Source organism: Thermobia domestica, chromosome 12 (assembly GCF_964235325.1).
Source record: "Thermobia domestica chromosome 12, izTheDome1.hap1.1, whole genome shotgun sequence".
Lineage (NCBI taxonomy): Eukaryota > Metazoa > Arthropoda > Insecta > Zygentoma > Lepismatidae > Thermobia > Thermobia domestica.
This window is the reverse complement of record NC_137465.1, coordinates 130,109,694-130,253,872: the sequence shown is the minus strand read 5'-3', so window position 1 is coordinate 130,253,872 and position 144,179 is coordinate 130,109,694. Positions and strand designations below refer to the sequence as shown.

At 36.2% G+C, this 144,179-nt stretch overlaps 3 protein-coding genes across 8 annotated transcripts; 2 read left to right on the top strand and 1 right to left on the bottom strand.

Moving 5' to 3' along the window:
* The first annotated feature begins 37,536 nt into the window (after positions 1–37,536).
* Positions 37,537–99,413, top strand: LOC145666656 (5-taurinomethyluridine-[tRNA] synthase subunit GTPB3, mitochondrial). 6 transcript variants are annotated; one of them, XM_081734109.1, is made up of 9 exons: positions 38,472–38,848; positions 49,468–49,561; positions 52,724–52,900; positions 54,666–54,785; positions 66,169–66,338; positions 72,282–72,392; positions 73,932–74,037; positions 94,131–94,653; positions 99,162–99,413. In XM_081734109.1, the coding sequence occupies exons 1-9, from the start codon at positions 38,501–38,503 to the stop codon at positions 99,394–99,396; spliced, it is 1,884 nt and encodes a 627-aa protein (XP_081590235.1). In that variant the 5' UTR covers positions 38,472–38,500; the 3' UTR covers positions 99,397–99,413. The 6 variants fall into 6 exon arrangements, with proteins under 6 accessions (XP_081590232.1, XP_081590233.1, XP_081590235.1 ...); XM_081734108.1 differs by having other exon boundaries at positions 38,477–38,848; positions 49,420–49,561; XM_081734111.1 differs by lacking the exon at positions 38,472–38,848 and adding an exon at positions 38,917–39,413 and having other exon boundaries at positions 49,420–49,561.
* Positions 74,052–87,870, top strand: LOC145666653 (uncharacterized). The gene is made up of 2 exons (XM_081734105.1): positions 74,052–87,568; positions 87,672–87,870. Exon 1 carries the CDS (start codon positions 83,373–83,375, stop codon positions 87,273–87,275), a length of 3,903 nt encoding a protein of 1,300 aa, XP_081590231.1. The 5' UTR covers positions 74,052–83,372; the 3' UTR covers positions 87,276–87,568; positions 87,672–87,870.
* A 6,694-nt stretch (positions 99,414–106,107) lies between the features above and the next one.
* Positions 106,108–136,460, bottom strand: LOC145666652 (uncharacterized). The gene is made up of 3 exons (XM_081734104.1): positions 136,276–136,460; positions 118,134–118,304; positions 106,108–110,408 (listed from the first exon to the last, which is right to left on the bottom strand). The coding sequence occupies exons 1-3, from the start codon at positions 136,307–136,309 to the stop codon at positions 109,309–109,311; spliced, it is 1,305 nt and encodes a 434-aa protein (XP_081590230.1). The 5' UTR covers positions 136,310–136,460; the 3' UTR covers positions 106,108–109,308.
* Between the last annotated feature and the right edge of the window lie 7,719 nt (positions 136,461–144,179).

Genomic DNA, 144,179 nt, shown 5'->3' with positions numbered 1-144,179 from the left:
GCTGCAACAACTGATAACGACTGAAACATTAATTATGTATTTTGTATTGATATATTGAGTAGTAGGATCGTAATATGAAGAAAGACTTACATTATTGATTTATGGTATCTAATTCGTAGTTGTACTACTTCGTTTTCATAATGATCAATTCGACACACATGTTGGTACTTTTTACATGCTGTTAAGCTATGATGACGTTCAGTTGCCATATATATATATATATATATATATATATATATATATATATATATATTTCTAATTTATTCAAATAAATCTTTCAATTCTTATTTTTAATGGAATTATCATACTTGTACTTACCTAAAGAGCACAGAAGAAATAGTAGTGTTTATTTGTGAAATATTGTAATAAGAAGTTAATCTGCTTTGTTTACCGTTCGCTAAAATTAATGTTGCCACCGACTTCAATAATAATGTCACTAAACCTACTTCGAAGAGTAGCTAAAGAGAATTAATATTAATAGAAATATTGCTAGTTTAGTCGCTGAGTAACATGTAAAAATAACTAAATCCCTTTTTTAATAATGATAAACGAAACAAATGTTGCTTCTAAAATCTCTAATGCAATCGCAAGACTCAGCGACAAAATTACGATGCTTGCAACGCTTCAAACAACCTGCTGTTAACCGTTTATCAGTTGCTAAAACCACCTGTAAAGTTACCAACCCCTTTTCAAGGGTTTAGCAGCTACCTGAAGATTATCAAAGGATTGTAGGACACTTATCACGAAGACATCCGGAGGAAAGTGGTACCACAGAGATTTCAACCGATTGTAGGACCGGCCCTTAGTGAATATTACCTTTGGCAAGTTTTGTTTCCGTAATTTTACTTGTTTTTATTATTACATTAATTTAATATGATATATTTTTTTTACATTACTTGTTTGGAAGCAAACGCTCTGAAGTAGCCTTGTGTACAGTTGTGTACAATCACAGACCCCGCAGTGCGGGAGGGCCCACAAAAGTAACAAAATATTTAAATAAAGGGCCCATTTTCGAATATTGCGGAAGGGCCCATGCGATCTTAGTTACGCCACTGCTTATGTAGACGTTTCTAACAAAATACACTTTGGGGTGTTTACTAGTATGGAAGTTTGAATATACTGGAAAAAAATACACATTTTTACTGAACTAAAGCTCAGGGTTTATGCTTGAGTTTCAACCGCGGTCTATTTTGCTCATTCAAACAGTGTTGAGAGAGGTTGAATAGTTGCAGCCTATAGTCATTAATCTTTAAAGTTTGCAGTTTCGTGTGCACTGTTATCTGGATTACAACAGAATTAGCAGTTAAATTCAGAGCATTGATAATCTTATAATTCTATGGGTTCTGCCAGTGCTCTTCAATCGTTGTGGCCCACATTGAAGCCACACTTAACTATTGCAAAGAGTTAGTGATGTGCACTATGTAAAGACAGTGGACAGCCTCAAAATAATTTCTACTTTTATTATTATTATTATTATTATTATTATTATTATTTTACACCCATGCCTTGGGGGGTAAATCGGACAAGGGTGTAGCTAGAAAATTACAAAAGGGGGTTATCTAAAAGTGAAAATTGACGAATACGATTGAAACTTTCGCAGGTTTATCACGAGGTCTACTGTTCGTTTCACAGATTGTTTATTGGTTCAAATGACAGGTCGAGTTCGTTGGGAAACAAAATCGGACCAGGGGAAGGGGGTGAAATTCTCTCTTAATAGTGCGAAAATATAGAAAGACGAAGAAAACCACAATTTAAAAACTCCCACTTGATGAACTCCTCTCTGTTACAAGAGCTTAATAAATAAGCAATTATGAGCTATTGGTTCGGAGGAAGGGGAGTGGATAAAATCGGATAAGGGTGTAGCCAGAAAGTAGAAAAGAGGGTTTTTAATAATGAAAACGGACGAATCAAAACGAAATTTCCACAGGAAATGACCAAACATATTTCGGACATTACAACCTGTTACTTCGCAGGTGTGTATATGTGGGGGGGGGGGGTCGGATAAGGGTGTAGCCAGAAAATGGAAAAGGGGGATCTAAAAAAATTAAAACTGACGAATCAAAACAAACCTTCCACAGGAAATGAGCAAACATATTTGGGGGTTACGGCCTATTGTTTCGGAGGGAGCGGAGTAAAATCGGATAAGGAATAAAATCGCAAAAATACAAAAACGGGGGTGATCTAAAATTGAAAACTGACGAATCAAAACGAAACTGTCACAGCAAATGAACAAACATGCATTGGGGATTACGACCTTTGTTTCCGGAGATACATGAAATCGGATACGGTGTAGCCAGAAAATGAAAAGGGGGTGGTCAAAAAATGAAAACTAACGAATCGAAATAAAACTTTCCACGCAACACACAATGTATAATATACGTATATTAAACGTATAATAAACATTCTAAAGTGTATTAGACGTTTAATATACGTATATTATACATTATGTGCTGTGTGGGTTTCACAGAAAACGAGCAAACGTACTTCGCGGATTACGGCATATTTTTCGGGGGGGAGGGTAAAATAGCTAAGGGTGTAGCCAGAAAATGAAACAGGGGTGATCAAAAATGGAAACTGATGAATCGAAACGATACTTTAACAGGAAATGAACAAATATATTTCAAGAATTACTGTTGTTTCGGAGGAAGGTGGAGGGGGGGGGGGTGAAATCAGATAAGGATGTAGCCAGAAAATGAAAATGAATTATCCAAAAATGAGAACTGACGAATCTAAGTAAAACTTTCAGAAATTTATCGCGAGGTCTACTGTTCGAAGAATCTTAATACTAATTAACTTAGTTTAACTTTGTTCACTCCAAAGGTGGCGCTCCAAGCAATTTGACGTGTGGGGCTTCAAAGCATTTGTTTTTGACTGCACTTCGATGTTTCTTGTGCAAAAGTAGTTTTGAAATTTCATAACTTGATTTTAAGACATTTTTATAACAGCATTTTTGAGAGTGGCAGGTGAACAGGTACATAATGTCTTGAGTTTATAAACCATAACCACGTGCCAAAAAATATCGCAAATACCCAAATGACCTAACTGAAAAAGCTAAAAGGGCATTATCGTTAACAAACTAACATAAAAGATGTGTTAGTAAAAAATATGACATACCCACAACAGTTTTACAGAGACATGTAAACCAATATAACGTGAAGTCTCAAGATCGCATACTGCAAAAAAAAAAAAAATAAATAAATAAATAAATAAATAAATAAATAAAATAAAAAAATACAGAAGAAATGATTATTGATAAAATTGTGGAGTGTGCAGAGTAGGGTTATTCCCTACAAGAGTATGACATAACACTGATGATCAAAAGATATTTTAATAAAAAGGGAAAACATTTCCAAAGTTCAAAAATAATTTGCTCGTAAGTTTTCTTCAACGTCATTCCGAAAAATCTCAGAAATCGATTTCGTGTGTGGCTATCCCGACGTTCCGGATGTGTTCGATTTCGATTTTGGGCAGGTAAAAAGGAAACTCTCGCAGCCAAAGCCTTACTGTAAGGGAATGATGATAATTCATGTTAGTTGCAATGCAATAGGAAAGTAACACAAAAAAATTAATGCTTGTTCCTATTCACCCCACCTGTTAGTTGAATAGAAAAAAACAACATTTCAAAAAATAAAAATATATAACTAAGGAAGAGTATTTTAATTTAATATTTGCAACAGTTTCATTGTCTCAATAAAGACTGTCATTTTAGACCAAAACTTAATTTTCATTGGCCAATTAGTTCTAAAATAATTTGGTTCAAATTTGCGCAGTGCTGACCCCATGGCCATCACTCAGGTGGGAATAATTGCACATGCTATTGGGGCAGGATTAGGGCCGCAAGGTCTGTCACGCCAGTGATCTGCCGATGTGTCCGAAACGGAAAGTTTTCAATGAATGTATTCTTCCTGTTTTGACATACGGAGCTATGACATGGAAACTAACAAAATCAGACATTCACAGTCTGCAGACTACACAAAGGCGCATGGAGAGATGTATGCTCGGAATAACCCGAAGAGATAGGAAAAGAAATATGTGGATCAGGAAGATGATAGGAGTGACGGATATTATTGCGAAAATAAAGGGACTGAAGTGGCAGTGGGAGAGACATATCTTAAGAACAACTTATGACAGATGGACAAAGGCAGTTCTCGACTGGATACCTAGAGACAGGAAACGCCCAAGAAAGCGTCCTAATACAAGATCGAGTGACGAAATGGAAAAGCACTGTGGAATAGCATGGAAAAGAAAAGCAGAAGATAGATGGTTATGGAGAAGAGTTGGAGAGACCTTCATTCAGCAGTGAATCGACATCGGTTGGAAATGATTATGATGATGATGAAATGATATATATATATATATATATATATATATTTAAAAACTATTTTTCCTCAATGCATTATATCATTGTAAAATGTGCTAAACTGCACAAGAATTGCTAGGAATGATGGATTGCTGATACAACAGGTCCAGGGTCTGGAAGCGTTCATCTTATGTCCAGGGCCTGCACCGAACTTCCCTACACCGAATCTTCCATATCCCCGCAAAAATACCCTTTCTTGCAATTTGTCCTATTTTTAAAGGACGGTAAAGTCCCTGGACCTCAGAACCTTCATCTATATTTCTAGGTGAAGTGGCTAAAGCTAGAAACACCAAAGACAAATGTTGATTATGATGAATGGGAGTGAGAATGAGAATTAGAAATACGAAATTTGATATAAAAACCTTTCACCAAACGTGTATTACGAAAATAACTTCTTTGAAGTCGCCATCTTGAATCCAATATGGTGGATGAGAATGTATTTCACAATCGCTGGGGATAGAAATACCAAATGAAATACACATATTGATTATCAAGATGTGATCACGAAATGATAAATAAAGTGTGAAAAAGTTGTCTTGAATCCAAAATGGCCTCCTAAAATAAAAATCGAAGGTACTAAATTTGGTAGAAATGTTCATGAGAATGGCAGGTAAGGTGAATATACGCCGAATACCCTCGTATTCCCTCCATTACATTCTTGGTATTATCCAATTTACCTAATGGATTTACCAATTTATCATAATGCACATTTATACCAAACTCTGTGTTTGTATAGCTTCAGCCATTTGCTTTGTGCATATACACTCCTTATTTTATTTAGGCTCCCAAATAAGATCCACAATGGCAACTTTTTCAAAATTTGGCGTTGTTTCCTTGACTTGCTCATTCTCAAAAATATTTCTACCAAATTTGGTACATATAACTTCAGCACTTTGACTGTACATATAGCTTTGATTTTTATTTTAGGAGGCCATATTGGACTCAAGATGACGATTTTTTCATACTTCATTGCGTGATCACATATTGATACTCAATATTTGTATCACATTAGGTGTTTCTATCCCCAGTGACTGTGAAATATATTCTCGTCTGCCATATTGGATTCAAGATGGCGACCTCTTGAACATTTTTATTATTCTTTTAATGCACGTTTGATGAAAGGGTTTTATACCAAATTTCGTATTTTTAGGTTCAGTAGTTCGGGCTGTGCATAAACTGTGCTTATATTTTAGGAGTCATATTGGATTCAGGATGGAGATTTTTTCCAAATTTATTTTCTGTTTCTAACCTCCTCGTGATGGTTATTATTTATACCACATTTGGTGTCTCTAGCCTCAGCGTCTAGGCTCTGTATTTTTATGACAAATGCTTTCGGCCACCATATTGGATCCAAGACTTTGGGAGGTGATAGTGTAGGTCATTCTAAGAAAAATGTTTATGTGAACATATAGGGTTTCGGAGATAGAGGTGGAGATAGCTTTTTGCATCTTGCACTTGCTCATTCTTGTTTCAAACATTATAGCACACCCTGTAGTTGGTCTTACATTACATATTATAGCTTGTTTTAAAGCTAATGGAACAGGCTTTTAGGAGGTCTGCAATTTGTCTCAATACTGCGTACAATAGGGAAGTAACGGAGGGTTTTTTTAAAATTCTCTTTTGTAACACAATTTTTCTCTGTTCTTGAGTAGAAACTCTTGTCAGTAGACAAACTGTTTTTGATTTGGGGAAAACTATACACAGGTGTCAAGTTGTTATCTTTCTTAGAAGCCACAAACACTTCTTACTAATCGATCGGTTTATTTGTTAAATAATGAATTCCACTGGAAACAAACAATTTTGCTTGTTTAATGATAATAATTATTATAATTTCTTCTCTTATTTCAATTGTTACTGTTATTATTGTTACAATTTTTATTGTAGCTTGTGTTCCTACGTGGAAATGTAGAGCTTTCGTATGTTTGGGAATAGTATTGTATTTCCAGTTTTGTAGAAAAACGGCTTATTAACCAAGTAACGGTTATCCTTATATATAAAAATGATTGTATGTATGTATGTATGTATGTTCCACATCTCCTAGACGGTTGAACCGATTTTGACCAAACTTGGCACAAATATTTCTTGCTACTAGACAACCAACACTGTCGGGGTTAGCCACCCCAAACTCACCCCGATGCAGAGGGGGAGGGGGTGTTCCACTACCCAATGCTTTTTAAATGGCGATATAATGGCATAAATGGTTTTAATGAATTATCTTAAGAACGGTTCTACCGATTTAAACGAAACTTGGCCCACATATAGCTTATAGTCTGGCGAATAATAATGTTGAAGTAGAACACCCCTAGCGCGTCCAGGGGCGGAGGTGGAGGGACTGAAATCAGGGGCGTCATTTATGGGGGGCAGGGAGGGGCATTTGCCTCCCTGAGTTTGAGATGTATATAGATTTTATCAATAGAATAATAGTAAATCAGTGAAAAACGCGAAATTTTACTTATATCAAGGGGTCTTGCCCCCCCCAAGCAAAATCTGAAATGACGCTCCTGAGTGAAATATAAATAATGGTATAAATGGTTTTAATGAAATATCTTAAGAACGACTACACCGATTTGAACGAAACTTGGCACACGTATAGCTTATAGTCTGGCAAATAATAATGTTGGAGCAGAACATCTCTAGCGTGTCCAGGGGCGGAGATGGAGGGGGTGAAATATATATAAAATATAAATAATGGCATAAATGCTGGTAGTAAAACATCTTAAGAACGACTACACCGATTTGAACGAAACTTGGTACACGTATAGCTTATAGCTTGACAGATAATAATATTGGAGTAGAACACCCCTCGTGCGTCCAGGGGCGGAGGTGAAGGGATTGAAATATAAATAATGGCATAAATGCTGTTAATGAAATATCTTAAGAACGACTAAACCGATTTGAACGAAACTTGGCACACACATATCTTATAGTCTGACGGATAATAATGTTGGAGTGGAACACCTCTAGCGCGTCAAAATGCGGAGGTGGAGGGGCTGAAATGTAAAATTTGTCGAAAATGATCAATATTAGTGTCGTTTATATAGATTTTGAGGTCACTTAGATCAATGTTAACACTCCAAACAGGTAGTAGTAGTAGTTGTTGTTGTTGTTGTTGGAGTAGTAAGTAGTAGTAGTAATAGTAGGTGTAGTAATAGTAGTAGTAGTAGTAGTAGGTGTAGTAATAGTAGTAGTAGTAGTAGTAGTAATAGTAGGTGTAGTAATAGTAGTAGTAGTAGTAGTAGTAATAGTAGGTGTAGTAATAGTAGTAGTAGTAGTAGTAGGTAGTTGTAGTAGTACTAGGTAGTTGTAGTATTAGTAGCAATAGGTAGTTTCAGTAGTAGTAGTGGTAGTATTGGTATTAGTAGTAGTAGGTAGTTGTAGTAGTAGGTAGTGGTAGCAGTAATAGTAGTAGTAGGTAGTTGCAGTAGTAGTGGTGGTAGTAGTAGGTAGTTGTAGTAGTAGTAGTAGTAGTAGTAGTAGGTAATTGTAGTAGTAGGTAGTAACAGTAGTAGTAGTAGTAGTAGTAGTAGTAGTAGTAGTAGTAGTAGTAGTAGTAGTAGTATAATGTAGTAGAAATAGGTAATACTATTCCAATATATTTTTAAGAAACCAGATCTCCCCGTACGAAGTCGGGCGTTAAGGCTATTAACCTTTAAAAAATAGGAAAATACTGGGATAAACTGCATGTAACGTAAGACCAACTACAGGGTGGGCTATAATGTTTCAAACGAAAATTGGCAAGTGCACCACGAATAACGTAACCCTCACCCCTATCTCCGAAACGAAGGGGAATAGACCCTATGTTTACATAAGCATTTGTGTTTAGCATGACCTTCTCGATCCCCCTCCCCATCATATCCCAAAATCTTTGCATTTCCTCACCGGACACCGTGTATATATTATAATATACTTATTGGAAATATCAGTATAATATTTCCAATAAGGGTGATGTTCGTATCAGAAGTGATATTCGAAAAATCTGCATAGAAATTTTCTAGAATTTCTGGCATGAGGATCTCTAATAGTGGATTATCACCTGTTCTCACTTTGTGTGGGGTAGGATACATTAAAGAGACTGTTCATGTTGTTCCACTGCGAACTACCGTGGATGAAATGGGGAATCAGTATTTTGCATATCGATAATACTCGGGAAGAAGAAGAAGACTAGATCCACAGATTCTACTCTATAGCGTCTCACGGTGCCCCCTACAATATCTATCTTCTTGCTTAAACCGAATTTGAAAATTGTTGTTCGTTCCAAAGATATTTTGATATGTCAAATTAAATGTACATAAAAACCCTGTATATAAAAAAGTGTATACCTTTTTTAACTTGATGAAAGTAATTTTTAATGCTGAAATTGTATTCAAACCGCATTTTATATGGTTAGTACTTTTAACAAACATTAAGAAAACACCAATAGCTCAATACCCGCGAACTTGTACCTTTTCATACACACTCACAAATATATTCATTTTCACAAAATTTATATTTGGATTGAAATATTTTTCGTAAAAAAGAACAAAGCAACTTTATGGAGCCTGCGGTGCTACTTTCCGGGGTATTTATCATCTCCCGAACCTGGAAACGGAACGAAACTTTTCTGGTGGAAATTCACGCAATGCTGCTCTTTCAGCGCTAAACACTTATTGCTACGTGCTTTGAATGCACCAAATCGGCCCATTGGAATATGTCCAGGCTTGTCGTTGGCCAACCTTGTCGTCAGCGATCCAAAATCGATCCCGACAAGCCTGGACACCTCAGGAATGTGTCCACGCTTGTCGTCGTCCAACCTTGTCGTCAACGACCCAAAATGAGATGTGTCCAGGCTTGTCGGGATCGACCACGACAAGCTTGGACACCCCAGGAATGTGTCCAGGCTTGTAGTCGTCCAACCTTGTCGGGAGCGGCCAAAATTAAGTGTCCAGGCTTGTCGTCGTCCAACCTTGTCTGCGTCCCGAATGGAACACTTTTAAAAAATTAAACTACGTCAACATGTTAAAATAATTTAAAAAACTAATTAATCATCCGCAGAGTAAATGCAGAGAAAACTAAATACATGGAAGTGCGTCGGGACCGTAATACAGCAAATTATGGATGTGTTAAAATATTAAATAATACCGGTACTTTTGATAAAGTGGATAGTTTCAAATATCTAGGATCAGTATTAACAGAGGAAAATCATATTCACGAGAAAATTAAATGTCGACTAAAAGCAGGGAATTCGTGTTACTACTCGGTTTAAAATCTCTTGTCACCGCGAATTCTATCGAGGAATCTGAAGCTTAAAATATACAAAACGATAATCATGCCTGTTGTTCTGTATGGTCGCGAAACACGGTCGCTTACTCTAAGGGAAGAACAGACTGAAAGTATTTGAGAACAAAATCCTGAGAGGAATATTCGGACCCAAGAGGAACGGGAATGGGGAATGGCGGAAACTTTATAACGAGGAACTACATAAATTATACGGTTTACCCAATATTGTTAGGGTCGTCAAGTCTAGGAGGCTTAGGTGGGCGGGTCACGTAGCTAGAATGGAAGAAAGTAGAAACGCTTTCAAAGTCTTGACTGGAAGATCAATCGGAAAACGACCATTAGGAATACCTAGGCGCAGATGAGAGGACAATACTAAGATGGATCTCGCAGAGATTGGAATACAAAGTAGAAACTGGATGCAGTTAGCTAAGGATAGAAGTCAGTGGAGAGTTTTTGTGAGCGCGGCATTGAACTTCCGGGTTACATAGGCCATAGAGTTAATTAGTTAATTAATTAATCATCCACTTTCTACTTCTATTTGCTTAACTGGACGAAACCGGACCTAAGAGTTTCCTACCCAAATCTCATAAGCAATGAGAAATTTTAATACTATAGATATTGACCCTCCTTCCCTCTTAGAAATGTAATTTTCAAGACACTGAAACATATTTTATTAATTTTAGTTAAAAGTTGAAATACCGAGTTTCACGCATCCAGCTTAAGCAAATCCTTCTTTACCTTATAAATATTTTCTGTATAAGTAATGGGGAATTCGAAGAAAGTGACCCCTTTGTTCTTTCCCTTTTATGTGTTGAATTTTCAGTTTTTTTTTTTTTTTTTTTTTTTTTACACTGGAAAGTTTATATGCCAAGTTTCATTTTACTAGCTTCAGAGATTGTAGTAGTATGCCCAGAAAGTCACTTAATTCTTTTATATAAGAGTACAGAGATAAACACAGTCAAGCTCATGGACTTTCATGAACAGTTTCCGATTTCTTTTTACTTGACTTATTCGTAATTTCCCACAAGTTGTAGTTTTAAATTCACGCACTGTCAAGACCCAGGTTTCAAAAAGGTAACAAACTGAAAATATAATAATAATAATAATAATAATAATAATAATAATAATAATAATAATAATAATAATAATAATAATAATAATAATAATAATAATAATAAATGTATTTGTGCAATATATATATTGTCTTATTGAGGCTTTCGTAATTTAGAAATATACCTTTGGTTTCCTTTTAATATGTTTAAAAGCCTACTTCCCTAGGAAAGTTTGCAGGCTACACACCTAAATGACTATGTATTGGTTTCTTCAAACGTATTATGTTGCATATTACATTAGTAATTTAGCGTTATTTGTTGATTTTTTGTGGCTTATACATATCAACTATATCAAAACACACTGTGAAATATAGTAACTGTCTGCATTCTTAATATATATAGTCTGTATTTAGTGGTCCTAATTAAGCAAACTTTGGTGGGCTTTTGTCCTACCTTTGGAAAGTTAGAGTAGGCTTTTTGCCCTACTGTTACAGAGTATGTAAGTTATATTGCAATTCTGAATTGCTTGGCTTAAGAAAAGTCTGGTAAAATATGCTTTTTAAACATTTTTATTTGATTCTTTTTTTTTAGGAATTTGTCGTGGAATTCTCGTATCTCCATTTGAAAGAAACGAATTTCTTATTCAATTATATAATTAATTCTTAGAATGAAATAGGTTATATAATGTAATTCATGTACACCTGCAGAACAGATAATAATAATAATTTTAGTAGTACAAATATAGCTGTTACCGTTGGAATTAGCTACGTTCGTAAAATTATTGCCAACTAGTTATTGCATCGTCGCAATTTCGTGTGGTGCTGCGAATTTCAGAACTAAACCAGATGAATGAAAAAGGCACAAAACCTAAAAATCATTTCGCGGCACTAGTCCTAAACGGCACAAAACCTAAAGTTTAGATCTATTGCCTATATTTTTTAGGATTTATGCTGTTTAGATCTTGTGCCGTTTAGTACTTATGAATGTTACCCATTTCTACCATATTTGTTATTGAAGTATATTGTCACGTATCTTTAAACGTTGAAAATGTCTTTGATTCTGTTCATACAATCACTTTATAGCTTTCTACTATGAATCAAGTAACACTAAAACAGTGTTTATGAGATTCAAGAAGAGATGAGAATTGTCGTGTTTCACGTCTCGTCTCGAATTTGAAAATACATTTCTCGTCTCGGGGCAACACGAGAAGTTTCGGAAACTATTTTGTCTTAGCAATGTTCATCTTACTTAGAATCTTGGGCTTACGAAACTAGACATTATTGCACTTGTAATACTGTTACTATCATGCTCAATGACAGGATTCTTCTCCTTCAATCTCTCAATACATTGATTTTTTTTCCCATTCTGCAAAGACAGAGAAAGAAATTTTCTAAAAGATTTTGGTTCAGCTTCGCTGTCATAAGGGAATGTACATTTTGCTACTCCCTCAACTCATCATATGGACAAAGAAGTGCATTTGATGACTTCACGATACACTGATGGAACGGTAGTAAGTTTCTGTGGCTAACTACAGAGGGAACTTTTCTGGGATGCGAGATGTCTTGTGCATCAAAAATATTTTTCAATTTATAAGCGCAATTTTCTGTCACCTCTAAGTACATCACATCATATTAACTACCTAGGTATTTTTCAATTTGGATAAGTCAGTAGCTTCTTTCTCGGCACATACAAAATTTTCTAAGGCTGCATTTGTTTCTCGAGAAAACAATTGAGCTGCATATAAAACTTGTTGTCATTTGCTAAATGTAACTAAAATGTATTTGATATGGAGAAACGTAAGTGAAGTTCACCGTAATTTTTTATCTAAAATAGGTTGATTTATTCCATTTGTTATGGCAATATTTGTGAATGAAACAAATAGTTTATCAAAGGAATGGTTAGTAGTATACACCGTACTTCTCCCCGTAATTCGTTGTCAACCCCCTAAAATTAAATTATCTGTTTTTATACTATTTTATTAAATTTTTAGAAATTTTATGCAATTTTTTGGTACATTTTATGGTGATTTTATACAATTTTTGGTGATTTTCCTTACATTTTACCATTTTTATAGTGATTTTCAGTGTTGCCATCCAACAGAAAATTATGGTAAAATATTTTTGATAATATACTTTGATATCTAAGAGAGTAACACTTGATTGAAACACACAAATGGTTAAGAATACAAAGGTTACTTACCGTTCTTCCCAAGCCTCTAAGAAACTTGTTCCTTCCCTTTCTTATTCCTCCCTGAAGTGGTGAAGAATAGCTGAATAAACTTGAGGGGATGCCAAGAGAGGTTTATGTTAATCTTAAATAGAACTGGTTTCTGTATTCAAGAAACTAATTGGAAATGGTTGAAGGAAGGAGACACATTTTGTGAAAGAATATTGGGTCCTAAGGTCAGGTAACCAGTGGGGGAAAGGAGCAGGAAGAGGGGGAGGGAGTAGTTGATATACCAATATGTGCTCAAAATTCACAGCGGGGGTCCCAGAAATAGGGGGTGGGAGATACAGAAGCTTAGAAGTTGAAAGAATATAGTATTATCTTCGTTTCACATAAATTTGATGTTTGTGGGTTTAAAAGAATAGAAGTTATAGACATTTGAAATTTACAGATTGCTTTGGGAGAATGCTGTAGTTGTTGGAAGCAGAATACCTATTAAGTATTTGTCGCTTAAATCTCTTGCTTGTATTTTTAAAAGAAGCGTAAATGTGAAGAATACAGTATTGTTAAATGACATAGGATGATATTTAAAGGGTGGGAGGCTGAGAAGATGTAGAGAATCCTTTAACGGCATGTAAAGAAAGGAAGAGTGCCATGTGGTATGAATGTTGGTGGTCTAGATGGTTGCGGTGAAGTGTGAAGTCCTTTCTTGAGTAAAGGAACCCTCTTTAATTGGCTTGTCACTTGTCAACCAGTTCGTTAATGACTCTGCTACCTGAGGTTAGGGGAAGATCGACCCTTCTTTACCTGAGTTTGAATAGATTAAAGAAATAATAAAATCTTTATCTAAGGTGAGTCTTCCTTTTCTGCTTTTGCAAGAAGGCTTCAAACAAGATATTTTAAAGATATTTTTGAATAAATTAGTTTAATTTTTAAAAAAATAGATTAACGAATTAATTATTTATGAATATTAATTAAATGGTAATGAAAGGGTTAGAAAGAATGATTTTTTCGTATTTAACGTTTATTTTAGAGGTATATTGTGATATATATAGTATAGACTAGTACATATTGTACATAAATGTCAGATATTGTGGGAGGAAACGGACGCAAATCTAAGAAAAGTATTCTATGTATTTATATGGTATTTTCACTAGTTGATAAGGGATTTTAGCATAGAGTATCGTCTTTTGAATGATGTTTGGGTATATTGGTGTACGAAAGTCAGATGAATGACAAATTATATATATATATATATATATATATATATATATATATATATATATATATATATATATATATATATATATATATATATATATGAATAGTTAGTGAATGGGTGTATGTATGCATATTGTTTGTGATATGTGGACAGGAATATGTGTACCATATTGTAGGCATATTATCTTACGTTTGCTTGCAAGTGTTTTAAGCATGTGTTGATGGTTTGCATAACCTTTTTGATATAATTGTAGGATGGATAGCTTGTATTGTAGAGTTATATATTGCGACATTTTATGCATGTAAGGGTTTTAAGTATGCCTTGAATATAATGTTGGGTTGCATAACCTCCAACTTTCGATTGTATTGTAGGGTTTTATATTGAGACTCCTTATGTGTGTAAGTGTTTTAACATTACCTTGAATGCAATGTTGGGATATATATTACCCAAAGTATGTATGGGTTTGTTAGGCATGTCCTAGTTGTATTTTAAGCACAAATGATATCACTGTAGTATATTCCATTTACTTATTTATATCTTTTAACTAAAGTCTTCTAATGAAAATATTGGTACGTTTACCTACTTCTAAGATGATTCATTTTGTAGAAGACATTATAACGTCAACATGGTTTCCAACTTGGGATGATTTATTGTAGGAACATAAAATATTATAAATACATATAAATAACCTTATATGAAGCATATATATTCTTCCTTTATCTTATATAGAATACACATACTTCGTAATATATCAATATTTGTTTGTATATAGGTATAGGAATAAAACAATATCATAAATTGTAACGATTTATTGTACTTATATAGTCTACAATATTCTATTTCCAATATTGGCATATATATATATATTTGAATAAGATATTTACTATACTTACAATATTCTTTAATAACTTATTCACATATTTACATTATATATAGTAGAAGTACCAACTGACGGGTGTTGTGAAAAACTTATGAACATATCTGAGCAGATTATGACTATGGTACGACACCATATTACCTTTACACAGTTTACTATTTACATATTTACTTATATATATATACACAATACCAATTATTTAACACACTTAATACTTTGATAACTATATGACAATGCCCTATAGTCAGTAATACTGTTATGATTTAATCGTCGTCTTTTATTTTCAACTTTTTGATGTGTTTTAGTTTCAGACTTGAATACGATGACAGACCCTGGTTTTCGTACAATTCTCCCTGGATTGTTTAACTGTTTTTTGTCAACTTTATCCCGAACTAGTTGATAAAATGTTCAAAGTTCATTTCTTGTCGTGTACGATGATTTAAAGTTATTCCTCTAATTTTAAATACATAATCTACTTTCCCCGTTTCAACTTCTTTCATTCTATAGGCATAATTTTTTGGCCCTTAGCCTATAAATGCATTAATTTCCCAGCCATCAGGAACTTCATTAGTTAGTTCACCCAGGTAGGAACCCAAAGAAAGTGGAGGCTTTTAATTACGTTGTTGTACAAACATATTACTATCAGTGTCACAGTACAATACATGATCAGGATGTATAGCTGTTAGTAACTCGTAAAATTTTAGACTTGCCCACGAGATGATGAATGCTGCAAGCACAACATTTGAAAATTTCCATGGTTTGTTTTTGTTTTCAATGTTTTTATATTATACAATGAGATGTTGCTCTCCAATAGGTAATACAGTTTGTACCTCATATTGTGGTGCCCATAGATAGCTCAAAAATTTTTCCGGAGTATCTACAATTACAGATTGAGATAAATCTGTTCGTTGTCCCCATTTTCCATATAAGGAATTGAGGAATATTTTGGAAATATACCTCAGACAAGTTTTTATCGAATGTTATTTTCCGTTAACTGAATGCATTCATGGACATAATAGTCTTCAATATATTTCTCTTGGTCTTTTTTAGTTTTGCACCAGCTGGGAAACCCTGGTGACTCCTGTTTCATTTTTAAGAAGGAATTGACATAATCTTTAATCAGATTATCTTCCGATCCGGATAATTTGAATTCCCAAATTTCGATAATTTGTAGAGTTTTGTATTCGAGCTCTAAAGCTACATGAAGTTCACGAGTACAGTATGTACCAGTAAGGACATGCTCGGTATCATTATGCATGCAATTCTTATTACATTGTTCCATACACGTACGACATAACCCAAACAAAAGGCTTCCATTACATGTATATGGTAAAATTGAAATATTCAAGTCTTTTGGAGGTAAGATGCTGCATTTGACTAATCCATGAATACTTTTAACTTGTGCAAAGTCTGGTCCCTTGTATATTTTTGGTTTACCTATAGGCAATGGCTTACGTGCCATCACCCAAGGATATAACAAAGTTACATCATAATATGCCACAAACTCTTCGCTTGTACATTCGTATAATGCATTGAAACATTCGGTACGTCCACCATGAAAACTATCTTTAGGTACCAGATAATCGACAAGATCATGACAATGTGTTTGAATAAACTGTTGTAATTTTTTGTCATTTTTACCATGTGGTCGTATTCGCATTCCCACATTTCAATGACATTAAGATTTAATTTTTTAAGAAATGCTATTTTTGTGGTAGTTTTTTCATACCGATCTTGTAGTGATGTACCTTGCTTAGAGGTGGAATTTAAGGATATGTGTCTTAGTATAAGATAACAGTTCAAGAACCGTGATAGTAACACCCATGAAATTTGTAAACTGTATTTGTTTTACTTTGAAATCCATCGACCTTATACCTCCCAAACCGTTTTTCCAAGCCATTTCCGCAATGGCGGATTTCATTACCAGTAGTACGTTCTAAGTACCGTAGCCAGTACATTGCCTTTAGGCTTTGACGATCACGATGGTCGAATCCATAGGTTGGAATAATTGGAATAATATCTTTGGATAAATATAAGGTACGGTATGTCAGTATTGCTAAACTAGCAATAATTGGCGCGACGAGAAAACATTGGATACCATTTGTTTTGTCTTCAATTAAGTTTGAAAATTTAACGACAGCCTCTGCTAAAATTTTGACATATTCTAGAATATTCCATCATTTCCTTTTGGAGATTATACTCCTCGCCACTTGCAACACGTTTCTCGTGCCAGAAGATAAGTTGGTTTCGATCTTCAGTGCTCCTTGAATCAGGATCAAAATACTTTAGCTCAGGAATTTTGCCTATATAATTTTGGCTGTGTAATGTATTAAACAAGTATGGGAAATCTCCCTTTCGAAAATTTGCAGAAAGACCTAACGTTTTAGGTAATTATGATACTTTAACTCCCATATACAAATACGTGCCACGGAAGTAAATCTTTTGTCCTAAACGCATTTCAACAATTTTTTGCCCTGACATTATTACTTCAGGTGTAAGATGATGGCTTATTATCAAAGTTTTAGCACAGAATTCTATATCATAATTACTGTCATTATGGGAAAGTACAATGATTTTTTTAAACATTGGTCGACTTATTAATACATGATTAACAAATCCATCAATGTTGTGGAAATCAAACAAACGGAATCCATTTTTATCTCCGCATACAAAACGTGTATCATCAAATTTTATGTCCTGACACTTATAGCAGGCATGAATACAATTTACGAAATTCACGTGATGTTCTTGTTCTCCCTGTTCATTTTTAGGAAGCAACATTGTTTCTACATCAAAGATGATGTATAAAAAGGTATCTACATTCTGCATCGTAGCCGTTTGAACAAAACAAATATAGTCATCGCTTACATATGTATAACATGTTTTCAGCGGCGGCCGCTGAAGGGGAGCCAATGTGCCGTGGCACTTCCACAATTAATACAAAAAATAATATAAATAATATTTGCATCTTACTAAATAACAATATTTTTAATTTTATGCACAATACTTTACTTGCAACGTCATCATTGCTCACGAGAAGCTGGTTTGAGTCGCGCTCGGTGATTGAATGCGCTCAGAATTACTCGCATGATAGCAGTACATACAGGCCTATCTCTACTCTGTTCGTGCCAAGTTCTGCTGTGCTCTCCCGACTGTCCTAAAAATGGTTTGTGCGCATGCTTGTTGGTTGGAGAGCAGGAGGAAAGTACGGAGAAATAACTAGCTATTTGTGACACGATTAAAGGTGGCTCCAAGCGGGATATTTGTTTCGTCTTATGTTTTGATGCTCTAGGAAAGGGGGCTTTTGTTTGGAGTTAAGTGGCCTCGAATTCTAACACTTGACTTCCGATTCATTTGTTCTTATTGCAGTGTTTCCAAATTAGTTACTTATTACATATCAATATCCACACTCATTTCCAAAATGATTGTGGCATATCTATAACTGTCTTTAAGAATATAATTTGATAATGATTTTGCAGGGAACTTTCAATACTGATACTATGTGTATAATCGGGAAATGTATATTTGCGGTAAATTTTATAGGAAAAAATTATAAATACGAAAATTAGAATGAGTAAAACAAAATGTTGCTAAATGGACAAGAAAGTTTTCTTTTCGTTTTATTGTTCTTATTTACTGTTCTTTTGACATGAAATTTGCCACATACATGTCTTTGCCAATTATACACATACTAACATTATAAGAAATACCGGGCGAATTGGTTATCAAATTATATTTTTACAACAACATATTTATAGACATGCGACAATAATTTTGGACATGAGTGTACCATCTAGATTTGACCCTCCCAAAAATCAATTTGGAATTTATTTCGTTATTGTGTTGTCAACCCAGGTGTGACCCCCCTGATTGAAACATGAGCACATTGTGCGCCTGGATGTTTGTGGTGTTGAATGTGGTGTGTGTATGTAACTTGTCAATTATATATTTTTGCGAAGTTTTGATGCTGAGTATTTAAGTGTAGTGCTGTTTTCTTCTTTCTCTATATTTGTAACTATTTTCCGTGAAACTAGAACAATACATTACGATGAATGCGGCAAGCAATTTAGTGAAATATCCGTTTTCATCCCTATCATATGACGACAAACTAACTGGAAGCAGGAAATTTAGGAAAGCAAATGCCTAATTTAAAATTGTGTGTTAAGCAAGTGATCAATAATAAGGAAAGATTGCATCAATTTAACATTTACATATATTTGAAAAACAGTTCGAATTTATGGTTGTGATGTAGCCAATCCTTTATTTTGTTTTCCGTGTGTTGTTTGGGGTGGGGTCGCAAGGTAGACAAAATCTGCTTTATGTTTATAATAAATTTAATAAGTTTACTGTCGGCAGAAACAACTTCATTCTAAATAATTCTCTCTCTCTCTCTCTCTCTCTCTCTATATATATATATATATATATATATATATATATATATATATATATATATATATATATATATATATATGTGTGTGTGTGTGTGTGTGTGTGTGTGACTGTAATAAAATAATGTTACTCGTGCCTTTAAATGTACTTTTTTACGGATATGCGCTTATTTATTGGGTACGTTTTGGCACTACCATATCATATACTTACGAGCCGCCACTGCATGTTTTACAATAACGTTCACCACATTCACGTTAAGTCTTACGTGAACGCATGTCAACCATATCACCACATTGGACACAAATTTTCTTTGTTTCGCATAAACTCTTTCCGCAAACAATCATCGTTTTATGATTGGCAAAACATTCTTCTGAAGAAAACAGTCTATGACAATCAATGCACTCGAGTTTAATATTATTATTATTACAAACATTGTGATACTTTTCACACATTGTGCATTTGAAGTTACACTTATGATTTTCTGTATGATGATAACCTTCCAAACAATACTGACAATAACTTTTCTTGTTTAATAGCATTGTAATATTAGTAATTAATTCATAGTGTCCTTCAGTATACAATATGAAAATTTTCTTTGGTCCATGTATTCCAGGATAAATTATATTGTAATTTCGAGTTAAACGATTTTTTTCGTAAACAACAATTTGATAATGAGGTTCTAGCTTATTTTGAATTTTTTTACATCATCAATAGTACATCCATCTTGGATTTTAATGTCAACTTTAGCATTAACACAGAATTCCTTTGCCTGATTTAACAAACGTTCAGAATTGTCTTTCAATGTATGTAAGTAGTTATAACGATGATCAGCCTTAGCCATTCCAAGAATAATACTTTTAGGAAGACAATACACATCCTTTTGTACAGGAATAGTACATTGTTGCATGTGTGTTACAAGATCAACATATTTTTGCTGAACCCATAGTTCGTCCCCTACCTTTACGTGAATCAACAATATGAATTTTGAAATTTACTTTATCACCTAATAAATAATTTTCGTTACTATTTAAAACATTTTCAATATTACGAAATAGAATGTCGGAGCTTAAATTTGATTTTTGACGCCACGAAATGTATATTAGTTTATTAATCGTGGAAGCAGAACTTTCTATTGTTATACCAACATACATATCATCGTTGGCATCATTTAACACGTGGTCCTTTACATATTCAATTAAGAACTGAATATATTTTTCGGGATCATCAATTCCGCTAGTTTTCACACATTCAATTGTAACTTCCTTTCCCGTAAGTCCAAAATAAGTATAATGTTTGGTTGTATTATTAACGATACGAAAATATTCATTTGTTTTACCACTCCCATGCATGTTAGGTTGTTATACAAAATTAGTATTAGGACTTGGAAAGTTTATAGAATTTTCCATGAACACGCTAAAGTCATCTGTATTTAATTAGTTTTCCTTCAGACACAAGTTACATAAACTTTTCACGAGCTAAATTCCTTATATTATCTTGGCGAAAAAAGCCTACATGATATAAATCAATAATATCTTTTGCAGACTTACAATTTTTCAAAACAACATGAGGATCACAGTCAAAATGTATAAACAACCCTTCCAATAGCTTGGAATAAGCTTCATTGCTTACCCTTGCACCCGTAGCATGGCATTGTGTTAAGAGTTCCCACGTAAATAAAACTTCATTTGGATTTTCATATCCGCGCGCTTCTTGTGCTGACATGGTGCCGATCACAGTGTCCTTTCATTGTATTACTGTTGCACAAAATATGTAATTGCAGTTTGAATTATTGTTTCTTAAAACAGTAAATATTTTACACGACTGTGTACTATAAATAAATTAAGTGTAATTTACTGTGGACACAGAAGTTTTGATAATTGTTTTCGTAGTTTTCAAATGAGAAGGTTCCGTAGCTAGACTTTTATGATATGATCCAGAATGTGTTCACCAAAGATACACTTTTAAGAATTCTTTCACACTTACCAGTAACTATAAATCACAATGTCCCGTATCTTTTTCAGTTCACGACAGATTTAGTTCTAAGTTTACCGACAATACATTTGAAAGCTTATCGGCAATTGCACTAATACTTGCCGTTAACTATAATAATAAAACTTCCCGTAACTCAGTTTAGTATCGATGCACTAGGACTTGCCACTCACTAACTATATTTTTAGTTCACCGAAGATATACTTCTAAGTTTATCGGTTAATCCTTCACTAGTTTCCGATAATTGTAGTTTACAAATTGTCGTAATGAAATTGTCTTTAGACTAATTACAGCACGAAGCGTAAACCAGGAAATCGTGTTTACTTTTTAATGATTCTTCAATACTGAATTACAAACAATGTATTGTCTTATTATGAACACAGATAATTGGAAATTCCAAGAATTCCACACGAATGTTTCCGAAGATTGCCGAACTTTACCGAAGATAAACATAAGTTTATCGACAATTCCTGTACACGTTTGGTAAATGTAACTTCCAAAGACTTGTAACTTTAAAGGTCACCAAAGGTAAACTTGAAAGTTTATTGTTAGATGTACGTGTACTTTGCAATAATTGTAACTTCGTAACAAAATTGTTGTTTTAAAATAATTGCAATAACTCAGAGTATAGCGATGAACGGCTTTACTTTAACACTAGTAGTTGCATAGGATGTGGTGCAGTTTGTTGCGCGAAATTTTTACTTTCAAAATTTAATCTCGTACACAGATACATTTAGTTGAAGTCTCGTATTCAGATGTTTGAAAATACATAAAAATATTTTAAATTAGTAACAATAATATTACGAAATGTGATAATTATATTGTAATAAACACAAACTAATTTCATGAACATTCCGCAACGTTACACAATATGTTGTAACACTTCAAACAATTTTAGTTGGTTCGTATATTTTTCATTCTTTCGCTTCCTGTGGAAGCTCTGCTTATTTTTCTTAACAGAACACTCATAGAGTGTGATCATATTAAAATTGCAGGGATCTTATAAATAATTCGTTTTTACGAAACTCCGAAGAATAAAATTCTGAAATAGTAAAAACTTCTAAGAACAACTACCATGTGAACCTACAACTAATTCCGAAAATACTAAAATTGCAAATTGTTAAATAATCAGAAATCGTAAAATTGACAAACAAGTTGAAACATAAGAAAATTATTTTTCTTAACACTCGTTCAGTATGAACCTACAATAATGCGTTTTCCGATAGAAACTCAAAGTAACACAGCTGCAAACTGCAAAATAATTAGGAATACTAATTGACAAACAAGTTGGAACATAAGAAAATTATTTTTCTTAACACTCGTTCTGAGTGAACCTACAATAATACGTTTTCCGATAGAAACACGAAGTAGCATAGTTGCAAAATGTAAAATAATTCGAAATACTAATTGACAAAGCATAAGCTTGAACATAAAAAAGTTATTTCTTTAACACAACACTCGTAGGTTAAACTTAAAAATTTATTACATGAAACTCTTTTATTGTTAAATAGAGAAGTAAAACTTAAGTCAGTGTTGCAATTCAATGCGCAAACTAAAAGTAAAAGGACAAGTTAAGAAATAAAATGTACAACTCAAAATAAAAAAATGCAAAAACAAAACTTGAAACATAGTTGCAATCCAAATTCCGAAACAAAAACGTAAAACTGAAAATAGGAAATGCGGAAACAAAATTTAAAAAAAACAATGTTGAAATTAAAAATGCAGAAAGTAAAAAAATGCACGGAAAAAATAAAAATGGAGAAACAAAATTAAAACTACAAATTAAGAAATAAAAATGTAAAACTGAAAATAAAAAATACAGAAAGAAAATTAAAAACAATGTTGCAATGCAAATTGCGAAAAGAAAAATTAAAAGTACAAGTTAAGAAATAAAATGTAGAACTAAAAATAAAAAAGACAGAAACAAAACATAAAATACAATGTTGTAATCCAAATTGAAAAAAGAATATTAAAAGTACTACTTTAAAACACAATATTACATTTCAAATTCCTAAACAAAAGAAAAATTACAAGTTAAAAAATAAAAAAATGCAAAACTGAAAATAAAAAAATACAGAAGCAAAGTTAGAAGTACAAGTTTAAAATTAGTATGGAAACTAAAATAAAAAGTGCAGAAACAAAATTAAAAACAATGTTGTAATCCAAAATACAGAAAGGAAAAATAAAAATACCAACATTGGACATATACGAAACATTACGTAGTAGTATAGACTGTACTTCTACCGTCATTATTTTAATGACATGAGTTTGCAACGAATTTCGGGGAGAAGAGTAAGTGAAACTATGTATGGTATGTCAATTTTGAGCATACGTGCTTGCTTTTCTACATAAACAACTGTTTAGTATATACAGGTTTCATCAGAAGGTGCCAAATCAATTATGGGCAAAAGATGGATGTCAGCTTTAGGAGCTCGTTTTGTTGCATAAAGATCTTGCAGGTATCCAGACCAACTAGGCCTTTCTTGTGAACGACTGCGAGTTACTCCGCTGATATACCATACGTCAAGATTTATTGATACAGGTAGTGTTTGGGCCAAATTAAGAGTAGCGACTGGAACTAACTTAAGGGACTGCAGTGGAGACACTTAACGGGCTGAATACTGTTCTATTGGAATTTCCATGGTTTTGCTTAATTCTTGAACTGGAAAGCACGCTGAGAGTCTTTTTACTGCTGTCTCATGCTTGCTGAAGCAACTGGCAGACGGAAATGAGACTGCGACTATACCCATCCCATAAAAGGCATTTTCCCCATCAAGTGTTTGGATATTGTGGTCTATATTATCCGCTGACCAGTGCACAAAATCTGACGGAAACAACTCATTCACAGTGCCCTCCTCACTAATAGATGTCAACACACACTGCTTGTAATTCACAACTTCAGAATAAGGAACAGAGAATCCCAGCTTATTCATTTCATTGATAAGCCACTTTGACCCAAAAACATGGTCCACCTCCACACCCAAGCCAAACATTATTGGCGGTATTACAGAACGTGGTCTGCTTGTGTACACTATGAATTGGCCAATCGAATCTTTTTTCACTTTTGATGACGTGAAGCACTTCAGAAAGGTATGCAATGATTGCGGCAGGTACTGACTTCCTTTTTCCGTTTTTCTAATGTCTTCATTAGATGGGTACATAGATAGGTCAAATTTCATTTTCCGGATGTCAGCCTTAATGATCTTTGCTGCCGTGATTATTATACGCGTGGTATCGTCTTCATGACTATCTTGTTTTCTCGTATGCCACATTTCATTTATGATAAATGCTGCCATATCTGGCAAGCATACTATGTCTGACTTTCTCTGACGGGAACTGACTAGAATATGTTCTTTATAATGCTCTAATAGCTTTTGTTTCAGTCTTTTAGGGGGATAAACGTTTGTATTTCCCACTATTTCACACATCTTTACGTGAAGATCACTTATAGTCATATAATGCCATTCAGTATCACTTCATTCAATCACACAGATCTTGAAAGGCACTCATCATTTCTGAATCTTTCTGACGATCTGGAAGTTCATTTTCCTGCTTAGGGTTAGTATATGTTGACGGTGGCACTTTACGGGTCCCTGTTTGAGTTGTGGTTGTAGCTTCGCATGGAATCTTTCATGACAACTTTTGTGATACACAGCATCAGCGGCTATGAAATCTACATATTGACTGATTCTTCTTGCAACTTCAGTTCCCCATTTGTCTCCCCTTTCTGTACATACTTGAACTATGTGATCACGAAGAGGTATCGTTTGAGCTTTGCGAAATTTTACACGATTTTAATGCTGACGATCAACACAATTATTCACAACAAAAGAAGCAGTCAGATTACCAGTTGAATGGTTCACCATCAGAGTGCAACCGCTTTTAAACTGGCAGTTAGTTTCTTTAGAATAGCTTCCAAGACTACGCATTCGTCGGGAGTTAGTATAATCCCTTCTACAAGACTCACGGGGCCTTATACAGAGTTGTTCTGACCCGTAATTAGTGTTATACTAAAGAGTGCGACTAACATATGTTTCCTGCAGTAGTCAGGCCTTTAGTATGACGCTAATCATACTTCAAAACGACTCTGCATAAGGCGGATTGACTTTAACGTGCAGTTCTGACTGTGACATCCATTCCAATTGATGCAGGAGCTTGACGTCATTTCGTTTTTGTGCAAATGATTTAATAGTTCTAAGTCCTTTTTCTCTGACAGTGACGAGACAATCCTTGGTCTTATCACTCTGATTTTTGCAGATTATGCACACATCCTTGCTTCGGTTAGAATTGTCTCTGATTTGAATGTATCCATGCTGGGGAGTCTCACACTTCATTTTTTTAAATGTCAAACAAATAAGAGTGGTTGCATTAGCATCAACATAGTAGCATAAAGCGCATCAGACATATCATCAACACTAATATTACGTAGTAGATTTTTCTGAATTACAAATAGAAATTTTAAAATAAAAATTTAAGCGGAATAACGTTAAAAACAAGACTATTGTACTGTCATTAGCTTATGAATAAATACAGAATGTGCTCATTTTTTTTTTTTTTAATTTCAGTTATTATGTACCACCCTATACGATCTTCACCAAGATGGATTCGGCTACTATACGTTTCAATATGTTATTCAGATAATAGAAATCTTAAAATCATATAATCTCTAGTGCTTAACAATTTATCTCTAGATTATTCATTCCATTTTGTCAGCGCGAGTGTGTAAGTACACCTACTTACCCCCTTAAACAGAACAGATTTCACTACTGTAGTTTATCTTAAAGAATGTTAAATATTTACCGACGATACAAAAATAATTTTCATAACTTCTCGTTTACTTATAAAGTATTTAATTAACTTTTATTGGCTAGTTTTTATTTTTAAAACTCGAAGGGGGAAGACACGATAAGCGTAACGGCTCCTAAAACGTTGCCGGCGTATTTTCACGTGACTAAAACTGTCTGCTCAAAGATACCGTTGCCAACTGACGAGAAATTTCAACCTATATTCGTGCGCTCATTAGTATTGTCACTTCCACTGATATCAAATACGAAGAAAGGTAGCTAAAAAGGAATAAAAGTATGGCCAGAAAGAAGTGAATGAAATCTTTCTAATTTTAAGAAAAAGTAAAATTTTACTTCCATCTCCTTTTCTTTCTTTTTTTTCTATCTCAACCAAAGAAAAATATTTTAATCAAAAAAGGAAAGAGAGAAAATATGCTGTTGCAGCTCAACGCGAAATTCGAGCAACTTGTGTCCCCACCGGGAATCGAACCCAGGACCCTTTGATTACAAGGCGGCGAGCGTAACCACTCATGCACGGGGGCACTCTGAATAAAAAGGCAGTAATAATTTTAGAGGATGGTCTGCGGGATGTTTTTTCAAGTACTTCAGTTTTATTAGGTCTATTATTATTATTATTATTATTATTATTATTATTATTATTATTATTATTATTATTATTATTATTATTATTATTATTATTATTATTATTATTATAACCAAGCTACAGCCATAATCCATATCTTTCCATAACTATTAACTTATTTGTATTAAATATAAACCCTAAGTGTAAAACTTGTTTGGCCAAACACTGATTCTGAGTTCGATTATTAATTATATATAGGCCTCCTCGTATTCCTCTTCGGGAAGGAAATTTCAGCGAGAATTGCTGCAGGACGCATTTCATATTTCTTTTACCTTTCGTGCATTGAAATTTCTTTGGGAGTTCTTAACTAACTGTGATTTCTGTTGGGTTTCATAATAGCACTGGTTTCAGAAACTACACCAGGGAATAGGGAGACCGTTTGGTGCGGTGGGTAGGGCCAATAGCTTACCTACTGTATCGTCTATTGTCGCGCTAGATGACTCATGTCAGATTCCAGACGAATTTCTACTCTGTTGTGTCTTTGCTATTGTGCAGTGTGTGGCGGAGTGTGGTCTCTGAACATTCGGCATCTTCTTGATTGTGTTCATTTACTTACTTTGCTGTTCTGGGAATAAACTCGCGCCGTCTGTCTGTGCATAGTGTTAATATATCAAAATGGAAGAAATTACAGCCAGCACCTCTTTTAAGCGTAAGAGTGGTCAAGTGTTGAAGAGCAAAGAAAGGGTTATTGTTATGAACGTGTTTAATTATTTAAAGCAAAAAAACCGGGTAAAGGTATAAGTTGGGTTGGGTTGGGATGATGATGATGATGATATGGAAGGAATTGATTCTTTGGAGTGCGATTGATTCAATGTGGTAAGTTGTTTATTATTAATATTATTATTATTATTATTATTATTATTATTATTATTATTATTATTATTATTATTATTATTATTATTATTATTATTATTATTACTTATTTATTTATCGTTGTGGTGTGGATTTGTTTTTTTAGTACGTGAGTTGGCAACATCAGTCGGCAGTGCAAGGATCTTATAAAATAGAGGATCTGCCCTTACAACAAAATCTGGAAGCCATACGTCACAGTTTCGCCACCCCTACTCTGCCCACTCCGCCCACTAGGATCGCAATGTTTTGAGCCAACAATCATGGCGGAAACGAAAGTGGTTAATCAGACGATGGCAGAAACGAGAGTAGCCAATCAGACGTGCCGATGCTCGGTTGTTTTTTGGCTTCATCGATTTAATAGGATGAAGATACATATGGGCAGATCCTCTATTTATAACATCCTTGCGGCAGTGTAATAGAAGCGCGATCTGTTCTGCATTTGTTTTTAATGCTCAACTTGGCATCGCTGTTCCCATAGCTATATGGTGTGTCTATAGACTGTGAAAATATTTCATTCAGCGTCCGTGTAAAACAAATTTGTCATTATCAGTGAGTTTTGAACCACCCTGTAGCAGTTTCCCCAAGGTGAATTTTGGTGGGGGTTTAGTATGTTATTTAGCACATTACATAGGGTCGAATGAGACCACTTCCAGGTTGGTAGGATTTTTTTCTAGATTGGGCCTCTTTTTCTCGTTAAATGACTAGACTAGTACTAGAATTCACATCACCACAAACGGTTTTCACGTTGAGTTTGCAACATTTGTCTTCATGAGGAAACAAGTTCCAGTGTAGTAGATTCATATCCGGGAGTTTTTAAGTTGACATAACCACAGCAACAGGACATGACGTCACTTAATGTCGTCACTACCCTGGAGCACTTAATGCGCAGTGTATCCATAAGCAAGGCTGCTCTGTTGACAGTATTACTGCTGAGATAATATGCCAAGGTGGATTATAATTTAAGACATACCTGGAATTTGTTCGTGTACTGGTGAACAATTAAAAACACATTATGTTGTTACAGCGGTTGTGTGAGTTGCGTTTTACATTCAACAAACGAACAAGATTATACGCAAACAATGCACTGATGAATGCGTAAATAATTGCGGCTTGTCCCATCAAAGGCGGGAAGAACGCCGGGATTTTAAAAAAAATCTCATTTCGTGCTGCGCACTGATACGTGTATCAAGATTGAAATTTCAGGTTTCCTCAGTTATGTTCTATTTGATAAGTGTACTGACATTCATGATATATCAATTTATTTTAGCACCAAATGAACTCTTGTAGGTTTAGTAAGTGGACATTTTTAAAATTACAATTTACAGGTAAAAGGTGTTAATTCAGAACAAAAGGTAAATGTTTAGGGAATTTACTTATGAAGGCGCAGAATATGTAAGTCATCTCTGAACATAGATACAGCAATAAGATATTGCTTTAATTCTATGAAACTCTCCATAAGGGCGTTATTCCATGGCTGCAAACTAATGTACAAGGAACTTGAAATATGACTATTTCGCTGCCTGAACTTACCCTAACATAACCCGAACTACTGCTACTCTACTACTACTAGTATACTATTATTACTACTACTACTCAACTACTACCATTACTGCCTTACTACACTACTACTACTACTACTACTGCTACTAGTCTATTATTATACCATCATTGCTACTACCAGGGCCGAAACCAGCTACAAAGGTTTGGGAGGACCATGAATATGTTACGGGGGGCCAAGTCTTTAAAGTTATCTTATAAATATCTAAATAGTGTTTTTGTATTAATAATAAAATTTTGTATTGAAGTCTGGAGGGGCCACAAAAAATTTAGAGGGATCTGGCCCCCCTCTGGTTGCAGGTCTGGCTACCACTAAACTACTACTACCTTACTACTACGATACTATCATTACTACTATTACTACTACTAAGTGTGCACCCATAAATTTAAAAAAAATGTAATTTTTGAACAGTCATCTCTTGTAGCGCCCCTGAATTTTGCCTGTTCTGGTGGATCACTGGCATGCGCCAACACATGTACAGTCTAGAAGGCGTGATGACACTATTTTCATCGAGAAATGTGGGTTTCAAACTAATATGAATTTGTCCACGTATTATTGATCTGAACTGTGGAAACTGCTCTATCCCAATTTAAGGATGCACATTAACACTGATGTAATAAAGTAATTATGCAGCCTATACCTAAGCTACACGAGGTTTACGTTTACGCACCCACCGTTTCAACTTTTGAAGTATTTCGTTTTATTAGCTTATCGACGTCGACCATATGCTAGACGCCGCATGGACAAAGTCGCACATAGTACGAACTATTCGCAAAATCAAAGTAGGCGAATCACTTATCGACAATTTTCGCATTTATTACTGCCTTAAAATGGGGAGGTCCTTAAGTGACATGAATTCCCGCCTATATTTGTGTGCGTTGTGGATTACACGCACAACATTTAATGGATTTATCAAGAAATACTGAACCCACAGGTTCAGCACCCACATAACTGCATTACTTATGAACAAGGGCGCCCATCAAGGGGAGCAAGGTGGGGCGCTCGTCCCCTAAAAGGAAATTGTATTTGGGAATACTGAAAACCCGATAGAAGTTTTAGAATAGTTACAGCAAAATTTGAAACTATATTTTAAACGTCGCTTATACTTGCCCCCCTTGGAAACCACAACATGGGCGCCCTTGCTTATGAACTGCACACTAAGAAAAATCCGTTCTCCGGACAGCTGTATATTGTACAAATATACAAAATCCTCTTGCTTACTACAGAAATCAGCATGGATCATATGCTACATACGCACTGCCCTTAGATGTTACATCATGCTATAGCAGGATGTCTGACATCTAACAGTTTTCCGTATATCACCTATGTTACATTCTGCCGCTGTATTCTATTCTACTATGGACATTCTGAGTCGATTTGTATGTGAGATCCTGACCGCCTATATTGTTTCATACGGAAAGTACGTATAGATGGAACACTTATACGGAAAGTAAGTATTATAAAACATGCGTTTTCAGTTATACGTTTGCTGTACGTTAAGTCCAAAAACTACAGGAATTACGCATGTGACCTACCGTTTTGAGTACGCTACCTACAATTTTTTTTCTCAGTATGTGCTTTGAAAAGTAGCCATATGTCGGATTACTGGGAGAAAGCATTTTATGTTGAAAATCATTGCTGTTTTCTTAAATGTTTCTGAGGTTAATCTACCTAAAGCCAAACATACCACTAACTAAAGAGTTTCAGACAGTATTGCTGAGCATGAGTAGTCGCTAATGCTCTCGCCTTTGGTCCTGGGCTCGATTTCCGGCAGGATCAGTCGGTCGAAAAGATGTAACAGCTTTTTCAGGCTAGCTATCCTAAATGAGGTTTTTCCTGGGATTTCCTCATTCACACTAGGTAAATGCCGGGATGGTATATAATTTAGAGGCCTCAGGCCACTTCTTCTCTTATCCGTTCCTTATATCCCTCCCCCGTACCGTGATTGTGTGCTCGCCGAGGATGTCATCCCTCCAACCTGACGTGCTTAAGGCCATAGATGCCGGTAATGGCCATGACTTGTATCAATAAATAAATATTGACGAAGTCGGGTTAGAACGCCGCAATGCACGTTATATTTGTCCATTCTAATTAATAGCAAATAGTAATTGCAAAATTTTCCATTCAGCACACGGCATTTCCAGTCTACTCAGTTCACAAATTACTCACATATCAATATCAATTATCCTTCCGCAACATGAACTCATTCCACCTATAAACATTGTGTTTTTACGTAGTTTTGGTCCCCCGTAATCCTACAGAACCCGAGAAATATATTACATACTTCTTTCGTGAATTTTGCAAATTCAAACTTATAAAATAGGACAGCACCATCGTTTTCTACATACAGTAAACGTTATATAATTTTTAAAAATTAGTAGTACAGTCATTCACACGCAGTCATTCATTTTAATCATAAATTACTGTTTTTATTTTTATGTATTCTACACCTGCATCCATTTATCCAGTGCCGTAACTTAGATTGTTTTCTTGGGAGGGGGTAAGCATTAATACGCGTATTTGGTGCTACTAGAAAAAAGTTGTTTCTCTAATCTTGGGCTCCCTCTTTCCATTTTTCTCTTACTCTTTATGGGCCCGGGTCGTTAGTTACATCTTCGATCCCGTTCCATACATGACAAATGAATTAAGGGGGCAATATTGACAAATATCAAAGCTATACGAATAAACATTACTTCTAGGGCCCCTAATAGAAACTTTTTTTTATTAAAATGGGCCCACGACTCATTTTTGTTTTATTTACCTTTTATGTGTTGTTTTGTTTATGTAATATAGTGGACATATTCGATGCTTCATTTATAATTTCATGTTCATACTCTATACGGAGTAAGAGTGTTGTCTTAAAATGGGTCCCCTCGAACGGCGGGGAGCTTCCTTGGAGAAGCATTTGCCCTCTCCATCCTCAAGTTACGGCCCTGTCACTTATCACATAGTAGGCTGGTAGCCAGCCCAAAAATCTAGGGGAAGCCCGGTAGAAGTTTGGGAGGGAGTCCCGATCCAAACGTATTATAGTTAATCATCATATTATAGCTCAGCGTACAAATTTTCGACTAGAAATTTAGAGCTGGCGACCAGTGTTCAGTAGGAATGGTTTCTGCCTGAACTCACAGGGCAGCGCATTTTCTGTTTCGTAAGAAAATAATTGTCACAGAGTGAGAGAAAACACGGAATGTGAAGTCTTTCTTTGTCAAACCAAAGGCCGTTTGGGGGGGGGGAGGCATTTCAATTTGTACGTGAGATGGCGAGTGCGTCTGACTTTGAAATTTTGCACCCTGTTATAGTTCATTTGCAAGCGTACTGTGAAAATTTTAGGGGACCAGTACCGTAAAAATTTAGAGGGGCCCGCTCCCCTAGACCCCATGGATAAGGGCCTGTCACATATTAATATGATGTAGACTTATCATTATTTTTTATGTCAATTATATATTGTGGATCTCCAAATTTTTTGTGGCAACAAATCTTTCGCGGAGCACATTATCAAATATCGCGTGTGGAAATGCTATGTTTTCATACAAATATACAAATATCTCTTTAAGTATATTACTTCACTAACAGATAATCATTTTTAAACATATTTTCTTTACCGGTCTGTTACTCTAGTATAAAATTAACAAGTTGACACCAAATCAGTTGCAAACACTGCTCAACTTACTATCACATTTAGTGACGTCATATCGTGTGGTGCTCCGGTGTTGTCAACTTAAGATCTCCCATTCATATCCCATCTAATCCATGTATGACTAGAGTACATAACTTTCGGGGGCTATGGGGAACGATCATTATACTTCCTGTTCGATGACTTCGATTCGTCGGAGTAAGCATATTTCCATCTATCAACATGTCCTTTTACTTGTGCACGTTTCATCTCGATACTCGTCGGGGAGTTGGATAGCTTCCCTTTTAAGAGCAGATATTGGTCAAATATATTGATAAAAGCACATACTTGTCGGCTCTTTTCGTTGAAAGACAATAAAAAAAGTTATATTTTTCCTGCGCGCCCAACTTATATGTGTGCCACCGGCAGTGGCATATTTAGGGGCGTGGCTATCGGGCTTCAGCTCCTCCCGAAATTCCATGTACAACAATAATCCGTTTTTACTATTTCTAAGGAAAAATATAAGTGCTTATTCACGTGTTGTGCATAGCCCCTCCCGAAACAATATCCTAAATACACCGTTGGCCCTGGCTTTAATTCTCTCTCTGTTTCTAATGTTGGCACTGACATGGTTATCAACCAAGATGCAGAGATGTTTCATACACATACGCCGAGCTTTTCTGCAACAAAGCACAACTAACGTTAAGTATCGGTTCTTCCGTTGCTGGGTGGGAGTGAGATGGGGCCTTATTCTGTACTAGCCTATAAAAAATTGCGGAGCTCAATTTAAACGTGCAAAAATAAATTAAAACTTATATGCCTCTTATCACAAACTAAAGACAATTTTGCAATGCGTTTGCGCAAACTGTTACTGATTGCGGGCCTCGGAATTTCATGAGTAATTTTTAGCAACTTTTGACCCAGAATTTGAATCAATACAACTATCGTTTAGCAACTCTTTGTGGCAACTTTCTGGCAACACTTCATAGAGTGGAATTACGGGCGGTGCAGATACCATTTCCCAAATGCAAAATTTTGTTCAATTTAATTAGTCATCAGACTTGACATCGGAGAACGGAAGTGACAAGTTCGAAGATAGTGTCGCTCTACCTTACCAGTGTACAAGTGATAGTTCGATTCTCTTAGTGTACTCCAACTCAAGTTTGGTGTGTGTAATATTTGTAGTGAAGTGTTTGTCTCCAAATAATCTCGTGATCTTAGTGAACAATTACCCCGCCTCATGGCGGAGGTATCGGGAGGTGCTTCCCCTCCCCCCTCGATAGTGACTGTACCAATTAGTCCTAGCGGTAACGAGGTGCACATGGACGAGACTATTCCAATAGCTACCGAAGTCACAGTTAATTCCACCCCGGCGATTAATTTATATTTACCGCATCATGCACCACCATATGTGGTTCATGTTGTACCAGCCTCTACTTCAGACAATAATGCAACTACGGTGCGTAAACACCCGCAAGTTCTCGGTAAAATACTCTTCCAAACGAAAGTGACGGGAGTTAAATCGTTTCAACCCACTGGGAAAAACCTTATTAAGATAGAATTTCATACTGGCCAACAGGCGAATGAGTTCCTTCAGCATGACCTCCTCAAAACCCATGGATGGTCGGCCTTCGTTCCGTATTACACAACCCGCTCTGTGGGCATTATTCACGGTGTATATCCGGAGTTTTCAGAAGAAGAAATACAAGACAATCTAGAGTGTAGAGCACAAGTGATACACGTCAGACGCATCAAAAAGCGAGTGGATTCGGACATCCGCGCTACTCACTCCGTAGTAATAACTTTTGACTCCCAACGTCTTCCGGATTTTTGTTCACTGTATCATTCAGGACATACCATACACACATATGTACCGGCAGTCAAACAATGCAGAGAGGGATGTTACCGTCTTGGCCACCTTCAGAGGGCGTGCAGATCAAAACAAAAACTTTGTTACCGTTGCGGAGCTCCTCATGACCCCAATGCATGTACGCAAGATCCCAAATGTATTAATTGTGGGATGCGACATATGGCCACTGATCCACAGTGCCCAGAACGAAAACGCCATCAACGCATCAACCAACTTATGGCGACAGAGAAAATTACCAATAACGAAGCCCAAAAACTTATTCCCTCGACCAAACCATCTTCTCCTAAAACCTCCTCTAACCCGGTCAACAATTCCTCTTCTCCCTCTCACACACCGGATCTACCCTATATTTTCAAGGGCCCCTCCACGTCAGCCACCTCCTTCCAACCCCCACCCTCCCGCTTCACTCCACCCACTCCCTCATCAACACATCGAATTCCTCCTCGGCCTGTGGGAAGAACGCAGGACCAAAGCAAAAAACGTAGAGCGCCTCGGCAAGATGAAGAGAAGGGGTCGTCAGACGAGACGATACACTCGTGTTTTACAGGATCATTAAACAGTAAACAACGTCGGACTCAGGAAGACTTACAAGAACACCCAGAAGAGAGCATACCCATACATCGTCGCAGGACGTTGTGCCATTCAAGGACCTCCGCTGTAACTGATCCATCTCAAGACTCATTAACCACCTTTTTACACAACTTATTGGCTAGTATCGAAAAATATGCTGCTATCAATTATGGTATTCAATCCTCAACGCAACCCACAGAAGAATCTCCACTCTATAAACTTTTACGCGAATACTTCCGAACTCTAGAGTATGGTCATTAATTCCGCCTTCAACATTTTACAATGGAACTGCAGACAACTCAGAGGAAAGGAACCCTTTCTCTGGCATCTATGCCGTATCTTTACACCCACGATACTACTTTTACAAGAAACATGGACTTCTTTAGAATATGCCCCAAGGATTCCTGATTATCGACTGTACAAACAGCATAGGATAGATGGTTATGGAGGAGTAGCTGTTGGTTTCCATAAACAGATTCCTAATGAGGAAATCCAACTGATAGATCTTCAACATCCTTTGTTGCAACCGCCAATCCAAGCACAAGGTTTCCGATACAAACAGTTACATATTCTAAACGTATATTCTCCACCTAACCAGGAAATTCCGACGAACCTCTGGACATACTTCTTTACGCAATGTAGGCCACCATGTCTCATCGCAGGCGACCCGAATACTAAAAGTGTACTATGGGGATCATCGAGAAACAATAGGGCGGCGGACCACCTAATTGAGGCTCTGGAAGGACAATCATTATTAATAGCAAATGATGGAACGGCTACTCGCCTACCCAATTTGAATTCACCTCCTTCTGCACCTGACATAACTTTGCTTAGTGTAGACATCTACCTTCAACACACCTGGCAAGTGTACGGCTACACGGGAGGCAGCGATCACTATCCTATAATCACCAACTTGGCACACCTGCACGGAGCCCGATCACCATCTCCACCAGGCTACGCTTTTACACCGATGCCCCATGTCAACAGTATTTATGACAAGGAACACTATCAGGTATATATAGACCATGCAATCACTTCTTTGCAGCCTACAGACGGAATCAACTCACTACAACAATTGACGGATTCCATAGTCGCCGGCGCTCATCAGGCGGAACGAGGCAGGGAACCCCGAAGGGAAAGACTTCGACATTATAAATATCCATGGTGGGATACTTATTGCCAAAAATTACTGAACAATAGTAAAAAGGCACAGAAACAATATTTACATGATAGAACTCCGGAAACATACTTTCTATCAAAACAGGCACAGGCTAAACTCAAACATTATATACAAAGATGTCGTAAATCACATTGGCAACAGTTTTGCAACACTCTCCAAGCAGGAACCAGCGCAAACTCCATCTGGAAATTCATAAGGAACAATTTGTCATCACGCCCTCTACAGGCAGCGCCACAGCTCAACCCCTCCTGGTTAGAGGAATTTCACTGCACTTTAACGGCCCCAACAGCCTTGTCTTCACGAACAGCATTGATGTCAAACCTTCCTACTACATCACTATCGCCTGCCCTCGCAACCATCTACTCTGAAGAATTTGCAGAAGCATTATCTGCGGGAAGACACACGAGCCCGGGAGCAGACCGGATCACCTATCAGCACCTGCAAGATCTTCCAGCCTCAGGTCATCAACTACTAAAGCAGTGTTATCAATATGTCTGGTCTACGGGACATATACCGCACAATTGGAAATATCATTTAGTAATACCGATTCTTAAACCGAAAAAACCAGTGGGTCACGCCAACAGTTATAGACCTATTACACTGCTTCCCTGCCTCAGTAAAGTGCTGGAAAAAATTATATTACGGAAAATGGAATGGTACCTTGAATACCATAATATTCTTCCACCTACAATTATAGGAGCTCGTAAAGGTAAGGCTACGCACGATGCGCTCTCCACCTTTCTCATCGACATCTGGCAAGCCTTTCAACATCGACAATATGTAGTGGCTCTTAAATTGGACTTTGACAGAGCATATGATCGGATCAACCTAGATAGACTGGTGCAGCATCTTTCAGATATAAAAATACCATCTCAATTTATCAGGTATGTACACAATTGGCTGGTTAATAGACATATTAGTATAAAATATCGAGGGAAAATCTCTGACCCGCGCATCACCTCTCAAGGACTACCTCAAGGCTCATGTCTCAGTCCGCTTCTATTCAATCTTTACATGCTAGAATTTCACCTAGCATTGAGACAACATGTCAGAATCCTGAGTTATTTCGATGATCACTTAATATATGTACGCAGCTCATCTTTAACTGAAGCCAAACACAAACTTCAAGCCGCTCTAATATACATCCAACATTGGAACTTAAATAACGGTATGCACGTCAACTGGGAGAAAACTACCTATACCATTTTCACAAGGAAACGACAAGTTGGAAACTTTCGACTGCAAATAGACAACCACATACTGACACATCAACCACAGCTTCCTTACTTAGGAATTCACTTTGACTCCCGTCTATCTTGGAAGCCTCAATTAGCTTCCCTTCAGGTCAAGATTCAACCTTACATCAATATCATAAGAAGTGTTAGCAACAAAAAGTGGGGGACGGACATAGGACCACTCCTTCGAATATCTCATCAATGTATAGAATCCATATTGAATTATGGCGGTTACCTTCTATCTCCGATTCCAGCGAGACTCAGTACTATACCTCTCCAACTTCAAGCTCTTACTCACCGCACGATATTCTCATTACCGCAATCTGCTCCGACAAATGCTCTCTTAGAAGCAGCAGGTACAATACCGTATCAGATACAAACTCAATACACGGCTGCCCGATACATCATGAGCAGATTAGGAACTTCTACATCTACAGTTATTCCGAAATTGGAACTGCTATATACACAAAATCGAACCGGTTCTTTACCGTATCGCCACAGACTTCCCTGGCTGTATCAGGCTTATGTTAACCTCCGCCGTTGGACACATGTTATCTATCGCAATCCTCGCCTGCCATGTTATAATAGTCAGTATACTACCACTCTTCAATCAGTGGAACTGGAATTTCCAATCACCACTAACAAAAGAACGAATCTCTTATGTCCGCGAAGCGTGGCGCCGAGATGGGAAAATTATATGGAGCAACATCATCCTTTCCGCACTCTGATCTATACAGATGCTTCCAAACGAACGCAAGGAAGACTGGAATATACAGGAGTGGGCATATACATACCCCACACAGCTCAGTTTATAATTCAACGATTACCAAATCAAATGTCTATATTTCACGCAGAACTATGGGCTATTCGCACAGGCTTAAGACATGCAATACAGAATAAATATCGTTCCTTCGGCATCTGTAGTGATAGCCTTAGTGCCTTACAAAGTTTACATACAACGGCTTTATCGAATCGAGTATCATGGATTCATAGTAATATTAAACAACAACTTTCGATTCTTAGGGAAAGAGGTCAATCTGTCTCCTTTTTCTACAGTCCAGCACATCTCGACATACCTGGCAACACTGTTTCAGACATATTGGCAAAGATCGGAACACAGGAAGATCATATCATCAACATCCCTCTTCCATCACAGAGTCTACACGCTTTACTTCAGCATCAAAGACAAGAAAACTGGAGACGCTACCAAGAGCAAACAAGACATGGCAAAGGTAAACACTTCTGGAAAATATTTCCAAGTCCTACGACCAAAAAGTGGATTTCACCCGAAGGTTGGACGAGGAGACACGTCTGCTTACTTTTTAGGTTATATCTAGGCTTAGCCCAAACGCCCTATCGTTTATATCAGCAAGGATACCGCAATACTCCTTCCTGTTACTGTGGAGATTCACAAGGAAGTCTACACCATCTCATCTTTCAGTGTAAGTTAACTCCTGCTTATCGTGATATCCTTTACATGGTTCTGTACCGGTACCACAACACAACACCAGTGAATGTGGCGTTTATCTTAGCGCATAATATACGCACCGTAGTTTATCATCTTCTCCAATACATAATAGTGAACAACATTTCACTCTAACAAAACCTTTTACTACAATTCAGTGAACATATTTAACAAGATCAGTTCATCTTAGTGGACCGTATAAAGTGCACCAATACCGTCACAATCCTCAGTTTATAAACTGTCCAAAGGTGAAAGCCGGGGCAAGAAAGCAACAAGAAGAAGAAGAAGAAGAAGATACCATTTCACCGCTCTAAGTAAAAGTACTGGGAAAAGTAAGCACGTAATATTGCAAGTGTATAATAAGATTGCGTGCTATACCATTTTATGGTGATATACTTATATTCATAAATCATTAACTTCTCTTAGCTAAAAAAATTCCCTATTACTGTCTTAAATGTATTTCTTGAGTTGCATTAATAGGTGTAGATTTACTTCCGGAGGTCTAAGTGTAAATACACCGTCTGCACTTAGAGTATGGAAACTAGTGTATAAAACAGGAACTAACGTTAAAAAACAAACCGACTCCTGCTAGGTAGCCATTACAAAGCACAAATACTACAGTTAGGACAGGAGCGCAGCAAGAGTCAGGTAGTGGGCGTGTGCGTCCGTAGTAAGCAGGCGCGTCAGCGATTGTGGTAAACGCAGAAATGAGAGGGAAATACATTTCGTATAGTATAAAAACATCGTGCGTGTGCCACGCTTTGCAATGTTTTTATTGTTACACATGTTCACTGCATTCACATAATATTTGGAGTATTACGTGTTAAAGCACACTTCTACCTTGTTATACATTGTAAGAAATTGTTCTAAATTAGCGGCGGCTTACGAGCCTATTCAAAAATTTTGAAAAAAAAATAGATAAACGATATTATGTTACTTTTACTTGGGGAAATGTTTTTTCATGTAGGCCCTATTAATGTCCTCGAGCTTCATTCTGAACGCGTAACTATCAAATTCACGACGAACTTGCATATAAGAAATTAGCACTCCAGTATCAAATCACTGTGCTTTTTTATTGTTGATTTATTTTTAAGAATGCATAAAATTTGCTTCGTAAAATCGATCGCTGACACACACATGGGAACATTACCAGTTTATTACCAGTGTACTAGTTTTATTACCTCAGGCTGCAAACAATGTCAATAATATTACAAACTAGTACACTACAACTTTGTCATAAATAATTGGTAATAAATAGACAAATAGCTTTCTTTTTAAAGAAGCCTCAAGTTCTGATACTTTTTTTATTCTTTGTGTTATTAGCAACGTCGTACACATTTGAAAAAACATGCTAAGCCGTTTCCCTGCTGAGCGACGCAGACTTTTCTTCTTGTACCGACCTGCGACGTACAAACATGGTGGTCATTGTTTTAAGCGCACGAGTCGTAGACCTGAATTCAGTCGCAAATTTCGACTACTTAGAATCATTTCATGAGGGAAAGGATGTGTTCTCCGTAATCAGCTAGGTTTTTTTTTTTTTTTTGCAATAAAAAAAAATCAGTGGAAATGTCCATTGGCCAAAGCTCCGGAGCACAATGGGGATTATCTTGCTTGACAACAAAAGTTATATTTTCATCGTTTAGATGATACCACTGATTTCGTATAGTAAGATGAGGCAAGATCTTGCCAGAAGACACAATTATCATCGGAATTGTATTTGATAACGGAATAAGTCGTTCTTTAGTGCTATCATTTAGGTACACTTCTTGATTGATTGCCATTCGCGAAGGTTAGAAAAACGGTTGTGAAATCCCAGCATTTGAAACCACTACCCATACCAGGAATTTTTTCCCCTCAAATTTGCTTTTCTTTTTACATTTAACATCTTCAAGGGTTCTGCTATAATCAGTCGTGTAAAATCCTACGTTTGCATTTTTATTCAAATGCTTGAAAGTAAAATAACTCAACGAGAATAAATTGCTTTCCACGAAATTTTTCCATCAAACATCTGCATCTTTGTCGAAGTTGTTGCTGCTGCTCTTCACTTCTCTCCGGAACTTGTATTTTTTTTCTCCTATATGACATTTGACATTTGTTCTTAAGAGTTTTTACTATATAGGACTGGCTGCATTTGAATGTTTTGGCTAAAATTCTCGTTGATTTTCCAGCTTTGGTGTTGACTTGTTGCTTCAATCGACGAATGTTGGTTTTGTTCATTACAGCTGCTTTTTGACCTGATCCTGATTTCCGATTGGGTGATGTTCCCTTTTCCCAATGACGAATATAGCGATATGCAGTTGTTTTAGGTACATTTTCTTGTGTAAAATGATCTGCGATAAACTTGTTTCCTTTATTAATGTGATTATCACCAAAGACATGCACTCGAGAAATCAGTCCTGGCAAGCATTACTGGAGTTTAGCGGATAATTTAGAAGTTAACAATTGGGAAATATTAAGAATGTGATCCAGATCGAAAATTGTGCTATTTTATCGTATTATATTCAACACAGCATTAACACCAAAAAACTGTTCTGTATAAGGAAAAAAGATACAAATATTTGTTGGTGCAGAAAAGAAATTGGTAATTTAAATTATTTAATATTCTATTGTGAAATATTACAAAACAAAAGAAAAGAGTTTATAACACATTTAGTGAATAACTTTTATATGTTCCCAATTACAGTTGAAATGATAATCACTTCAAGAAATTGGATGCTTATTAAAAGACTCTACAGTATATACAGGATAATAACTTAAATCTATAAAAAATAATTTAATAAATGACATGACGAATAATTTGTTACATAGATATATTTAACTCACATCAAATATTTGGAAAGTCTGGGAAATAACTATTGCCACTATAATTCACTTGTAACAGCATGATTATGAGAAGTTGAAGAACTAATATGAACATTTCAACGAAAAAAAAAAAAAGAAAGAAAGAAAAAACCCTCATCAATTAAAACTCCCAGTTTTTCCACTATCATTCAAATGTTATAAATTAACATTAATACAACTTTATTTTGGACAATTATAGGGAACAGGCCATTTGAATCTAAGTTTGGGCCAAACTACACGGCATTTTACTGATGCCGAATGGAATGGAATGGAAATCAGTCCTTTATGATTCATGATGCAATATCCTTCTTATAAATTACTTCACTCCAACAAAACTCCGTGTGATTAAAGGTGATGGACTAGGCTAACCACCTGTAACGTACAAAAGAACATTTAATTAATATTAGCGAAGTATATAACAGGTAATCGTCAGTGCCAAATATTAGGAATCACCAGGTTTCCCACTCGTCCTGGAAAACCTGGAAATGTCCTTGAATTTGATTTTGTCGTGGAAATATTCTGGAAATGTCCTTGAAAATGCATTTCTTACCTTGAAATTTACATAAATACTGAATATCAGATTTTTCATAATTATAATGAAAATTTTAATTGATTGCTATTTTTGTTTGCTATTCCTGCTTTTGTGCTGAATAATACTTTGTCATGATCCTGCATGTGAGGTTGGTTGGTGGGCTTTCTTTCTTCCAACATGGTGGTTGGCTGGGAGAACTTCTCTCTTCTTTTCACCCATTAGTCTGTCAACCCATTCTTGGATGCTGTCTTCACTATCACTATCCTCCACAAATTGTGCTTTGTACCAGTATCAGTCCTCCATAGATTGGTCCTTGGTATATAATAAAATTTCCCATAAAGACCGTAATTCAATCAACTTCATGAAAGAAATGCTCAATCATGCCTTCCATACAAGGCAGCACTATATGGTAGAGCTGAAGAAAATAACAGCTGTTGAAAGAGATAAGTGAAAATGTACAGCAGCTGCAGAGAAAGAAAAGGAAATTGATGGAAAGAAGTGAAACTTTGAAGACTGAAGCAAACCAGCTTGAATATGAAGCAGAGCAGAAATCTTGCTCTACTTTATTGACAAAGTCAAAGGCTATCTGTAGAGCAGCTTCGCTAAAGAGGAAAGAAATTATACCTATAGATGAGGAAATCATGAAACTCCATACTCAGCCGAAAAACTTGTAATACAATACCTCTTTTTTTCCCTCTAATTGTATCTGTCACTCTCCCACGCAGTGAAGATGCCATGTACGGAAAATAGGTTTTTGTTGTTTGTAAATTTGTTAGGTGCACAATTAAAATGTCATGTAGAAAGAATTAAAATGCAAGTACTGGATGTGGGTGGCTATAAGGGGAGTCGGGAGACCACCAAAAAGAAAGAAAGAAAAAAAGAAGCACATTACGCTCCACTTCGTGTATTAATACTGTACTTGCATTAATATTCACTGCGTACGCTACTGTACTTTCCATTTCACTATTGTGAGTTTTGAACGTGCAGTTGCAATCCTGCTATACCTTCCTTTGTCGAAGTCCTGAACAATTGGTGATTTGTCCTGGAAATGTCCTGGATTTTTTCTTTTTCTTTTTTTTGAAAGAGAGTGGAAACCCTGAATCACTCATTATTAGCAATATTAGCGTCCGGCTTTCATTAAGCGTTATTCCTTTATTCTATGAGATAAGGGGGTTTCCCCGAGTATATTAATTGTAGGTTCTCCCACGCCATGACACAACACCAACAACACTCCCCTTGATTTTTAAATAAAATTTATTTTGGGATATACAGAGAAGTTCAATAATTAGATTTTCCGATTTTCACCTCCTTACAGTAACCCCGCGTAGCGTAGTCGCTAATGTTATCGCCTTCGGTGCGAGCGGTTCCGAGTTCGATTTCTGGTGGGGGCACTCGGTCGAAAAAAAGTTGAAAGCTTTTTTCAGGCCAGCGGTTTTCCTCATTCACACCAACAAATGCCGGGATGGTACCTAACATATAGGTCCCAGGCCGCTTTCTTCCTTTCCCAATTCTTTCCATTTCCTCGGATAGTGTGATCGCCGAAAAACGTCATTCCTCGTACGAGACGGGCTAATATGGCCATAGATGCCGAAAGCCCAGAAATCTAAATCCTTCACCTCCTTACATACAAGACCTAAGAGTCCAAACAAAGCAGCCTTCTCAGTGACGTGACGTCACAAGAACATATAAATCACTTTATCTCAGTAACTATTAATGTCTGGTTTTCAGTAAATTAACCAACTTTACTTCCTTTATGATATGAGATAAGATGAACTCTGAATTTATTAATTGTAGATTGCCCCACTCCATAATACCAGTAGATTGCCCCGACCAAGATACACCTTGATTTTAGATTTAGAACTGCGAGATTTTGAGACGCAAGGTTTTGGACGGTGAGGTTTTAGCAAGATGAGATTTTGGGACGCGAGGTTTTCAGCAGTGATGTTTTAGTCAGGTGACATATTGGGCCAGGAGGTTCTGACCAGGCGCGGTTTCAGCTAGGTGAGATTTTGAACCACGAGGTTTTGTACCCAAACCTAAAAATATACCACAAGCACTAATATTAATTACAAGTTTAATTTTATACTATTCTACATAATGTGAAGACAGTTCACTTACCAATAAAATTTTTCTGATGTATTTCATGGTACCGCAACTTACAATTTCTATAAATCTTATTTGCTGTGAAAATCTAAGCATCGTCCCGTAACATATATACAATACAATTATTTTTATTTATTTATTTTATTTTTGTTTTTATATATTGTAACATTACTTAATGCAAAAAACATCCTTTTAAAATCACGGTGGAACATGGAAGTCACAACATTAGTTTACCTTTACGGAGCTTTCCTAAATTTGGAAATTTGAAGTCATTATTCAAGTCCTTAACGTTTAAAATTTTATAGTTGAGTGAGTTGTTCACGAAACATAAGTAGTAGCAAACCTGAGATTGTGTGTAACAGTAGACTAATTATTACGTGATCATTTAAATAAAAAATATTATTTCCTGCAGTTGAAGTATATATTTTGTTTTCAATACATCTTTTTTTTCTTTTTTGTTTTACTTATTTGAAAGATTATTCCCTTTTCACAACATAGCAAAATTGTAATCTGGTTTTTCCCAAGTTGGCGTCACTATGTTTAAGGAATCTTTACTCGAAAAAAAAAAAAATGAAATCTTTAAGTTCTATGTCTCATGGTTATGCCAGCTAGGCTAAAGGATACGATGATGATTAGAAATGAATGAAATGGTGGAATGAAGAAAGTGAGAGGAAACGGGAGAAAACCCGCGCACCACACGGTGTTTGTCCACCACAAAACTCATTTGGTGCGAGCTGGGATCGAACAAAAGGCCCCATGCACCAGAGGTGAACACTCTACCACTGAGCTACTGCGGCCTCAAACCTTTACTCGGGTAGTATTGCAACCAGAGATAGTGAAACCGAGGCGGAATCATGTACACCTGTGCACAATTTTTAGGGCGCAATGGCGATTGCTTCCAGTCGCAATGTGCTGTTTTTTTTCTTTTTTTCGCGAAGTTTCCATTGCGGCCTGGATATTTTGCATCTGCTCCCTACTTACATGTTATATTTTCTCGTATATAGTAATTTAGCCAATTAATTAACCTACGGTAATGCAGTCGACCAATCCACATATTAAAATCCGATTTACTCACCTTTAACATGATCCTACAACGACCAAAACTTCTCAAATATTTGGGATAAATGTATAAATATTTCGGATAAATACATGATTGTCCGTGTCCTTCTTCAGTAATGGTAAACAGACTTAGGCGAAAAGTCAATCGCATGCTAAAATCCTGTAACTCCAGTGAAAGTAATGAAATAATTTTTAAATTACGGATACCAATACGTAATTGCACTAAACGGAACCACCAATTAAAATTCTTTCATTACTTCCAGCGGGGTTACAATATGATAGCATCTGATCGACCTTTTGCGTAAGCTTGTTTAGCATTACTGAAGAAGCACAATTGAGTACGTTTCCAAAATGTTCATATTGTTTGAGAAGTTTTGGTCGTCACAGGAACATGCCAAAGGTGAGTACATTGGATATGCGAATGTTCAGACACCTTAGGCTCCCCTGAGTTTAATCTTTGCGTATTATACTAGGATAACCGAAACCTAAATAACCAGTACTACTAGCTACATTACTTCCGTGATACATGTCCAATTGATCTTCATTTAGAAAGTGGTATATTACGATATTTATTGGTGTCTTTTAGTATAATATGTTAGGTTACATTATTTAAATAGTATTACGTTCGGTTCGTAGTACAAGTTCATTCAAAAATAATATATTGGGTTGTTCGTTGATAATCTTCGGTACAGCACAGTACTTTAGATTATGTAGATAAGGTTAGTTAGAATGGATTTTGAGTATAATTTCTTAGTAAATTTTGCATTTTCTAGGCATGTAATACGAAAGTTAACACGTAAAAACTACTACATTCACTTACCAAGTTTAAACTTTATGGTAACTAGAGCGAAGTGCGGCGCTGCTGTCGATATGTGATTTCCCGTACCTCCCTCGAAAAAGGAGGGACAAGTTTTTGCGGACGAGATCTTTCAATTGTTGGATGCGGAAGCGTTGACATAATGAATTATTTCACGGACTTCGCTGTGCTCTGTCTTGTTAGGCATTCTAAGTAACCTACAATCTTCACTCTTCAAGACCAAACGACTGAATGACAAATTATCAACAGAGCTGAGGTCATTCACTTCTTTCCCCCAAGTAAAGGAAGGGTTTTATCTATCAGAGGGTGGCGGGGGTGGGGCCGACGTATGTTTCACATGTTTTCCGAGGGCACAGCTGAAATAGACAGGCTCTAATACAAGAAGTCATCAAGTATAACTTGGAAGTACTTTTTTTAAATGATCTTGGTAATTTTACTGTGTGTCTCCTACTAACGAAATTACGAAAATATATAGTTATTTTAGAATTCAGGCGTTTTAATTCAAATTTCAACGAACATACTATATTTTATTTATTTATTTATTTTGTCAGGAGATATATGCTTAGTTGGAAAAAAATATGAAAATATTAAAGTTAAAAATTAATGCTAGAAAAAAATACAACAGTTAAAATAAGAATTTTCACTGATATGTAATGAGAGTTGCATTGACTTGTGAAAATTAATATAAAATTTAGTGGATAAAATTAAGAACGTGGGAAAAGTATTATGATAAGTTACAGTTTATGTAAAGTGTTAAAATACTGTAAGAGCAATTAGTGCATATTGTGCCATAATGTTAGTTTTATATCTTTGCAGATATGTATTTTACATGAGTTTTGAAAAAAAAAATATAATATCGATAATCTTTCTAATTTTTATGGGCAAGTCTTTACTTTGACTCGGACAGTGGCTTTAATCGGCTCTTATACGTTCAGTCACTTCCTGGAACTGTTTGTGCCTCAGTCACTTGTTGGAACTGTTCGTGCCTTTGGTGTGACATCCTTAGTTGAAAGATTGGTGGTAGTTCATATTTTTCCCACTAGGGGTCTCCGTACAGTCATATGGTAGTTTGCTACTGTGGTGTAACATGTTCTGTTTACTTGTAGTAAGTGTATGTGTGTGCTGGTGGAATGCGGGGAGGCGCGTAATTGAATTTTCGTTTCATGGCGACGATAGAGTTAGCAAATGCGATTGAGATCCGTTTCATGAATTTAATACAAAGTATTTGAACTTGTTTTTAAATAAGTTTGTATTAGATTTGGATATTAACTCATATCGCTTTGCAGCACTGTGTGGTTTAATTGAGTTAGAGAAAACCTGTGATGGTTGTGGTCGAAGGCTGAAGATATTTCCGACGTTTTTTATAAGTGGGCGTTTATTGGTTTTTCTTGTTTGTAATAATAGGAACTGTCCTCGCTTTAATAAATCGACATCTGTGCGGAAAGGAACATTTTTCAGTAATGTGAACTCTAGAATTGGGCAAGTGCTCTTGTTATCTTATCTTTTCGTGTGTGAAATCAGTAATTATGAGTTTATTATTCATGAGTGTTCTGGTATGGCGAAAACATTAAGTAGTAAAACTGTCTCTCATTGGCTGTCGTTTTGTCGGGAAGTCTGCTTAGAAACTCTAGTTAAGGAATCAGGTGGTTTAATACGTGGGGCTGGTTTACATGTAGAGATCGATGAATAGTTGTTTGGCCGCCGTAAGTTTAATGTTGGGCGGATGAGACGTCAGCAACGTTGGATTGTTGGTGGGATTTATAGAGAGACTGGAGGTATTTTTTTGAGTGAATATCAATGTAATTCGCGTTCTGCGGAAACTTTATTTCATATTATTTCACCATATGTGCATCCGGGTCTATTGTAATTACTGATTGCTGGAAGGGATACAGCACTTTGGATAGTTAGAAGTGGCATTATTTAACTGTGAATCATTCCCTAAATTTTGTGAATCCTAAAACGGGTGCTAATACTCAGAATATTGAAAATTTGTGGTCGCATCTCAAACGAAATTTAGTGTTAACTCATGGTTCAGAAAACCTCACGTTGCATTTTTCATGGTATTTATGGCGGCGTAAATTTGGTGATAGTTTGTCACTTGGAGAGCGATATTTTCAATTTTTACACCATGCTAGATCTCTATATCATTAGCGGTGAGTGTTTCCATTTTTTAATTGATATTATTTTTATTCTAGATTTGTTTTGCATTTGAGTATTTTTAAAAATACGAGAGTATTTTTATAGGGTTTATTTTATGCAGCTATATTTCCGGGAGGTTTGGGGGCGGTAGCCCCCTAAGTATATTAGTTTTATCTGTAGTTTTTTTATCCACATTTTCGAGAACTTTTGAATTACGGTTTTTTAAGAATTGATTTATCTGGACCAATGTCCAGAGTAGTTTGGGAAGCAGTTTCCAGAAATTTTTCTATTCTTCAAAGTAGTCTGGGAGTGAGTAACAAGTCTGTTCCGAGGAACTGATTCCTAGACTGCTCTCATGAATTGAATCATTCTTGGGAAATGATTCCTAAACTGCTCCGGAAACCGGGTCTGATGAATGCCTTTTTACGAATTTGTTAACGATTACCAATTAAAATTAAAGTTAACTTACGAAAATTTTAATTGATTACATTTAAAATTAACAAAACGGATTAATTGCAAGCGTGGAAATACGGTATCTATCTCAATGAAAGTAGGTCCTACCGTACTTCATCCTTCCCATTCTACACTTTTCTGTCTTAAAATAGGAGTTGTATCTTCATATGATATTTCTGTGCTGTTTCTCTTGCGTGCTGGCGTTACACGATCTTAAAATAGCTTCACAAATGTATATTAAAGGAAATTAACAGAATTTAGATCCTAAAAGGTCTTAAGTTGGTTGCAAACGTATTTCGACATTTATATTCTGTTGTAAAGCCTTAGTTACTCAGTGCTGTGTGTTTTTATGGATTACTTTTCATATTTATTTTTATTTATTGTTTCATTTCAGATACTCGATGTAGTTCTCGTGGTTGAAATCTCCTTTATTATGTTACAGATAGTTAATCGATTGCCTAATTTGAAATATAACATAATTTATTCATGCAAACGATTGCATTCGGAATTATCAACTATTTATGCATTATCGTCTGGTAAGTACTACGTATCTCCTCGTGAAGAAATAATTTTTTTCTATGTTAAGAACATGTGGAGAAAATTTCAGGACAACATTACCTTGACTGATTTTTATAGAAATTTTAGCACCTAGTTGTTGGTAATAAAAAAGCCTCTAAGCTACTAACAATAGTACAAGCCCAATACTCACCTAAAGTACCTGCGTAAATACCACTCGCAGAAGTTTCAGAGATAAATTCTCTTCATCGTCAGTGCGTTCTTTTAAAAAATGTACGTTGCTCGAAAAACTACATTTCAGGTAAATTCACTGCAGAAATAATGTTTGTGAGCTTATAAAGAATTTTTCTTAGGTTTCCTTGCTTTATTACCTGAGTTGGCTTCAGTGTCTACACTTGAAGCTTATAAATGTAGACAGATTAAAGCATTAAAATCATTCCACACCACATTGGTTCTGAATAGTGTATATGTAATTGTTACTACCACTCGTGAAAGAATAACAAGTGAAATCTTATTGACTACTTTTTAAAACATTAACTAATAATTAATGCCTTCGCTGAGCATTTAGTTCTTGATTCTCGTAAGTGGCTGTACATACAACGTGCACAATAAGCTATCAAGATTAAATCATTCATTGCGGGAAAACTTCTGTTTAGTTAATACCTCTTTAAATCAAACATCTTCATCTCAAAATCAAGAATTCTTCCCAACCCTTCATTTTCCGTTTTCAAATGGAAATTTAGAAATGGCAAATAATATGGGCTAATGTAAACAATTATTTTCGTTGTGCTCTATACATAACCATAGTATTATGGTACATCGAGTAAGATGAAGGTGCTAGGTTCATCTAAGACAGTTATTGTAGAATCACTACTCGGTTCAAAAATAAGAAAGGAGCGAATAAACTAACTTTTTAACTAGAAGTTTAGTCCTAACATAAGTAAACTGTAGGAAGCATTATAGTACTATAGTAGATTGCGAGCAGTGATAATAATCACAAGAGCAAGTAAAAGGTAACGCAGTGAACAGTAACTGTCCTTGTAGTATTTAATGTAGGTTCATTCGCCATAGTGTTCGTGGACTTGAAGTGGCCGTTCCATATTTTTTTTTACCTTTTTAAACCTTTTTTTTTCTTCAAATTATAAATTGGCTGATAATAAAGACCGTGTCCCTCGAAAGTGCTACTGTTTTGTGATTTATAGTGGTGAGTATAAAATGTTACCTTTTACTTGCAATTGTGCAGAAAGCATTGTTTTCCATTTTTAAACGAAAGTAATCTTGTTTGTTTGGCCTCATGGGAAATGATTAAACCGTTTGAAAGTATTTTCTGAAATAACTAGTACCTACCTCGAACTGGATTTTTGTCAAGTTAGTTTAATTAAAATGCATATCCTAAAGAGGGAAGAGAAGCCTTAAAATATATGCCGAAAATAATTATCTCATGAGCCTCTCATGCTGGGGATATGAAACTTGATATATATATATATAAATTTCTCATTAAAAATAAGTGATCAAGTACTCCAACGTGTTCGAATATGCTGCTTTCGAGTAAGGGAGAAGACAGGTAACTATAACATTTTCGACGTTATCTGTCTCATTATCACGGTATAAAAAATTAATGAACTTCGGAACAGTTAGCACTTGGCTCGAGCCGGGTTTTTATAATATTACTTTCATTAAGGTGCGTATAATACGGGGAAAGAGTGTTTAAATATACTTTTCAAGTGCTTTCCATAAAACCGTGTGGAGATGGTCATTTCAACTAGTTATACGTTATATTTATATATATAGATATATAGATATAGATAGATAGATACAGGGGTAGACAAAAAAATCTAAAAACACTTCATACAGGACACGTAAGTTTGGCCCTCCACTGTACAATACGTGTTGCTGTTGCCGGTGGTTTTTTGTTTTTAATGTGTCATGTGGACCTTCCTCTTCCGTCAGCAGTAACCAGTTCACCTGTGAGTGTCGTGATGTGAAAGTGGTGCGGTAAAATGAGCGACCTGACAGACTTACAAAGAGGCATGATCGTTGATGCCTGTCTGGTTGGAGCTTCAGTGGCAACAGTGGCGAACATTGTGGGGGTATCGAAAGGCACTGTGTTCAAAGTCACGAGGGCATACACAATTCATGGGCAAACGACGTCTGCAAAGCACAACAGTGGTCGAACACAATCCTGTCAGATAGGGACCGGAGGGCATTAAAACGGATTGTAGCAGCTAAAAAGAAGACCACTGCAATGAAAATTACGTCTGAACTCAATTCCAGCCTAAGAACCCGGTTTCATCGAAAACAGTGCGACGGGAAATTCATAAAATGAAAATTCATGGCAGGGCCGCTATCGCCAAACCCCTGGTCACATCAGTAAATGTGAAGAGGCATATCCAGTGGTGCAATCACAAGGTGTGGACTCATGAGCAGTGGAAACACGTAATGTGGTCCGATGAATCGACCTTCATCTTGTTTCCAACAACCGGTCGTGTTTACGTATAGAGAACACCGTCGTAGGCCTATGATACAAACTATCTGCTCCCAACTGTAAAGCACAGGAGTGGTTCTGTTACAGTATGGGCAGTGATATCGTGGTTTTCCGCAGGTCCCATCATAGTCCTGCATGGAATGATGAATGGTAAGGCGTATGAGGCCATTTTGGGGGACCGGGTTCTATCCATAGCCCAAATATTGTTCCATGATGGTGATGACATCTACCAAGATGATTTGGCACCCTGTCACGCTGCAAAAACGGTGAAATCATGGTTTGAGGAGCATGACCAGGAGCTATCACACCTCCCCTGGGTCCCACAATCACCAGATCTAAACATCATTAAGCCATTGTGGTCTGAGTTAGCAAGGCGTGTTCGGTCTCATTACCCTCCACCAGTATCCCTTAAGGAACTGGAGCATGTTTTGGAGGAACAATGGTACAAAATTCCACACACCACGATTCAGGAGCTGTATACGTCCATTCCACGTCGGATCCAAGCTGTTTTGAACGCAAAAGGAGGCCCCACACCATACTAGGTATGATTTTCACACTTTTGCAAATGTTTCAGATTTTTTTGTCCAATCCCTATATATATATAAGTTTAATTTCAGAAATCTATTAATGCACAATATTTTTATTATTTTCACTGTTTCTAAAATTTGGAAATTAATTGTAGATAACTCCGTTTCAGGGCAAGGAAAATGTGGAGTAGCTGTTATCAGAGTATCGGGTCCTGAAGCAGCGACAACACTACATGAAATAGCAGGGATGAAGAGTTTGCCACAACCTCGATTTGCTATGTTGCGAAGATTGAGAAACCCTTTGTCTCAAGAACCTTTGGACAGAGGCCTTGTACTGTGGTTTCCAAGTAAGTTAATCAGACCAATTTTTGTTTGTATTTCTGTTTTTGGAAACTTATTCCCGTTTTAAAAATCTAAAAGTAATTCTTGTCGTAACTAAATGCTTCATTACAGCTGTCACGTAGAAAAGAGGAAAACTTCGCCGGCACTACGAACTGAGTCAAAGCCCGAGGCCGAAGAAAGAAAACTACAATGCCAACTTTTCCTCTGTTCAGCTTGATTCGATAATTGATGCTGTATTGTTAGGTCTTAAATAAGATATGACTTAAGTAATGGCTAATTTATCTTGACAATTCATATTTCATATTTGTAGGATTTCGTATTCATATAAATGAAATTCCGAAAGTAGGACGGTTAGCACGTGGGTTTGAAAAGCGTAGTCTCGAGTTCAGTTCCCGATCAGGATACAGAGCATTATAACAAAACCTTCATCAGACATAGTATTTGTATTTTATGAATACTTTATAACGCCAAATCTTTAATACATTTTCTGTAATATATTTTTGAAATTGGATAGTGGCTTATTTGGAGTTTTATTATCTGTGTAATTTATGTGTCATATGTTTTTTTTTTTTTTTTTTTTCTAAGTATTCCTTCTGTACCTTACAGCCCAGGGAAGGACTCTGGGCGATAGACTGCTTGTAATCCAATTCTAATCACACTATTTCTGGTTTTCTAAATCTTAGTTTGGTATCTCGTAGTTCATTTAGGTCCTTAATCGCCTCATGTTGCAGGTTCGACATCGGGAATTCTTTACTCCGACCGAGAATCGTCCTCGGGATTAGACTTAACCAAAGACACGTGTAAACCACTCGGATTAAGAATAAATAAATAAACAAAAATCAAAATAATCGTGAATCCTGTAAAAGATATGAGTAGAATTATAAACGTAGAATTGTTCTTCATTACAATAGGAAGGATAGAAAAATATTACAATATTCAAATTGACATCTTAAGATTGATTGATAATCACAATCAGTGTTTCTTCCAGGTATACTTTCGGGAACTAAGCCTTCCCCTCCCCCGAGTTGATCAACCGCCTCCTGCGAATCTAATTGTGAGTACGTGTCATTCTTTGGCAGAGCATATATAGTTTCAGTTGTTCCAAATTGTGTCCATGTATGGTTAGAGATTACTACGCCACTTTCAGCGTATTAGATTCAATTAAGGGCTCCGTTTGCAATTAATATTACTACTAAATGATATCTAAGCTTACACTGTCAATTTTATCCAGCGGCATGATTTCAAGAACGACTTCTACTGTCATCATTGGTCACTCAAGGAATGTGTGGTGAATCAGTGATAGAACGCTCACATCCGGTGCGTGGAGCCCCACTTCTATTGCAGTTGCCGCCAAGTGGTGGACTTCGTGGTGGACAAACGCCACGCACGTGGATTTTTTCATGATTCTCCCGTTTGCTCCCATTTCATTCATTCCACGATTTCATTCATTATTATCAGTACCGTCTCCTTTAGCCTCTTTGCATAATCCTGGGACATTAAACATAGAGAAGTATGTGCTAGTTATATCATTTAGTTAACAAAAATTTGCAAGGTGGTTTATTTCATTTTGATATCTGAACGTTCTAACTCCATCAAGCAGACTAAACAGCATAGAAATTAAGTATGTTTAATCATTTCCTTAATTAAATATTGAAGTTCAGATTATTATTGATATTATAACCTCTCGTTACTCTAAAATTACATGCAATATACACGCATCGTGTATTATGTAAATTTATTTGTAATGTATTAATTTGTTCTTTCTTCTAGAGCCTAACAGCTTTACCGGAGAAGATTGTTGTGAATTGCACGTTCATGGTGGTTTGGCTGTGATATCAGCTGTTTTGAATGCATTAAGTCACCTTCCTCACTATAGACCAGCAGAGCCAGGTGAATATTTTTATAATTTTACAGATTTATTTTCTTTCTGAATGTGTAAAATATGCTTTTAATTAAAAGGTATATGATATGATATTTACTTTCCATTTCTCATTGTGCACAAAGTATAATTTTGTAAATATCTTTATATTTCATCCTGATATCCAAATACACCGATCTTTTATCGTTTGGAAGAAATAATAAGCTAGTGTGGGATTTAGCAAACATTTAAAGGGTTTGAAACATATGCATAAATTAGGAACAATTAAATTCAGGTAATCAGGAAGCCGAATGCAAAATTTGAAACCCATGGCCTAAAGGGTCATTTTTTTTAATTATTATTAAATATAAAATCAAATCGAGATTCGGATTTGACTAAATATTTCTTTCATTTCTACTTAACTTTGAAAGTTAATCCACATCCTGAATTTCATATTTCTCTCCCATATATTCCTTCACAGGTAATTTAGTGGAAGCAATACTTACCAATAAGGGAGGCTTCGTTAATTGCTTATTGTACTTCGTGTTGTGTTTAAACGAACTACTAGTATCTACAACTTTCCATTGAATTTTATATTTTTAACCATTAGTTCCCTAACGATGAAACATATGAGTTGTGTTAAGAATCGTGTAAATGAAGAGCGCATGTTAAGTTCTTATCATATTCAGTTATGATCAGGCTTTCTACTATGACTTAAGTATAATGTGCATATATTTGAAATTTGTAGTCACATAAGTTCTGGTAAAATTATTTCAGTAGAAATGCTATTAACGAACTAATGATGTTACCCAGCTTAGTAGTACACAATGGTGTAACTAACGGGTCCGCAATGCGGGGAGGTCCAGAGCAAAAAAGGGGCCCACTTAAGTTCGAAGATTAACTTTATGCAAAAATGTTAAAATTATGTGATGTTAAAAAAATTGGGGTTGCAACTATATCTCATCTTTTACCTGTGACGACGGCAGCATCTGAGCGATTATTCAGTAAACTAAAAGCCAACAAAATATATATACTGACCAGCGAATACAGTATCACGCTTTACTTTTTGAACGAAATCTTTGGGCTGACGTAAGAGCCACAGGGCACAGCAAAACCGCTCGTGAGACGATGTAGGGATCTCACTCAACTAGTGTGTGTAATGCTTGTGCGTTGAATGGGGAACGACGGCAATAGATTAGAGTTCGATAGAATGGCCAAAAATCTGGGAATGGCATTTCGGAAATAGCGGAATTGGTCGGATGTTCGCGATCCTCCGTGCGTACTGTCTTCAAAGGTTGGGGAAAAGGACGGTGAAATCATCATCACACCAATCAAACCACAAGAAGCGGGGCGGTCACATCTCATTAAAAATGTCGGATGTCGTAGATTTTCGAGATTGGTACAACAGAATAGGGCAAACTCTGTGCCACAAATAATAGCAAACTTCAACAGACAAAGTAAATGTGTCTGAGGATGCAGTTCACCGTACGCTCTTAGATATGGACTACACACCTGACGTCCCACACGTGTACCATGTTAACCGTACAGCATAATTGATCACGACTGGAATGGAATGTGCCATCAAAGCAGTGGCACAATGTTACATGGTCAGATGAATCACGATTCGTCTGTCAGGAGAGCAGCTGCTCGAGACGCATAGAGCAAAGTGACGACAGCCAGGTAGTGGCTTACTTATGATTTGAGACACTTCTACGTGGTCACTAATGAGTCCAGTAGTGCGTGTGGAGGGCACCATGAAGGCTCCTAGCTATCAGCTGATCATTACTAATCACGTACACTCACACATGCCGGTCATATTTCCAACTGGCAATGACATCTTTCAGCAGGGCAACACCCCTTGTCACAAGGCCATTGATCTGCAGTGGTTCGAGAAGCACTGTGATGAATTTCAATTGTTGCAATGCCCCCAAACTCACCCTATCTTAACCCAATTGAACATCTTTGGGATGCCATTAAACGTAAGATAAGAGCTCATCGATCCGCTCTGCGGAATTTACGGTAACTAAGTGACTTGTGTGTGCAGATTAGGTGCACCATGCCTCCAGCCACCTACCAAGTTATCATTGTTTCCATCCCAAACCGCATTATTTCTGTCCTGCGAGCCAAAGGTGGATATACCAGGTATTAAATAAGTAATCATAATACTTTGGCTGATGTCGCAGATAATTGAGTTTTTTCCTCAATCTTGAGCATTGAAAGCCAAGAAAGTCACCATGTTGATATTGACAAAGTAGTCAACGAATTCCTCTTCCAAACGGTTTATCAGTTTGGAGGAAGAGATGTTTTTCTTAAGAAACTTTTGTAGTTCTATGCAATTGCTTCAAATAATAATAATAACAATAATAACAACAATAATAATAATAATAATAATAATAATAATAATAATAATAATAATAATAATAATAATAATAATAATAATAATAATAATAATAAGAAGAAGAAGAAGAAGAAGAATGTGCAATTTTTTGCATAATATGAGCAAGTAGTGACTGACCAGATTAACATTCAAGCTCAATAACATGTTCTCTATAAATTTTACGTGTCTTCGTGAATGTGGAAAGAGAGGGTCCTTTTGACATTTTTGCGGAGAAGCCCATGTGTTCTTACGAGGGAAGGGCGCGATGTCACTCAGAGAAAATTGCACCAAACTTGGTGTAGGAATAGCTAATGGGAATAAAAAAGTACATGTGAAAGCATTCGTTTCGCAGGCGTTCGGAATCAGAAATAATGGGCCCTACAGTTCAGGAGATATATGCCCTGTCAATCAGATATTAATGGGACGGAGCCGTTGCTTGCTGTTGCGACCAATTCAGAAGACGTTAAATAAAGTAGAATGAATACAGAAAAGATGAGTGAACAGAAAATGCGCCAATGTCCGCCCTCAGTCCTACAATGCGAATGCGTGGATACTAAATCTAAAAATTGCCCTGCCCTTGCCGTTACCAATTGGGTATGCATCACTAGGTAGCTTAATGAAATTATATTAAAAAAAAATAAAGAAAATATATACAGAAATTAATCGTGGGCGTCGCCCGAAGTTTTCCAGGAAAGGGGTCCGAATGAAGTTGCTGTATTTCTTCACATTAGAAGATGCTGTCAGTACGCGAGTATTGAATGTTTGAACCCACCAATATTAACTGATTTCATTTGTAAGGGTTTTTGGTATTTGTGACGTGGCGCCCACCAAAATTAAAGTATTGTGTTTTTGTGAGGCGAATTTAAATATATATTTCGGGATTAGTGATGTTTAAAATGGGAAGCCGACTGTGAACGGCCATAACAAAAATAATCGTTTGAATACGAACAAGACTGTTCATTAACACAACTATCTTAACGCAAACGATAAAGGAAATATTTGAATTTGGTCTACTTACTACTAGAAAGCAGCAAAGTGTATTGGCAATCTCGTAACAACTGCGTTCAAGACTCTAAATATAACTCACGCATGTTTCACAAACACTGCACTTTAATAGCGTGAGCACAAAATGAACATGAGCGTTTCATTCTGTTACCCAGCACACATGAGACAGAGCATCTTCACTCTCTACACACATGCCATGTTCGTAAAGTTAGCTTCCAAACTGGCCTCAACAAGATTAGAAAATATCGTAGTTAACCTTAATATACTGTACAATAAATTATATACTGTTTTCTTTCTTTTTAATTTACATAATGAAACCGTTAACAGAAGCATTAAAAATATAACAGCCACATATAGTACCAGGAATTGTATTCAAAAAATAATTATGCTGAAAAAACCGGCACACATTCAGTCTGAAACGGATGCGACTGCTTTTCTAAAAAAATATTTCAATTCCCCTTTATAAAGACAAGGTGGGTAATGGCAAGGGCAGTTGATGATTCAGTATCCTGACATTCGCCTGGTGGGACAGGACGAATATTAGCGCATTTTCTGTTCAGCTCATCTTTACTGTTTTCATTCTTTTTTATTTAATGTCTTCTGGATTGGTCGCAACAGCAAGCAAAGGCTCCGTCTCATCAATATCTGATTGACAGGCCATATATCTCCTGAACTGTAGGGCCCATTATTTCTGATTCCGAACGCCTCCGAAACGAATGCTTCCACACGTACTTTTCTATTCACATTATCTACTCCTACACCAAATCTGGTGCAATTATCTCTGAGTGACATCGCGCCCTTCCCTCATTAGTTACGCTACTGGTAGTACAAGATTATACCTATCACAGAACTCCGGTCAGTCTCTGTATCTCTATTTCATAAAACATCAGTAAGTTCGTAGATTTCGTGTTGTGTCTTTACAGTCTGGAATGACAACATAATACATCCCTGAAAACGTACAAAAGACAAAATCAGTGAACTGTTTCGAGGCATTTCTCAACTGTTCCTTGGCTCACCTGAAGAAAACCTTGCTACTATGTAAAAGACATGATGTGTAAAGTTCTCTTGTCTTTTCTGTAGAATAAAACTTATCGGATAAGTTTGTGGATCGATATTAAGATTTCCTCCTTGTAATGGTTTATGGATAATGAAAAGTATTTTGTATATTTCTGCGTAAGATAATAAATAATAAACGTTCAATTGAAAATGTTTAACTAACATTCACTTTAACGATCATTAAGTGCAAATCACTTACCAAACTGTTGATATAATAGTGGAGTCAAACTTCGTTTTTAAACTTAAAACCGTTTTTTATATATTACGGTTATTTAACTCGAAGTAGCAACATAGTTGTGAAATGGAATGTAGTGAATCAATCACCTCAAGAAGCTTACAGTAACTTCGATGTAGTCTCCGCCAGTCTGTTGAACCCTTCGCCAGATGTCTGGTAACCGTTGAATACCTGTCAAAGCCCCACGTTGTGAGAGGGTGTTGACACTACGCCCTAAGACACGAACAATGCTGGGAATGTCACTGAAACGTTTTCCCCTGAGAGGTTCTTTCATTTTTGGGAAAAGACCAAAATCGCAGAGGCTCATATCCGGGGAGTATGGCGGGTGCTCCAGTACCTCCCAACCCCATCGTCGTAACAGAGTCTTTACTTAATGGGCTGTATGGCATCTGGCATTGTCATGTAGGATGAAGCATTGACGGTAACGTCCGGTGGAACTTGATGTGACAGGATAATGTCTTTGTGGTCGTATGACGTTATCATCATCACCTTCACGTTTGCTGGCTCTTGCCTCGGCTTTTTCGATCGTGGAGATTCGGGGTGGCGCCATTCACTCGACTGACGTTTCAATTCAGGCTCCTAGGATCTTCCCCACGTTTCGTCACTTGCAGTATTGCGGTGCAGGAAATAATCACCTTCCTCATTGTAACGTTGAAGGTGTAGACGCGCACATTCCCACCTATGCCACTTTTGAACCTCGGTCAGAGCATGGGATACTCATCTAATTGCAATTTTCCGCATGCCAAGATATTGTGTTAGCATGTGGAACACTGATCCGGAAGAAATGTTCAGCTCCTGCGCCAGTTCACTACAAGTCCAGCGTCAAGCAGTGTCCGTAGTTTTGCAAGATGAATTTCGTCCGCAGCCGTCCGCATATGCCCTCCACCGTGCATTTTGCCTGTTGACTGTCGTCCCGCCTGAAATGCTGCAACCCATCTCGCCAGTCTGATACGGTAGAGCAGCTTCAGCACAGGCCTCTACTAATCCTCTGTAAATCGTCCTAGCATTTCGCTCCCGTGCCACCTGGGATTTGATAAACACACTGTTCTGTACGCATGAACATTGCATTAGGGCGTTATTTCACACAACAATCACTTTAACAATGTCTACTCGCCACAGACACCGTAATATGGGACCGCAGCAGTTGAACTGACTCGTACACATCCACGGAACACACTACGTTCGTCATTTGTCTCCTGCCCACACGACACTCCAATCGTAGTACAACGATAACGTTGTATGTAACATTAGCAATCTGTGCCAGCTTACAAAAAGAGATCAGAGGCGAATTATATGAGCAGTATTATGTATAAAGAAAAGAAAGACATATAGAGATTTCGAGATATTATTTTTGTAATCGGTAACTAAAATAAGAGAGTTGTTGTTACTATAGCAACGTAGAAAATAAATGTACAGGTACGTAGACATCTTGTCGAGAAAATAAGTGTGTATGTATAAAGGTGTAGACATCTTGTCGTATATACAAAAAAAGTTGATTATGTACGCTTCTCATGGTTAATTATTAAAAACCAGCTAAGAAAGTGTTAAAACATTGTGAATTATTTTGAAGATTACTAATATACGAACCAGGACAGACCCCTTACAAATTGGTGCCTCACCACCGGGAGTTATATAAGTGTCGTTTTGAAGGAGAGTAAAAACGGCAAGCTTTCAACGCGACCTTAGTACAGTGAAACCTCTGAATAACGGACACCAATGGGACGGGAATTTTTGTCCGTTATTGAGAGGTGTCCGTTACAGAGAGGTTACAAAAATTTAATTTCTCTCAACGGTAATTGTATGCAGTAATATACAGTAAATACCCTTATGTATGAGCGTAAATACGTAAAATTCAATATGAAAATACTCTATTTAGCACGTATTTGAATTAGTGGGACGGATGAAGGAGAAATTCATTTCTATTAAATAATATTATTGGGTTGGGAGATGTGTTAATATGTTGGTATACTGCAAATGATAATGCGTGTATGGTAATTTTCTTAAGGACATGTTATCACCCTGTAAAAAATCCATTAATTCACATACCGCCTATGCTAAAAGTAAAAATAACTTTAAAAAGTATGCAATATTATTATTAAATTCTGAAAATGTGGAGAAAAACTCGCCAAATTTCGTGGGAAAAAGTCTGCAGTAGTTGTCTGCCGTGTACGTACATCCTACGGACACTAGTTTCTGTTAGAAATTTGCTTGCAACTGTTGGATCAGTTGGAGAACTTCTGTTTCACCGCGATTAATGGCAAATTTCTTTGTCCAACCGTTTGACACGCCAATTTGTACAAAAGAAAAATTTTGATTTTCAAAAAAAGTAAGAGAGAAAACATTGCTTGTTGAAAAATGTTATTACAAAACAAGCAATGTTTCTTTTGTTATTTATGAAATTGTCGGGAAAGATGCAAGGTCCAGAGGAAAAAGCACTAAATTTGTTAGGGAAGGGAAGATTGATCCGTAAGAGAACATATATTTTTGCCGGGACAAAAAAATCTGTCCGTATTATAGAGGTGTCCGTTATTGAGAGGTGTCCGTTAAGGAAGGTTTCACTGTATTACCCTATTGAGAAGTGGAAAAGTAATTCATCGAAATATGGCCATGAGTATGACAAGTAATAATATAAGTGGTGAACAGAGTGTGTATCCTGAATTGACTCCTAGTGAAAATTAGACAGACATTTTAAAAGACTTGGCCCAACAAATAAGAAACCAGTCTGAGCAAATTAAAGACCAAGTACGAAAAGGTGATGAGTTGGCCCAACAAATAAGAAACCAGTCCGAACAAATAAGGAACCAGTCCGAGCAAATTAAGGATCAAGTACGAAAAGGTGATGATTTAGTCCAACAAATGAGGGACCAGTCCGAGCAAATGAAGAACCAGTCCGAACAAATTCAACAGTTTGAAGAAAAATTGGACCAGAAGATAATACAGTTAGCTAATGACTTTGACGAAAAAATAGTGAAGTTGAATCAATGCAATGAAGACAGATGGGATCGTGTTCAACATCAGTTAAATCAGATGAACCGACATGTAGTGGAAAAATTTGAAAAGTATGAAGAGAAAATAGAAAAAGTAGTACAAAGAAACGCAGAAATGCAAGAATCAATAGATGTTTTAGAATCATCGATTAATGCCCATGAAAACCATATTAAATTACTGCGAGACGAAGTAAATTTCTTCAAGGAAAGATGTATTCCCGGAACTCCATTCCAGGATAACGAATGCACGAATCATCCTACAGCCACAGGTTGGGTACCTGATCGTCCTCCCAAAACAACTTTAGAACTTGATGAATCTTCGAGTGGTGCAGAGAGTAGTGAAAGAGAAGATAGAGTAAGGCGAACATCCAGGCGCCAACACATCTCCAATAGAGGTATGAAGACGTACACAGGTAAACAGTTGCGATTCAGCGAAGTTAAGTCGCTTACAAAATTTAGTGGCGTGTCAGGAGATATACCCGCTAGGGCATTTCTCGAAAAATTTCAGGATGAATGTGAGCTCATGGGTGTAGATGAGTCTCAGTTCTTAAAACTATTACCGCACATCATGTTGGCACCCTGCTTAACATGGTTTAAAGCCATCCGAGGTAGTCTTCATACGTATTCAGATTTTAAGAATGCTCTTCTATCAAATTATGAAAACGATTTTATGGTAGCGAATAGAGATGCTGTTTTGCGAACGAAGCATTACAATCCAAAATTACACCGGAGTATTACTGAATTTGTAGTATCGACATATCATGAGTTAAGATCATTAAATCCAAACCATCCGGAATCCCGAATTATAGCTTCAATTAGGATCTTATTGCCATTTAGACTACAACAGTTGTTAATGTCGGCATAGTGCATTAACTTCAACCATTTAATTATGCTCATTCAGAGTTATGAGAGTCAGTCCGCAATTCAGAATAACAATAAAATGCAGGATAATTATGTACGTAATCAGACACAATATGCTCCTGTTCGTAATGTAGATATACAACCTGAAAATGATTCTAATGTTCGTAGTTTCAATAATAGAATGAGTAGTTATAATGGTACCGGAAATCAAACGCAACCTAATTGTAGAAATGGAGCTAGGAATTTCAGAAATAACAACAGGAACTTCAGTAGAAGTAATAGTTACCGCCGATCTTCACAAAATCAATTTGCAGATGGCAGAAATTTCGTAAATAGGAATCAAAATATGGTATCATCCTATGAAAGACAAGCACGTACACAAGATTGTGCTATACAATGTTGCTTAATTGAACCCTTCGAACGTATAACTTGAACTGTCAAAAAGGCGTCCGACAGATTTGTATTAAATTGACCTTTGCTTACGTCTATGGTTAATATGTTCTTCAGTCTATTTATTATTAAAATCTATGTTGAAAACATATGCAATTATAAGATCAGTTAAGAAAGTGTTAAAATTAATTTATGGCAATTAACTGAAAATACTATTGATTTGTTCCTTATAGTTTTGCTGCAATTTCCTTTTATAACATTAATTGATGAAATGTTGATTTATGTTTCATGATAAGAAATTATCTAAAAGCTTTATTGTAATACAAGAATATACTGAGTTTGACAATTTATGTTTTCTCCAAGAAACATATATTTAAGCTATTCTTGTTTTCGTGTTTTTATTCTAATCGAATTTCATGCGAATATTATAAATATTTAAAAATAAAAGATCATAATTTTAATGTAAACTTATGAAGGTAATGACAGACTTATATAAAATAGATGCAACTTATTATATGGAAAGAATAAGAATAATGAATATCGAATCTCTTAATTTTCCATATGTTTATATGTTCTAATGCTTTCTGATCCTATCAATATTTAATATTATGAAGATCTTTGTTTGTAAATAATGTTGTTTGTACATGAAGGAATAGTTAATTTGTACCCTAGAAGGAAACTATCAGTTAGGTTTAATTTTTGAATAACCTTATTCATGATAATTGTAATTCGTCGTTATTAATATTGAGATATATTGACAAATATAAAAATATGTAATGTTATAATATATTATATATATAAATGGAAAGGTAGAATATGTGTATTAAAGTTGATATTAAATATACGAGGGCTATTCAAAAGGTAAATATTTCATGATATTGAACCCAGGGTTCTTTCCTTCATAGTAGAACTATTATTGAAGTCCCGTCCGAGCGACATCTACAACGATAACGTTGTATGTAACATTAGCAATCTGTGCCAGCTTACAAAAAGAGATCAGAGGCGAATTATATGAGCAGTATTATGTATAAAGAAAAGAAAGACATATAGAGATTTCGAGATATTATTTTTGTAATCGGTAACTAAAATAAGAGAGTTGTTGTTACTATAGCAACGTAGAAAATAAATGTACAGGTACGTAGACATCTTGTCGAGAAAATAAGTGTGTATGTATAAAGGTGTAGACATCTTGTCGTATATACAAAAAAAGTTGATTATGTACGCTTCTCATGGTTAATTATTAAAAACCAGCTAAGAAAGTGTTAAAACATTGTGAATTATTTTGAAGATTACTAATATACGAACCAGGACAGACCCCTTACAGTAGCAGTGTTGTTAGTTCGAGTTAAGTGACCCTCGTAGATATTTATATAGAGAGAGGGAAGGAGAGTCTGTGGTGTGTAATGAAAGTGAATACAAACTATGAATCAACTTTTTACTGTTTTGTTGAAGTTTCTGTTCTAGAATCCAGTATTTCAAAAAGATGAACCATTGAAAATCAAATTGCGGTAGATTATGTCAAAACCGAATTCTCGTCTTCTAACCAAATAGAACACATATGACCAAACGTGTTAAGAAATTTTGAGTTCTAACGAATGAAACCAAAATTGAGAAAAAATAAAATGTTTACTCACAAAGCCTTTGTAATGTTTTTCTTTATTTGTGTAATAATGCTATTATATTTTTTGTCTAAGTTTCCTCTGACCAGATTCAAGGTAGATTTTTGGTGCTGATATATATATATATATATATATATATATATATATATATATATATATATATATATATATATATATATTCGAAAACACTGTCAACGAACAGCCTCTGTGTAAAATATTCACATTTGTTATGTCATGGTCTGATTTACGTAAATATCTAGATAAGAATAATTTACTGTTAATAGATATGCACCCCGTCGTATCGATTACTAATTATACATTCGAGAATTACTTAATATTATAGCACTTAGCACCGCTGGACTATAGAACGTTATTACTAATTTTAAAAGCGCTGAGTATTTATTCTTTCTCAGATTATTGGATTGCCTGTAAGACCGATAGGTGGACATGCTATATTTTATTAGATTTAACAACATCTAATGTAAAATAGGTATATGCTGATGGAATTCTCATACACAGATGCCAGCAAAAATGCATGCTTTCCTTTTGAGTACGTTTTTCAATTCTCTGTGTAGAGAAATTTGTAGTCAAGTTCGTGCATCTGCTCCAAAACTTAAGACTTAATATCCAGTAGAAAGTAGTTATACTCAAAGGTGATTTTCTACCTTTTGTTCCGAATACATAAACAACATAATACATATAGGGAGTTTGAACTTTTATTTATGATTGTAGTGACCATTATACTGTCACTTGCGCACTTGAGACTACTGCAAACTCCTCCCACCCTGTTGGTTGTGTTTGGTTTTCAGTGTGGTTCATTATAAAACAATAATTGCAATTCCTTTTATAGGCCGTGCTCTATCATTATGCATTATTATTCAATAGGAGAATTTACGAGAAGAGCTTTCTTAAATGGAAAATTAGATCTAACGGAAGTGGAAGGCCTTGCAGATCTTATACACGCTGAAACGGAAATGCAGAGAAAACAGGCGCTTCTTCAGATGGAAGGAAATCTTAGCAAATTGTACAATGAATGGAGGCGAATCCTGCTGAAAGTGAGTTTTTGCTGGTACTTTAGTTTCATACTTCCAGAGTGTGAAACTATGACATTTTAATAATTAGAATATATATCGTATTCGCCAAACAGAGCATATTAGGGAAACTGTAAGAACCTCTCACTCACTTGTCCGTTCCAAGCGGAAACTAATTTCCTGTTATTTTCGGCAAACTATCTCACATTCCTCGATCGATAATTGAAAGTTGAAAATAACTCCTCTTGTTCCAGCGAAGTGTGCCTATCTTTGTTTCACGATCAGATATTTATTATTATTCAAAACAGTATATTTACACTTCGGAAGTTTTACTGCTCCCGTCAAATGGAAAACAATGTTGCCAAAAATTATTATTCATATAAATGGAAAAGTGTGTAGATTGTAACTGTCCGTACATGAGGATGAAACTTGTAGTTTTAATAAACATAAAACTTTATTTCTTTTTATCATATTGTGTTTCTATCTTGATATAATAATATGTCAGTTCATTAAGGTTTTCCTGAGTCATTTTTTGAAGCTTTCTGTGTTATCATGAAAGCGACAAAATCAAATTTGGAGATAAATTTCTAGAAACATTTGCTTTTGAAATAAAGGTAATGGCGCCCCACTGGAACAAGAGGAATCCGATCCTAAACTTTCAAATTACGATCTGAGCAAGGCAAATGTTAAGATTCACCTAGTTCTATTAACAAAATAGCTAAAATGTTTCCATACAATGTTTATAGTTTACGTATTATTAGTGCTTATGTGTAGTCGAATGGTTACCGCAGGTAGTTTTGTTGCATACTTTTCCGGATTCGATTGTAATCTACTGTTTATAGAGTATATAAATATGTCAAGTTTTCTTTTATTTCCGAAGAAAGAAGAAGAAGAAAAAAAGAACAACTAAATGCAGATAACGCAAGATTATCAGTGAAGTTTTTGCTGGGATCGAACAATGAAGAGATTTTATCTAGGACTTGCGAAACCAATTATCCACAACTTAAAATAATTACAACTAGGACAATCGCGTGATTCAACGCGATTTGAAAAAGAATAAAATATCCCTTTGCATGTGGCACAGGGAAGTAATCATCTAATAAACACTCTCCTCATAGAAGTCAGCAGAGTGAAATGACGCCCAAACATATGATTAAACCAGTTATCCACAACTTAAAACAATTAGCAATCAGGATAACTGGCGACGAGATTTGCAAAAAATAAAACTTCGAGTAGCACGTGCCACAGAGAAGTAATCACTTAAAAAAAAAAAAAAAAAAAAAATCACTTCTCGCATAGAAGTCAATGGAGCGAAGTGACATTTAAACTTATAAAACCATTCATGCGTGTATGCATGCTAATGTTGTACACCTTCTAAAAAATAAGATGTTAAACAATCTCTTGGCTTTTGAAAAAATTATGACATATTGAGACACCATGACATAATTCGCATGATTATCAGTTATAATTAAAGACCTAACAGTTGTGACAAAATAAAACACCGAAAATGGGAAAATAAATTTAAATCGTGTTAGTTAATGTTGCAAAAATGAAGATATACATTGTATATTTATGTCATTAATTTGCGAAAACCACACTAAAATGCGTTAATCCATATTTACACTAATTAATAAGGTTGAAAGTATCAATAACCAGAACACATCAAAAACGAAAAAAAAATAATAAATTACAAATAATAGAAATATTAGTATCGTAAACATAAAACTATAGAGAAAATATGTTGATGAAACCGTGACCAAAAACTAGATTTAAAAAAAAAAAAAAAAAAAAAAAAAAAAAAAAAAAAAAAAACCAGTACATCGTATACGAGTACAGCACATAGTTCAATTTTGATTACACGTTATTACAGCCCGACCAAGCGCTGGCTCCCTTTTCCTGACCTCGCTACTATTGTTTGTTTATATGGTAGCAGACGGTGATTTTACAGAGTTGCCAACGGCTTAAAGCATTAGGAAACTAAATGTGCTAGAGACAAAACCATAAAATAATCGAGAGAGAGAGAGAGAGAGGCAGTATCGATAGCAGATAATACATGTTTTTCCTGCTCGGTATCTTATTTTTCTTTCTCAACGCGCGATCGGTCCCCCCATTAGAACAAAATCTAACAATACATTTTTTGGCTATAACTTTTTTCTTCTCTTTTTTCTCTAAAGTTATTTTTGAAATACCTCCCCTACTCGTTCATTGTTGTTTCGGTACAATCGGTAGGGGTACGGTAGCTATACGTGAATGGATTTCTTGTTTGCATTAAAGATAAAATTGTGTTTTAGAAAAAAATCTATACACACGACCGATGGCGTTACTCCGTAAGGCGCGACGGTCGGTATACGAACAACAGAAATAATTATTATTTCCGAAATAATAAAAACTTGTGCTTTCTTCTAATATTAAACAACACGGCATGACCATTTGAAAATCATAAAATAATTTCTTCTTCTTCTTCTTGTTATTATTATTATTATTTAATAGTTATGATGCATTTGTTGTGTCAGTGGCGTCGCAAGCAGTGGGTGATAACCCAGGGCCTCACACTTTTAAAAGCCTCACAAAGCCAAAGAACCTAAGCACATTTATCACTGATTTTATGAAGACCCACCGATTCAATGTAAATACAAACAATTATGAATTCGGATTTGTTTACATAAAACATTACATAATGGTGGCTTGAAACAAACTTATCATCTGTTCTTGTAATATTAGGCTTCTAACATAGGCGACAGGCAGAGAGCTTACTTTAACATTGCAATAATGAAAGCAAACAAATCTTTCATTTGCTTAGCATTAATAATATCGTTGAGATAAATTGATATCGAAAATTTTATTATTATTATTATTATTATTATTATTATTATTATTATTATTATTATTATTATTATTATTATTATTATTATCTATTTGAAATAAAAAACAGAGGCGTTACAAACTTTTCTTGCCCAGCGATCCGCGAACATTTCCGCTAAAGTCATCGTAAGAATTTACTACGACACTAGATGTATGTTGCCATAATAAATTGGAATTAATTTCTTTATAATAAGCAGCGTTCGGAAAATGCTTCTGTCCAACACAGGTGTAATGTTATACTGCAGTGTATCATTTCTGTAAAACTCTCAGATTTTACTATGATTTGACTGTCAACTGATTTTGTTTTCCTTTCTGGTTCTTTACCGGAAACAAAGGAGATATCTGTGGTAGATAAGACATGAAGCAGAGGTTAAAAGGAATATTCACGTGGTGAGGTTAATGCATGCACCCCGCAGATTTCGGTGAACTAGAAACACCTGAAAACTTCTTATCATACTTTCCGTGGAAACATTGGAAATTCCAGTACGATTAATCGGTTCGCACAATTGTCATACAAGTGACAGAGTGTGAAACTACACGATTGATTAAACGGAACGGGTCTTGTGATGTTAGTGAACTCTGCGTAGATATCTCATTCTCATTAGTGTCCGTAATTGGTATCGAGTTGTGATTTATGTACTCGGTATGTGCACTTGGTAGAACAAATAAAAGTTAACATTTAGCATTCTGGTTTCAAAATCGCTAAAATCTTGGATTCAATTCCTAGATTCTTCTATTAGTAGTAAAAACAATTGTCCCGCGAACTAAGGATTATAAATCAGTGTTACTGGCGAAAAGTCCAGTTGTTCAGTTGTCCATCAATTACCAGTTATTCGACTAAATTTATCAAATTCCCTCTAAACACAATATTAAATAATATTGCACAACATTATTAAATTAATAATGTACTGAATAAGATTTCAAAATTTTCATACATTTCACACGCCATTCGATCAAACAAAAATGCGTGGATGGTATTTTACTTGGGACGCAGATTATTGAAACATATTCTGTAGTTGGTAACCCTGCTGGCAGGGGATGTTTTGCTGTTATTTTCACTTGTGGCCACGACCCGCCCACCGCTCTCTGGACCAGTACAAGCATTTTCTTCGCTTCGGGTTGTTCACTCACAAGTTATGTCGTCTGTCCATTCAGATGCTTTTTAGACAACATAACATACAAGGATGAACACCTGAAGATAACCAAGACTGAGAGAAGAAATTTTATCAGGATTCCGTTGTCTCTTCTACGTTGATTTTTTTCCAGGACATCGTGTTATTTGCTTGATCAATAACAATAAATCATCCTCTCTGGTGAAGAGTGCCAAACTCCATATCTCATAGGTGATCTTCATTCATGATAACGGCCAGCAAAATGACCTATATTTCCGGTAGAAAAGTGAACGAAACTTAAGAAGCAACCATAAAATGGCAATTACGGCCAACGCTCACAATAAATGGCATTCATTCGTTGTAAATAATGTTGTCACAACAGTCGGATCTCTAGTTATAATTATACTACCTCAATTACTATGTTAGTCCGTAGACGACATTAAGTCATTTGATCAAAGGTAAATTTTGTTAATCGTGAGTATTGGATAAAATATTTTAAAGTAACATCATTACATTGTTCATAAGATAGTTAATATGGGCAGGGAATCAATTGAGAAGAATATGACTCTAGTCAATATCAATTTCGGAGTTAAAACCAAATCGAAATTTACTAATAGCATTAACTAGGAACGTGAACTTGATAACTAAAGTAGTAGTAGTAGTGTTACTTGAAACAAAACAAAACAACAACAACAACAACAATAAAAAGAAAAAAATGCTTGAACATCAATTTGATATCTATTTCGCCTGATCCCAGGCAAGATATTAATGACAACTAGTTATCGGGACAAGATTACAACTTAACACCATCGACCAATTTCTCCATAAAATATCGTAATCCTTCCAAAGTTACAAAGGAAATAAACAATAAAGTGACGCAAGAAGAAGGAAAAACAAATGATTCTTGGGAAGTGGCATAAATTATTAACTGAATCATTGTACAATTTCACAAATTAAAACATGTTACATAAGTTATAAAGAAAAATGACTGAGGACCTGTGTTTATGTAATGATGAACACGTTTGTACGATTATTAGTAAGATAGAGCATTTTTGCCGTTGACTGTAGCAATTTGATTCAATTAAGAAAATTACTGAATTAACAAATAGCGAGGTTTAATCTAAAAAGACAGAAATAATTATGTTAGGAGCCAATACACTTGTCATGCGTCACCTAAGGAACATACGTTATTCGCTACTCTTTGCGATCAGTAGTGTCAGGAAGTTTAGATTATTGTTGTTAAACATACATTGAGTGAACACTCAATGATTTGCCCTGCATTGAGTCTTGTACAGTGATAATAATAATAATAAAAAAAAAATGTGAACCTTGAAAAAAAAAGGATTAAATAATAGCTTAATGTGCAGGTGGAAATGAAAAATAAATATTAAATGTTTTGTGCAAGTATCAAATTTTTGTGTAGTAACCATATATTGTGTCGGATAATTTGTTACTTTTATCAAACAATTTCCCTTTGTCTCTAAACATACTCTGAATATCACTTGATTATGACAGTAATATCGTAATTTTAGGATAAAGTTGAAAAATATACGAAGAAACTATTTATTATTATTGTTTGCCTTAACAGGATATTGCTGAGTTCATTCTGTTATCTAAGTGTGTGCGGTAGTTGGTGACACAACGTAGCTCGAAGTCATGAATATATTTATCACTGTGACCATGAGTAATTTTAATGCATCCTCAAGATCTTATTTCGGAATAAGGACTTGTCACATTAATAAAATATTTTTGCTTCTCTTCAAAGATCTGGTTTATTAGTTATCTAGCCATTACAAGAGTTATTATTAGTTTATTGTTTAATTTAATTTATTGTATTTCAACTAACAAGCAAATAACAACAGTAAATGAATGCTCAAAGAAAGAAGATATAGATTTCCAAAGAGGAAACCGCCTTTTCTCGATATTTGTCATAATGGTGTTTTTTTTTTTTTTTTTTTTTTTTTTTTTTTTTTTTTTTTAAATATAATTTTAGTGCGTGGCTCATGTAGAGGCCTACATCGATTTTGCTGAAGATGAAAATATTGATGATGATGTTTTGCTTGTCGTGGAGAGTGAACTTCAAACGCTGATTTCATGTATACAGGTAAATTAATTCATGTTTCGAATACTTATACGTGTTCATGTATAGATCACCTCCCATTGAAACGGAGAAGGTCGGGATTTTAAGAGGTAGTTTATTCTTTCAGTTATTAAAGGGAAAGTCCTAATAAGTATGATGCAAAATGTCTTACAAAATGTGAGTTTGAAGGAACTAAAGAAGCAGGAAATGATACAAAAATCTTACTTTATAATTTTAAAGTAGATGAATGTACTAACACAGGCTGCATGCTAACAGATCCATTCCCGACTAAACATACATAGAATAGAACAACTCATTAATCTGATGCAGAATCAATGTTAAAATAATTTCAGCAGCTTGCCTACCGCTTTCATTGGTCAATATAAAGAAATTTCTAAAAAATGAACTAGTTAAATGTAATTTACTCTACACAAAATAATGTTTAAAAAATGAACTAGTTAAATGTAATTTACTCTACACAAAACCAGTCATGTATTATTTTTTTATATGTGTAGCTTAAAAAAAACTTAAAAGTAGTTATTGTGTACTAAAAGCCATATTTATAATCCTGTAGTTCTTTTAACAAAATCTTCAGTATTAAAAGTCGGCCATATGGCTCCTCCACAATCAATTTTTGAAGGAAGATAAAGGCATCTGTTCCTTTTCTAGATAAAGTACTGCTGACAGACTTAACCATTTGTTAAAACGTTGTCCTCAAATAGATTGCCCTCCTCCTCCTATTATATACTTAATCAACGTTAATATACGCGTCGATCTGTTTTTATGTAATAGATGATAAAATTCTCGCCTAAAATATTTTTGTGCAACTCTATAACGAATCATTTTTGATTATATGGGACCGCGGTGGCTCAGTGGTATAGCGTTCACCTCGGATGTGGGGTCCCTGGTTCGATCCCAGCTCGTGCCATGTGGATTTTGTGGTGGACGAATACCGTGTGCGTGAGTTTCCTCGAGATTCTTCCGTTTCCTTCCACTTTGTTCATTCCACTATTGCATTCCTTTCTCACCACCACGCTCTCTTTTAATCTAGCCGGCATAAGCGTGGGACGTAAAACTTAAAGATTTCATGTCATTTTTCATTTTTGATTATATGTTTAGCAGCAACTTTTAAATTTGCTTAGTTGAAGGAACCACTTTCCGGTACACGTTTTCAGTAAATTTTAAGTGAATTTTGCTCAATAGTTGTCTAAATAATCGTTGAATCAACTTTTCCCATATGCATTTGAGTTTTACACAGTCACAACTGGCATTAAGAATCCCTCTTTTTGGTCAGACAATTGATACTTTTGTGGTATAAATCCTGAATCTGACTAAGAAGCCAAGTAATGACTGACTGACTGCGTTCGTTGCATTCGACGACTATTTTTTGCAAAGCCTGTGACGTGTCTCTGATATGAATTGCTTCTGTTATTCAAATAGTGTCGAAAGCAGGAAACATTCTGCTGCCGACATGATTTTTAAGTATTGCTGACATAAATTAGTTATTTTTTAAATAGTTATAAATTCTGGTTTAATGTATTCGTATGTAATTCTTTTTTCCAGAATCATCTATCGGATGAAAGGCGAGGAGAAAGGCTAAGAAGTGGTGTCAGAACCGTCATTCTCGGTGAACCTAATGTTGGGAAGAGCAGTTTGTTAAATGCATTATGTAAGTACTTATTTTTTTCTTCTTTTTCTGTCTTATGGAAATCGCATATATAAGATAATGTATATGATTCCTTTAACAGAATAACGGGAGAATGAGAAACTTTTGTTAATTCAATTAAGTGGCTATTCGCATATAAGAACTATTTTCCTGATTAAGATGCAGCAATCTGAAAATTTTCCATGAAAAGAAATTGTTAGTTGGCAACACTGCGTCATTGCTTTTAGTGAGTATTCTGTGTGTAACGAGAAAACTAGAAGGTAGAAGAAACGTGTACGCATCCACAAAAAATACATTAAAAATATAATTAATAGCTCATTTACGTATGATTACATGTACGTCACATCCTACAAACCCGATCAACGATAACAGAAATCAGCATTTTAAAAATTCAATACTATATTAACATTTTTCTATCCATTTCCCATATGTCCTTAGTTTGGTATTACTCCATTTTCGTAACTTCGTTTCACCATGTATCATACGCACTGTGATAAACAAAATGGAACCTGTTACTCATGCGATGGGTTGAGATACGCTAATGCGAAAATTTTTAGAAGTTGTCAGAAGCATTTAGGTAACTATAGGGACTATTTACAAAGAAAGAACAAAAAAGCAACTTTTCTCTTTTAACCACAGCTGATAGTAATATATCAAACCACATTAATTCTTTGTCACCAACCTAGCAGAATGTGCACTGAGAAGACATATGCGGCAATATTTTGTATCCCCAGTTCCAGTGACGACGCCAGCTTTAAGTTCTTAGGGGGGCAAAGGAGGGGCAGATACATTTTCGGGGGGGGCGGCTATTTGCCATACCAAAAATGACATATTTATTACGTGTGACTTATTTTACATTACATTGTGTATTTCGTTGCTGTCTTTATATTAGACCTATATGATTATATATTAAACTTATTTCAAGTAAAATGTATGACTAACAATAACTAACAAATAAGTAACGTCTGTACATGAAATATTTTTCAATGAAACTTTTGAAGCCTAAACATAAATTGAATTACTTTCGCGTATGCTACAAGTAACACATTGCTCTAGTACTATATGCTACGTATATATATATATATATAGAGAGAGAGAGAGAGAGAGAGAATTTACGAGGGGCCGCTGGAAATATCGGAATCCAGAAGGAGTGTAGGTACTAGGTAGAAAAATGAAACCGTAGTTTAGAAATACAGAGTGCGGCACGTAAAACCGGCCCGTAAAGTGAACACATAAAATGAAATGTAATGTATTGAATATGATTAACTACAACACATAAATGAAATGTAATGTATTGAATATGACTACTCACCTTCACAGCAGCCTTCATAGCAGGTGCTGAAAGTGTCCTCCGCCCACTTCAACACACAGGTGAGCACGATTGAGGAGATTCATATATACCCTTGTCAGTTCTTGTGTTGTAATGCTATTGGTGACATCCTGGATCCTGGTCTTGAGTTCTTCAATGTGTGTGGATTTGTTTCGTATACTCTTCCCTTTAACAGTCCCCATAAGTAAAAGTCACACGTGGACAAGTCTGGTGACCGAGGAGGCCACAAGCCTTTGCTGATTGTCCTCTCTGGTGTAAACATCTCTTGCACAAGGGGCAATGATGCAGCTGGTGTGTGGCATGTTGCACCGTCCTGCTAAAAGTAACATAACTGACGCTCCTCTTCGGTCAAGTGTGTATAAAACTCCTCCAGGATTCCCATATACACGTCACTGTTCACTGTCGTCTCAAAGAATATGGGCCCAATAACGCGTGTGGCGGAAATGGCACACCAAACACCAATTTTCTCATCATGCAAGGGTATCTGGTGGATTGCGTGTGGATTTTCTGTCGACCAATACCGGTTGTTTTGGGAATTTACGTACCCAGACAGGTGGAACCACGCCTCGTCACTCATGATGAGCATTAGTGGATCCAAGAAACCACTGGCAACATTGCTCAACAGCCATGAACAGAAATGCACCCTCTTCTGCAGGTCAGGCTCCTTCAGTTCTTGCACAACACTTGTCCGGTACGGTTTTAACTTCAGTCCCCTTAAAACACGTCTGCAACTTCTCTCACTCGCATGAACCTGTTGACTCAATCTCCTGGTTGACTTTCGAGGACTTCTTGTCATTATCTCCTCCACCTGCATCTTTAATTCAGGTGTGCAGACAGATGGTCGTCTGTTCCTGGGAGCATTTTGAACCGATCCTGTACGCCGTCCATTTTTCAATCAATTCCTGAATGGTGCTTTTTGCTGGCACAGAACGTCCTGGAAATTTCTCCCGAAACAAATTCTTTGTTTTCACAAAAGATCCAGTGAGAATGAACCCTTCAACAATGGCAACACGCTCGGGTATCGAATACGGCATTATCACACACTGACACTCACCCGGCTTAACACAACGAGGCCTTTTTCTCAACTGGTTTCGACAAGTTTCACTGGCTGCGGCTGCACGTGACTGCTGCAGGTCACGTAAGTCGACCCGACCTCGACACGCCATCTCTTGGTAGGAAGGTAGATTATTTAAGTGTTGCCAAAAACACAATATACCAGAATATTACGACGGGCCGGTTTTACGTGCCGCACCCTGTACATATCTCTGTATGTACAAATACAAATTTTCATATTAATAATGAAATTCTTATTGTTTCTCAGGCCTCTGAAGTGATTGTATGCGCCCAAACAGCGAATTTCACGAACATCCACATCCTAACTGTTATAACATTTCTGTTCCACCAAGGAAAGTCATCGAAGTAAATTAATTAGGAAATCAGAGAAACACCACGGGACTCTCCTCCGTTATATACAGTGGTGAAGAAGTAACTGGCTTAGTATAAACGTGGCGATTTCTCAACAAATTATGCATTACATCCAGGATGATTAAAAGCAATGACTCTTTCCGAAATCATGGATGCAATTTGTGACATTATTCTTTAAAATTTCAGCATTTCAGTCAGTGGTGGATATAGCCCAGGGCCGGAGGGCCTAGGCCACCCCAGTTTTTGAGTGACAAAAATAGTTTAAGCTATTATTTATATAGTTTTTAAAGTGTATATTAAACTTATAATATACTTATTATAGTCTGAGGTCTGGCTGCACCCCGCTTTCTCAGTTCTGGGCATTTCTTTGGAACTCGTCGGTAGCATAATTCAGAATGGCTTGGGTTCTCGGCATAATAAAGTTTCAAAAAATCTGTCAGGAGAATGAAACAGTGGCGGCATCAAGTGAAGTCTTCTTCCAATTTGACTGTAATGCTGATTAATTTCGCTCACGAATAGTAACCATAGATGAAATATGGTTGTACCACTATAATCCTGAAACGAAACAACAGTCAGTGGAATAGTAGCGCACTCATTTCTCCCTCGCCCCAAGAAGTTCAAGACACAGACGTAGGTTGAGAAACTGTTTGCAACATCCTTCTGGGGTAAGTATGGAGTCGTACGCATAGACTACCTCCGCAACGGTCAGATATTTAATCCAGACTCTCTACATTACTTACAAAACTGAAAGAAAAATTGAAAGTTCAACGCCGCGGAAAATGAAAAGAAAGGAATTCTGTTCCTTCAGGAGAATACACCTGTCCATCAAGCCCCTGCGAACACAACTGACATCGAATAATCTAGGATTTCAATGTCTAGATCATCATTCTTATTCCGCAGATTTTGCTCCGCCTAACTATTACGTGTACTTATTTCCCAAACTTAAATAACACTTGAAAGGACGCCATTTTAGGTAGTGCTACGAACAGTGGTGGGAGGAAATCTTCAGATTTTTTAACTTTTCTACAAAAACTGGAACACTGTACAAAATAATATATTGACTCTCGGGGGAGTGTAGAAGAAGTAAAACTTCATCATTCCACGTGCACTCCTTCTGGGTTGGGCTACCAATTTTTCAGCAGTTCCTAGTCAATATTGTATACGTCACGTCAGTACTTTGAAACAAAATAAGTAAGGGAGCACTAGTATATACCAATTACTAACGAAAGATCAGCACTCTGACAATACGTTTTATTGGGAATCAATTTAATTCTATAAATTTATTATTGTCATTTGCAGGAAAGGGAAAACACAATTCTTTTTATCCCCTTCAAAAAATTAAGCCCTGGTAGTTGCAAACTAAGCTGTTATAAGCACATCCTCTGAATATTGCAAGCCGAGAATAATGTTTCAGAAAAAAAGAAGTATAAAACCTTTAAATAAAACAAAATATGAAACTGAAAACTTCAAGTCTGGATAAATACAAACAAGTTATGTAACTGTTTTTACCTTTCTTTTGTTTCCAATTGAAGTTGATCCAATGAGAAGAAAACAAATCGACCAAATCTACTATTCTTCGTTAGGCACAATAATTAAAAATCATAAGAAAGAAGTATAACTAAAATTCACCTTAAAAGACGCTAAATTAGAAAACAGAAATATGCGTGCATACCCAGACGCTCAAAGAAGAAAGCTTGAGGACTAATCTGCCACATAGTAAATGCATGGAAAGTAGACTACAATTTCACAATGAGATTGGTTATGATACTGATATAAAATACTACATGTAGAATGTTTAAAGATTGTAGGAGTCTGGGGGGGCAGTCTAGGTGGCAGTCAGGGGGCAGTAGTAGCTACTAGGGGGCGCTCGCCCCCCTTGCCCCCCCCCTCTGGCGTCGTCACTGCCCAGTTCCTTCTGAAATATTATGCTCATTTATTCACAATTGTATTCGAAACCCATTCTTTACTACACATTGTGCATTGTTTGATGGATTTAAATTGTGTGACATTTTGTGTTACTAAATGGGTGGATTTAAATGAATAGACACTATGGTTACATGCGCCTGTGTATAAACCCAAATTAATTGTGGGTATTACTTGTGTAATTTTAGAATGTTATCTTCGGCTCTGTGCATTTTGCTTCATGATTAGTTATTCTTAGTGCTTTTGTGTTCTAGATATGAATTGATGTAAGTAGAGATTACATTTCATTTCGTGATTGATTGTGCTAGAAATATTATCTTGAAAAGATTGAAGTTAGAGATGGACGTGATTCAAGATTAAGACGACAGAAATTATACTAGGTTGATATATGTAATTGTAATCTAATTTTAGATGTAGTTAAGTCACAAATGGCGTTACAAACCTTATGAATGCTACATGAAATTATAAATATTAGAAATTACTTGTATAACAAAGTTTACTTTTATAGTCTGCGTAGGATAATGTTTGTCCATAACGTTTCGAAAACTCCAAGAGACGTGAGCAAAAAGAACGTTGGGAAAACACTAAACCATAAATAAAACATCCTCAAAATACAAACATACGCGCTATGATCATGAATTGACTATATACATTCATTTATACGTAATTGGTAATTGGTATTGTGGGCATTTCTCTGGTTGTAATCATTAGTCACGTCTTGTGTCCAATCTTTCGTTTTTATATTTTCTTCTTATTCTTTAAGTATGTATATTTTTTAATTATTAATAAATGTTTACGGTTTCTTATGTCGTCCTTGTAAGCGAACTCTTTCATACGTACTGAAAACATAATAAATCCACTGGCTTGAAGAATGGGGATCTTCGGCTAGTTTTGCATCTATTATGTAGTTTATCATAATAATTCGTACTTCAGTTTCGGTTTTAATTTGCCTTGTTTCTAATAACTACATCTACACGATATAAAGTCATGAGTATTCCATAAGAAGCATCAATGACATTGCACAAATAATAAAGCACGAGGTGCAACTGGATATCAATCATAGAAATGCCCTCAGAGAACAAGCGCGTGCATAAGAAGCAGTAATTCGAACTTTCAATATGAATAATAAATAATCTAATATGTCTGAATATTATAATGAATTTCTTCATTACTTATCTTTCAATTTTTGAAGTTTTATTCTTACGAGTTTACAGTTGTATAAGTGTCGTTTTTCTATTTTCTTTCAATATCCTGCAGTTTTTAAAAGACAGTGGAGCAACGAAATTTGCCAAAGCATTCATATGTTGATGCACTTTACCGTTTCTTGTACGCACACTTTTTATAAATTTACTTTCGCTACACAAAAGTCATTTTTTAGTATTTAAGACAGTAGTAGTAGGGGTCGACGTATATTGAGCCGAGTCAGCAAAAATTTTCTCGATTCTGATTGGCTGAGAGAGGTCACGTGACGTTAGGCCCCGCCCACGCGGGAAATTCAAATTTTCAGGTCACGTGGTATGACGTCATGAGTCACCCTGCGGGGAAATCCCTCATTCTCTTTTATGACTAGGATTTTTGAAAATTGTTCCCTTTTACGGGTAAGATGTGTGTTTTGATTGGTTGACAGCTGTCACATGATCTTAGACCCAGGGATATTTGAAAATTCGTTCCCTTTTACGGGTAAGATGAGTGTTTATGATTGGCTGATAGAGGTTACATGATCTTAGACCCGCTACACGGTGAACAGGTCACATGGTATGACGTCATGTTTTACCCTTGCGGGGAAATCCATTACTAATTCGTTTCCTTTTACGGGTAAGATGAGTGCTTTGGTACCTTGATTCTGATTGGATGATAGAGATCACGTGATTTTAGGTCCTAGGATTTTTGAAATTAGGGTGTCCTTTCTGATGTATACTTTGGTATCTCGATTCTGATTGGTTGATAGAGGTCACATGATTTTAGACCCACCACACGGTGAACAGATTACATGGGAATACCCCTCACTCATTTGTTTCCTTTTACAGGTAAGATGAATGTTTTGGTACATCAATTTTGATTGGTTGATAGAAGTCACATGATCTTAGCACCCCCACAGCCCATGAGTGAAATATAGAGCGATATGTCGGTGATCCTGGATTTTAGAATTTAGTTCCCTTTTTATGGTTATGCGTAAAGTTCCCATGAAGGGTTCAACCTCCTCCTTAAATAACCCTTTTTGGGTATCATGATATTGTACTGAAGTTTACATTAAATATTATCGTTCTCTTTGACAGATAAGATGATTCTTACCTTGATGGAGATCTTGTCCTTGAATTAGTAGCCTATGTCTCTGGAAGTAACAATGGTGAAAGAGGGGTGTCGCTTGTAGATTTCTTATAACACATTGTTGTGAGTTTAAGCGATTTATTGCTCAGTAAGCGCTTCATTAATGGAAACAGTGTTGCCAGATTTTTCTTACCGAAACTGCTCCGATTCTTTTCGAAACGGTTCCGCAGAGTACAAGAAATTTTAAACTAAAAATTTTTTCGAACTAAAAAAAATTTCAAAACTAAAAATTTTCAAACAAAAAATTTTCGAACTAAAAATTTTGAAACAAAAAAGTTTCAAACAAAAAATTTTCGAACCCAAAAAAAAATTTCGAACTAAAAAAAAATTGAAACAAAATTTTGTCGAACTAAAACATTTTTTAAAAACAAAAGTTTCGAACTAAAGATGTAAATCACATCTAAAAATTTTCAAATCAAACTTTTTATCGAACTAAACTTTTAAAATTTTCGAACTAGAAATTTAAACCAAGTTTTAGAAAAATCCTAAGAAATATTTCTTCCAGGAATCGAACTCAGGTCTTTCAAACCAAAGATGTGTATCCTAACCGCTTAGCTATGAATGAATTCGGATTTAATCATGCTTGGTGGGTTTCGAACCATGGTCCTTGAAAAGGATACACTTATACTTTAAGAAAATAAATCTGACAGTGTAACGCTTCCGTTCGTGGATTAAAATAAAATGCTGATAGACTTCTTTGTGTGACGACATAGAAGCACATATGATTGAAAATGCAAACGTCAGCGGATCGCATTACTTTTGTTTTACTACGAACGTGTCAGCATGATTCATGGAAAAAAAGCAAACATTGACATTCTCGTATGGAATATGAGGAAAATGAAATGTCGTCACAGTTACGACAGGTAGTGACATGATCCTGACAGAAAGCATTTTGGGATCAGAACTGTGATACTAGATGTTGTAACTATTGAGAAACTTGAATGACGTCACGATCGATTGTTACACATCGTTTTGGTTCGTGATTCATGACAAGAGCAGCGAGCGTTTTGATTGGTTCGTTGTGATGTCATTTTATAAATTTCCTCGTTTCTGATTGGTTGATGATGACATCGTTTTCACAACGACCTAAATAAAAATCTAAATTTCATTTTTCAAATCCTACATCGCTCTCAACTATCGTGTGATAAGGTCTACTTTTAAAAGTGTCTTTATTTAAGAAGCTTTACTGCACCGACTTTTTGTTCATTGAATTTGAGGTAAGTTCAGTGAGATTTTATTTTTCACACAAGATTCCAAAATCATTTTTATTTTATATTTGTGGGCGGATTACGAATACACTGTTTTACTTTTAGTACGAAATATTTAGACTATGAAGAAATTAGTGGAATGGGAAAGTGGGAGTACGAATCAGGATCCCCACACATTAGAAGTAAGCACGATAAATGATATGGTTTAGCGCCCCTTCAGCGAGCGCCCGTCGGGAATTGAACCATGGCCAAAGATGTGTGCGCTTAGTTTTGAAAAGAATACATTACAAAATTTCAGAAACTATGCCTGAGAATAATATGGTTCGATACCCTTTGAAACCATTAGCGGCCCCTTCAGCTTAACGTGATATTCGAGCAATCACCTGGGATTGAACCAGGGCCAGAGGTGTGTACGTCAATCATTTAGCTTAGTTTTGAAAAGAATGTATGATAACGCATGAGAATATTAAATTTCAGAAAAGGCTTGACAACGCTCCGATGTGGAAAGCAAACCCACCGAGGATTGAACCAGGACCTTCCACGTTAGAAGCATGTACGCTAACCACTTAGCCATGAGTGCATGAATATGTGGTTAAAAAGATTTACGCTATACAGATTTTGTTTTGACAATTACGTATGTGTAACGTTAATGGTTGGTGAACCTCTTCAACTTGCAAACGCATCATTTAAAGGTCGTTGTGAGTAGAAAAAAAAATGCTTACGCGTACTTTGTCACATCTCAGCACTGTTGAAACATTCATTCATGCATTCTTTTTTTATCACTATAGAATGATAGGTCAGTTACATGCTGATGTAATGGTCTCGAGTTTGACAGCAATAAAACACACATTTCAGTAACATAATTATTTTTAAAAAAAACTTTGATTTTTTAGTACGCGTGCTTTCATAATGAGATTCTGAACGTCACCGCCAGGAATCAAACTCAGGACCTTTACATGAATTGCTTAGTTAAGAATTTATCATGAATGTTATGATTTCCTGTTTATCAGGTGATTAAGATTTTTCTTTCTTCTTTTCTTTTGTAGTAAATTCACGCTGCACAATTCCTTTTTCCATTACACATTTGTTTTACCGTACCTGTTTGTTTTCTCCTGTTTTTAACCATGGCCGAATCGGGTTTTACTGTTCGCAATGAAATCACTCGTCATTATAGACGATTTAACATTGAGGGCAGAATGCTCGAAATTCAATTCAACGCACCGCCCGTAGGAACCGATATCATACAGTATGTACATAATAGTTTCCAATCAATGCTGGACCATTTGTTAGCCAATGTCGACGATGAGGCGATGGTTGGTTTATCAGTAATATCACCACGCAATACCAATAAACCGTTTTGGGTGAGTTTTCGCCAAGCACGAAACTTGACACTGGAAACGATGTGGGCCTCCTTTGAAAGAGTGTTACAAAGTAACAATGCATTTCTCCTGCACGAGCCATTCACTGTTCATTTCCATCGTGTCGATATTCCACGTGGCTATGGTGGTTTGCGGCAAGGAGTACTTCAAAATGAAGAATTATTACGTTGCAAGCGAGGGATTGTACGTGTAAGAAATCAAGATTCAAGGTGCCTGGCGTACGCCCTTGTTATTGCTATTGGCCTGAAAAAATACAAGAATGTAGATGTGAAACGACATAGACAATATCAAGATCAATCAAAATGTGTTGTGGACGATGAAGTGAATGCATTATGTGCAAATGCAGGAGTGAATTTGGATCATGGTGCCAGTGTAAATGAAATTCGACAATTCCAGGCATACCTCAAAGAATATAAAATTACAGTGTATACCAGTTTCACAGGTCATGACATCATGTACGAGGGGCCCAACGACGAAAATCGCACTCCCATAAATTTGATTTGTTTGGCTGGCCATTTTGACATCATTCAATCTTTAACTGCTTGTTTTGCAACCAATTTCTACTGTGAAGCGTGCCATAAAAAATACAGTGAACGTAACAGACATGTGAAAAATTGTCCTGTAACATGCTCCAAATGTCTACAGAGACCTCTATGCGACAAGAACCAAACGCTAGTGCTGTGCAAAGACTGCAATCGTCAATTTTACGGCGAAGAATGTTTTAACAATCATCGTAATATTGTATATCATCGTGGGGAACCTGTATGCAAAATGGTGCAGCAATGTACTAGATGTTACAGAGTATATTCTTTTGTACGAAGTGGACAACGCATTCATGATTGCAATGAGATCTTTTGCAATGTTTGTAAGAAGATTGTTCCAGGATCCCATCAATGTTTTATGCTTCCCGATCGACAATGCTTGAAACCTGGTGTTCCTTCACTCATGCACGCAAAGAAAGCCTTGTTGATATTCTATGATATAGAATCTATGCAGGACACGAATATTGGCGATAATACGTATGTACACATTCCAAATTTATTGGTTGCACAACAAGTATGTTACGCATGTGTTGAAAACAATAATATCCAGCAGTCTTGCAGTACGTGTGGTCAGCGCCAGCATATTTTCCAAGGAGAGGATCCAGTTTATGATTTTCTCCAGTACTTGCGGGAACGTCGTCCCAATATAAATAGGATTTTCTGTGTCGCGCACAACGCTAAGGGATACGATGGACATTTTATCCTAAAGACCATGGTAGAACAATGTCAATGGAGACCTGACGTCATATTAAATGGGACCAAGATACTGAGTTTAACGTTGAATAATCTGACGTTCATTGACTCGTTGAACTTCCTACCTATGGCATTAAGTAAATTGTCAAAAGCGTTCAATTTACCCGCAACCAAAGGCTACTTCCCGCATTTCTTCAACACCAAGGAGAATCAATCGTATATTGGACCACTTCCAGAAACGAAGTATTATGGTGCAGATGAAATGGCCGTCGAAGACAGAAACAAGTTCATGCAGTGGTACAACGATCATCGTAATGACACGTTTGATTTTCAGAAAGAAATTCTCAAGTATTGTATTCAAGATGTTAATGTACTGCGACAAGCATGCGTTTCGTTTATGACGTCATTTGAAACAGAAACCAAAGTGAATCCCTTCTTGGAGACGATCACGATTGCAAGTGCTTCCAATTTAGTATTCCGCCGGAATTTCCTTAAACCCAACACCATAGGAATTCTACCGGCACATGGCTATCGATGGAGAAGTACCCAATCGATCGCTGCAATGCAATGGCTGGCCTACATTGAAAAAACCGAAGAAAAACAAATCTTACATGCGGCCCGACAAAAAGAAGTGTTTATTGCGGGATTCCATGTTGATGGCTACTACCAAGATCCTGAGACGTTAGAGGAGCACGTCTACGAGCATGCCGGCTGCTTTTATCACGGGTGTAAAGTATGTTTTACTACAGGCCGTAATCAGCCCATCTATGGCAATCCAGAAGACACCATGGAATTCCGTTATGAACGAACGCAACGCAAAAATGCAAGACTGCGTGAATTGGGGTACATTGTACATGAAATGTGGGAGTGCGAATTTAATCAGTTCTTAAAACAAAATCCTGCAATGGCGACGTATCTGAAGAATCACCCGTACATGAACCGCAGACCATTAAATCCAAGAGATAGTTTTTTTGGAGGAAGGACCAATTGCGTGAAATTGTACCACCAAGTCGACGAAAAAGCAGGGGAAGTAATAAAATATTTCGATATTGTCTCGCTTTATCCTTACATCAATAAGTGTGCTAAATACCCTGTAGGGCATCCACGAATTTATCTACAGGGTGATGAAAATATACCACCAATAAATAAAGTCAATGGTCTAATCAAAATGACGATATTACCAAGTCGCCATCTTTATCATGGTCTCCTGCCTTACCGATGTAACAAGAAACTACTCTTTCCACTGTGTGCTGCGTGTGCCGAAGAAATGAACCCAGACCCTACAGCAACGTGTACACACAACGACCAGGAGCGGTGCCTCACTGGAACATGGGTATCATATGAAATCCAGAAAGCAGTAGAATTAGGATATCAACCAGTGGAAATTTTTGAAATTTGGGATTATGACATTGAACAATATGATCCCATCACGAAAACAGGTGGCTTGTTCACGGAATATATCAATACGTTTTTGAAATCAAAAATGGAAGCGTCTGGCTGGCCTAGTTCCTGTGTGACCGAAGAAGACAAATCAAAATTCATACAAACCGTCCTGGAGCGTGAAGGTATTGCATTGGATCCGACCAAAATTGAAAATAATCCTGCAAGAAGAAGTTTATCTAAGCTTTGTGGGAACTCTCTATGGGGAAAGCTTTGCCAGCGTACAAACTTTAGCCAGACCACAATTATTGATCGGCCGGAAGAATTTTATGAAAAACTCACTTCCCCCGACATTAAACTCCATCAAATTGTACCCATCAACGATACGATGTTGTATGCGTTCTGGGAGTACAATGAACATGTGCCTGTTCAAAACCGAAACACCAATGTCGTGTTAGGTGCATTTACAACATGTCAGGCACGTCTGGAACTGTACAAGTACCTGGAAATGTTGCAGGAACGTGTTTTATATTTCGACACGGATTCTGTGATATTTACGGAGAAGCCCGGGGAGCCAACCATTGAACCTTCAACGTACTTGGGATGCTTATCGAATGAGATGGAGTCTTACGGACCACGAGCATACATCAAGACATTTGTCAGTGGAGGACCGAAAAATTACAGCCTAGAAATATACAATCCGGATACCAACGTCACCAGTTACATATGTAAAATTAGAGGATTTACATTAAATTACAATGCAGGACAACAATTAAATTTCAACACGCTAAAAGAAATGATTACAAATCAATGCCGTGGACAAGTCACCATCACTATCCCCCATAAGATATGCAGGACCAAAGACCATACCATCGTCACACGCAAAGAAGAAAAAATGTACAGTATCCAGTACACAAAACGTCGATTTAAAGAATTCAATTCCTACGATACGGTTCCGTACGGGTACGTTAAAAAACAGAAGATGGAACTGGAAAAAGAAGATGAAGAAGAAAAAACTGTAAACACCCAATAAGACCGCCATTTCTTTTTTTTCCTTTTCCTTTTCTTCTTTCCCTTCCTTAACCACAAAGCAGCAACACCAAGAAGAAAATGAAGTACCCACAAGAGTTCATAAACCACCACCAACACCATCAGTGGAAGAAATGTAGTCATCTCGTACCGAAGGAGGAACCTTAACCATAAAGCAGCAACACCAAGAAAAAATGCAGTACCCAGAAGAGTTCATAAACATCCATCAGTGGAAGAAAATGCTGTCATCTCGTACCCGAGGAGGAAGATGAACCTAAGCACATCCATCATTTACGAGTAAGTTTTATTTCTCTCTTATCAATATTGACTCATTTTTATTGTTTCAGAAAAAAAAAAGAAATTCTTAAAGTAATCCGTCGTTTCTTCTTTTTCTTTACAGGATACGGCTACAAGATTCGAAGATGATGACGCGTCCAAAATATTCATTAACTAGATCCTGTATTTATTATGTTAATAAACATGTATAGGAAGACCACATACCTTTCGTTAAATACAACAAGTTGAAAAAAAATGTGTTTTATTATTTCTTGAAACCCTGAACACTTGTTTTCAAATCATGGTAATCTTGAAAATTTAAGGTGGAAAATATATTCAAGATTTGGTTTACATGATTTTGTTCGAAAAAATAATTAAAGAATTTTTAGTGTCCAAAATTTGGTTTTTAATTTAGTTCGAAAAAAATTGGATTTGAAAATTTTTAGATGTGGTTTACAACTTTAGTTCGAAACTTGTTTTTAAAAATTGGTTCGAAATTTTTTGAAATTTTTTTTGGTTCGAAAATTTTTTGTTCGAAAATTTTTGATCTGAAAATTTAGTTCGAAAGTTTTTAGTTTAAAATTTTTTGTTAAAAAAAAATTATTTAAATTTTTAGTTCGAAAATATTTTGTAATTTTTGTTTCAAAATTTTTTAGTTCGAAAATTTTTTGTTTGAAAATTTTTGTTTGAAATTTTTTTAGTTCGAAAAATTTTTTAGTTTAAAATTTCTTGTACTCTGCGGAACCGTTTCGAAAAGAATCGGAGCAGTTTAGGTAAGAAAAATCTGGCAACACTGTTTCCATTAATGAAGCGTTTACTGAGCAATAAATCGCTTAAACTCACAACAATGTGTTATAAGAAATCTACAAGCGACACCCCTCTTTCACCATTGTTACTTCCAGAGACATAGGCTACTAATTCAAGGACAAGATCTCCATCAAGGTAAGAAAGCTGGTAAGCATCTTATCTGTCAAAGAGAACGATAATATTTAATGTAAACTTCAGTACAATATCATGATACCAAAAAAGGGTTATTTAAGGAGGAGGTTGAACCCTCCATGGGAACTTTAAGGATAACCATAAAAGGGAACAAAATTCTAAAATACAGGTCTAGGGTGATCACCGACATATCGCTCTATATTTCACTCATGGGCTGTGGGGGTGCTAAGATCATGTGACTTCTATCAACCAATCAAAATTGATGTACCAAAACATTCATCTTACCTGTAAAAGGAAACAAATGAGTGAGGGGTATTCCCATGTAATCTGTTCACCGTGTGGTGGGTCTAAAATCATGTGACCTCTATCAACCAATCAGAATCGAGATACCAAAGTATACATCAGAAAGGACACCCTAATTTCAAAAATCCTAGGACCTAAAATCACGTGATCTCTATCATCCAATCAGAATCAAGGTACCAAAGCACTCATCTTACCCGTAAAAGGAAACGAATTAGTAATGGATTTCCCCGCAAGGGTAAAACATGACGTCATACCATGTGACCTGTTCACCGTGTAGCGGGTCTAAGATCATGTAACCTCTATCAGCCAATCATAAACACTCATCTTACCCGTAAAAGGGAACGAATTTCAAATATCGCAGGGTCTAAGATCATGTGACAGCTGTCAACCAATCAAAACACACATCTTACCCGTAAAAGGGAACAAATTTCAAAAATCCTAGTCATAAAAGAGAATGAGGGATTTCCCCGCAGGGTGACTCATGACGTCATACCACGTGACCTGAAAATTTGAATTTCCCGCGTGGGCGGGGCCTAACGTCACGTGACCTCTCTCAGCCAATCAGAATCGAGAAAATTTTTGCTGACTCGGCTCAATATACGTCGACCCCTACTACTAAGACGCATTTCTTGACACGTTAGATTGATAAATGCAAACCCAACACAATCTCATGTATAATTCCGAATTGCAATGTGTATATATAGTCGCTGCTTATTCAGGTTTTTAACTTGTGTGTGTAGGTGATTACTAAAAGTTCAAACAATGACTTTGATATTATTTTCTTGGAAAAACGTCTAAGATCAATAACTTGTTAAAAAAAATGACCCTAGCAAAGTAACTATCAGAGTAGAAATCAAAAGGAAGTTAACAAATTAGTAGTTGTTAATCTTAACAAAAATGTGCCGGGCTTAATCTCCTTTAAAGCAAGCCATAAAAGTAGTTGCAGGCTTCCCACAAAAAGGTGAAGATCGATTTTCCTGACACAAAATCTTGTTTTCCCTGACATAAATTCTTAAATATAAATGGGAAGTTCTTCTTTGTAACATTATTCCATTTGCGTCTTCCTTTTTCCATTTTCGTAACTTCAGCACTTAGTTTTCTTCTTTCACCTTTGATTTTACTTTCCTCTGCACTTTGAATTCGTTTCTGTTTAAGGTATTCATCATAGCGTCTCCGAGCTGAACGAACTGGGAGAAGCATTCTTCGATCAATAGGAACAGATTCCACACCTCCATAGTACATAATTGCATCATGCACCCGCCTCTGTGCTACCAGAGAATCTTCGATTTAGTTCACTACAGTAAGTGTCTTACTGACTGAAAACCTGCCCTCCACTGAGGCCTTGCCCTGGGATAAAATTAAACATATTTTCACAACATGCCACAAATCGGAATACTATTGTTTCTTGGACAACTAATCTGATGATGCTCATCTTCCCTTCGTATTATTTGAAGTTCACTGCAAAAGACCTCTGGATTTCAGTACAGAAAGACAAATTGACAGTTTGCTTTCTCAGGTACAGAATCAGATATTCTGTTATGCTTATGCCTCTGCAGCAAGCTTTTCACCCTACTCTGAGCAAGTTCTGAATTGTCCATTTGTAACCTGGGGTCCAAAGCTGACAGAGCACGTACTAGTTCGTACGTCAGAGGGCTTCTTTCCACAATCTTCTGGACTGTGCCCAGCAAAAAGTTGTGACAGTCAAGCCTGAAAGCTAGTTTGTCTTAAAACCAGTGTCCACCTTTCTTATTTCTAGTAAATTTTCATTTGCAGTCAAATCCAAAGCAAGAAGCTTCACTGCACTGTCTGCAAGTTTCATAATGCTTTGTTTGACTCATTCGATTCCTTCAGGGAGATAGAAGTTCTGAGTACAGGAAACAAATAAATGGCTCAAAACTCTGGAATTTCCTTTAAAATAGTTCACACTCTGCCGTGACAGTTTTGAAGAAACAATTTACACATCATGAATTGTCTTGCACATTTATGTTCCCTGACTTTCCATGACATTTTACGCAAAATGCACGATTTCCGTGACATGTTTTCATTTCCCTGACCTTCCCTGATTGTTCAGAATGTGGGAACCCTGAGTTGTTAATTACTGACCCTCCATTACAACCTTTTATATACAAATTACCATACAGTATCATACAAACTTGATATCTGACGGGGGCGCGGTGGCTCAGTGGTAGAGCATTCACCTCCGGTGCTGGGGTCCCTGGTTCGATCCAGCTTGCGCCGTGTGAACTTAGTGGTGGGCAAATACCGTGCTCGTGGGTTTTCTCGGGGTTCTCCCGTTTCCTCCCACTTTCTTCATTCCACCATTTTTTTTATTCCTCATCATCACCGTCTCCTTTAGCCTAACCGGCATAAACCGTGGGACGTAAAACTCAAAGATTTCATTTCATTTTATATCTGACATCCAGTTGCGTCGAATGATCGCAGACAAAAGCTAGAAACTGGACTCATTAACTAATCAACATTACTTTGAAGCAAATACTATGTGACATATGAAAATAAAATAAAATTATGTTCAAGAAAAAACTAAAAATTAATGTGAAAAGTTTTATCCGATTCCTCGCCTTATTTAAATGGAAAGTCCATACTCCTCTCTTTGATTGCACCGAATCTGTGTTTCATTGTTTTTCAAATTTTATCTTATAAGCATTGTCCTACTGCGAAGCGATATTTACTTTTCCAAAAAGTGTGAATTTTAAAACATTTCTCAAATATAAAGCCATTAAAAAAACATAAATGATTTAAATCTGTTATGACTGATTTTGTCCACGGTTGTTCACCACCACACGGAAAGCAAAACAGTGTGTTTACTTCACACCCACACAATCATTCATTATTATTATATATATATATCTTTTCTGAACACACACCTGAATTGCCTTTTGCCTGTTTTGATGCTCTGCACAATGTCTAGGTCTGGCTATGGCCTCCCAAGATCTTTAATTGCAAGCTTTTTGTCAGCAGAGAGCTGGGAAAATGACTTCTTCTGTTAGTTATCTAATAACACAAGTTAATCTAATAACTAAAAACAAAAACATCTTATTCAAAACACACTCGAGAGGTACATGAATCACGAGTGCCACATATAAACCCACACACAACTGCGAGAAGGAAAAACTACATTCCAAATCATCGGTTTTGGTTGCAAGCATTATTGCACTATGAATACAATATACTTCCACATGAGGCGAAAGAATGCTTATCAATGTCATAGTTCCGAAAAGCAAACTTTGAAACTGCCAAATGTAGATTCAGCATGTAACAGGAGCCAAAAGTCAATCAAAGAACGTCAGAACAAACAGCCTTGCTAACCAGTCCCGAATGCATTGTGGCGTTTCATGTGGAAAGTTATCGAAAGTATAAAATACATTTATTTTATAAACGATACACACACACACACACACACACACACATATATATATATATATATATATATAACTAACTCTATGGCCTATGGAACCCGGAGGTTCAATGCCGCGTTCACAAAAGCTCTCCACTGACTTCTATCCTTAGCTAACTGCATCCAGTTTTTACTTTGTATTCCAATCTCTGCGAGATCCATCTTAATATTGTCCTCCCATCTGCGCCTAGGGAGGACAATATTGTCTACAGAGGGACAGATGCTTTAGAATTTTTAACATAACATCTACAGGGAAAATGTTGTGGAAAGCAGAAATATGAATTTTCATTACAACTGAGGTTCTAAGGCTTACCAGAATTTTTCCTTGATTGGCAATTCTTGTCAGAAGCAAAAGGATGCATGGTTGCTAGTTCAACGAATTTCGCTGTATTCGGAAATTAAGGAATCATTAATAATTCTTGAAATATGATTCTATATAGTTGGTTCACAAATTACTGTACAAGAAGCCTTCATTATCTATATAAGAAATAATTAGCTTGTTAATTATGTTCGCTTTTATTTGTTTTCTACTTTACTACATATTCTCCTTCTTATTTTGTAATTATGCGATCACTTTTAAATTGTATCATTATATTGGTTTGTTTCAGCACAGTCCCGCAATTTAAATACATTATATGAATGCATAAAAATTAATTTCATTTGTTAATTGGTAATGTAATAAAATTCTGAAATCCTACCTAGTGCGAAAAACCTTGTTCACTGGAAACCGTGCCGCGTTGCACGAGCACTGCAACGACCAGAGCCTTTAACTTCTGAGATAAGGGAAAGGTTTTAATTGATAACATGTTAGTACCTCGTGTTGCTACTACGTATAAAATGTTAGTTACAACTATTAACTGCAACATTATAGTTAAATAGTTGTATCTGCGTATAGTGTTTGTTTCTGCATGCTAGTAAAAAGTAAATAGTACTTAAGAAATGCATAACAGTTTTAAAAATAATTTACATTTTTTAACGTATATTTGTAAGTAAGTATACGTATATGTTGACATAGTATGAAAAGATATGTTGAATTGTCCATCTTGTATTGCTGTTATTCTAGTATAATGCTCTATCGGTAATATTTATACCAATATCTACGGGTAGAGTGTGTTGTAAGATCCTCTGAATAAGCTCCATTTGGCACGGAAGCATTTATCATACGATTTCTCGCAGCCAGAATCCTATCATCGTTATCCTACCGTGGGATATTTTATGGCATTTCTTGCAGATGTAATAGATTCTATTTTGTATGTTTTTATCTTAACATTTCTTGGTCCATTTGCAGCGTCGTGGTGTATGAAAAGGAGAGAAGTTATATTGTGCGGGGAAAACGAACTGAAAGGAAAATTAAAAATGGGATGGGTCAGAGATATTATTATTATTGTATTGTTGCAATAGCCAGAATAACCTTTGATACTTGACATTTAAATCCGAAAGCCATAATTACTCTTCTCTAGTATATTATTTCGTATACGTCGCTAGATAATAATAATCAAAATACTACTGTGTAGAAGTTCTGCTGTTTTGGTGCCATAGGCTTTTTTGACGGCATATCTGCCACGAAAAATTGTACGGTAAATGCTTCCATGACACTCACCTAAAAGTACATAGAGTTCAGTTACCAAGTTCTGAAAAATATTTTAATTGGTTAGCGTCTCTTTCAGTACCGAGCCTGTATGAGACGTGGTCCTATAGCTTAAGGTGGGATCCAAACCACGTGAGCTCTTACTGGGAATCGAACCCAGGTTTCCCACTCGTACGTAAACCCTCGTTTTTGAAAAATAGGATAATTTATTCTTATTTATGCTTTATAGGTTAAAAGTAACGATGATGATGTGCATGCAATATGATAATCGATTTTGACCGTTTGAACCATCGTGATATGAGTTTATAAAACTAATTGATAATATTTCTTTCTAATAGGTCAGCGACCCGCTGCTATTGTGACACCCACAGCAGGAACTACAAGAGATGTTATTGAGTTGTCAGTTAACATTGGAGGGTACCCGGTTATATTGGCAGACACAGCAGGTCTGAGAGAGACAAGCGATGATATTGAAAAAGAAGGAATAAATAGAGCTCAAGCACAGGCAAAAGATGCAGAACTCCTAATTCTTATGGTGGACGCTGTCAAATGCTTCAATTGGCTAAAAACTAGGCAAACATCAGATGTCATGGACTTTCTTATAAATTACGTGAATGAAATAGCGTTGACTGGACTTGTAGATTCTGTGAAAGAATCAATAGTTCTGGATAATAGTGGTTTCCGGGAGAATTCAGAAACCAAACGATGCATCCTTGTATTGAACAAAATTGATCTACTTAGCGACATCGATAGTTTACATATGTTGTGCAATAAGTATTCGAATATAATAACATTGTCTTGTAAAACTGAATCTGGCTTTCAGCTACTTTTGGAGACAATTAAGAAACATTTAACATCTTTGTAAGTATTAATATTTTGTAAATTGTTTTTCATACGTGTTACAGATTTGTAAGTATATTAATATATATGTTGACAGTATATAAGTTGGGAGAATTTACTCAATTGAATTTTTCATAGAACAAAATGTTTACTTTTTTATTTTTTTACGGAGAGAAACCATATTACCAAACAGAGAAGTTCTCGGTAGTACGAATAATAAGGCAAGTCAGGAAAATAAGATTTAAGCAAAAAGAATTTCAAGTGGTTTCACCATTGAACTGGAGGTACAGTAATTATTTTGCAGATGCGTTTGTCTTTTATGCAGCAAACTTCTTTTAAACAACTGAAGTATAGATTTTTATATAGGGTGTTTAAATGATGAAACACTTAAGTCTTTATTGGAGTATATCACAATTTACCATTGAAGCCATCTAGAAGTATCCAGCGCTTTGGATGTGTTCAGTAGATCACATGATCAAACATATTGCACTAATCGTTTATCGTTTAGTAGTTTCACCATAACTCCTACTAATAAAAATATGTAAGATCCATTCAATAAATAACCGCAAAAGTTGTATAAAAATTACAAAACTTCAAGTGTTGAAAATTCGCCACACCCAGGACGCTCTATCTGCGTAGTCACGTAGAACAACATTGTGCGAGTTGATACGGGAAAACAGGCGTATTACGGTGAATGATATTAGTAAAAATGAACATTAGTGTGCTTTCAACCATTCAGCTAACAGAAATCTAATGACACTTCGCTGCTCCACGTTCATGCAAACCTGCGACGGTGGCGCCATCTTGTTTCACTGATTCCCAGCATCCTGTTTGCGAGTAACCGATTGTGAGTGTACAACGCACCCTAAGTTTTCACATAATAAAAAGGTTACCGTTAGCGCCTAAAGGTCCCGCGTTCGATTCCAAATAGGAGTACCTATGTTAGGATCATACATTAACTGAGGGCTTTTGTCTCAATAGTTTTGGTCGTCAATATGAAGCTGAATTCGAAATAAGTCTCTTCAAAGTGTTTCTGCAGTGTGATAATGTTACATTCGTTTACAATCGTTTCTTTATTTTCCTCTTATTCTCTATCTAAAACTGACTCTATGGCATAATAAGACAGGGAGATCGTCGTCGTGGAAACAAAATCTCGCCATTGGCTTCTATGCTGGTGTGAAGCCAATCCAGTCAAGATTACTGTTAATCAGTTGCACCTTAACATCCTGCTCTATATAATTTTCGCATCCTCTTAGATTTTACAGTCTTTCTGACTAGAACTCCATCTTGTCTCTCAGACGTCTCAATCTTATATTTGGTGATGTCTAACTACAGTGAAATCTGTCTATATTGGCCAGCATCGGTTGCAATAAAATGTGGTCACCGTATAGAAAATAAATGTATTTTTAAGCAATAACTATTATAGATAGTACCATACACATTTCTAATGGAATAAGTAATTAAAGAGTCCACAGCCTTGGCGCCGCTGGCCCGAACTCTATTCCCAGTAGATCATCTGATTCTGTTCACGTTTCATATAGTCTTGGTACTGAAAGAAACATTACGCACTGGCCCAACCAACCAAATAATACATAGTAAATTGTATTGTATCATAAAAGTAATAAATATAGAGTAACCAAAATGATATTGCTTTTTAACGTCCCATTAATCATGCGCTCACAGAGACGAAACGAAATGATGCACGTGCCTGTCAAGCGATCAGCAGTTAGTCTGACCATTGACCTTCAGTAATACAGGCACGTTGCGTATGATTAATTGTCGAGTAGCATGACAGGCTACAGCAGTCATAGCTCGTCCAGTGTCGAAGATAAATGGACTTATCGAAGCAGGTTGCTCGCTTGTGTTTATTGTATGTCTTTAAAGTGGACCTGTCAGCTGCCGCATATGCCAGGCACTTGAGGAGCCGTGAACGAACGTTTCCTCACCAGGCATTGTTTCCAGAAATTCCGTTCATAAGATGTAAGCCTTTCGGATGAACCTCGCAGTGGACGACTACATGTGTTGGATGACGAGGCCCTAAAAGCAGCCATCTAGGAGGACTGTGGTTTAACACTGTAGAAAGGTTGCATGTTTTCGCTGAAACAGTCAGACTGCACCTGCATGGGATAGGGAAGTCATACAAATTAAGCAAGTAGGTATCCCACACAGTGTCGACAGCCAACAAGGAACAACGCGTGACAGTCTTCCTCACTCGGCACCTGAACACACCCATCTTTGATCGCTTGCTCACTGGTGACGAAAAGTGGGTCCTCTACGACACTCCCACGCGTATCAAACATTAGTTGTCGCCACGTGACCCTGCTCCTCACACCTCAAGACTATTTCTGCATCTACGGAAAGTTATGCTCTAAATGGTGGTATTGTCGGCAAGTGGTGCATTAAGAGCTCTTTCCACCTGGTCAGATCATTGTTACTGACTACTTGACATCTACTTTCAAGACTTGGAAAGGGTGTACCGTGCATCGCGGCAGAAGGAACCAGCATTGGTGAATCGCAAGGATGTGCTGTTCTTGCATAACAATGTCAAGCCACATGTGACAAAGAGAACCCGGGAGACCCTTCAGCCACTTGGCTGGGAGACATTGTGTCGTCATAATGTTCACCGGACCTTGTGCCAACAGATTACCACCAATTTCATTCCCTCGACAACCACCTCCATGGAAGATCCTTCGCAAATGTGAGAGACCTGTGGAACGCACTTACGGACTTCTTTGCATCGACGACCGTCGAGTTTTATGGCCAGGGTATTGTGCAGCTGCAGGAACGTTGGCAAAAAGTGTTGGATGGTGATTACTTCGAAACACAAAGTACGTACCGTCGACTGTATTGCTCTTTGCTTATCACTGCTCTAAAACAGCAAGAACATTTTTGGTTCCCTTCTATCTATCCAAATTTGCAATTTCCATTCTATGATTTAAATGTTGTAATTTCAATATCCTCATTAACTAGCTATTCTTTTCTCTCTTCCACCTGTAACAAAATGTGCAGATTATCGTCAGTCCTAGGAAAAACCGGAGCATTCATATCGTGCCACCTCTACCAGCGTTTGGTACTGGATTCATAAAAGTCACATGCTTTTTGGTTTTGACCACCAAGCAATGGGAAGTTTTTTTTTCTTTCTTTCTTTCTTTTCTACACTTGCAACATGAATCTGGTCGCCATTTGATAACTTATATGGTCCTCAAAAGGCTTCGAACACACGAGAAAAACGAACGATGCATATAGCTCACGAAATCCATTAGGCCTGATATGAAATAAAATATGGATAAAGAGGGGGGTTAAGGGCTTCTTTCTGTTCACACACTCGCCTGCAACAGCCATAAGGAAATAAATTGTGTCATCGGGTGCTGTATTTATGAAGCATTTATTTTCGTGGACAAGTTTTCTTCCGCTTCTGTGTTTATAGACCTTCCAAAACAGAACAACAACAAAATGTTCTGCCAGGGTTTGTAAGAAATGAAGATCGCATATACTGTCGTTCAACATAGGTAAATGTAATATTAGCAGCATAGAAATAACGCTGCATAAACGCGGTCAAGCTCTACTATAGACAGGTGGCCAAGTAAATAGGTTTTATTGTATTATGAAGTTATGTATTGAGTAACTTTTAGTTCCTCATAAGCGAATAACTAACGCGCGTGCTTTGTGTACGTATGGTTCCGGATTCGCTTCATGGTTGGGATACTTGTCTCGGACACAAACCCGATAGCAATTCGGAGCCCGTTTCAAACAGTAGGTCCTGCCTCATATAGCCTTAGTGCTAAAATGAGACATTAAACTTTAATTACGCAACGCGAGAGTTGGTGGCGTAGTACTATTATCCAACTCTTTTGGAGGCAGTAGTGTGGTGTGGAACGACCAATAATCTAAAAGTTGCATGGTGGTTTGAGCAATTGCTAACTGCGCTAGTCAAAGCCTGGTCGTGGTTCATAGCCTACGTTAATAACCCGTCGTTCATAATCTCAGTGTTCTATAAGGACGCAAAAATAAATAAATAAAATAAAATAAAATAATAATAATAATAATAATAATAATAATTGCAATTACTGAACCACTTAGTCATGCTCATAGCTTTTCCACTTCTTTCGGAAATCAAAGACCACTCTAACCAGTAGGTTCCACCAATATTGTGGTTTCTTACCTCCAAAATTGGCTGTTTCTTGACACTTATTGCTTTATCGGAGTTCAGTGTCCCTTATAGCACCGAGGCTATGAGATACGGGCGAACAGTTTAAGGAGGAATCCGAAACACCGTGAAGTGTTCAAATTGTAAGCACCTCCTACGATAATCGAATTCGTTGACATTTGTCACGCAATAAACTGAACCTCAGTTGTTGGCAATTTTTTTTTCCTTCCCTTTTCGTACACAACTTATCAGTTATTTAAACATATGTTAATTCTGTCAACTGAAAACATTGATCACGGCTGCTGTGCAGAATATTCTTTACTATAGCAATATGAATGAAACTTTTCGTATTTGAGTTGTATATTTTTTCTTCTTTCCACAGATGTGCCTCTCCTTCCCGAGAAAATCCAACATTAACACAATCAAGGCACCGTCATAATCTTAACGACTGCTTAATGAACGTAAATGAATACTTCCAGCGAACACGAAAAAATGATCTAGTCTTAGGAGCCCAGCAGTTAAGAAAAGCATTACGAAGCATCGGAAAAATAACAGGTCACGCCAGCACTGAAGAAATACTTGGTGTAATATTTAGGGAGTTTTGTATTGGAAAATAAAGAGTCAAATCATCATATGACGATCTTTTATTTGTCATCTTCACTCTGTTGCCTAAACTTTCGCGTAGTCATACATTATCGTCCTTAATTTGATTTTAATTTTACGTATATTTTACTAGTTAGTAACCAAAGGTCATCTTGTAGAGCAGGTTAAGGCCTACCACTATGCCAAGCTTGATCCAGATATGACAGCTTCGGTTTAACTCATACAATAGATAGTCGATCTTACGGAAAAAGTCATTAACTAGAAATTTTAGCCATGTGAAGACGTCATCAACTGCATTTTCCAATATTCAGAGGTAGAGATGGAATGTCATTTTAAATGTTTACAAATCTCAAGGGAAACAGTTTTTCTCAAAATATGTAAAATGTTAGTTAATACCTTTTCCCATAAGACCGACGAAATAATGTCCTTCTCATTAGTTTTCAAAGAAAAATCGAAGAACGAGAATAAAGTAATAAAATATTAGTTTAATAATAATAAAATAGCATCGAAAAAGGGTTATTTAAAGATGAAACAAAAGTCTAAACTCTTGAAAATGCCATTACTCCGTGAAGAAAACATAAGAACATAGCCTGTGTGTATAAGTCAGGCAGAGACAATTGTTCAGTTGATAGATAACTAAGGTAATATGAGGCTTGACTAGAAAATAACGGGACTGGCAATCCTGTCAGTAGTATATGTGGAACAGTGGTAAGCATATGCCTGCAGAGCAACTTAAACCCTAAAGAGAGTGATACACATGAGTTGTTGCCTCAGTTGAGTTTAGTCTGTAAGCACCCATTCAAGAGAGAGGTGTGCAATTGTGTTGCTAGAAGAATGGCAAATGTAAAAATTAAACAGCGCATTAACTTGAAATTCCTGAAATTAAAGAAATCACCAAGTGAGTGTGTGAAATTGTTGCAGGATGTATATGGTGATAATACGATGTCATATACGCAAGTGTTTGAGTGGCACAAACGCTTGAGCGGGGGTTGCGAGAAAGTTGATGATGAATGATCGGGTCGTTTTGTCAAACAAAACAGAGGAAAACGTGGCAATAGGGACTGACTTTCCGAAAACATCGCAGGCTCAGAATTCGAATGATAGACATCGTGGGCATGATAAAGAGTCTGCCCGCCCAATTCTACACGATCATTTGAACATGCGCAAAAATTGTACCAAAAAACTCACGCAGGGGTAGGACTTCCAGAAACACGTGTACAGTGACACAATAGAACGCCTAGAAGTAGATCCTGACCTGTTAACGAAAATCGTCACTGGTGACGAGTTTTCGATCTTTCAGTATGATCCTGGAATGAAAAGACAACCAAGACACTGGAAAACTTCACCACCACGAATGAAAAAGGTACGCAAAGCAAATCGAAAGTCATGGTCATTATGTTCTTTGATATCAATAGCCTGCTCCTGATGAAATGGGTACCATCAGATCAGAAAGTGAATAGACAGTATAATCAGCAGGTATTAGTCAAGCTGCGAGAAAGAGAACGCCCCTCTTGTGAAGAATAATGAAAGGATTGTGCATCATGACAATCCTCCTTCGCATACTGCTCTGATCGTTAAGCAGTTTCTGACTGAACAGCCCGCTTATTCACAAGATTTGACACCGTGCAATCTTTCTCCTTTTCGGAAAGTGAAACCCGCTCTCAGAGGAACTCATTTTCAGACTGTGGAAGAAGTAAAGCAGAAACTGGCAACGATACTCAAGACGCTGAAGATTTCCACAACTGCTTCCAACAATAGAAACTTCATATGGAAACGTATGAGGAGAGTAGTATCTTGAAGGAAAATCATCTTTAATTTGTAAGTTTATGACAATAAACCGTACTTTTGGTAGCAGCCCCGTTAATTTTTAAGCCAGACCTCGTATGTCTACTCAAGAGAAATTAAGTCATAATTTCAATCATTAAAACTAGTTGTTCCACCCGCTGTGTATATATAATAGATTAAGATCAAGTTTAATTACAAGTTCTAATTATTTATATTTAACAAATTTGCTTGATTTTGCCCACCAGCTGCCTCAAACACCTTGCCATATTTATGCACTTATTCAAGGACTTCGTTATACAGGCAACCCGTAATGCAGGCAGCGACCTTTATTAGCATGACTGTCTATTATTAGGATTTTAATGTGACCGACTAAGACGTTTGCCACTTATTATTAGGATATTAAAGGGCCGATCCCTGGATCCACATAATTTTTTATTATTATATTTCTTTCATTTACATTCATGAATTCGAATGGGAACAAATTGTCCGGGAAGCCATTTATTAAGCGCACTGGGCTTTCGGCATCTATGACCATTGTAGCCCGTCACGTTTGAGGGATGACGTCCCTCGGCGAGCACACTATCAGAGCAGAGGGAAGGAAGGAAGCGGCCTGGGACCATTATGTTTGGTATCAGCCCGGCATTTGCCTGGTGTGGATGAGGGGAACCCAGGAAAAAAATAATTCAAGATGGCCGGCCTGAAAAAGCTGTTGCACCTTTTCGACCGAGTGTCCTCACCGGAAATCGAACCCGGGACTGCTCACACCAAAGGCGGTCCCGGGTTCGATTCCCGGTGAGGACACTGGGTCGAAAAAGTGTAACAGCTTTTACGCCACGCTACGAGGGGCCACAAGTGCATTTTATATTACGTAGTAAGTGTGAAGCGCATCCAACTTGATAAAAGTAGAGTCCAGTCGACAATGTGAGTTGTGTAAATTGCTACTCATGTACCCTCTTGACTAAACTCAGCCATGAGTAAAATATAACTCTCATGGAATCCAATGTTTGCAGAAAATGTAGAAGTGGAAAGAACATCTAAAGAAATGATTCTTTAAGAAATCAAAATAGGGACGAAGAAACTGACACGCTAAACTGGATAACAAAAGTGCTATAATTAAAGCACATGACTAAATGTGGCGTGATTCGACGTAGAAAGAGGATAGTTTGTCCAAGCTTTTAGAAAACAAACACAGCCAGCTCTCTGGTAAAGGGTGGAAAGAAGTAGTCTACTTTCAGAATAAATTAAGTAAAATATTATGAATCATTCTGTACAATCCAATACTTTAAAAAAAAAAAAAAAAGTTACATTAATAGTAACACAACAAGCATTAAAAATTAACATTAACATAAAGTTTATTTAAGTTATTAATTTGATACACTTTAAATAACAATACATATTTCAGACCATATACAGACAAAAAATATTTTTTGTCTTTATAATTTACTTATTTCGAATAAACAGTCAAAAACATTCACAATCAATGTCGTCACAATAATATTACTCTTACATTAAAGTTTTACAATATGGTAAACAACCTTAGTTGCATCAACTCTAATATATATAAAACGTACTTTGTACAAATTTACAAATTTGTAGAAACAATTCATTAAAATATACACTACATGCAAAAACATTTACAAAATTATGTTTAATAGGAAGTAATCTTGTTGATCCCACATTTTAAATTTGGTTCATTATATGAAACCGGCATGCCGCGGCATCTGAAAAAATGCGGTGTTGGCTAAACAATGTTTGTTTCCTCTAAATACAGTGGTTAACACACACACACACAAAAAAAAAGCAAATTTGACAATTGTTGACGCTGCTACTTCCGACGAATTTACACTAGATTTAGATTTAATTGTTTCTTAGGGAAAAACTGAACATTATACAGTATGTATTCGATTTCCAATATGCTGTTTACATTACATAGGTAATATTCACCCTTTTGTATGCATTACTTTGTTTATATGACAGCACTTAAGGGGGAAATATCAGCTAACTCTATAGCTTAAGAAACTCGACGGTTCATTGCTGTAGAAACATAACCTCATCAATGGATATTCCATTTACTCATTTACCTTTTTCGCGCCGAACAATATTTTGAGATCACAAATTTACAATAATTTGTTATATAATGTTTCTGTATGCAAAATTACAATCAAGACACAAGAAGAAAGTAATTTCATATAAAAAATGTGATATTTATTTAAAGTTAAACGTCCGTTTTCAACATAAAGATCTAACCCGTGTTTCTCGTGAATGATAGGAATAATTTTGTCACGAGAGAGTTCGCAGAAGTTTAAAATGTTGTTACTAAATAGAATATTTGAACTGTAATAATCAAATAGCGTAGGTATGCTTATTCTTCAATATCTGATCATCAGTGAAACAATTTTGTAGGTTATAGAAGTAGACTGTTAAAACTTGAGTTTTAAAATGATCTATCTACAAGGAAGATAGAAATCGGGATTCGATGGTGAGAAAGAGCTTCTTTGAAAAAGTAGAAGTGAATCGCTGGTCAATCCTTAAATATTGGAACTAATGATACTAAGAACCCCACATTAAAACAGTCAACTTTTCAGTAGCTATTCCAAGTGAAGAAAACAAAACGAATATCCGCTTTGTATATGGCATATTTTATTTTTATAATGCTGTTTTATGCATTTTTTTAAGTATACTATCAACTTACTTTCTTTAAATACCATATATACCTCCTTAACATTCATTATTTTTATATCTTTATAACTTTAATTACTGATAATTCAAAATTAATCCTATGTCACAAAATTACAAAACAGTAGTGGCAAAAATAAACCGATTTTAAAATCCATATATTTTATGCATAATTACGTGAGCATGTATAGTAGCTTCTTTTAGAAAATCACATATTGTCCATCAATAGTTCCAAATTCGAACAAAATCCTGTGATAAAGAGTTTTGATAGCAAAGAAGTCACATTAACGTAGATCAAGGAAGGAAGGAGGCTGTGCCTTGAGATGGATGCCTCTCGTCAAAACTTCAGTCATGGCTATTATGATGTGGTTTACGTATCTCGCATCAGCAAGGGTATGAACGACCTTTTTCTTTTAGTCGTTCCAGGTAAAGTTTTATTAATAAAAACACTTCGAAAAATTGTATTCAGATTTAATGAGAGTCCTTATTTCGATTACATTTTCCTGAGGGGAAAACCACTATATTGAGCACAGAACTTACTTTCCATAATCTTGTTATACATTTATCGGATTGTATTTAAGCTTTACCGAAATTCTGTCTCTCGCTACTTCTTTATCTTATGCTATATTTTTGAGACCTCTTAACACGATATAAAATCGCATATGTTATATGTACCAGGTTGACAGTGCACATATGGATATTTCCTACAGCAGCTACGGTAATGATAATAGTTCTCAAGTGATCTTCTTTCTGCACTGTCAACAGATTCACGTAAATAAAGATCAGCACTATTCTTTCTACACAGATCTCGTATTTAATTTTGATTTAAAGATTTTGAAATACCTAACCATAAAGCCTTTAATCTATCTTATTTTACAACTCTTTATTCTGCCAAGGAAAACTTGTTTACCCAAGCATGGCAGATGCTACCAATTAATAGGTCGCAGAATCAACAGATTGTCTTCTCACATCTTAATAAAGCTCAATTGTTTATTTCTAGCACAATCTTTTATCATGTATTCTATGAATACCACAGAACAATATTACAACAGTTAAATATAAAAAAATATGCATTACAATAACACAGTATACAAAATCTACTATTCTAAATGAAGCAGTCTCATAGCAAAAATAATTTCCCCACGCATTACTGTTTTTGCTCAAAATTCTATTAATGTAGCAAAACCTTCAGTCTAAAGGAGTTATATGCTTTAATAACCGCGTTTCACACAGCTTTCACTTTTGTTAATAAATTATTTTAAAATGTCAAGATTAAACATGGGAGAGCAGAATCTCAGTCAATAAAGGCACCATTTCATCACAGTTAAACAATAATTTTATGAAATTCTTTTTCTTCTAACAATAAATAATTTTGGGAGATTTTTAAAATAAATAGTCATATTATATATATTTTTAAATAAATACAGTCATATTATATATATATATATATATATATATATATATATATATATATATATATATATATATATATATATATATATGAGAGAGAGAGTGAGTGAGTTCAAAACAACACCGATAACGTTTGGGAGGTGTTTCCTCACACCAATATAAAACAAAAAGTATAGACCAACCTGGGTGCACAAATACTTCCTTTCGGAGTTGTAAGCTGCCGAAAACATTAAAAAGTGAATTTTAAAGGTTCATAGCTCCAAAACTATGGGACCTACCGTAGTCGGGTCAAGGTATTAATATGTGCCCTATCCTAAAATCCATGTTTCAGAATCCTAAGGTAGTCAGGCAACAATTTTTATAGAGGCAGTTTGGCCACGGGCATATAATTTGAAGTACTCACCAACTACCTCTATAAAACTTGACACGGAAGTACCGCAGCATTCTGAAACTTGGATATTTGGATAAGGCATATACTAGTTCCTAAGTAAAGTCTTGACCCGACTACGGTAGATCCGGGTTTTGGGGCTATGGACCTTTAATATTCATTTTTTCATGTTTTCGGCAGCCAAAAAAAAAAAAAAGTATTTGTGCACTCAGATTGCTCTATACTTTTTGTCTTATCTTGGTGTGAGGAATCACCTCCCAAACGTTGTCGGTGTTGTTCTCAAACACCCTATATATGACAACTTACAAAGAAGACAAAGAATTTAACTGAATACAGAATTATGGTCACTGATTTGGGATATGAAAGAAACACTTAGCTAATAACTGTAAATGATTTCCCTTGACTCTTTATTCGAAAACTGTCTAGATAGTGAAGAAAGAAAAAAAAAAATCGATAATTGTGTCTATATTAACAAAGAGTATTGTCAAACCGATAAAAAAAAAAAGTACATATATCTCATAGAGCTTCAATTCACAATCAAACAATGAATTCTACACTAGTCACATTGGTCTTTAATTTCTGTTGAAGGCTCTCTAGCTATAAACACTATGCGCTCTGAATTAGAAATACACGTCTATCTGTAATTCCATTTTGAGTCAAAGTATAATTGTGATCGGGAGGTCAATAGACCGATTCTCGATGTGTTGTGCCTTCAAGTAATTAATGGATACCCTCCAACAAAATATGCAAAATAGTGATAAGTTGCTCACTTACATTTTATAATGCTGCAATACTGGCCAAATGCATCTGAGGAAGGAATGTTCTTGGCATATACGTATACATCTTGTATGGGAATGCTAAACATGAATTTGTTTTTTCTTCAATAATCATTTCACAGTAATACTTTGAAACATTTTTCTTTACATGCAGTAAATCCAATTTCATGATAATGATAAACACTAGACTATTATTTTTATTTTTACTTATGCCTGAACGTATAATTTGCAAGCTCCAAATTTAAAAATATTTAAACAAAGCAGTAATTTACTATGTTTTGTAAGTAATATGTGATACTAACATATATTCGGAGTCTATCTTTTTCCTCAGACAACAATTTTCTTTTTTTCATAAATACGAGGTGCGTACCGAAAGTATGTGCCGTTTTAATGTAGACAGAAAACGTGATATAGCATTTTAAAGAAAATCCAGAGGATTGATGTTATTTAGACTTCACGATATAACAGCCACATTGCAAATTTCTAATCGCAGTATTATTTTCCAGGAGCGTTCGTTGAAAGAAATCCTTTTGAATACTGATGTGATGACATGGATTATGGAGGAGCAACAAGCTGTAATAAAATTTTTGTTTGCACGAGGTGACAAGGGTGTGAACACTCATTGGCAGCTGAAGGATGTAAGGAGATCGCACTTGCAGATAATACTGTTCGGAAGTTAGTTCGCGTATTCAAGGACGAAAGAGGCACCAATGGATGAATTACCAAGAATTGGAAGCCAAAGTTGTGTGACAACCTTTGACAACACTGCCCGTGTTAAGAATCTAGTAATGAAGGACAAACATCGACCGTGGATGACATCTGCAACCTAGCAGGGTTCTCGACTGTACCATTGAATGACCACCTGTAGAACTGAAGCTGAGAAAGATCAGTTCACGTTGCGTCCCTAAGCAGTTGGACGAGGTGAACAAGACGTTACGCAAGAAAATTTGCTAGTAGCCTGTTGACATAAAACAGTGCTGCCAATAGACAAGTTTTGACTACATGATCCTATGGAAGAAATATTTATTCTCCAATTATAATGAAACAAAACGGCAGTCAAAACAGTGAAAACATTTCGCTTCACCCGCTAAAAAATAAAAAAAATAAATAAATAAATTAAAATAAAACAAAATAGTCGTACGGATCCCTCGAACGAAAAACTTGATGCATATTTTCAGGTAAAAGGCATAGTAATTCTAGTTGATCCTATACCAAGAGGATATATTACCACTGGGCAGTATTGTGTGCAACTTTTGGAGAAGAGATTGCATAAAAATCGACCACAGCTCGTAAATTCAGGGTTTCTGCTGCACTGGGATAGTACACCGCCACACAGAGTTCGCATTGTTCTCGAAATTTGCAACACAAACACATCTATTATCTCTCACACACCCTATTATCCATGTCTTGTACTCAGTGATTTCTATTTTCCAAACTCAAGGATTCCTTGCGAGGCAGTCAATTTTTACCCTCGAAAATGTCATATACCAGAGTCTCAAACACACATCCCAAAATAACTTCACAGATGCTTATGAAACGTACACGCAGTTTCAGACCATGTGCGAAGGTGGGTGCAGATTATGTTGAAAACTGATGGAAAGGCTCAAAGTAATCAGCGTGACCGGAGTAATATATAAGCGGGACGCAGTTTTGGTACGCATCTCTAGTACAATTCATTTTTATAAGTCTTCACAGTCTTGTCAATAAATGAAATACCACGTTAGTATGACAATATTGTAAATGTGTCCCTCTTCACAATGTTTCTTTCCATTTTTGCTTTCTTTCTTTAATCTGAATTCCCTATACAAGTTTAGACTGTTTCTTCGACATTAAATAAGAGGATGAACTTAAAGTTTGTAAGTTTCTTGATTATTTCGTTTTGGTTTCTTGTCCACCCAAATTAGTTTTTCACTAAAAAAGACCTCATGCAATGAGACTACTTTAACATTTGTGTATCTACCTTGTAATTTGCGAGACAATATGGCTGTAATTCCATAGAAAAGTATAGATTTAGAGCCGGAAAATAGTATCCTGATTGACATATTTCCTTTAATGTGCATGTTTTGGATTCGATTCTCGATGTGAGCCACGAAGCATTGTGGAAGCATCTAAAGAGTTACCGGAAGTACGAAGAATTAATGCTGGCTGAGTAAAAACAGATAAATAGAACACACCATCAACAAAAAATCATCTGGTGGCGTAAGACTTGAAAATAAACCGTTGTATTAAAAATTTATTTCAGCGCAGACAAAGAAAGAAACAAAAGAAAATAGACTTAAAACTTACATTCACACACACACACACACAAATGCAATTTACTTCATTTACATACAAAACATGCATATTCAGAAATGAAAAGATATTCGAATGAAAATCAATCATTCAATTCCATCTCAGAAATTCTCTCCAAAATGATCTATTTTAATCACCACTGTGTTTCTATACATTGTAAATTAAAAATGACGAAAGAAAGCAAAAACGGAAGATATAACTTCCGTTTAAAATAAAAAGTATCTTTGACGTCTGACATGTATGTGCTACAGATCTCTCACTGTTTTTAATTCTGTTTAGTCTTTTCCTTCGATAAGCTCCCCTAAATATTTATAATCATAAAAATAGCAATGAAGATGTGTGTATCTGCCAAAACTATTATGACAGCGTATAGAACAACTGTTTTACAAAATCATAAAATAATTTATTTAAGTATTGCCCAAGCTCAAAATCCAGCCGACAACTACAAGCATACTTCATAATCCATGACTATAATACGTAACCATGTTATATGGCTGCGAACAAACAATGTTTGCAATATCTTACTAACAGGCTTTCCAGTGGGTTAAAATGTAATCTTCAATTTATTGTTATGCTTCTGCTTACAAGCATAAGGATACTCAAAGATAAACCTCTACATCAGATTCCTCGCTTGATTCATTTTCATTGTCTGTTGCATTCTTCTGATGGATATGGATATTATAAACATGTCCAATCTGAACCTGGGCAGATTCATTAACACTGAAAGTTCCTGTAATCTCTGCAGAAGGAAGGTTAGGAAGTACATCATTGGTACCTGTAATCTTAGAAAGTCCAGGAAGGCCAAAATTTTGATCCGGTAATGGATCTTCTCGGCGTCTCAGTAGTGCATCTAACTCCCTCTCCAACAAATTACGTACGTATTGTCTTCTCGCTTTTTCCTCCTTGGTTTTCCGCTCTTTCCTCACTTTGTCAGTGTATGTAACCTCAATACGGGCGTCCCTTATACTTTTTGGCTTGCCTAATTCAATGCCTGCGAGGCCGGAAAGAGCCAAAGGAACTTTACAAATTTCAAACTGAAAAGCAGGAACACATTTTCCTTTTTCATCGTTTGCTTTCGCCATTATGCTATTAAAAACAGCACCATTTTGAATACGTTGAAAGAACCTGTCTTTTGTGAAATTATCGCTGATGAAGAAGAAAACTTTCGTACTTCTTTCCATCATGTTTTCGTACTTGTTAAATACATCATCTCCTAACTGAAACTGCAAGTCATCTATCATGCATCCTTTAAGTAAATAATCAGACTCCAATAGTTCTTTCAATTTTCGTGCAGCAACAGTATCTCTCTCACTCGCAATAACACAAAAATCGAATACCAGGTCTGGTAATTTATCACCCACTTCTTCTTTGATATTGTCCTTTATTAAAGCTTCTTCGTCTGAAGATATACGATCAGCGTAATCTTCCAACAATGTCTCTAATATATCTTCTAATGTTTCCTCTGGTTCTAGTGCCGGTTTAACTTCAATTTTATCTGGTTTTGCTTCAGCTCCACCTTCTTGATTGATGCTTCCGTTTGGACTCTCATGAACTTCTAGTGTTTGTGAATCTGTCACTAAGTCGCTTTCACTGACATTTTCAGTTGTTCCTTCTGACGATCTATTGTCAACAGTTTTAGGAGACCTAGGCCGTGAGAACTTCTTCTTTATTGAATTCACCACTGTATTCACTGAAAAACCTGAAAAATAAGCAACAAAATATCAGTTAGTCCTTTTGAGTTTCGACTACAATTAGATTGACATTTTTTGTGCAATTGTATATTAACAGGTTATTCCAAAAATTCACTACGCACCGCACTCTACATGTAACCGTATACATAAATAATTTACCTAATAGTTGACTGAGTACGCAAGGAGTTTTAGGGTTATAGGCAGCTTTAAATTGTACTTTTTATCCAACACCACTACTTGCATGTAATCTCTCACCTGGAAGAAGATTGTAGGATATTTGTAAATCCATTACTAAAGATGCCTTTGATGTTTCGTTACTTAGGGAAAGGGAAGAGGGGATGAAGATGAATATTCCGATTATTTCCTAGAACGTAGATGTTTTCTTTAAAAATTTACCGTTTTAAAAAGATTATTCGCTTACGCGGGCCTCTGACACTCTACCAGGTGCGTGCTCCGGGTAACGAGCGAGTATTCCGCTAAATGTGGTAAGTGGTCACAATAAGCAATGATCCGTGGGCCAGCAGAAAGCCCAATGGAACAAGACTGAAACACCTCAGCTGATATGACACGGACGGACGTTTCTTAGAGCAAATCATAACTGATGATGAAACTGATGCTCCTATTTCAAGCCTGCAATGAAGAGATATTTAAGCCTGCAATGACGAGAAATTGAAGTTATACATAAAAAATGTATAGTCCTGCTATTCAAAAGTTTCGGCTAAAGTTTCTCACTTTAATTTTTACAGGGACCTTCTTCTTTTAATGAATTTCATTTGCAGTCTCTAATTGTCGTATCATAATGCGTTACACCTTGCTTGAAAGTTTATGAACCATTGCAATATATATAATCCATGCATTTCACTTGTGTTCTTTTTAACTGAAACTAGATTTCGTACCAACTCAAACAACACTATCATTATGACTATGATACCTCCAAGAATACTTATCTACCGGTATATTATTCAGCCAACATATTACTATATATTTCTTTAGTTACGCCATATTCTAGGTGGGAAAATTTTCAATAAATATGTTTGTCGTTCTTTTGTTTGTTCTTCCATATGCACTGTCAATTTTGACAGTATCCGATTCCACCTGTAATGCTGTCACTAACGCAACACGGTAAAAAGAAAGAAAGAAAAAAAAATCCCTCATTCAAATGATTGGGGGAAAAGCCGACATATTATTTCTAGTAGCAAACTGCCTGCATCTCTTTGCGTCAGGTAGAGGTAGCGCTGCTAGCGACAACTATTGGCCCGACTGTGACCTATTGGAAATTATAGTGTGACTCAGAGATGAACGCTTGCGTTTATTATAAGAACTACAAATATCTAAGTACTTTATTTTGCCTATATATTTATGCAGCCCATAACTCTTAAATGTTCTGAAGTTTGCATATTAGCGTGACTCACACTCTGATATAGTTTTGCTTTGTAAGAAGAATTGATGGGACCTTCTACCGTAACGAATTCTTTTTAAAAATAAATTCATTCCTAACGTCTAATTCTTATATCACATCGATTATACAAGGTGACGGAGGAAACGGGGAAATTTTGAATGTTAGAGTTGAAAACATTGTAGTGCTGGCAGTTGTTCGGAACCGATGCGTGGTTGCTGTGAACGCTTTGCCATTTAGTGATCATGCAGCACTGGAGTGATACGGAACGTGTTATCGTTGTATGAGCGTTTTACAAGCGAGGTGATAGTGTGACTGCTGCGCAAAGGATATTTCGAAAGCATTACCAATTACATCATGGATATGTAGTCACCCACATAAGTACCTGGACCCCAAGGAATTATAACAGTCAGGGGTCCAGGTACTTATGTGGGTAACTGTACCATCTGGTCATGCGATTGCAACGTGGGTGTATAATTTTGAAGAAACTGATTCAGCCTTGAAAAACAAGCCTCCAGATGGCGTTCGAACGGTACGTACCCTACAGAACACTGCAGCTATTCGAGTTTCCATTGAGATGAGCCCTCGCCGCTCCATTCAACATGCATCTGCGCTAGTGATTGGGCAACGAAGCGCACAAAGAATACAGTGCGAATTAAAGTTCCACCCCTATAAGTTACAAACTGTGTATAAATTACATCTACGAGACCCTGTGTCGCGTAGGGAGTTTAGTAAATAGGTGTTCGCTAAAATCAAACAGGTTTTCCTCTTGACCATGGGTAAGATGGGATTTTCTGAAACTCAACATCTAAGAGAACGAAAAAAAGAGATTAAAGGCTTTCTAGCTACAGGAAGTATATATATATATATATATATATATATATTTAAACGAATATTCTGTATATGTATTTTTACTTGAGTTGAGTTGATTTTAGTTTAGCGTCCCTTTCAGCAGCGAGGCTATATGAGACGTGGACCTACTGATTAACGTGGAATCCGAACCACATGAGCACCCGCCGGGGTATTTTTACTTGAGCAAGAATAAGTTGTGTTGATGAGTGGATAGTTACCAACGATTTTCTGGATCATTTTCTCTTTCTTTCGTCCTCTCTCTCTCAAACAAACAGTAAAATTCAAATTAAGTGTTAATATTGACGCCGTACACTACAATATGTCAATAAAGGTGGTTCAAGTGAAAAAAGTGATCATCAGTTCGTCTGAAATTTCAATATCATCTTCAGCCATAATTATTTTTCGATGATTTATGCTTCTTATTCTAAGATAATCCCTACGGGAGGACGATTCTAGCAAATAAGTCTACTGTAAAGAGATTACTGAAAAAACGTCAGACACTGAAATTCTATAATAAATCGTTCGTTGAACTGGGTACACAAGGTAAGAATATTTTATTCATTATATTCAACATATATCCATAACTAAATATTTCAAACATCTGAATTCATTTCGACTCCCTACAGGTTTACGATAAATGCATTGGCAACATTAGTCATAATTTCAAATATGTTAGTATAATAATAATTTAGATTTTGACTGTGTACTTTACATATAGAAGCACTTTATACATTGATTAAATTAATTACCTTCTAATCTACTCCACTTGAACTGGTGAAGCATGGGAGTTGACAGAATGGGGTGGGCAAGTGCCCCCTCTCTGGATTCTAGTGTTCAATTTTTGATTACACTAATATTATCCTACTTAAAATAATTTATCTGAATCAATTAACGGATTTTATTTATTACGGAATTATTTTATTGTTTCTAAAATATATAACTATTTAACGCTACTTGTACATGTGGGGTGGTGGGTCAGTATGAATTTTAAACTGTAAAGAGGCTTAATACTTTATTTTCACATTTCACAAGCATCAATCCTATTTTCTTTTTCGATTAACATTAATATTACTTATGATTCTATCTGGTCACTCGAAAGCAGTCTCAATGAAGAAAGCTGCAAGCTGCAAGTACATCCGTTGTAATTATAAATTTTCAAAAGTTCGATTGTTTAGGTAGACAACAATGAACTGTCGAGTAGTACGCGAAAGCTCACGAACAATTTCTTGGATTTCTACCGCTTAATGACCTGGACACTACAAGATAACAACCAAGATTATTTCATTTCTAACTAGAGTTGGTGAGGATATGAACAAACTAGCAAGATAAAAAAAAAAAAAAAAAAAAAACAATAATCATTTAGTTGTTTTCTGTAATTTAAATCGTTTTTATTATTATTACTATTATTTAAATCATATCTTTCTCCTCGTATAGTACAAGTCCGAACTAAAGAAAAAACATTAGGAATTAGTATTACATGTTAATTATGCCATTTAAGTGAAAGTATTCGGGTTGAAGTTTGAATTAATCCCCAACTGTTAACCTATTTCAATCCCAAACAATATTTCTTAAGCATTAAGGAAAAAGTACAGCAACGTTATCAACATGGAACTTTCTTTTTCAGAAAAGTTATTGATATTTGGCAGGGAAATATTTTTTAAAAAATATCGAGCAGTCCAAAACTACTTGCGGCACGAAATACATATAAGATACGTACATTTCCCCTGAAGTTATATAGAATGTGCAACATTTTCAAGTTTCGGAGAGGGGATCGGATCCCCCTAAATACGCCCCTATTATCTGGGAACAAACAAACAGACGCGCGCACAAAAGAATTTTCGTCTTAAATGTCGATAGTGATTTTCCCGGTGGAACAGTTGAAGACTCGCTATAGAAAACAATGTAAATGCCACCTTAAAATTGTCTCACACATTTTATTATTTTGATACGTTTATCCCATAGTTAGATTTTCATACTTCGTTATATGCTAGGCTATATATTTTCTATTTTGTGACGTTTGGGCACAATTTACTCTTTTGTCCTTTTGTCTCTACTGTTACAGTTTTTTTTTTTTTTTCCCACTAAACATGGTTTTCTACAGTGAGTCTTCAGTTAACGAATTATACATATTACAAAAAGAAGAAAGCAGGATTGTACCGTTACCCTCTGCGAAAACAGGATTTTCCCTAATTATCCTCTACATGAAACATTCGTTTTCGCAATGTGCTGTAATATATTTGCGTTTCATTGTATTATGATTACTGCCTTCCATAGTCGAAATAACGGAACAGAAACGAGATTTTACTTACTTTCACTTCAAATTAGGCCTAATTTATTTCGGAATTTAATTTAAATCAAAGATTTTTCATTTAAAACTCAAGTGATTTAAATCAATTCACCCTGCCAACTAATTAGTCAGGGATACAACAGCTATTCGGATATGGCTGATAAGAAACATGGACTGCAAAAACTTACTGGAGACCAATATCTAAAAGCTCTATTTCTTCACTACAATTCACGTAACTTAAACATAGTGGTAAAAAATCATCTTAACAGCGATCCAGAAAGACGAAACTAAAAAATAAAAATAAAAATAAAAAAAGAATCCGCACTTTTCGAGAAGGTTCACTAAAAAAAAAAAAAAAAAAAAAAAAAAAAAAATTTGCTCCTATTATCGAAGCACCCCGATTTTTGTCAGTTAGTTTCAACAATGCATCACACCAGCATGCGTACATTTGAGTATCCTGCGTCTCTTCAAATTATAGCAAAGTAATCTTCTCAACTGGGGTCAGTTACTAATGTTCTTTAGATTTTTTTTTTCAAGATTACGTGATGCAGTTGGAGACCATATTCTAAGATCACAGAACGCACTCAGTTGAGATCCACAGGGTGGTCCGGAAGTGGGCATACCCCCCCCCCCCCCCGGCTTTAGTTTCAACAGTATAGTGTTAGTTATGGTAGAATGTCTGTACATAGTTACCTTGAAGTCTTAAGAGTCATAAACATTGGTATGATCACCATCCATGTCGTAACACAGCTGAATTCTGCGCCAAGTTCTCGCAGATGTTTTGCGGAGATACTCTGGGGACACGAGCGTGAAGGCGTGTTCCACAGCTGCTCGTAATTCCTGCGTTGTGTGATATCGAGTGTTTCTTACTTGTTGCTTTATGAAACCCCAGAGAGCATTGTCTGGTGTCGTCAGATCGGGACTTCTTGGAGGTCAGGCAAATGGAGCTGGTGAAGATGTACAACCTCTTCCAAATCAGCGGCCAGGAAACGTCTGATTCAGGTAACTGCGCACGTGAATCGCGAAGTGCGTTGGAGCTCCATCCTGCTGTATCACAACAGTGTCTTTGATACAATTTTCTTCCAGTTGAGGCACCAAGCAATGTTACCAATGCCAAGTAATGTTACCCAACAAATGTGGGTAAAACCTAAAACCGTCAGAAAACACCAATTAGGGGTACGCCCACTTCCGGACGACGCTGTACAATTTCATGAAAGCTATTTTAAATATCATATTTCGAGTGAACTAAGTATCAATCTGAGTATTCACCGAGACGTGTCCAGCAAGTACATTGTTCTAACTATCCAGGAGATTTGGAGGAACCACAAATATGTCCATTATTGAAACTGATTTCCTCCATCCAATAAGAACATATTGTCTATCATAACGCTTCATCCTGAGATCATGAAAACGTTTTCTTTAGGTGGTTATTTAATTAATCTGGGAGGAATAAAACAAATGTATTCCATTCACAGTATTATTGCACAGGGTCAAACATGATGCGAACTGTGGAAAACAAAGACCATTGTTAAAGTTCTACCCTGCAATGCATTCGCCAATTTTGATCAGATTAATACGTCCTGCTCGGACGTGCAACCTAGAACGATCATTCAGCACTCTCCGCCGTGTAAACCTTGGCTCCGATCAACTGTTTCAGATTGGATAACAGCATTCGAAAATACTTATTTCTGTTTCAGATTGGATAACAGCATTCGTAATGTAAGATATTGCGCTTACTTAATTTCACACAAATATTAATTTGTAAGAAATATATTTGATTATTCTAGGCCGTAAACATGTTACAAATACACGATGGTAACCAAGTTTATAATGACCTCACTCTCCTTATAGACTGAAATGTCCTGACCTTGGCCCGGAACTAAGTCCCTAGTAACAACAGTTCTGGAGTTACAATTGAAAAATTGCAGTCAGGTCCTTTGCTGACAGTGTGATGTAGTATTCGTGACGACATTCTTATCGGTCCTTACATTCTTCGAGAAACAATGAGTGCTGAAAGGTATGTGAACATGCTACAAACGTTTGTTTATCTCATTGTTTCAACCTGGGACGGAGTGGATAATTTGTACTTTATGCATGATGGAGCACCTACCCATTTTGCGTTGATTTCGTGAGAATGGCTTGACAACGCTTTTCCAGCCCGCGTTGTTGGACGTCGCGGAAATGTCGAGTGACCACCGTGAAGTCCAGACTTGGCCCATTGGAATACCATTTTTTTACTCTGGGGTATTTGAAAGAGAAAGTGCATGCTACGAAACCGCGTGACTTGGACACTTTGGAAGCAGTCATTAAGGAAGAGTGTGCGCGGGTACCAAACATGTTGCAATGGTCTGTGCGGAATGTTGAGCCTCGACTGCAGCGGTGTCTACTAATGCTGGTGCCTATGTTGAATGAAATGGCAAGGACCGTAGTACATAATAGAATTGACAGCAACCATATAACATTGTTAATGACAGAATAATACTGAAATGAAAATAGAGATATAATTGTGAATCACCCTGTATATTATTTCTTTTTTCAGTTATAAACATTAAATATAGTTCCAGACACCACTTCCTTTTATTTTATTTCTTAATATTTCTATAGTTTACAAGAACTCAGAATACGAACTGCTGCTAGTGTTGCTTTCTTATTCATTGAAATTGTTTAGTTTCAATCTAAGTATCACACATCATCCGCAGTACGTCAAAATGGGGAATATGCAAAATACTAGCTCTGAGAAAATAGCGTTTCAAGATTTACAACTTAATGAAACACAGAGAGCCTTTTGGATTAACAATTTATTGATTTTTGAAGTTTTAGCTTTTCACTGTTTTGGCAGTGTAAAGAGGCTAATCCTTACCAAGAAACTGCAGTTAGGTAAAAACTTTCAACAAATATAAATTCTTATTTTGGTGTACCCGTATCAACATGAAAAGGACTATCAACTGAAGGAATCAGAGAATGATAGTGTCATGTTACTTTTTTTGAAAAGATAAGTTCTGGTGGTGGATAAAAGTCTTATGTGCAATTCTTGCTACATAGCACCTCATTTAAGTGATTCCTCGTCTGGACGAAGGGACAGAAATCTGTAATATGTAGAGTGGTTCACTAATAAATGCGGTCATAGTAACTTTGACCTAAATTTTCTCGAAACACTTAAAAATGTAATACTCTTTTTTCTTAAATAATTTCATTTACCTGAACTCCCTTCCGCTCTATTAGCCGGCTGATTATCCAGATCTGGAACTGGATGTTGATTTGGTACATGCAATGTGTTTGACGAAATACTGTTACTTAGTTGCCTTTCCTCTTCATTGCTACGCCGTCTTGGTGATAAAGATCTGTAAAATCTGCTTTTATTTAAGAACCCTGTAAGGTAAAGAAATAAATGGTCAATTCAATACATCGAGCCTGAATACTACATGAACTAGAACAAGGATGGATTTTTTTAAAAGACCACATTGACAATGCCCACTTACCAAGAAGGTCCCATTTGTTAATTTCAATGTATCTAATTTTTGTAGTTATTTTACAACTATTACTTACATAGTTATATTAATCTACACGAAAATGTGTGACACTATAGTACAGCGTTTCCCAACATTCTTCAACTTGCGACACACTACGGGTATAACTTGAATTCTCGCGGCACACTTATAGATATTATTATTATTTGTAAACATAAAACACGGTGGTATTTTTTTCTGTGATTACTGATCTCCTTCTCACAGAGAAGAAAGCTCGATCACTAGTTTTCCCCAGTGGCAAATCATTATGCTTATTCTTCATTCTAATTTAAAAATAGAAAACAATTGCAATGAAATATTGGACTCAGGTTTTTAAAAATACACTTTCTTTTTCGAAAACTGTATCCAACCTTTCACTAAGAAGGAAGATCACTAAACGAACGAACAAACAAATCTCTTTTACTTTTAAAACACAATTTGTATGCATGTTTGCTTTGACAAAGAGATTGAATGATATTTTAAATTTTCAAGTTACGAAATAGTCTGCAACAATAAAGAAGCAATAATGATCATAACAATGATAAATACTTTTTTCAACATTAAAAATGTACAAAAAGTAACACGGTATGAAACTTAAAATTGTAGATTCATAGTAGTGTGAAATAGAAATATACATTTTTCCCTACGTTTTGTATTTTGATTGCTATAGAATTAATAATTTTGTTTCGATTTCCTCGCGGCACATCAGCGGCCCATTCACGGCACACCGGTTCGGAAACGCTGATCTAGACCAATGTAAGTTTTTGGACTTTTATAATCTGCATCTGAATATTTAATGTAATGACATATACTCATGGAAGAAGTTTCTGATATTTTGTAGTTTTAGAACAAGTATGTTTTAATCATTCAAAATCGGCATATATTGCAAATGGAACTCTTCATAATCTATTATAGATTTGAAAGTATTTAGTTATTATATGATTTTGGAAGTACTATTCTAACAGCTTCGTGCTTCTTACAATATAGTCCATGTTCTTGTAACTGTTTATCATTTCTGAAACATCTTGTCAAACCTGGACATTTTTTTATCCAACAGAAATGATTATTTTTACTATCTTTTACATATAATACAACTGCTTATTTTTGTGATTTGAAGTGGATACATATATTTTTCATGATAGCTGTAAAGATTAATAGAAATGTTAACGGGTTAATCTATGTCAAGTGGGCAAGTACATGTTGCTCGACATTTTTTTAAAAACTCCGATTTTTTTATGTACGTGTGTGATGTGACCTTACCACGTTGTTAGTTCAAAAAGCTTAGCGACTTTACTTGATTGATTGATTTTAGTTTAGCGTCCCTTTCAGCAGCGAGGCTATATGAGACGTGGACCTACTGATTAACGTGGAATCCGAACCACATGAGCTCCCGCCGGGAATCGAACCCGGGTCTCCCACGCCAAAGGCGCGTACGCTAACCGCTTAGCCACGGAGGAGCTCTTTAGCGACTTTACGTTTCGAATGGCAGCCATATTTGTTTTCGAAGATGTGCCATTTGGTAGTGTTGTTAGGGGTTATCGAATTTGAAGTATCTCAAGCCCCTGGCTGTTCTACTGATGTGGAACAAAAACCAAAATGGTTAGCAAAGTGTAAGCTTTAAGACTATGTATCAGCCATTATCGTCCATGAAGTTTAGCAGAGTCAAAAGTAGGTTTGAAAAAGTAGGTCATTGATATTAAAAGTTCCGAGTTGAGCAGACGATTAATGCAAGAAGGCAAATGATCAGGAAGTTGAGCTTTTCTGGATAAAGAGGTCTGGTAGAAGAGTTCATTCACCACATTTCAACCCTTAGACGTGTCCCCATTTTTTCACAGAAATTATTAAAAATTCAGAAAAGTGAAAAAGTTCGCACTTCACAGGTATATATCTAGTGGGGGACCTGATAAAAATATACAGTTCCTCCCCATAACAGTCCATATACAGAAAATTAGGACTTTCAGATTTGACTATTTTTTCTTGAGTTCTAAAAAATCTAACAGTTCTACGTGATTATCAGGGTTGGCTGGTTTAAACCAAGAAAAAAAGAACAAAAAAGGCTTTAAATCGTGTGAACTTCACAGTGACGCTTCCACATATCAAACAATCTGCATTAGTTTTATCTCCTTTTCACCTTTAAATCAAGACGTTCCATGTTCAATTCTCCGTCAAACCACAACCCTTCTTTCAAGTATAAACCAAGTAGCGGTTCTGATGTCATTTTAAACGAATCTTGATCGGTATTACATAAGGATGTTAAGCCTAAACATACGAAACAAAACCAAATTATATATTTCTGCATGCCTGAATGCCTGTTTTATAAAGAAGCCAAGGTTGCTTAAATATATCGATAAAAATTGGCAAAATTTAACGACTACCTACGTAGCTTCCAACATTAGCTTGGACTGTATTTGAGTTTTAATTTTATAGAATGATAACTACATAATAAATTTGTAATTTAATACCTCAGTTTTAGCGTATTATGATACGATGACCTTAAAATTTCACATGCCAAGCAATAACGAGATTTTCCCGTTATTGCTTTGCATTTAAAACAATAGCAGGATTTTCTCGATGGCTAAGGCGGGAGTTCCCAGAATTATATATAAATTCTGTATAATAGCTTCACTTGTGCTACTGTTTTCTTTTTGTCCTTCTGAAATGACTTGACAATTAGGCTTATATTAACAAGTACGTACAGTACAATGTATTTTTATCAGGAGTCCTTCGTGAGTAAGTCAGCAGACTCATTGCATTTGTGGCCAATTAGTCCCAGTTTCGAGTGCAAATGGAGCACAACTCACGGATGTAAGCCAAGAAGCTAAAGCGTACTCAGATTCTCACTATAAGAAATGCCGATAAATAATCACGTATTTAGTCTTATCTCCATGGAAACAAATCCCGATTTCGCACTAGTTGTTTCAACTGCCCAATACTAGATTAAATAAGGATACGTTGTTTCAGATAGTCTATATCATGAATTTCACTTGCGTAAACTACTTCCTTAACGTGTCCCTACAAATAAAAATCCAATGGATTTAAATCGGGAGAACGAGCAGGCCATGCATACTGACTACCCCTTCCTATGCACCTGTTTGACAATGCAACAACAAGATGTTCGTGAACTTGCCTCTGAAAATGAGGAGCCCCGTCATGCATTAACCACATAGAACATCTTACTTCCAGAGGTACATTCTCTAGAAGTTGTGGAAGTTCATGCTGTAGAAAACTTAGATATAGCTCGCGAGATAAACGCCCTGGGAAGAAATATGGCTCTAAAAGTTGGTTTTCGATTATGCCTGCCCACACGTTTACGCTAAATTGTCTCTGGTGGCGACCTACGACAATTTGATGCGGATTTTCCTCGGCCCAGAAATGGCGATTGTGTAGGTTTACGACGCCATCTCTCGTAAAGCCAGCTTCATATGTGAAAAGAATGAAGGACGGAAACATTGGGTTGCGCGTGCACTTCTTAAGTATCCACCGACAAGATCTTTGTCGTAGGCAATAGTCTCTCATTTCAAGAGCATGTACATGTTGTAAGTGCCATGGATATAACAGCTGTTCACGAAACAAACGCCAAACAATACTGTGGGATACGCCTTCTGTTGTAGCTGCTTGACGTGTGCTGATTTCTGGCTGCCGTGCTACTTGGTTAAGAATCCTTTTCTCGTCGGCAGGTCGAAGCACTTCACGTGGTCTTCCACGATCCGTGTTTCCACGGGAAACTACCTGTTTCCCTGAGACGTCTATCAATGGAAACAAATGTCCGATCATTTGGAACCCAACGGTTTGGAAACGTCTCACGGTATAAGCGTTGTGTTGCCAACAAGTTACCCTCAGCACATCCATAAATTAGGTGCATATCGGCTAGCTCACTAAACGAGTCTCATTCATCTTGTAGCACTGAATACGTTACTACCATTTCGTTCGAATCACAAAATTTAAATAGTACACCACTCACAGAATAAAAACCACAGCACTGCACTGTAATCGGGCCAAAATGTTACTTATTATAGGAGCAAGTGATTCAATTTGTGTCAGGCACATTTTGTGTTTCGTGTTGTTAAAGATAACCTGTTTCACTAATGTCTTACAGATACACAGAATTTCTGTCCTAGGCGCGTGTAACAATATACGACGATTGCAATCTGTTTCTTTCAGAACAAATTCTGCCACCTCGGTGTTCTAGTAAGTTGCACGTCACAGGTTAACTGCTTGTGTACTTGAATCCAACGAAGGTGGAAAGTCGTCTAAGACACTACCCCAATTAAACACAACTACACATTTGTGAGACTCCCGCATACTTGAGTATTAGTCTGTGTGATTGGAAGGTTTACGTCAATAGACTTCCAATCACAGAGCCCCGTATTCGAATCTTGGCTGGAACAGACGCTTTCTGTATATGGTGTGTATAAGGTTGTGTGTAATGGTAGTAACCAAAAAGAAGCTGTGATTATTATTATTTCACAATTTCGTTAGTTTCGTTGCCTTTCCCAGCAAATTTTTTTTTTTTTTTTTTTTTTTTTTCAGTACCACCTATAACTACATTCCAAGCAAATGAGTGTTTTAGGAAAGGCGTTCTCATATCAATGCCTGCTTTCCTTGCTTTTTACTTCGAACGAAATTAATTGGTATTTCGGTGCCACTATCTTCTGGGTTGCCTGGACGATTTCTCTCCCAGCATACGAAGAAAGCAAGCTTCCTTTTTATTTCAATCCACCCATTAGTTGATGTTACATCAACCACAGTATAACGTTATTTTGGTTTATCTGTACATACAGCCATGTGCAACAGCCGGCCCGCGGGCCATATGCGGCCCGCTGGTCAGTTATTGAAAACAATAATTATTATAATATTTCTTTTTTACAAAACCTGTTAAGAGTGAACTGGAAATTCTCCAACGATCACACAGTGCAAAACGTGGTAGCGCCCTGAAGACAAGCACTTGGCAAGCGCAGGTACTTGGGAGAATTTTCCTCGGTATAAGGATTGCTAGATGTCAGGGTTTGCCCAAGTGGGCCCAGCCCGAAAAAACCCGGTGGGTTTTTTCGGGTTGGACCCACCTGAAAAAACCCACTTTAAAACCCACCTGGGTTTTTGACCTATTTGTTAGTATATTATTGATACAACTACGGTGATCACATTGTAAGTGATTTTTATCAGATTTTACACTTTCCTTGGGCGAATTACAGGCTTTCACGTTAAGGTATACAACAACATTGAACATAAGACCTTTATAAAGTTCTGAATTCACTAAATGAATTTTAAAAAAAACACCTTAGCTTAAGATAGTTATAGAACAAATTAATGTATGGATTATGCTTATAGCCTATTTGAAGTAAAATAAGCAATTTTGTACTTTAGAAAATATTTTTCGTGAATAGTATGCTCATCGACTTGGCGACACCGAGGAACGTTATCACTCATACGTTTGACGGGTTTAAGGTCATAGGTGCCGGTACTAATAGTACATATGAAGGGTAAGGGGAAAAAACAAGGAATGTCCATGTGTGTGCTTTATCGGGTGTTTTGTCCTATCTGTTGGTGACTCTTGGTACTATTTAACTGTATATACCATGCATGCGTAGATGTAGAAATGTTCATGTATACAGGGCAAAAGATTTGACTAACTCTATTCTTTATTACGCGGTTTTCAATATTAAAACGCCGTTTTCTCGAAAATGAATTATTGTGACATTCCTTCTTTTTTCTCCTTACCCTTCAAAAACTATTAGTATTATTTCTTACCTTTGATGTCAAACACAAGGTTTTTCAACTAAAATTTGGTTTTCCAACAATAACAGTTTAATTCAGTCATTTGTTGCTACTTTTCAAATAAGCATTCTGTGGAATCAACACCAGCAATAGCGTAAAAATTCTTGCCAAATTTAAGAAGCTTAATGCTCGGAGTTCCGAAGACTATGTAACGCTTACTATTTCAAGTGCTGAGTTCAAATTTCCGTACTAGTGGAAGTTTCGATGTACACGCCGTGAAAGAAGTGCTCGGGAAATTCCCAAATTAAACGCAGAAGGATCGGAAATGGATACTTCAACAATAAAACTACTTATTTTACGCTTAAGCCTGCCATACGTCCCGTAAAAAAACGGGAGTGTCCAGTTTTGGGGCCCGAGTGTCCTGCGTCCCCGTAAATTTTGTCGGGACAGGGAAATATCCCGTATTTTAAGTACATTCCATTTCTGCTATCAACATCAGCTTATTCGAAAAGTCTGACATTGGCTGGGAATTTTGAAATTAGTGAATGAACAGTACGCTGTTGCATGTAACAGTTTCGAGGAAGTTATAACACCACCCTGTTCGACTTCATAGCGAGCGAAATTTGCAATGCTACTTTTCCATTGCACTTGATGCAAACTCGGATCCTCTCCGGAAAATAATAATAACAATAATAATAATAAAAGGATTTGAGTTCTGAATGTGCGCTAGAGGTGAACTCTCTACCACTGAGCCACCGTGGCCTATTATACTTTTGTTCATAACCAGACTACAGTTCATATCATTGTGTTGGAAAGTTGAGGAAGGGGGGATCTGAGGTGCCCTGTATTCTCATGGAGAATATATGTCAGGTTTATTTACGCTGGAAGATGTTAATTTCATATAAGACATTTTAAAACATTTATTTATTTCATACAACATTAATTGTGTCTTTGTTTTAAATTAATAGACTCCTTTTGGTATTCATATTTGGCGAACGTCAGTCAGGCTTCTGGATGACTTGATCTACATTTGTTCGTTTGTCTGCCGAGCTCCTTCATGGCTATGCGGTTAGTGTACGCGTCTTCGGCGTGGGACCCGGGTTTGCTTCTCGGAGGGTGCTCATGTGGTTCGGATTCCACGTTAATCAGTAGGTCCCGTCTCATATAGCCTCGCTGCTGAAAGGGACGTTAAACACAAAATCAACTCAACTCGTTTGTCTGCCTCAACCACAAACACTGCAGGGTACAACTTTAGGCCTTTTAAGCTAAAATTTTCAGAATACAAGCACGAGACACACTAAATTTCCTGTATAGATTTTGGCGGCATACCAACGTAAAATATCAAAATGGCGGCCATTTTTTTTCAAAACAGCGAGTATCCACGCTACGAAGCGCAATTTTCAATCTTTTAAGTTGAAATTTTGATGGTGGAAGCACGAGATATGCTAAATTTGCTGTATAGATTTTCTCGGCGATCGAATGTAAAATTTCAAAATGGTGGCCATTTTTTCAAAACAGCAGTAAGTAGAAAATTGTTGCAAGTTGTGACAATGACAATCTTGAAATACAAATTACAAATATGAATCACATTTTAACACTTTTAGCCCAAAGACATTGAAATATTTCGAAAAAAACCGATTAAACCCGAAAATACCCGAAAAAACCCATATGGGCCCAGGTGGGTTGGGCTTTTTCAAAAAAGCCCGGGTTTTTTCAAACCCTGCTAGATGTACCGACAAAGTTCTAAATACATTATTCTGCTTCTCTTTAATGAGTAAATACAGTATTTTGGTTACCAATATAACAGTTGTTTTGTGTTATTGTGATGTAAATTACGATGAACATGTTCCACCATTTAATACTATACTATTCAATTGTCGTAAAAATGATATACCTACAGTGAGGCCCTCGACGCCATTCAATGTTCTGTGATTGGGCCGCCCACTGTTCCAAGTTGCACATCCCTTTGCATGCTGATTAGTATGCACTTCTCCTCATGTGCATGTTCTTTTTAGCTGTTTCTCATATTCCCTATGTTTTTGGTTACTGCACCCTCTTTTCATTCATGTCCCCACGCCAATTCCTATCGCAATTATTAGTCGGGTAAAAATAAGTCAAATTTTGACCGAACCGCAAACAAATTGTAACAGAAAGTCTGACAGTTGTTTCTTATTGAAAAAAATATGATAAAAACAATGAAATAAAGTTTACCAATGCTACTGTTGTCATAAGGCCGCAATATTGGAAAATTGTCGCCATAATGGAATTTAGTAGTTTTCTGAAATTTTGTGTATTTTCTGACCAACACATGACCTGTGGAGGTGTTTTTCTCCATAGCTGTTGATAAGATAATCAAATTGTAGGTAGTGTATATAATTTATACAAATTGCAGCCAATTGTAAGTTAACAGAGCGTTTCCCAACCTTTTTCAAATTGCGGCACACTACGGGTGTAACTTAAATTCTCGCGGCACACTCATCGATATTATTATTATTTGTAAATATAAAATACCGTGGTAATTTTTTCTGTAATCACTGACCACCTTCTCACAGAGGAGAAAGTTCGATCACTGATTTTTCCCCGTGGTAAATCATTATGCTTATTTATCGTTCTAATTTAAAAATAGAAACCAATTGCAATGAAGTATAGGGTTCAGGTTATTAAAAATACACTTTATTTTTCAAAAACTGCATCTAACCTTTCACTAAGAATAAAGATCACTAAATAACGAACGTATAAACAAATCTCTTGTACTTTTAAAACACAAATGCAGGTAATTTTTATACATGTTTGCTTTGTCGAAAGGATTGAATGATAATTTAAAATTTCGGAACATGCAGATAAAATTACAGACTCAGCTGTTGTATGGTGTTTCACATTCATAGCAACTATTTCAGCCACAGAACAGCTTGCTTCATGTGTTTTATCCGATATAATAACTTGCTTTGTGAAAATTTTGATTTGGTAGGCTTATTGAGACAAGATTCTTTTGAAATACTCCAACGGTTTATCTTTTAAATTGGCATGCTCACTATGAAAATGACATTTTATCTTGCTTCGTACCATCCCTTCATAGGACAATTTCTCCCTACAAACGACACACTCAAGGCGTAGGCAATCTCCTGCAGTCGACTTAAAACCAAATGGTAAGTACATTTTCTGATACTGCCGTACAACACTTTTACAATCACTTACAAGGTACATTCGCGAAGTGTCCCCTCGGGATTCATCTAAAATTGATTTAAATGCAAAGTTTTCCGCAGCCCAAAGTGTATTGTACTAATATTAGCGGCACATACAGGTAATTTGCATATTTATGGGCCTTCATATATCCGGAATTCACACACTACTAAAACGCTTGGTCACAAAATTGCTTTTAGTTTCTTTAGATGTAACTGAACATGAATGTGGGCATATGCAAAACAAATTGGATGAAATACTGCTTCTCTGACACCTGTTATCTACACCAGTCGCCATCTTGGATTCAACTTTTGTTTTTTCACATGGGAATAGGTGCGTGTGACACTCAAATTCATACAAACTTTTCTCGGAAATTCACTGATGTAGTGAGTTTTACGGTAGCTTGTACAGTAAGGGACACTTCTGGATGGTACACCCATATGGAAACTTACGGCAAAAGTGTACCATCCAGAAGTGTCCCTTACTGTACCATTTGCAAGATATTGCATGTTAAATGTGAGGCACTTCACAAATTCAACCATTAAAAAGTTGTCCAGTGCCCTGTTTGTATAAAGTCGCGGCCACCGTTAAGCGACCCTTACCCATACCCTTCGTAAGAAACAGCTCCTTCCACAAGCATGACCACAAAAGTGTTTTCTGCACGTGCTGAGGAACAAGGTTGTCACATTTTTTGTTGAAAATGTCTGGACACCATATGTTCTTTCTTCTAGAGAGAGCCATTGAGAAAACCGTAGTAGAAACGTATTGACTCGTGAATTGTGTAATAAAAAGTGATCTAAGAAAAATGTTATGATCGAGTGCCAACAAAGTTCAAATAGGGCGAAAATACCAAAACTGAACACGAATTATTTATGAGTTTTTAAAAAGATATATACACTATTTAAAAAATTAAAAAAGATTATATCTAAAGTGACTTACTCATCAATACCTTACTCAAACTATTATAGATAGAAACATGGATTTGTACAGAATATTCCTTTGTCAAAAGGCAAGGGCTAATAAAACAATTTTTAAAATATGTCCTATAGGAGACAAAGAGAGTTTTTTTTTTTTTTTTTTTTTTTTTTTTTTTTTTTTTTTTACTAAAAATAGAATATATCATAAATTCTTGAAGTTAAGAAGATGGAACTAAGGGATAAATTCTAACAGAAAACACGTTTCAATCATTGCAAAAACTTCGCTCCTATAGGAGAAAAGAGGGGGTTTCTATTAATATTCAAATTTCCGATTATTTGTTTAGAAAATGCCGAATGTGAGGATTCGCTTAAGAAGGCGTAACATTCAGCACATACACTTCTCATTAAAAAAATATTACAGGCCGCGCCCTCGGATGTTCTTTCTTTCTTTTTTTTTTTAATTCTGTTCCTGAGAAGGGGAAATGGAGTCAATTTCTATAATATTATAATTTTAGTTTTACTAAAGAAATATCCTCAGGTAATTAGAAACAAAAGATTAGTGAAAAATGTCAGCAAAATTGCAAATTTGATTAGCACTCGGTTGATAAATCTGTCAGTACCGAAACTTAAAATAAAATTGAAAACAAGCTGTTGAGAATGATATCTGTAAATACTTTACTTTTGTATTGAAATCAATGTAATTCAGTTGAGTGCAAGTATCTTACATGAAAACGTATCCTAAGGTTAGTGACGTGGGCTGGGTCTATGGTTTCATCATTGAAGCCAATAAACTGGTGATATTAAATAAATGTTGTTTAGAATTATTTTATATTATTCCGATATGTGATCTTCTTTGATTAAAGTAAGGTCACTGGTTTGGGACGCGCAAAAACTATTTAACTCAGCCTTGACTAGTGTTGTCCACGAGAGGAGACGTCTTGTTAAGGTTGAAGAAGTCTCGTCTTGTCTCGATTCTCAAATAATTCTTTATCCTCTCTTTCGAAAATGTTCTCGTTTTTTAAGTAATTTTATATCCTTGACTTTTGAGAGTAATGTACGCCAATTTTTGCACTTAGTAATAAGAAAATTAAATCCTTTGTGCGGATAAGTGTTGAATAATTAGCATTAATTAAAAAAGATACACATCGCCCGGATTTCTTAACCAATATTCATATCGAAACCAGACCCTAGCTAGGGGTAGCTAGGGTTTGAGCCCCTTTCGACCACCCTCAGCCCCCTGAAACTTTCATGTTTTGCTTCCTCTGCTTTGCTTCACTTCCAAGTACATGATCCTTTTATTTGTTACTTAGACTTTTCTGGCCAGAAGGACTAGGTCGCTTATCATCTGGTACCGGCGAAAGAAATTAGACATTTCCAATCAGCAAGAAAATACGTAGACACCACCAGCATACTACAATTTCTTCGAACAAAATCTCAAGGGAAAGTAGAGAACTACAACTTACCAACTGACAACCGTGAAAAACATTGATGGTCATAAACAATAAATTGAAGCGTTCTATAAGGAATGAAAATTTTTGAGAAAACATTCCAAGCTAAGATTTTTACTTCCTTCTCTTCGTTTCTTTAATTTGCAAAACAATACCAAAAAAAAAAAAAAAAAAAAAGTTTTAACTTTTAACTTCTTTTGGTGTTGTTACTCAATCGTGGATGAAGACGTAAGACATACTTTCTTTCTTTCTTCTATATATATATATATATAAACTTTAAAAAAAATCATGCTTAAATTTACAAATATATGATTCATTTTATTATGGCTTGCAAAAATCCGAAAACTATAAAGGGAAGAAAGGAAAATCACCCTACTACCTGCCTTTAGTTGTAAACTATAGCGCCAAAAGTTAGGCTCTTGCAGAAATTGAGAATAAATATTTACCTTTTAAGTGCGTAAATTTTTCCCTTTCCACACTTTTTTCCTTTAAAAAAATGCCATCCTGAAGAAAATAGAATCCGTTTTTAAAAAATGAGATACTTGGTTAGCTCATTTTCCCTACAGATATTTTATGGGCAATAAATAAACATATCACTTTATCGAAAACTTTCGAATACTAACATAATGCAAGTTGTGTCTAGGTTGAACTAAAAAACAAGTTTTTTTTTTACTTCTGCTGTTCCCATATGACAATCTGGAATGGAAACCTTCAAAACAGAGAGGAACCAGTTCATTCAGTTTAGAAATCTGGCATCATTGAGTCCTTCGCGACCTCCAGTGCAGTTTGCGGTTACTAAGCCACAGGGGGTAGAGGAAAGTCTTCCTTCTTCCAGGAAAAATAGTCGCTTATCCATGGCCCCGACTTTATGTGATCTTTTACGTGATTTATTGTTGACTAAATGTTTTCTGAACGTACATACATACAGACACACAGACGTAAACAGGATATGGTAGATTTTCACACTTTTTCGACCGAGTGCCCCCACCGGGAATCGAACCCGGGACCGCTCGCACTGGAATAAATTTTGTAACTAAAATTAAAAAAAAACTATTTTTAAATATAATATTCAAAAATATTTTAATGGTTTCTGAATTAGCAGAAACTGAAATTCAGCAATATTACTTAATTTTTGGACGTAAGATCTGGTCAGGCTTTTGTTGCGATTTGTTTATGAGGGTAACATACCTTTGAATATTTCGCGAAAACTAAATTGCAGAAGTGTTTATTTCAGATGTGAAACTGAAATTTTATTTCTTGTCGTATATGTAGCATATTACATTCCTTATGGATTTCCTTCCAGACATAAATAACATTGAAATCAATAACATGTTCAAAATACATATGAAACGTTACAAAACTATTCAACTAATATTCAATTTCATGAAAATAAAAACCTTTGCCCAGAGCGCATGATCGTTATTACATGAATCTTCATCTTCAGCATATAAATACACATTTAGCACACAAAGTGCCATGTCAGTATTGGAATGGCATTATCCTTCAGGGCATGATCATACACGAACATCAAGGTAGATGCAAGACTCACTTGATGGGTCAAAGTCTACCATACGAAGGAAAGTTACAGATGACTTCTCAAGATGATCTCTTTTCAGTGGAATTTGGCATGTATCATGCCATATGGGAACAGGATATCATCCTGGAATAGGAGATCTCTCTAAAGCATGAGACATACTCCAAATTCAGTGAATGTCCTCAGATATATCGGTAAATGATATACTTCCTTTTATAGGGCGGTGTGTCAGATGTAGGAATCCACTTGCCAGTGCTGGGTACTAATTCGAGCTATTTCCTGAATGCCTTTGATATATCGTGACGAGACATTTTGGCTCAAATCTGAACTCTTGGAGTGGCTGTCGCAATTATGCCACCTAAGTATTTAATATCCATTAACCATTTATACGGCTACAGCCCCTAACGTTCGCAATTAACTACTGAAATTTCGATTTTTGTACTTGGAAATGTGCTCTCTCTGGTACTGCTAACAGTGACGGAGGAACTACCAGTGATTTTGTGACAAGGTATGAGTCAAAAGCAAAAAAACAGTGCCTCATTCTCGTTTGTTTTCTCCTCCTTTGTGGTGATATTCACGTAAACCCTGGCCCACCCTGTCCATATTACACTAATGCTTTCAATATATATTATCAAAATGTTCGTAGCATTAAAAACAAATTACTTGAGTGCTCATTGAACCTAGGTGAGATAAGGGAACTGGATTGTTTCGCAGTGACCGAATCGTGGCTGAATGAATCAGTGAACGACAGTGAAATTAGATTTTCTAATAATTTCACCATTTATCGTAAAGACCGCATAACTCGTGGAGGTGGAGTGATGATTTGTGTAAATAATAAGTGGAAGAGCAAGAGAAGACTGGATCTCGAACGGGATTGTGAACTTATATGGGTGGAAGTATTTATTCCAAAGCGTCGTTCTGTGTTTATTGGATGCTTCTATAGGCCGCACAAGAACACCCCCCAGCACATCTTAGGAGCTTGCCATGACTCACTGTTACATGCGTTGTCACACGGTGACGTCATCCTATTGGGTGATTTCAACCTTTCCATCACGTGGCAGGACAGCAAGCATGGAGTCGCTAAAGATGGAAACGACAGTTATTTCATGGACAATTTTATTCATGGACTTGGTCTAGGTCAACATAATATGCATAATACCCGCAATAATAGCAATCTTGACTACATTCTTTCTAACTTAGAACCTCGTTGTGTTGTCCCATGCAGAAATCTTTTTCCCTCGGATCACGATTCCTTGGATGTTTCTTTCAATTTCCTCCCCTCCACTACTACAAACCAGCCCCTCAAAAGTAGGTCACAACTTCTATGGAAGAAAGCCCCCTGGGGTGACATCTGCCGGGCTATTGAACTGTTTCCTTGGTGTTTGTTAGAGGTAGGAACTGTTGACGACGCTGTGGACTTATTTACATCCGTTGTCCACTCAGCCATAAAGGACTTTGTGCCGGTGAAAGCATCAAAATCGAACAGGTTTCCGGTCTGGTACGACAATGAACTTCGTGACCTTCTTAAAAACAAAAAGCTTGCCTGGACTCTATGGAAATCACATCCGAGTGACTACACATATAAAAACTTTGCTAGAATTAGAAGTCTTGCCAAGAAGGTACAGCGACGTAAATATTTTGAATACATGGACTCAATTGGTGATTTTACTGTTAGTAACCCTAAAGTCTTTTGGTCTGTAATTAAATCTAGAACAAAATCTCCGGGCATACCGGCAACAATTCAAGATGAAAATACTGAAGCGAGTGATGATCAAAGACCAGACCTCTTCAATAACTACTTCTGCAAAACATTTACTTCCCTTTCCTCTACAACCCATCTCCCCCCTCTCCACCCCATCTGTTCGGACACCTTATCCATTCTCTCTACCACCCCGGGCGAAGTTCTGGCTCTCTTGCTATCGTTATCTCCACATAGATCACTTGGACCTGATAAAATTAGTCCTCTCTTTCTCAACAAAACTGCTTCAGTTATTGCGGTTCCTCTATCTATCTTATTCAATAGATGCTTCAAGGAAGGGTATTATCCCACCAGTTGGAAACTGGCTCACGTGACCCCAATATATAAATCAGGACTTAAAGATCATGTATCCTCCTATAGGCCAATATCTCTTCTATCTGTAATATCAATTATCTGCGAAAAAATAATTGAAGACAGGCTACTTAAATTCACCTCACCTTACATCCATAGTTCTCAGCACGGCTTTCTACCGAACAGCTCAAGTCTCTCAAACTTAAGTACTCTTCTTTCCTGTGCAGTCAAATGTATGAATAACAATACTCAATTAGATGTTATCTACTTTGATCTCTCGAAGGCCTTTGATTCTGTCAGTCACATTCATCTTCTTCATAAACTCTCCAATAGATTTAATGTACATGGCAAATTTCTCTCTCTAATCACAAGCTACTTGAAGGACCGTAAACAGAGAGTTGTTCTTTCAGGGGCGACTTCTAACCCCCAACCCGTGATCTCAGGGGTGCCTCAGGGGAGTGTACTTGGGCCTCTACTGTTTGTCCTGTATATGGATGATCTCTACACGCACTTATCAGCTCAACCTAGTGGCCTTCTGCTTTTTGCTGACGATTGTAAGTTATACAGAGAAATATCGTGTCTCCATGACACAATTGCTCTACAGGAAGACATAAATTACCTTACAGGCTGGTGTGAAGTGTGGCACTTGAAACTCAACAGTAAGAAATGTGACAGTATTACTATTACTTTGAAAAAGTCTCCTGTTCCCTCCACATACCATATCAACGATTCCCCTATCACACATTCTGCTAGTCATAACGATCTTGGTGTCATCTTTGATTCAAAACTCACCTTCTCTGACCACATCTCCTCAATACTAAAGAATTCAATGCGCATGTTGGGACTTCTTTATCGATTCACCGAACTACGCACTGTTCCTTCATTAGCAACTTTTTATAAGACTTTAATAGCGCCCAAGATCGAATACTGCTCTCCCATATGGGCCATGGCAGCACCTACACATCTCTCCAGACTTGATTCTGTTCTCAATTTCTTCATTGCTATAGTCCGATTTCGTGTTCCTGCACTTCGAATATTATCTAAGAAGGAGCTCTTGCGACATCTTAATATTCAGACTCCTGAAGTACGCAGAATTATCTCTGACCTGAAATATCTACATAAAATAGTTAATGGAACCTTAAGATCGGAAATATTACTTCAGGAACTATCCTTACGTGTCCCTTCCCGCATCACTCGGAATACCCACCTATTCCATCTTGCCCGTCCTAGGTTGGCTGTTATACAGAGGTCTCTTTTTTATAGACTACCAAACAGTTATAATCAAGTAACAACTGATGTGGACATTTTTTCGAGCTACCTAGTGTTTGAAAGAGCAATTAAACGAGCTTTGACGGAATAGTTTTACTTTTACACTCTTTTTTTCTATGTTGTTGTTATTGTTGTCTTGTTTTTTTTCTTTCTTTTGTTAGCATGTCCCTGTGTAAAATGGCAAAGTTATGCTGTATCTGGGAAATTGTTCAATAAATAAATAAATAAATAAATAAATAAATAAATAAATATTTCTTATGCGCATTTACGTCCTATACACAAGGCGATTTGAAAAACAGTATGAACATTTTGAGAGATGAATCCTGGCATCAAATCAAGTAGAAAAGTTCCTATAAATATCAGTCGAATTCCGCTTCGTTTACGAGTTACAAGGTTTTCAACTCGGTACCCAAAATCGGTTCTCGACAATGGAAAATAAAATATATATTTCGCGTTAAATCAGAAACTATTCGTTAGTCATGATGAAGTTCAGAAAGTTGATTTGTATTAATATGATGATTTTTACGTGTGTAAGGGCGATGCAATTCGGTTGGCAGTGTTGCTAACTTTGCAGAACTTTTATTTGCTTCCAAATGACAACGTGGATTTTATTTTATATTTGGTATTCATTAATGACTGTGAACATCACAAGAAACACAATTTTTCTCCCCCCCCCCCTTCTCCACAGTTTTCGAAAACTTGCATAATTTCATTAAAAGGTCTTATCTATTGCGTTACTAATAGTTTGCAACAAGGAGTGTAAATTTCAATTGATGTTTACCATCATTGGTAACACAAAAATGCCGAATAAAAACTACGTCTGCCTTTATTACTGCTCAATGGGAAGGGGGACCAGTAATCTGGAACCTTGCCCCCAATACTTAACAGTTCTAAGGCACTAATTTTGCGCACTAATATATCCTGATGTAGGGAAGAGCAAAAGAAACACAAAAATAACAAATGTTTGTGATTAACAGTGAAGGTTACATATTCTACCTTATATAGGGATACCAACGGTTTACAATAATCCTCGCTTACGCGCGTCCACACCATTGCTGACGCGCCAGTTCCCTACGAATGCATTCCCTCACTACCGCTGGGAAACCCTGCTACGCTCCGGCCCTTTTTCGTTAGACTGCATTCGTACTTTTTAGTGGCCACCTAGCACTGGTTGGTTGGTTTTGGCACAAGACCTCTTAAAGTGAATCTGTACCGGGAATACAAATGTAACCTTAAAAATGATTGCTGGAGTAACGAAAAGCGAAAGCAGAGAGAAAGAAGTATACACAAATTCATGAATTTATGTATGGATCCCTATAAACAATCTGCGGGAAATTTCCTGATAAATACAAAAATTTTCACGTGTTTAAACCTGAAAGTAATGCATCTACACTGTGGCACAAAGGCCGTATGTTTACCTAAACTGCAACTGCACGTCGTAGACACCGTTCTTTCATACGTATTCACTCAATTTTAAACATAAAATTACCATTCTTACAACTGACTAATGTAAACTAGTATCGGACGTTTCCATCCTGTCCAGGGAGCATTTTAGTGATAAGCATTCTAGAAAGTCATTATAGAGCGAAATAAAGTTGTGTGGATGGACTGGATCTGCTTACAAATAACTCTCTAAATATGATTCTCTAACTCGAGATTATATCAAGAACATTCCACTGATAACTAATTTTTCACTCGTGTATAATTTCAGGAGAACGTACCTTTCTGGTTTTCCATTGCGGAAGGTATTACCATTATCAGAATTTTCGCACTTCTTAACTAATTACATCTCGTTTGAATTTTCACATGTTCGGTTATAATCATGTCACTCAACACACAGCACAGAAACTTCCCAAACAACTTCCTCCCTAACCTAACTCACTACCTTAACTTTGTTTTATCAAGCCAATCAGTGATGCCAATTCCTTCAGAGCCTTTTTCCCTTCACAAGCTTCAGAATTTCCCTTTTCCGGACAAAATTTCCCTTCATCCAAACCGTTCAAATACTGTATTTAGTAAACGTATTTTTAATCGTTTTCGCTTCCACCCCCTCACCCCAATCTTATAACCACATACAAGCAGATATCTGACAGCCTTCCTTTGAGCTTACGCAAAATTTGAACTTGATTTGTTGTTTAGGTATCTAAGGCGTCGCGATAGAGGAGGGGGAAGAATATGGAAAGGTGTAGGGTAGGACCTATGTTAAAGGTGCAATATCTGCATTTGCCTGGTGTGACTGCGGAAAAACCATTAAATACCTCGGTCAGGACGGACAGCCTAAATAAATCATAAAGAATAAAAAATAAATATGTAAATTTATTTTTTATCCTAGATATCATGATAGATTTTAATATTAATGTAACCTAAAATACAAAGAAAATATTAAGTATATATTTGGTATTTACTTAAGAACAGCACTCACATATTTACTGAAACGAATACGAACAGTTACAAAAAAAAACCTCTAGCTGCTACTGTCTTTGGCTGTACACGAGGAATGTTCGTAAGCACAATACAGAGTTTAGAGATGCGGAATTCTTAAGAATTTATAATTCTGTGCGCACAGTTACCAGTAAATTTGTAAACTTACACAAACACACACACACACTAATGACCCAGTATTCGCCCATATATACATATTTACATTCACGACACGCAGATTTTCTTCTCTTACATCCATTAATCCTCTTCACAATCAATTTTCTGGTTGGGAAAAATATCTTCTGATTGGGAAAACCAAACTGTTATAATAGTTGGAGTGATAATTTAATTGAGAAATATTTCATCTTATTGCATTGCATTTAATTCAACAAGAGAAAGATTAATTTTGATAAAAGATTTTAAATAAGCATTGTTGTAATGTTTCGAATTTAACTGAATATGTTGATCGATGTGTAATGTTGATAAATATTAACGAATGCAAAGCAAGATAACTTGTGAGAATTTATATAAAATATGTGCAACGGATTATGTTTGGAATAAATACGACGTTGAATATATACTGAATTTTAATAAGATTAATCAGATACGTAAATACATTCAATCTATGAATGATTGAAGAGAGGTTCAAATTTCCCTGCAATATTGAGAGATTACAAGCAATTTCCCTTTTTCCCTTTACTCCAAAATTTACTCAAAATTTCCCTGCGCCAAGGGAAATTTCCCTTCAATTGGCATCACTGAAGCCAATCAAGGTATATGGTTTCTTCTCTTTCTCTCTCTGTTTTGATGCTCCACCAACTTGTCCGCTGAGCAATCTAGTCGGTAAAATGGGAATCTATACTTGTAGAGATGAAGGGCCTTATGCAGAGACGTTTTGATGCGCGATTAGAGCCATACTAAAGAGTTCGACTAACATATGTTTCCTGCAGTAGTCTGACCTTTAGTATGCGGCTAATCATACGTCAAAACGACTCTGCATAAGGCGGGAAGGGTCTTATGCAGAGTCGTTTTGAAATGAGATTAGTGCCATACTAAAGAGTTCGACTAACATAAGTCTCCTGCAGTAGTCAGTAGCTTAGTATGACACTAATCATACTTCGAAACAACTCTGCATAGGGCGGGAATGGTCCAGGATGAATCCGGGAGCAAAATAAGTAAACACAATCGAAGTAATCACTTCATGTGGAACACTAACTATATCGGAGACACTATATACTACAAGCTGCTATGAATAACAAGAGCACTGCACTGTTGATCACTTTGACACCATTATAAGTCGTAGTTGTTTACTATGTAATATTGTAGCAGATGACAAAGAACGAGGTGGGTTTTGTTAGTAATAGGAATGACGATGTTACGGGGTTAGTGAAATAAACAGAATGAATGACTGTGTTGAGTACGGGCGGTAACCGGGCGTTAGAGAGAACTGAAAGGCCAGGTGGTCAATAGAACCTTCTTTTTCTCCACAATAACACAAACGTGAAATGCGCTGCTGCTGTTTATATTGCTGGATGGGAGTCTGAGCAGTATGAAGACGAAGGCGAGAATATAAACAATGATGTTTTATTTTCCAATTATGAGGAGCCTCCCACTTTCTCGTGGTGGGAATCGGTTCTATTTGCCAGTAAAAAATCCCTGGTCTTGATCGTTGTTGTTGTTGGTAGGTTTGCCATCCGGTTTGCCATTTCTGTAGCAGCATCTCGGAGAAAGAAGATGCTGGAAGTAGGGATGTCCAAAAATTTTCGGATCCGGATATCCCGGATCCAGTGAGATCTGGAATCTCGGATCTGGATTCGAAATTCGGATCTAGGTCCGGATCTCGGATCTGGATTCGAAATTCGGATCTAGGTCCGGATCTCGGATCTGGATTCGAAATTCGGATCTGGGTCCGGATCTCGGATCTGGATTCGAAATTCGGATCTAGGTCCGGATCTCGGATCTGGATTCGAAATTCGGATCTGGGTCCGGATCTCGGATCTGGATCCGAATTCGATCTCGGATCTGGATCCGAAATTCGAATCTCGAATCTTGATTCGTATCCAAGCCTACATCTGAAATTGTGATGATAAAATTGAATATCTAAAATTCCTCAAAACTTTTTTCGGGTTCACTAATATAGTAGGTTTCTGTGCTTTTAAGTGTTTCCATAATACGTGTGTGCTATCTTTGTTCTTTATTTTATTTTAACCTTGCAATATTTACATGTTGCACTTTCTGTCGAAGTCTCTTTAGTAAAATATTTCCAAGTTTGACTTCTTCCCATTTCAGAGTATAGTGAACTATCTGAAAACTGATGTAAATGGTAACAAATACTTCTGTTTAGCTCCTCTTCGAAACTTAATGTTAGTTTCACATTGAAAATATTTATTTTATTCTTAGAAAATAAACTTTCTTCTTCTCTTATATATAAATGAAATATCTTTTAGATAAGGCCCTTCTAATCGCAGGAATACTAAACAAAACAAACTCTTTATTAAAAGCAGTTTCTGACTCACTAGAGTCGAACCATCAACAAATGTAATAATGAATATCTTTCACTTCGAAGTTATATACAACAAAAAATATAGACTGGTTGGCGTGGAACAACAGTAGATTTTTAAACATACACACCAGAATTTCAGGAGAGCGATATGGTTGTGTTCGTTGTATGACTTTATTACCTAACTTATGGCTTGCCCTTCTGAGGTCGGGAGTTTGTTGAAGGAGTAAATATAAAAGAGATTAATCATACAATGCAGAACGTAACCAAAACATATCCATGCATCGTACCATTGAAGCGATTTGTGTTTTGCATATTAAAGAGTTCAAAAATATTTAACATATTCGCATTTGTTCATGTGATCTCAGGTTCAATTCTCGGTGGGAACATACATGAGAAAATTGAAAGCTGAAACAATATGAAAATAGTATTTAAAAGTTAGGAAATTGATATTAAAACTTTAGCTATCTATTAGGACTGTAAGGCTGTAGTTAAATTAACCCACACGTTTCGTGAAGATATATTACGTCGTTATTGTTTATTTACTATAAGCTACCAGATACATCCTCAGAGGCCACTTTACACTGTAGTAATCAACAGATGAAAACATTGGAAAAGGAATGGAAGGAAGGTCACCAGAGCCTTAGATTAAGGTACTAACCTAGCATTTGCCCAATATAACTGAGGAACAACCCTGGAAAATCCTCAATCAGGATGGCTGGTCTCCGAATTCCAACCCGGTATTATCAAATTGCGAAGCAAGAATCCTAACAAGTAGCCTGAGCTCGCTTCGTATTATTATTATTATTTAATTAACGTAATGTTTTAAAATTAGTGCAAATTAAACCGTACTTTCTTTATTGCTGATGTTATAGTTAATAAGCCTACACGAGACATCAGTCCCCTATCAAGAAAGAATACTAGAACTGGAATTCAGGAAGCGGGGGTGAAGAGATTAATGAGGATAAGGATGAGAAAACTATGTACGATGCAAAAACTGAATAATTATGACTTTATCACAGATATATGCACTTACATACGTCAATTAATATTTCTCATATACAGTGCACTCTTGCCTTCCATAGTGGCAGGGAAATGGCCCACTTTTGTAAACGAACACACTAAGCACGTGCGTATAGGCGCAATGTCCGTGCAAAGAAACAGGTAAAACTAGAAAAAAAAATAGGGAAAGCGAGGGGAAAATGATAAACCGCCCCTCAACTTTAAAAAAAAGCTAAAAATAACTAAACTTAGAGCTACGAAGGACGTGAGGCGAATTTTGTTGAAAAGAATGTTTTTCCTTAGTGATTAGTTGTGCTAACTATGAACATGAATTAAAAAGAAAACAAGTAGCTAGCTCTGAGTTTCGCAAACTAGTTGAAAAGAAAATATTGGATAAAATTTAATAATAAAAAAGACATTTATGATAATTAAAACAAACTAAATTTTTGGTACGACAGTCCTATGTTTCCTACCAGCTGGCTTACATTCAAAATGGGGATGTGTAGTCAACGCATCAACACCCGAAGTCCTTAATGCCGGCTTTCTAGACTGGAGTCCGCTACCTCTTACTTAAGATAACTCCCCAATTGTTCTCACGATGCTGGATCAACATCGAAACTGTTGAGTGCCTCTCTGGAAATTGAACCCATGACCACGGGCACCGAAGGTACGCGCTAACCACTGTTTTTTATATATAAAAAGGTAACAGCTTTTTATCAGATTATTTAACCTGTTGAACGCTTTGCACGGATTACACTGTATCCATTATGACACCACACAGACAGAAGTAAACGAGGACAGTTAAAAATACCTATGCCCGAAGTGGGATTTGAATCCAAGACATTCACAGCAAACGATCCACAGCCTAATGCCGCCTATGGCTGTCGGGTTTTCTCGGCTAATCCGTAGCACATTTAAAGCAACTGATTATTTTAAAAGTTGCTCCTAAATACTGACAATCTAAGTCTTATGTATCAAATATTTCTTGCGATAATACCATATACTCTCCGTCTTCTATAGACGAAAAGCTATACTTACCCACATTATCTAATACAGAAATAAGTTCTGATTCTCTAATAGCTGCTGATGGTGATAGTCAAGGTTCACCGAAGCATGATCCCAAACCCAAACAGATATTGATGTCACTGGAACGCCTGAAAACTCATTGTGGGTAAGTGAATTGCCCACTTGTCAGGATGAAGGGCGATGGTGATGTGAAATGCGAGGCTGTCAGAGGTACTAGTTATGATAATTGGATTTATAATATTCTATGTTGCCATAAACCCTCTTCAAGAATATAACTGTTAATCTTAGCTTTGAAAATGTTACATAAGGTGTTTTATTGCTATCATTAGGTTGCATTAGGAATTATCGGATTTATTTTAACGCTTAACTTTCACATCTCTTCTGATTTACGAATATTTAAATCGCGATTATCCCCTTAAGGTAAATTAGTGATATTTTAAATCATTTCGAACCAACTTTATATATGGTTAATCTTGTTATATGGGAATAATTGAGACCAGAAGCAGTCTACAGGCTAAGTCCAAAAGAATCTTGGCCGACCTCCTGATAAACTACGTCTTTCAGCAAGGTGAATTGTGGCAATCCGATACCCACATGAGGAAATCTTCGGTTCAGTGTGAAAGCTTCCATAAGAACCAGCACTCTAATCAGTGGAATGTCCTTTGTTAATTTTTCCTCAATGTGAAAGTGCCTAACTTTATTGCTAAAAAAGAAAAGGCATTTATTTCAAACAAGTCGCCTTACAGTTTTCGTATTTGAACACAACACTCATGAAAAGTCATGTTAAAGCGCGACTTGCCCCTGAAAAAGAATATTTATCTGTTTTTAGTTTCTCGTGTTCCCCAAAATACCGGTACATGCGGAATTAGTGCTCGCCTTCTGCTCGCATTACCTAGGTAAAACGGTTTCGATCTTGGTACTAGCACATGTTTCGGTTTCCAGATTTCAAATATTTGTCTTTCAGCCTGATTCTATGTATGAATCCGAAATTTCAAATCTAGATAAGGGGCACCAAAATTCATAGTTTATTCTCGGTGCTAGGGATGCGCATAAGACAAGATTTGAGGCTGTCTCTTCTCGAAAATGTGCTGTAAAAGTGATGTCTCGACTAGAAAAACGTATATTTTTCTATTGGAAGAGCTGTGTCTCGACTCAAATTTTCTGAGGAAAATTCTGTCTCGACTCGACTCGTGCGCATCCCTACTCGGTGCTCATATTGTGATTTACTAAATAATTATTAATCTTATTGTAAGGTATACACTTGATATTTTGAGCAGACTGAGCAAGATAAATATACGTAAAAACTAGTCAATACTTGTCTTAACTGTTTATGTTTTCTTAACTGTCAATGAAATGGGTGTATTGAGGAATTTTAAATATTCGAGTTTTTTATTCCGGTTTCAAATATAAATATGCAGTGGCGGCTGGTGACAATTTATTAGGTAGTGACAGAACTAGATTATTATTATTATTATTATTATTATTATTATTATTATTATTATTAGAACATATATAGAATTTCAATTTAATTATAATCGATTGTGCTTACATTATCAGTAATTAGGTAGGTACTGGTTCTCTTGCTCCTTTCACTGAAGTTCTATTCTTCTTCATGCCAGTCAGTTATATATTGAAGTGAATTCAGAAATCAAATTTGGGGAATAAATCTTGAGATGCTCTTATTTAACTAAGTTTGTTATTTATCTTGTTGATAAAAAAGACACATACACACTGATATTGAATAAAACACGAGTACACTGTTTAAAAAGAAACACTTCACTTGCACTGTTTATTCCCTTCGAACTTTCAACTGAACACGTTTGGTTGACTAGTTAAGATGCACGATACTGAAACTCCATGCGACGATTTTTCTTGCTGGAAAAGACGTCGATATTTTTTTTGTTAAAATTATCTATCTCATTAACGAATGTCTTTTGACATAACAACATGCCTAACGCATCTTAATCTTCCCTCTTTCATGGTATTTCTTAGGAAAGTTTTTATTCTGTTCAACATCGAGAAACATCTCTCTGCTTCTGCTGTTGACATTGGCATAGTTATCTGTTTAACTGTTTCTTGAACGTGTCGCACAATTCATCGTCTATAATGAACATTAAGAATGACACCGCGCCAGACACCGTTCTCAGTTCGAGTCTCGAATAGCACACTTGAAGTTCGCTTTTTAATTTCTTTTCCTCCAAGAAGGGATATTTTTTAACCATCTCACTGAGATAATTATCGGGGAACTCCTTTTTGTAATTGTCAAATTCTTCTACAGCAAATAATCTCGTAGCTACAAGGTGCTCAGTGAAGTGAAATCTATATTTGATCTCCACTAGGATTGCATCACAAACTTCTAATGCTTGTCTCTTTTTGTCGTTATGGTACGCCTCACTTCGCCATATTTTTGCACATGGTCCGTCTCTTGCAGTTTCTAATTCGGTTTCTACTTCCTGAATAATGTTGTCAATTTGTTCTCTGGCTGACTGCATACCAAGTTCAAAATTATGCAGATGTTCTCGAACCTTGACAGGATCAGTACATTACTTCTGTAGTAGGCTGAAAATAATTTCTACGTGTGGCATAATCTTGTGGAAAAAAGTCAACCAAAATACGAAATTTTCTTCATTTAACAATAGCTTGTACGCGGAAGCTTGAGTTAAGGTGGTTTATACT

Bases quoted from the DNA above. Each gene is read 5' to 3' on its own strand.
- LOC145666652 (XM_081734104.1), bottom strand. From the start codon at position 136,309: ATGGTAATACCTTCCGCAATGGAAAACCAGAAAG. The intron at 118,305-136,275 runs GTACGTTCTCCT...TTTACCTTACAG, and splicing joins CGCAATGGAAAACCAGAAAG to GGTTCTTAAATAAAAGCAGA. The intron at 110,409-118,133 runs GTAAATGAAATT...CTTATTTTTCAG, and splicing joins TAGAGCGGAAGGGAGTTCAG to GTTTTTCAGTGAATACAGTG.
- LOC145666656 (XM_081734106.1), top strand. From the start codon at position 37,552: ATGCACGTCAACTGGGAGAAAACTACCTATACCATTTTCACAAGGAAA. The intron at 54,786-66,168 runs GTGAATATTTTT...ATTATTCAATAG, and splicing joins CTATAGACCAGCAGAGCCAG to GAGAATTTACGAGAAGAGCT. The intron at 66,339-72,281 runs GTGAGTTTTTGC...ATATAATTTTAG, and splicing joins GGAGGCGAATCCTGCTGAAA to TGCGTGGCTCATGTAGAGGC.
- LOC145666653 (XM_081734105.1), top strand. From the start codon at position 83,373: ATGGCCGAATCGGGTTTTACTGTTCGCAATGAAATCACTCGTCATTAT.